We start from the raw sequence: 121748 nt of genomic DNA on the forward strand, positions 1-121748 counted from the left end.
TTGTAAGCCGCCTTGAGTATTGTTTTAACTATGGAAAGGCGGCATACAGATAAAACGGTGGTAGTGATGATGATGAAGATCAGCATCAAAAACAAGGCGGGTAATGCATGTCTACATCATCACAGAAGTGGGAATCAAAGGCTGTTGCACGGTAGAAAAGGGCCCCGCTCTGAATTGCACCGGATGGATGCAGGCCCCAGGAGGTAACCCCCACCATTTCCTTTCTAGGGGTGAGAGGAGACCAGCAGGATCTCCTATTCACCAAGAGGCAGAATTGGAGGTGGCTGCCAGCAGTTCTGGTCTCCAAGACCACTGCAGCCATGCTGTCACTGCAACAGCAGCATCGGGCAACACATTCCTTGGAGGCCACATTGGCCACTCTGTAGATCCTGCCACCCAAGGCGGTTGTCTCACCTTGCTTCATGGATGGGCCGGCCCTGTCTTGTTAGCAACATCCAGGGATTACATGTTAGTGGACAAGCAATGGATGTGGCCCTTGCCTTTGTGCAGTAAGCTACATGGCAGATACACATAAGTCAGAGGTTCCTATGCACAAACAAATACACACCTCTCCGTCCCCCATCCAGGCAAGTAAAAGGGATATTATTACAGTTTACGGGCAAATTATTTTTTTAATCTCTCTGTCAAAATTTATCTCATAGCATACAAAAAGGCAAAAGGAAGTAACTGCTCTGCAAAACATCAGTGCAGCTTGCAGACTTGTAGCACAAAGCAGATCAATATAAAAGTATAAAGGTAAAGGTAAAGGGACCCCTGACTATTAGGTCCAGTCGTGGACGACTCTGGGGTTGCGGCGCTCATCTCGCTTTACTGGCCGAGGGAGTTAGCATACAGCTTCCGGGTCATGTGGCCAGCATGACTAAGCCGCTTCTGGCGAACCAGAAAGAGAGCCATGTATGGGAACTGTAGCACTGTGAGGGGAATAGGAGTACCCTAACCACTCTCAGCGCCCTGAACAAATTACATTTCCCCCCAAAATTTGGGGGGGTAAGCCATGCCTGTTTAAAGTGGTATCACCATTGCTTTAAATGTATGGCTTGAATGTAAGAATGTACAATGCTCTTCCCAGGGAAGTTTGCCAGGTGCCTTCATTATGCACCTTTAGGTAAAGGTAAAGGGACCCCTGACCATTAGGTCCAGTCACAGATGACTCTGGGGTTGTGGTGCTCATCTTGCTTTACTGGCCGAGGGAGCCGGTGTCAAGCCCTAGGCTCTGTGGTTTAGACCACAGCGCCACCCACATCCCTTTAGGCACCAGGCAGAAACGTTCCTTTTTAATGAGGCCCTTGATTGATTTGATTGACATCCTATGCCCTTTTAAAATGTCATTTTTTTTTGGTGGTTTTATATGTTGATATTGTTCTGTGAACCGCCTTGAAACCTCCAGGTATAGAGCGGTATATAAATTCAATCAATCAATAAATGCCATGCCATGCCAGTTTAAAGTGGTATCAGCATTGCTTTAAATGTATGGTTAAGAATGCAGCCTGCACCAAGGAAATGGCATAGAATTCACTTGTAAATAAAGCACAAATCTGGAGAGGGCCCAATTCATTGCACGTGAGGATCCATTTCCCTTTGGCATTTATTGCAGGTCCTCTTCAGGACTCCCAGAAGTGCAAGCTGGATTTAGAAGAGGCAGAGGAACCAGAGACCAAATTGCAAACATGCGCTGGATTATGGAGAAAGCTAGAGAGTTCCAGAAAGGCATCTACTTCTGCTTCATTGACTATGCAAAAGCCTTTGACTGTGTTGACCACAGCAAACTATGGCAAGTTCTTAAAGAAATGGGAGTGCCTGATCACCTCATCTGTCTCCAGAGAAATCTCTATGTGGGACAAGAAGCTACAGTTAGAACTGGATAGGGAACAACTGATTGGTTCAAAATTGGGAAAGGAGTACGACAAGGCTGCATATTGTCTCCCTGCTTATTTAACTTATATGCAGAATTCATCATGCGAAAGGCTGGACTGGATGAATCCCAAGCCGGAATTAAGATTGCTGGAAGAAATATCAACAACCTCAGATATGCAGATGACACAACCTTGATGGCAGAAAGTGAGGAGGAATTAAAGAACCTTTTATTGAGGGTGAAAGAGGAGAGCGCAAAATATGGTCTGAAGCTCAACATCAAAAAAATGAAGATCATGGCCACTGGTCCCATCAGCTCCTGGCAAATAGAAGGGGAAGAAATGGAGTGAGAGATTTTACTTTCTTGGGTTCCATGATCACTGCAGATGGTGACAGCAGTCACGAAATTAAAAGACGCCTGCTTCTTGGGAGAAAGGCAATGGCAAACCTAGACAGCATCTTAAAAAGCAGAGACATCACCTTGCCAACAAAGGTCCATATAGTTCAAGCTATGGTTTTCCCAGTAGTGAGAGCATGGAAGTGAGAGCTGGACCATAAAGAAGGCTGATGGCCGAAGAATTGATGCTTTTGAATTATGGTGCTGGAGGAGACTCTTGAGAGTCCCATGGACTGCAAGAAGATCAAACGTATCCATTCTGAAGGAAATCAGCCCTGAGTGCTCACTGGAAGGACAGAACGTGAAGTTGAGGCTCCAAGACTTTGGCCACCTCATGAGAAGAGAAGACTCCCTGGAAAAGACCCTGATGTTGGGAAAGATGGAGGGCACAAGGAGAAGGGGACGACAGAGGACGAGATGGTGGGACAGTGTTCTCGAAGCTACCAGCATGAGTTAGACCAAACTGCGGGAGGCAGTGGAAGACAGGAGTGCCTGGCGTGCTCTGGTCCAGGGGGTCACGAAGAGTCGGACACGACTAAACGACTAAACAAATTCTTAGGCTTCCCACTATGTGTCTATTTGACATGCTCAGACCGTCCCCCTTTTTGTGGAGAGACTTAGTACAGCTCACGCGCCTGGCAGGATGATGACTCGCCAGTTGGACCCATTTCGGTCATTTTTGAAGGGGCGCTTGATTCCTCTTTGCTACTATCTCCTCCACAGTGACTGCTTACGATTAATATAGGCTAGAATTTAAAATAGGGGGGAGGGTACACATATATTTCGACAATAATAATATGAGTAGAAGTACGCGATGACCATACCGCTATTCACTACACTATTTTCACCTCCGCCCTCCCTCTGGGATGGTCCATCCGACCCCACCTAAGGGCGGGCTTAATGCGGGGCCTCGAGCCGCCATGTTGGACTTAACCACCAGGATTGTTCTAACGAGGGGGTGGGATGTGAAGCGAGCGTACCTCAAGACCGAAACGCCTAATTCCGAGGGGGAAAGCATAACTGGCCGTTAACCGATCGCAAACCCTGTCCTAGCCCATTAACATAGGAGATTAACATACACAACGCAGTAAGACACCGCTTTTGGAATCCGTTCCTCCCCCCCCTCCTCTGCCGAGTTGGTCCCTGCCCCCTCTCGCGAGACTGGCCGCCGGGTCCGCTCTCGCGCACATGGCCCGGCGAGAGGGCGCCTCCCCTGCGCGCGCGCCTGCGCGCTCTGTGCCCCCTCCCTCCCCCTTTTCGGCCCAGCGCGCCGCCTTGCCTGTTCGTGCGCCGCGCGTGTGAGGCGAGCGGGAAGGCCGCGCAGCCCCCCATGCAGGAGACCCAGGAGAGCCCGGCGGCCGCCGAGACCCCCGCCGCTCTGCCCGCCCAGGACGAGGGGCCCGGAGGAGGAGGAGGGGAGCCCGGCGGCGGCGGAGGAGGAGGAGAAAGAGGCGGCGGCGGCGGCAGCAGCAGCGGCGACTCGGAGGCCGAGCTGCCGGACGGGCCTTCCGCGGAGGAGCCTGAGGGGAAGAAGGAGCCGGAGCCCGAAAAAGGCGGCGGCGAGGAGAAGGAGGAGGCGGAGGAGGAGAAGCCGCGAAGCAGCAGCAGCAGCAGCAGCGCCGGCGAGGAAGAGAAGGCCGCTGGAGAGCGTCGGGAGCAGCCGCAACCGTCTCCCCCTCCGGCCGCTGCGCCGCCTTCGCCGCCTCAGGAGCCGCCCGAGGTTGCCGCTGTAGCCGCCGCCGCAGAGGAGCCGCCGGAGCGGGAGAAATCCCCCGAAGCCCCTGCCTCTGCCCCGGCCGAGAAGCCCGAGGGGGACCAGGAGGGATCCGAAGGCGGCGAGGCGAAGGAAGAGGAGCAGCAGGAGGCCGAGGAGGAAAAGGCCGAGAAGCCCAGCAAGGACGAGGAGGAGGAGGAGGAGGAGGGAAGCGGCAAGGAGGAAGAGGAGGATGAGGGCATCTCGTTCAGCGACCCCGAGGACTTCGTGGACGACATCGACGAGGAAGGTGGGTGGGCCGAGGGAGGAGGAGGGAGAGGCCTGGCGGCGGCCTCTTCCGCCTCTTCCTCGACACGTGTTTGTAAGCCGCCTGGAGGGTGGGGTAGAAATAAATATTGCATTTATTGTTATATGTAATTTTGTATGTAGCCTTTTCCCCCAGAGAAGAACTCGAAGAAGCTGACAGGTAATATGTGGACATTAGTGGGGGTGGGGGGAGAGAGCCTCGTGATCCTTAAAAAGGGGGGGGGTCGGTGTGGCCATTTGGGAAGGGGTGGCAGAGCCTCTGCTTTGATTGCAGATGGTCCCAAGTTCGGTCCCCTGCAAGGGCCGCTTGCATCCCACTGCCTGAAATGGTGGAGACAGTGTCATGGGTCAGTCTAGGCCAGTATTCTTCACCCTGGGGGAGGGGGAGGGGATCCCTAGATGTTGGGACTAAAGCTGCCATCATCCTTGACCACAGATGTGAGTTGGCTGAGGGTGACAGCCACCGAAGTTTCAAGGGCGCCTGAGGATCCTGCGTTGAAGAATACTGGTGCAGAGTAGTGCCTCTCAAGCTGTGGGATGTGGTGGTTTGGCACCACCCCCAGCGTGCCAGGGAGCAGCACCTTCACTGTAGTGAAGTTGACAAGGTCCGGGACCAGTCCATGGACTACCAGCGCTGGTGTAGACAATAGTGAGCAAGATGACTTAGTGGCCTGGCCATAAGACAAGCTTCCAGCATAGTCCTTCTGAGATAGAACAGTTAAAAGTGGGGAGGGGGTCTCGCTTGGTCATCTTGTTGGCCTACTCCAGCTCCCATCAAACAAAGGGTTTAGAGAGCCAGTGTGGCATAGTGGTTATAGAGTGTTGGACTAGAGCCTGGGAGGCCAAGTTTTAAATCCCGCCAGTCGGCCTTGAAGCTTTACGCAGGTCTCAGGGCTTTGGAGGAATTAAATGGGGAGAACTGTGTATTCCACCTCCCATCATCCCTGACTGCTGGCCCTTCTCATTGGGGATAATGAGAGTCATAGTCCAACATCATTTGGGGAACCATTGTGGAGAAAGGCTGTTCTAGAAGGTCCTGGTCTAGCAGACTGAAGAATATGCAAGGCACTTTAGTGGATTGGACAGTTTCTCAACTGTGTTGAGTCAGATGTATCTGTAAATCTCACAACAGGGCACTAGCCCTCTCCTGTGTCTTGTCTCCAGATTGTGGTGCAAAGATATATTGCCCCATTACATGCAGGGCTTTGTGTTTGGTATGTGTCAGGATAGCATGAGAAGGCCATTGTGCCCGGGTCTTGCTTGGCTTCCTGGAAGCATCTGTTTGGCATCTGTGGGAACAGAATGCTGTACTAGATGGGACTTTGGTCTGATCCAGCAGGGCACTTCTAGTATTCTTATGATTCCTAGCAACTGTAGTTTTTAGTGATGCACTATCTCTGATGCAAAACAGACAGTATCTAGCCCCTGTTTACATGGAGTACATTATCTGTTATCTCCAGGTAGGGCTGGGAGAGACATCTGTCTGTAACCCTGGAGATCTGTTGTCTGTTGATGGATAGACCTTATTTAGCTAGATTATAAGGCAGCTTCTTAGTTTATCTGCTTTAGACAGTTTGCCATATGTGTAATGTTGTCTTAACAGGTGAGTTTGCCTGTTCTAAGTCTCATTGGCATTGATAGAATCTATAAAGAGATTTCCAATCTTAAAACTCTCAAATGCTTGTGGTGCTTAACATATGCTGTTTCTTTATTTTGAATCTCACAGAAGTACCATTTGAAATGATTTACAATGTTTAAAATTTTATAAAAACATAAAATAACCAAGCAAGAAGGTGGGATCAGCAGTTGAAATGAAGTATAGAAACATCATCTGCCGCGTACAAGAGACTAAATAAAATTGACTTTAACTGACTAAAAACAGGAGACAAAGTGTTTGATTATCTAGCTGCAGCTGCCGAGGAGGACTGCCTGATTATCACAATGAAATATGCTTCTACTCTAGGGAGGACACCGAGAAGGGCATTTGTCCCTGACACTTTTTAAAAATAAAGTGAAAAGTAGGTTTCAAAAAGCCATTTTAAATTGGAAGTCTATAGCATGTAAGTGCAGAATAAAATATTTTAGTGATATCTAGTTTTAAGCCATGATTGTATAAATCATCAGTATGTTAGAATACTGTATTTACTTGAGTCTAATGTGTCATCGAATCTAATGCACACCTCAATTTTCAGAACCTTGAAACCAAAAAAAATAAAAAATAAAAAAAAATTGCAAGCAAATGTAAATGTGCCATCGAATCTAATGCACACCTTGATTTTTACAACATAATTTGGCCAAAAAAGTGAGCAGTAGATTTGAGTAAATAAGGTATTTTGTTGGTTGTTTTGTGCATTCAGCAGCCCTGATAGTAAATACTGTGTTAGAGGCTAATGCTTTATAAGTGAATTTCTTTTATTGTAAAGGGAAAGATTGTGGTAGGGGCATACAAATTTATAGACTAAAGGATGAAAACTTGCACTTGTCTTGATTTGCTGTGTGATTAGAGCAAATGCTTCTTTGAACCCATGGAAAACTTGTTAAACTGCTATAATTAAAGGGTTTGTAGCATCTTTATAATTATATATAAAGCCATGTTCGATGTTCAAAGCGTTCAGTTTGGAGAAAGACTGGATGTGCCAGGTTACTTTCTTAGATTTTTGTAATGGTGTGGAAGGATAGCAACCAACATCTGTAATAGCATCATTCTGCCCCAGTAGATTTTTCCCCCATCAGAATATAGAGAATTGAGTTTGCAAGCTCCATAGAAATGTGGATAGTGGAAGAAAAACAGCTTAGCGCTGTGGTGGCTGCTTGTCCTGGTTTAAGTGGCAGACTTCAAGGAGAGAGGCAGCCACTGGGAAGAACAGCTTGCCCCTAGATGGTCTACAGATGAGGGACTGTTCTTCTAAGCAAATCCTTGTTATACAAAAGGCAGTGAGAATGAGCTCTTGACGCAGCAAAGTAGAGAATGAAGTTTAGAAAAGCATGTAACAAATTACTTTGTTTACTCAGTATGTTTCTAGCAGCAGGATAGCTCGGTTGGTTAGAGCGTGATGGTGATAATGCCAAGGTTGAAGGTTCAGTCAGCTGCATATTGCTGCATTGCAGGGAGTTGGGCTAGAAGGGTCCTGCAGGTCCCTTCCAACTCTACAATTCTGTGATCCTTATGCTAAAGGTCTATTAGTTTCTATAGTTAAAATACAGAAGACTGATTCCAATGTGGAGTTTGCACTTCTGCTTTCAGCCTTTACCAAACACATGGCTAACCAAACCTAGAATATCCCAATTATTTTACTTTTATCCTGCAAATAAATTGTGGGCTTTGCTGTCTCTCTCATTCGCATACTTATCTTTTCTACAGAATTACTTGGAGATATTCTGCAAGAACGTCCACAGGAGGCTGATGGAATTGATTCAGTGATTGTGGTGGATAATGTTCCTCAGGTTGGACCAGACCGACTCGAGAAACTGAAGAATGTTATCCACAAGATTTTCTCAAAGTTTGGAAAAATTACCAATGAGTTTTACCCAGAAGCTGATGGGCAGACTAAAGGGTGAGTGGCTGTCTTTTTTAGCTGTCATTGCTAGCCAGCCTAAAAACTAATTGACCAATCCTTCCCTCTCCAATGAGGTGCCCCCCCCTTTCCAGCAGGAAAGGGAAGGTAGGGAGACTACTAGCTTGGCCACTACATGGTGGATGGTGCCCTGAATGCCAGCATGGCCAGATCTTGAAAAGCTGCCTCTGCCTAGCAGCAGGCAAGAAAACTTGCCACTAGCTTTTCCTGTGAAAAAAGGAAGGTATGCTTTCTTGGGTAGGTGAGTTACACCTGGTGCTGTGCTATCAAGCAGGCAAGCAGCCTTTAGCCAAGGAGCCTGTGGGGATTGCCACACAATTGTTAGGACACCCCAGCATACCTCAGCAGCTTCAAATTTGAAAGGAAGCCTGGTTGGTCACTTGTCATACTTACCAGAGGTTATTGATGCAGTCACCACAGTGAACATGGTGGCTGAAAATGAAAATGTCAGATCCTCTATGACAGGCATCTCCAACTCCCAAGAGACTGTGATCTACTCCCAGTATAAAAAAAAACTGGCAGTGATCTACCCATTGTCATTGGAGGGGGGAGGAGCTTGCGTGGTGGGTTGCCCAGAGCTGCGGAGCCTTTTTTTAGGAGGAAAGTACCCAGAGTTGTTGAGCTTTTTGGGGGGAGGATTGCACTTAGTTTTTTAGCTTTTCCCACTTTTTGTACATAATAAGGATCCTGCAACCTACCAGGATCAGCCGGGAATCTACCAGGGTAGATCACGATCTACTGGTTGGACATCCCTGCTCTATGATTATGGGTTTTTGGTGAGATATGGGACTGAAGTTTCAATGAACTTGCAACGTATAAGAACTCTAGCAGAATGAATCGCAGACCCTAGCAAGTTTTGCCAGCAAGTGGGCACATGCTATGAATTATTACTCAGGGGTGAAATTAGGTTTTATTACGCCCGGGTCACCCAGTTTGGCACCCCCCACGCACATTTGTGTACATGCACACAGACACAGGTGCCCCCTCTGGAGGCTTCACCTAGGGCAAACAACCCAGCTAGTGCCCCCCCCCCCTGGCAGCTACGGCACTGCATTACCCATGGACAGATAATACTTTTCAAAATTAAGCTATGGGGAGTTGCCTGATAAAAGTAAGTTCTCTGTGAAATTAAACGAACATTTCATGGAATAAGTTTTGTAAATTAAGTACTGACATTATCAAGTAGAGGAGGGAGGTTAAGATTAGCCAGGGCCTGCAGGGTGGTTTCACTCCTCCAAGTGAACCACCAGCAGGTACAAAATCTGCCTGTCGCTAGTCGCCAGATCAAGAGTAACAGAGAGCTTGCTTCCTTTTTGTTCTCATATCTAGTGCATTGAAATTCCTGGCATTCAGAATCATCTACCAGCCCTTTCCCCCTCGTTCATTTTCCCTTTTGTGTCTCCCCTCTTGCCAGATGGCACATTATATGCTAATGTGGCAAACATATGGAGCCATAGCTCTATTTTTCAGCTGTTGCCATTGTCTCTGAGACAATGCAAATTGGGGAAAAAATGCACCTTGATCCTGCCCTTAAAATGGTGTAGGCCACGCATGAGGGATTCTTGTGCAGAGATAATTCTGAGGGCAGCAGCTGCAGGCCCAACTTTCACTCATTGCACAGTGTCACATAGCATTTGGCACAATTATATAAACAAGCCTGAAATATGACTTTGGGGAAACAGTTGGTGTTGAATTCCGTTGAGTTGAAGTGTGGCTGATGTCACTGTTGAGGTTTGGCTGAATCCAGAGCATTGAACCATTCATTTCATGTATCACCTCTTTGGGCAGTTTCAAATTAAGTTGTCAGCAATAACTAACTAGATGTTTTACTGCAGGTATATTTTCCTGGAATACATGTCTCCAACTCATGCTTCAGATGCCATTAAAAATGCAGATGGCTACAAGCTAGACAAGCAGCACACTTTCAGGGTCAACCTTTTCACTGACTTTGACAAGTGAGTATCGCCATTTTTTAAAAGCAGAAAAGATTGACTGTTTGAAATACAAAGAAGTATAACTGACTGAATCGCATTTTCAGATACATGACAATCAGTGATGAGTGGGAAATTCCAGAAAAGCAGCCATTTAAAGACCTGGTGAGTTTTCAGATGCATGTATAGACTTTAAAGATCACAGTGTCCATCAAGAGGCAATACTGAGTTTGTACCTGCGCAGGCTTGGAATCCCTCCAGTGTGGGTCATGAATTTCTAATACTGTAGGTTGTTAAAGAATACTCCCACAGCTCAGCTTGAAATGTGAATGATACACTGTGGCAGGCAATCAGATACTTATTAAAATCTGAGCACCCGTGTTCTTTTAAAAAAATAAGTATTTGTATATATGACTGCAAGATGCAAAATAATCTTGCCTGTAAAAATGTTAAATGTTTGCAAACTGTTGTCAATGATCCTGATATAACATTTGCCCGTGTTACAGTGAACGTCTGCAGTTTTATGTCTTTCAACAAATGCAGATGAAATATGGAAATACGATGGCTTTGGCTTTCACTGTTGTGTCTTGGAACTGTGGGAAGTTCACAAAGCCCATCTAGGTGTGTCAATTCAGATCTGGATGTTCTCCAAATTTCACAAATTCAGTATAATACTCAGGAAATGTTGTGTCCAGCAAGTTGAACTTTTATATTAGCTTTTCCATAGTTATTAACCCTGTCTCAAATAAAGACCAAATAGTATTTTTTTATAGGTCCTATCTTCTTAAACTGTTTTCCTTTTGACTTTTCCAGGGGAATTTGCGCTACTGGTTGGAGGACCCAGATTGTAGAGATCAGTACAGTGTGATCTTTGAATCTGGAGACAGAACCTCTATTTACTGGAATGATGTTAAGGATCCTGTCACAATTGAGGAGAGAGCTGTGAGTGTCCCTAGGAAGTATCTCTTTACTGAGAGCAGTTTTTTGTGCAGTGTCTGTAAAAAGGAAATAAAATATATAATGTGACTAACCATTCAGTTAGCATATGATTTAATGAACGTAATAGCTATTCAATACATTAGTGAATCACATCAGTTACATGGCTACCAGTTGACCATATTCACATATGGGATTTCTGTTTTTAGAATGCTGAGGGCCACAAATAAATTTAGAGGTCGATTGAAGTTAGATGTCATGCACCAGAGTAAGGGATTAATCCTAGATAAGTTTTTATGCATCAATATGCAAATGAAATATGATTCAAATGGTTATGCTATGCACTTTTCCCCTTGTAGCGATGGACAGAAACCTATGTACGCTGGTCTCCAAAGGGTACCTATCTGGCTACATTCCATATGAGGGGCATTGCTTTGTGGGGTGGAGAGAAATTCAAGCAGATTCAGAAGTTCAGCCACCAGGGGGTGCAACTCATTGACTTCTCACCTTGCGAAAGGTAGTGTATGAAATTAGTTGGTGGTGTTACTGTGGGAATCGGGTGTATAAAATATATTGCCTGTTACAGTTACGCATTCTATTTATTGATTTACCTATTGGGGGCTGTTATACTACATTTCAACCATATTCCTGGTATGGTTTTCAAGATAGAATAAAACAACGTACAACTACACACAAAACACTAAACTAAAACTTAAAGGATCATGGAAGTAGTACAAAACATTGCCTGAAATGAAAAGAGCATAAAGTACGTATCAGGCTAACCACTCTGGGAAGAACATTTCACAGTTGAAGCAACACCTCCAAGAAGACCCTCAGGTGACAGGCACAGCCAAAGGAGACTCTGTACAGGATATGTTAATGTATGAGTCGATTACATTAGATCTGTTTGTTGTTGTTTGCACTTGTAGCTCAGTTTTCAAGAGGTCTTTTCATTCAGGACCAGTCAGGTCTGAGCAGTTTCCATAGCCCCTTGGTGGAAACATTGGCTAAATTTATTAATATGTTTCTAGACTTTAAGCAAGCAGAATTTGCAGGGTATGAAATATCAAACTGCAGCTATTTTTTCTTGTTGTGAATGTTCTCATACTCATGCTTTCTTGGCATAGCTTGTGTGAAATAGTTTGGAAAAAAAGTTCTTGAGTGAGGGCCCCCTGTCTCACAGGATGCTTCCTCACTCGGCCTCCTAGCACAGAAGGGAAGGTGTTATGGCTCACCCTTGCCTTCTACCTCTTTTCTACATACTGTATTTTTTGCTCTATAAGACTCGCTTTTTTCCCTCCTAAAAAGTAAGGGGAAATGTGTGTGCGTCTTATGGAGCGAATGCAGGCTGCGCAGCTATCCCAGAAGCCAGAACAGCAAGAGGGATTGCTGTTTTCACTGCGCAGCGATCCCTCTTGCTGTTCTGGCTTCTGAGATTCAGAATATTTTTTTTCTTGTTTTCCTCCTCCAAAAACTAGGTGCGTCTTGTGGTCTGGTGCGTCTTATAGAGCGAAAAATACAGTACATTCCTGGCTCCTGGAGAGGCAGCGACTCTTCAAGGCCTTTTGCTCCCAATTCTCTCTCTTTCTCTCTCTGTCTGTCTGTATTTGTCTGTTTTTCTTTCTAGCTAGTAACTAGGTCTTGTATATAGCATGATGCAAAACAGTTCTGCCATTTAGAGAGTGCAACTCTTGTTCTAATGAGAATTCCAAGTGGTCTAGAAGCAGCTTCCTAGACCTATCATAGTTGATAGTGTAGTGCAGAGCTTTCCAAACTGTGTGTTGTGTGAATGCTCCCCACTCTCCTCCTGGGGCTGGAAAGGGGTTAGTTTAACCTCCAGTTTGCTAGGAAAAGTGAATTACTGTGTTGCAAAATGATGCATTTCCAAAAAGTATGTCGCCAACATGAAAAATTTGGAAAGATCAGGTGTACCCCCACCCCAAACTCTCGGTTGCCTCTTCAGTTCCTTGAACTAGCTAAGACTTCCTGCCTTTTGTTGGCTTTGAGGTGAGAACATAATTGGTCACAGACATTTGTGTTGTGGTTTGTGTTGAATCTCTCAGATTTGTTTGCTAAAGGGTTGAAGCTGTTGGGAATGTTATATTTGAAGCCTTTGTGCTACAAACCACTATCATACCATATATGATTAATGCATAAACCCTAAGAGGGGGAAACAGGATGTTAGATGCTGATGTTTTTGAGGGCTCTGCCATTCACTCACTTATTTGTCTTTCTACTGCCTGCTTTTCTGCAGTCCAAGGAACTCTAAATAGTTGTTATGAAACTGACCAGTGTTTTGTTACTTTAATTCTGGAATTTGGCAAAGTTGAGGACTGCTTCAGTGACAAGGCCCTGGCAACCAGAATACAGTATCTTGGGTGCACCATGTAAAACACAAAATCTGCGTTTTAATGGAAAAAACCTGCTTCATTCTTCACCATACATCAAGATGTGCTTGCTGTCTTACAAGACTTTTGCTAAGCCTTGCAGTTTTGAAAGTTTGCTTTCCCCCTGTGAAGTTGTATTCCTGGGAACAGAAACTAAGAAAGATAAAACATGCCCCTCTAATGAATTTCAAAGCAACTCACATGTTTAAACTTGACATAAGATCACAGCTTTTATGTTTGTATAATTGATCTATTCCTCTTTGTGAAGGTACCTGGTCACCTTCAGCCCTCTAATGGACACCCAGGATGACCCTCAAGCGATCATTATCTGGGATACCCTAACTGGACAGAAGAAGCGCGGATTCCACTGTGAAAGCTCAGCCCACTGGCCCATTTTTAAGTAGGTTGGGCAGATGGTTAACAATTTTTTTTTAAAAAAAATGCTTTTTTAAAAAACAAACAAACATGCTTTTGTTATGGGAAAGAGAAACATATCTGATTTCTTGAAATTCTTTGCTTAGGTGGAGTCATGATGGTAAATTTTTTGCTCGGATGACATCTGACACTCTTAGCATCTATGAAACACCTGTAAGTCTCCCTTCCTTTCTGATGTAATATGATAGATTCTTTAATGTGCCTATTCGCAGTCAAAATGTGCCAAAAGGTATCCTGCTAATAAGAATATAAACTTAGTGGGCGATGTGCAAGCATTCATCCCATATCCATTCTGACTGCAGTGTTTGCACATCACCCACTAATGCAGCCTAAAAGATGTTGCTAGTTTGGCTTCAAATGTTGGACAGAGATTGCATTTTCTCTCTCACACAAAACCTCCAGAAACCACCACAATTACTTGTGGAATAGCCTTCTTGTAGCTGTCTGTTAAGCTTTTTGAAATACTGTTTGTTCATAGTATTCTTTCCCCAACAAAAGTGAGGAAAAGGTGTATTGGCCCTTTTATGTCCAATAAAGACCATTTAAGGCTTTTTTTTTTTTTAACATGTCTTAAGTATTAAAGTGATTCCCCATTTCTGTTTCTTGTGCTTGTGTTTATGTTAAGATGTTATTTTCTTCTTCGTTGATTGTTTATAGTTTCACAATGTTTTTATGCTTTGTTTTACATCACATTGGAGGGCTCTCTTAGGCAGAGAAGTCGACTGTAAACTTTAGCATAAATGTTATAAACTTAAATTGAGATAGATAGGTGTGTACTAGAATCATTTTGACTTTATGTTCTCTCTTTCTAGTCAATGGGTCTGTTGGACAAGAAAAGTTTAAAAATCAATGGGATCAAGTGAGTATTTTTCTTTAGATCTTACTCTTCTTCCTGCTACTGCTGCTATTGTTATTTTTACCTTCGATATATAATTGTCCTCCTCACAGTGGCTCCCTCTCCTTTTCCAAAGTGTGAGAAATAGATTTCATTTGGCTCATGTGATGTATGGGTTTTTTATTAAAAAAATGTGCCTTAAACTACTAAATGGTTGCATGTTCTGTTTACCATCCCTCAGAGACTTCTCCTGGTCTCCAGGTGGCAACATAATTGCTTTTTGGGTGCCTGAAGACAAAGATATACCAGCAAGGGTGACGTTGATGCAGCTGCCCTCCAGACAGGAAATCAGAGTGCGGAATCTCTTCAATGTGGTGGACTGCAAGCTACATTGGCAAAAGAATGGGGATTATCTCTGTGTGAAAGTAGACAGGACCCCCAAAGGCACACAGGTACGTGGCTCCGAAGCTTCTTTACAGAACTGTTAAACTCTCTGATTTTGAAATCCCAACTTTTATATTATCAAAGCTAAGAGAACACTTGAAAGCCTTTTCTGTTTTTGATTGAAGCATTCTTGCTCAAAGAGTGGCTGGGGAAACCCAGCCAGATGGTCTGGGTGTAAATAATAATAAATTATTATTATTATTATTATTATTATTATTATTATTATTATTATTATTATTACTCTTCTTCTTCTTCTTCTTCTTCTTCTTCTTCTTCTTCTTCTTCTTCTTCTTCTTCTTCTTCCTCCTCCTCCTCCTCCTCCTCCTCCTCCTCCTCCTCCTCCTCCACCTGCAGCAGCTTCATGGTGCCTGATCTCCTCACATATAAGTTGCATGGTTTGTGTTTCTGTCTATTCCCTCCTTTCTGTTTGCACTCTGTGTAAGCCCCATTGCTCTTTAACTACAGACTGCCAGTTCCTGCACTGGGCGAAAGCTTTTTAATGAACTCTTAGCAGACGTTTGCTGCAGAACTGCAAGGATTACCAGAGAACATATTAAAGAATCCAAGAATTTTATTCTAAATATAGGTAGTTCACATGCTGCTATAAAACCTCCTGAATAGAAAATGACTCATGTTTACAATTACAGGGGTTGAGATTAAAATGAAGCTATCCCATCAGGCATGGACCTGTTTTCCACACAGTCTCCTGTGTGTCCCCACCCCCCTCCTGAGTGCAAATAGTTCCATTCTTCAGAGTTGATGTCATGTATGCCTGGAGATGGCTGTATCTTACTCTGACTAGTTTACTCCATAATAGCCTTGTCTAATATGTACTTCAGTTGAATACTTTGCAGTTCAGCCTTGTAGAAGAGAATAAATAACAGTGTCTGGAAGGCTAGCCTTGTTTTGGTTCTTCTTTGCTGCAAGAGACTTGTGGCTCCTTAAAGACTAATTCTAAAGTGCTGCAAGACACTTCGTATTAAATAACAGTAGTGCATCTTGCTCTAAGTTATGAGATTTTAGGCACCCTAAACACTCAGATCCAAACAGCAGCAGGCCAGCTACTTCTGCTTTGTATTAAATGCACATCATCTCAAGTCCCTACGTGAGTAGATGACATGCCCACATCACCTTTTTTCTCCCCCCCTGCAGGGTGTAGTGACCAACTTCGAAATCTTCCGCATGAGAGAGAAGCAGGTTCCTGTTGATGTGGTAGAAATGAAAGGTAAAGGACACATTTCACATAGCTTCAGCTCTCTATGCACTACTTTTTGTCCTTCAGTGTATATCTAATTTAGAGTTTATAGCATATGAAATATAACAGAAGTGAAACACCACATAATGTAGCCACCAGGGTGCTGAAATGTATTCTTCCAATGCTACTCTCTGGACTCAGTCCTGAAGCTAGGATCAGAACCACTGTTCTAGGATCAGAACCACAGTGCCTGCAGTTCCCTTTTCCTGGAGGCAGTCCAGGAGACTACCATGGTTGATGGCATCAAATGCCTACGAGAAATCAAGAAGCAGGAGCAAGGTCACACTGCCCCATCCTGCTCTTTGCAAAGGTCATCCATCAGGGCGACCGCTTGCAGCTGCCCCACCACAGCCCTCTTCACCACCTTTTCCCAAAGGGGGTATTCGCAAGTGGTTGATAGTTGTTCCAATCCAAAGGGTCCAGAACCAGTTTCCTTACGAGCAGCCACACCACTGCCTCTTTCAATGCAGCAGGGACCATCCCCTCATGCAGTGAAGCTTTAACCACACTCTGGACCTAACCAGTCAGCCCTCCTGAACTAGATTTGATAAGCCAAGAGTGACTACAGTCAAGGGGAAATGGGGTGGTGCGCATTGCCACCAGCAGCTTGCCACATCAGCTGATTGCATAAGGTGAAACTGATCCCACAAAACATCCCCGATAATGACACTATCAAGCAGAGCTGCAACAGGTGCGGAGTCAAGATCACTCCAAAGTTGAGGCTGTTTTCAAGTGTGTAGCCAGTTGGTCATGATGGGTCTTAGAAAGTTCTAGAGGTCCCTCCACTCTAGGGGATGCAATGCGAGGCCACACTGCCACATGGTAGGCACGGTTATGTGTTCTTACCAGTGTTGGGTCAGCTTCAGAGCGAGATTTGCACCATCTGCGCTCCAGTCTTCCTCTGGCCTGTTTCACAGTCCGACATTCTTCAGAGTACCAAGGAGCTGTTCAGGCTCTACAACACCAGAGAGGATGCTCATGAGCAGGCATAGGCAAACTCGGCCCTCCAGATGTTTTGGGACTACAATTCCCATCATCCTTGACCACTGGTCCTGTTAGCTAGGGATGATGGGAGTTGTAGCCCCAAAACATCTGGAGTGCTGAGTTTGCCCATGCCTGCTCATGAGTGATCATGGCAACTTTGCATTTCATATCGCCATTTTATAGGTAGGCAGGATCACCAGCTTTCTCCGCTGGAAAATCCCCCAGAGCATTGAGAAACACATCTGGTTCCCTCAGTCTATGTGGATACATGGCCCTCCTGCAGTGGGGACCTGCCACCGCCAGTCAAAACTTAACCTGATAATGGCCTGACCATCACAAGGAAGTGCATTGTGTTCCCCCTATCTTCAGTCCATCCCTCATATCACTTGGGGTAAAGACACATCAAGAGAGTGCCGTGACTGGTGTGTTGGACCAAAGACCATCTGAAAGAGACCCGTGTTTGTCATGGAGTCTGAATTCTCTAGCTGGCCCAAGAGCAGCCTCCACATGGATATTGAACTCACCCATGATTATCATTTTAGAGTCCTCCGAAAATATCCCAGAGACTACCAGCCTGATCAGGAATGCTGCTGGACAGCAGCATTTTGAATGTCTAGGAGACCCGCATGAATTAGAAGCCTTTTCAGAGGGGATCTGGCTAATTTTACAGGTTTAATGTAGGTCTTCCTCTCTTGCAGAAAGCATCATAGCGTTTGCTTGGGAGCCAAATGGAAGCAAGTTTGCTGTGTTGCATGGAGAGCCGCCACGAATATCCTGCTCTTTCTACCATGTGAAAAACAATGGGAAAATAGAGCTCATTAGTAAGTAGAATTCAAGAGGCTGTGCATGGGCTTGGGGTTTGAGGAGCTCTGTGTGTGTTGTTACAATCTGTTTCAAAATTCATTTGAACTTCATTTTGGCCAAATATCTTTGTCTTGCAAGACCTCTTGGATTTCTCAACTATTGAAACTTGGACAATGCAGCACTTGGTCATTTTTGTGACTGCAGATCTGCTGTAAAAGCATTGATGCTAAGTAAGGCTTCTTATATGAATGAGATTGTGTATCCTAGTTATTCCTGGACTTGTCAACACTCAGGAGGCAGCATTAACGGGGGCATGAAGATTTTGATTACTTTGTTTTGTAAGGCTAAAATCTTTATTACAAAGGCATAATATCAACCTTATAAAGCAAGGATATTCGTCTCATGTATTTAAATCTTATTTCAGAAATGTTTGACAAGCAGCAGGCAAACACGATATTCTGGAGTCCTCAAGGGCAATTTGTGGTGTTGGCTGGTCTCAGGAGGTGAGTACTGTTTCTTGGCAAGCATATCTTGAGTAACAGAAGCTTTTTTAAAAAAAGTTGGTTCTTAAAACAGGTTCCTTAGAGGGTGCCATCTTGGTCCACTGGAGCAAAAACCACACAGAGCTCTGTTTAATTTGAAATGGTTCTGTAGAGTTTTATTTCATCCTACAGAGTAAGAGTGATCGGCAGGTTAGTTTACCTTAATATAAAGGAAACTTCTGCCCTCTCCCAGACAAAGGGCTTTATGAAGACTGTTTCAAATCCAACGTCTCAGCTTTTAGATTATGCCATCTGACTCATACCCAGATTTCAAAGAAACGTTTGTTCAATTGTTTCACAGGCTTAAAAGTTGCCTGCATGTAATATATAAAATATTCTAATTATTTTTCTATGCAGCATGAATGGTGCCTTAGCTTTCGTTGATACATCTGACTGCACCATGATGAACATTGCTGAGCACTACACAGCCTCAGATGTTGAATGGGACCCCACAGGCCGCTATTTGGTGACTTCTGTCTCTTGGTGGAGTCACAAGGTATTATCAATACTTCCCCACCCCTTACGCTTATCCATCTTGAGCCTGTTAAGAGGCCTTGTGTTGTATTTGTTTTAGCTTGGATACCTTTTACCTATTAATATCATCATTAATAGCAATGCTCATTATTTCTTCTTGTCATTCTCATGCCTCGGTAGGCCCGGTGCATTGGTTCTGCTCTTAATTGTAGAAGAGGCTTGGGTAAAGGGGAGGAGATAATTGTGGGGCTTCCAATGTGTACTCAGCTACTTAATGTGTGCTCCTCAAACAGTGAGATACCTTAGTTACTCTGGTTCCTGGCTTTCTGTGTTGGTACCTTGTTTATATGTAATTCAGATCTTTATAGTAAACATTTGCCATATACAAGTTAAGGCATCAGTTGATGGTCATTAGAAATCCTTTCACAGCACCACGGAAGGGAATTTGAATGCTTTCAGCTTTTTGGGATTACAGAGTGAGCGGCTGGGTGTGAAGAATGCCGCACCGTGTGTGACACAACTTAACTGAACTGTCTTTCTAGGTGGACAATGCCTATTGGCTGTGGACTTTCCAGGGTCGCCTCCTACAGAAGAATAATAAAGACCGATTCTGCCAGTTACTTTGGAGACCCAGGCCACCTACGTTGCTCACCCAGGATCAAATAAAGGTGTGTCCTTTACGGTGGGAGGTTTGGTGTCACTTTTTGGGTCGATGTTAAGAGAAGGAAGCTCGGTATTAGGAAAACAGCTCTAATGCTTCGGGAATTATAACACAGACAACAGTTGAAGCTCACCACAAGCTGGGGATAAGGAAGAGACATAGGTCAGCATTAGATCAGATACTTTATGTGTGTCTGATCTCAAGTTCAATCCCTGACATCTCCAGTTAAATGTTCAGGTGGTAGGTGATGAGGAAAATCTCTTGAGATCCTGGAGAGCTGCTGCCATTCAAAGTAGTCAGTATTGCACTACATGGGTCAGTGGCTTAACCTAACAGCTTGCCATGTCCACAAACCACTCCCCCAGTTCAATTTTCAATTGCCTCCAGCAAGCCCAGCTGAGTTTATCCCTTTCCCACTGAAGTGGACCTCATTCCCCTGATTACATTGGGAGCATGACATTTGTTGATCCAGCCCCATTCTGATTCCTGGTGTGCTGCCTACAGCTCTTGGGAAGTGTACTTTTCCCAGTTTACCAACATTAAGTAGTCTTGGAAAAAAGTATTTCTTATCTACTGTGGTCTGGGGGTTGCTGCACTTTAGCTGCTGAAGAAGGGATACTTGCTCCCAGAGCAGCTTACAAGTAAGTGGCTTGGGGAGGGGATTTGGAGGTGTTTGGGGAGTTTGGGGAATTATCCAAGCCAGAGAAAGACTTGGGGCCATAATGCTCTCTTGCTATTCGTGGAAGGCTTTGCAAATTACCAAGGAGGCCCATACTCTGCAGTAGTAAAATATTGGGTCGTAGTCAACTACCTTTTACTCAGACCCATTGAAATGAATAAACTTAAATTAGTTATGTTCATTAGTTTCATTGAGTCTACCATTGAGTAAAACTAAGTGGAATACCACTGTAGAACTAAGCATGTCTGATGGATTGCTGTAGTATCCTGTGCACGGTATTCGAAAAGCATGTATTTGACATCCTGCTTAGTCCACTTTTTCTTCTCAAAATATGCTGGGGCTATATGAAATGGCAGATTTTGCTCAGTATAACATAAAATCATTTAAAAATACAATATGTAACACTTGTTTCCTGAAACAGCAAATCAAGAAAGATCTGAAGAGATACTCCAAAATATTTGAACAGAAGGATCGTTTGAGCCAGTCTAAAGCCTCAAAGGTAAGCTACCTTTTGATCTCTTGGTGCTTTGGTTTTGAGTCCAGACACCTATTTCCAGATCTAGAACCCTTGGATTCATTTTCCAAAGCTGCTTCTGGCAGGAACGTTGTACAATAAAGGGAGTGCTGGGGCAGGGAGGTTGGAGCACACTGCAATATTGGAGCAGGGAAGTCAGTAATTGAGAACTCTTAATTCTTCTGCTGGAGAATATGGAACCTTTAGCAGTATTCAGTGTGGGGAAATGTCTGTAAATGCCTTTTCCTCCTTGTGGCATCATATGGCCCAGATCTTGCTGCAATGAATTTCACAAAGTGAAGCAATCTGTTTGCACTAGTGAAAGGTATTTTGTCACCCCAGTCCTTCCCATATTTACATGGAAATAAGTCTCTTTGGTAATTTTAAATAAGCCTGTTTGGGATCAAAGCCTTGGAAAGTCCAGCTTCTCTCCCCATCTTGATTACTCCTGGGGAGGTTTTTAGCTGCATTTTGATTGAAGGTTTTATAGCAACCTCTTGTTTTCTGTAGGAACTGGTAGATAGAAGGCGAACAATGATGGAAGAGTTCAAAAAATACCGCAAGATGGCACAAGAGCTGTACATGGAGCAAAGGAATGAGCGGTTGGAGCTCCGCGGAGGTGAGTTGGCTTTCCAAGCATTCCTTGTCTTAGGCTGCAATCCTGTGCATGCTTACTGGAGAGTAAGCTGCAGTGAACTCAGCAGCCACATGAAGGCATGTCTCTGTTAGGGAAAAATATTGGCAAAACTGTTACTGAAATATTGTTGGGCTTACCTTAACAAAATAAATGATAAGCAAAATAATTAACAAAGACGTTGATATGTGGCAGAACTAGTTGGTTTGAATGAGATGGCAGCTGTAGCTCTGTTCTAACACAGCTAAGATTCTGTTTAATTATGGAGCCAGCATAATGCTGCCTTGAAATCATCCGGGTCTAATATTTTTTCTCTCTCTACAGGAGTGGACACAGATGAGCTAGACAGCAATGTGGATGACTGGGAGGAGGAAACTGTTGAATTTTTTATCAATGAAGAAATTATTACAGTTGCAGAGCCAGAGTAGTCCGAAAGCCGTGGTAAAACCCATTCACATTGTGTACTTGGGGTGGTAGGGAGGGGAAGCTTTGTTGAAATCCTGGAGACTGAGAGTTACCACCTTCTCCTTCCTTTGCAGCACCACCATATCTCGTACTGAGGAGGGATTTGTTCATTTCCAGAAGGTCTACACAACTTTGGACTTTTTAAAAATCCATATTCTCTCTCTGGACGGTGAATGCGCAGGATTCGTTCATTCTGACACATTGTAGTGCCTTCTAGTCCCCACTGCCTACTGTGGGGTCACTCGAAAGGCACTGCTTTTAAATTTTTATCCTTTATTGGGGGAGGGTTTAGTTTAATTTTGAAAAAATCTACCACCGGTATTTGCTGCTTGACACTCCAGCAGTGCTGCTCTCAGCTGAGCAACTTGGAACTGTGGCCCTTACAACTGCAGCCTTGGCGCAACTTTCAGTGTCTTGCCACAAACTCATGATGCTTCTGTTTGCTGAAGACTGTTCCTGTGCCCAAAGCGCACAGGTGGAAGTTGGTTTCATGTTGGGGAAGATCACCGAAAAAACTGTACTTCATACTATGTGCTTTAATTTGCGGAAGCAGCACTACAGTGGGCTCTACCCTCCTCCGTTCAGATTGTGACTGGAGCTCTCCCAGGTTGAACATTGGAAATAAAGCAAGCCTGTATGCTTAATAAAGAGGGCTGTGTTATATGAAGCTTTCTCACTTTGAAACTCATTCTTGTGACATTTGCCTGTAGCAAGTAACATCTTGCTATCTGCAAATTGAATTTACATTCATTTGATTTCATATGCTTCCTCCATGCCCAACCACCAATAAGTGAGTTACAGATACATATTCTCAAGGTACATGGTCTCTGCAGCAAGAAAATCAGATGCACTGGGGGTTTTATTTGCAAACAGCTTGAGTCTATTAAAAAAACCCCAAAGACAAAAGTGCCGTTTGAGTATTAGACCAATGTGGGGGGCCATTTGTTGCCTACTTTGAAGAGGAAGGCAAAGCTGTACCTAAGAGCTGCTAAGATCAGCTCCATCTGAGCATCATTGTCGTCATTTTATTTGTATGCCGCCTTTCCACAGTTAAAACAGTGCCCAAGGCGGCTTACAATACGAAAAGATCTACATAGTTACAAACATAGCAAAGTAGTCATAGGAATAAATAAAACACATCAAAAATTTACATAACCAAACTGAACAATTTCCACATAAAAATAAAGATGCAAAAAATTATCGGTAACAGCAAAAACTCCCGACAAAACTCCCAAAATACTCCAGCAGCAGTTCTTGTGAAGCCTGTCAGGTCCCATCCTGGGCCAGGTAGAGAGAAGCAGGTCAGAGCACAGTGCCTTGTAGTAGTAAAGAGGAACTCTTGAACCATAAAGGAGCATCTTCCATTGGAAACTAAAAGGTGGTTGACCTCCAATATATCAAACACATTGTGGCATTATAATAGGTAATGATTATAGAATTCCTTCTGCTGCACAAACAGCTTTGAAGTTAGTGACAGTGCAGTAATCTTGGCACTGATCCACATATTTCGAGAAAGGTAAATGGATAGTACAGCATTCCTGTGTCTGCACTTGTCTACATCAAGATATATTTCAGGGAGCAGGGTGGTATTAAAACATGCCGTTCCTTTGTCTGCACTCCAAAGAAGATAGCACATTTTGCTTACAAATTGGGATTACTCAGAGACATTAAAAATCCGCTAGTGCAACAATGCCAAGCAGGTTTGTTAATAAGCCTTTGAATAGCTTTATGGAAGATTGATTTCCATGGAAGAAATAAGGCTGTAAATATAAGAGGTGACCCGAAGTCATCTCTTTCCCCCACCCCACCCAAAATCTGGTAGCTTTTAATGGTACACATTTCCACTTCCTAAATGAGCTGCCTAACTTGACAAAAACATGCAGGAACTCAAGGCCCCAATTTACTCCTATGATGTGATTTGGGAGAAGTAATAGCTTAGTTTCCCATTTTGCTTTCTGAGCACCAGTTTTATATACTCAAGACTTCTGAATAAGCATATTTGTCACCAGTGGATTTGGGGGGAAATGACACATTCTGATGTAAACATAGTGTTCCATGAAGTCGCATTCTTCTAATTGAACCTTTTTGCATAGGGTGGTTGTGAGAAGGGTAAAAATAGGGCCGCGTATATCACCCTGAATTCAAACGGAAGAGTGGAATGCAATTGTGAATCTCAATCTCTGCCGACTGCTGCTTCTCCCTCCGGCAGCTGTGTGCACCTTCTGTTTCTGCTCCCTCCACTCCATTGATGTCACCACCTGCTACCCGTGGGGAAATGGTAGCTTCTTCACCTGGCAGCCCTAAGCTGTGCCAAGCCAGCAGAGCGACTGCCTTTGTGAGTTGCTCTGAGTGAGTCTCTTTGGTTGACACGATGGGTATCTCATCACCCAGATCGCCCAGCCCTGCAGAGAGGAGGGTTGCCAGGGGTTCTGCTACTGCTACAAACACCCCCAGCTCAGCTACCATGAAGGATTTGAGGGCAGAGGAGCAGTTGGTGGTGAGTCTTGGCAGCTTTTGCAGCTCGTCAGCCCCTTTAGATCTCTCTTTTTAGAAAAAAAAAATTAGGAATTTAAGAAGTTTCCTTATACTGAGTCAGACGTAATTTGTTGTTTAGTCATTTAGTCATGTCTGACTCTTCGTGACCCCCTGGACCAGAGCACGCCAGGCACTCCTGTCTTCCACTGCCTCCCGCAGTTTGGTCAAACTCTTGCTGGTATCTTCGAGAACACTGTCCAACCATCTCATCCTCTGTCGTCCCCTTCTCCTTGTGCCCTCCATCTTTCCCAACATCAGGGTCTTTTCCAATGAGTCTTCTCTTCTCACAAGGTGGCCAAAGTATTGGAGCCTCAGCTTCACGATCTGTCCTTCCAGTGAGCACTCAGGGCTGATTTCCTTAAGAATGGAGAGGTTTGATCTTCTTGCAGTCCATGGGACTCTCAAGAGTCTCCTCCAGCACCAGAATTCAAAAGCATCAGTTCTTTGGCGATCAGCCTTCTTTATGGTCCAGCTCTCACTTCCATACATCACTACTGGGAAAACCATAGCTTTAACTATACGGCCCTTTGTTGGCAAGGTGATGTCTCTGCTTTTTAAATGTATGTAAATAAGTGATGTACAATTCTTTGGGTGAAAGAGAGGGAACTGATAAATCTTTGATTGGTTCGAGAGCAGACTTCTATTTGTTGCATTTATATTCCATCTTTTCTCCTCCATAGAAGTCAAAGTGGAGTACATGGTTCTCTTTCTCCCCATTTTATCCTCATAACAACCCTGTGAGGTAGGTTAGGCTGAAAGTCATGCCTGGTGAGTTTCGTGCCCAAGTGGGGATTTGAACCCTAGTCTCCTAGGTCCTAATCCAACTTCCTTGACTAGTACACCACACTGGCTCTCTCCAGCCTTCCAGGTGTTTTGGTCTTGTAAGAAGCTGCCTGGGTCCATCTTGCTCAGTATTCCTTACACTGTCTGGCAGCAGCTCTCTAGGAACTCAAGCAAATTACTTGGTGATTCCGGGGACTGGACCTGGGATCATCTGCAGGTATACCAAGATTCTCTACCACTGACCAACAGCTCTTCTAGAGCTCATAGGATTCGGAGATCTGCCCTGTCCCCAAACTCAAGAGATCCGTCTGCAGAGTGGACAGGCACTTCCCTCATGCTCATATACAGCCACACCGCTTTACATATCCCAGGGATAGTTAATACATGTGTGATCCTGGTGTTTATTATATGCAGGTGTATGCAAACACATTTAAATAATAAATCCATTGTAAGGTGCAATTTCTTACGTTGCTGGGAGAGGGGTTGTTTGAAAGAGTCCGTCAAACTGATATCATTCAAAAATATTTGTTACATACTGGAGGTATTAAAAAGAAAAATCTGAAAGGCAGTAGGATTTCCTGGTTATGTGCCATTTCATCTGAATGCCCTGGCAGTTTGGGGTATTGCACAAAGGAGCCGGGTAAACAGCCCTCCAAGAAATTCTAGCTCTCAAGGCCTCTTCTCATGAAGCAACAGCTAATCAAGGCTTGTTGTTGTGAAAATAGATCTGTTCCCTGTAGGAACAGCGCTTGCAGCTCCAGGGCCAATCTCTGGCATATTCCCAACTTGATGACAATCCAGCTAAGAGCTAAAGTCTATTCCCTGATCTGAACATGTCCACTGTTTTTCACATTTTGTTCCCTTCCACCCCTCTGGATTTTGCAAAGATTTATTAGATCCAATAAGGGAGAGACAAACATAGAAGTGAAGTTAAGGCCAGTCTCTGTAGTAGTGATGAATTTCTAGCGACTTCAGACAAACTTGGGTGGGTTTGCACAGTCGTTCTCTATATCCAGACTGTTTCTCTTTCAAAAATGTGGCACTACCAACCACACATATTTACACCAGCACAAAATTAGTACAGGGGGAAATTGCGCAAGAAGAGAAGAGCAAGATGCAGACCATAAAACTGGCACTGAATGTACTGCATATCACTGAAAGTGTGTAGGGTTACCATATTTTTCACCGGTTGAATCCCAGACATGTGGGAAATTCTGTATGGCAACCCTAAAAGTGTGCTCAAAACAGTCCAGATATGCACAAGAGTGGCTTGCCATCGTGTTATTGTTTGGATACTTGTATTGCTCAAAACGCCTTACTTTGAAAAACACTCATTTTCCTGCTCCATTTTCCTTAGTATTTTACCTTCACAGAGGTGGTAATAGTGCCTGGACTGTGAACATTTCACTTTAAAGGGGCTCACATGATGGAATCCTGCGCCATACAATTAAAATCCGCTTCATGCTGACGAGTCAAGGGAAAAGTTACTAGTCTGGTCTTTGCCCTGATACACTAGTTTGCTTCATGCAGGATCTCTTTTTCTTCCCAACAAGAAACTCCACTTCTAGGTAAACAAGACTGTGCAGATTTATTTACGGCTAATGCCTTTTAACCCTGCATATGTGTTAAACGTTCCTCTTCAACCAGGCCTTCGGCTGATTAAGCTTCCATGGCCTTTTAAATGTGATTGTGGGAGGGGAAGATGTTTTGGTTTTTTTGCTCTGACTATTCATTTGTGCTTTTATCCTGTATTTTTATCTTGTGAACTGCCCTGAGATCTTTGGATGAAGGGTGATGTATAAATTTAATTAGTTAGTTAATAATATGATGTTGATGCACTGTCCTCAAATTGCGGGTTTCCTTTTACTTAAGTCTGCTAGCCTGAGTAACTTGGCAGTTCGTGTGTTACAGGAAACCCAATTCTTGTTTCTGCCTGCAGGTAGCTCTCCGGATCCGTCCCATCAACGCAGCTGAGGTGGAGGAAGGAGCAAACATTATAGCTCACAGATTAGGTGACCAGGTGAGAGGATGGGCAGGTAGCTGCGGGTTGGATGCGAGGAACCATAGCCCAGTGGCAGAGCATCCGTTTGACATGACATCTCTGAACAGAGATGAAAATGCCCCCTGTTTGGAACACCAATGGAAACAGAATGCCGTATGTACTAGTTGGGTCTTTGGCCTGATCCACCAGCCTGCCTCTTATGTTATTAAATAGCCCCAGATCCAATCCCTGGCATCTCAGGTAGGGCTGGGAAGAATATTTTGCTTATTAAATTTGTATCCCACTCTTTATCCAAGAAGATCAGGGCAGCATACACAGCCACACTCCCCTCCATATTTTTTTTACCCTGTGAAGTAGGTAAAGCTAAACAGAAGTGACTGGCCCAAGGACACAAAGGCAGCTTCTTAACTGAGTTGAGATTTGAACCTGGCCCTCCCCAGTCCCAGTCCAACACTAACCACGACACTCTCTTTTAAGAACATCGCATTTAGAAAAACTGAGCAAAATGCATGCATATTTGCAAACCCAGATTGCAATTTTCTGGTTGCAGAATTTCATATGCAGGAATTCATATGCCTCCAGTAAAGTCATGTTGTGTGTGTATGTGTGTTCCTCCGTTTATTAGCTATTGCATCCTTTCTCCACCCTGCCCTTCTTCCAAGATAGCAACACAAGGTAACTCACAACCCAGAATACACAGTGCAAAATACAATATTACAAGATACAATAAAAGCAGCCTGAAATCAAAGATGAATCATCAGCAATAAATGATCAGCATCGTCTGCCCCAAAATCAACACCAGCTAAGTCCCAGATGGTACAAAATCCAGGGAGTGGTTGTTGCAGAGTGTTCCTGTTATGTCTGTTAAATTAATTTTGGAGGAACCACTGAAAATTCAGTGTTAGTCTTTCAACCACTATTGGTCTCTCAATGCATGCACAGAATACCCCTGGAACCTTGCACACACATGCAAACATTCATACATTTGCCTCTTTCACTGGCTACGTTCTAGGTGCAGAACACTGATTTCAGTCCGCACTAAGACTAGCAGGCATGCAATGCTGCTGGTTGCCACCAGCCATCAAAAACCATTGAAGAAACGTCTCCTACCCACTGGTGCCCACTGAGACATACATATAGCTGTTAACTGTGCAAAGGATTAACGACAAGACCAACATCCTAATGCAGTACTGATATTCAGAGCCAGTGTGGTGTACCAGTTAGAGTGTTGGACTAGGATGAAGGAGTTCAAATCCCTCACTCAGCCGTGACTTAGGGCTAGTCGCTGCCTCACAGCCTAATCTCCCTCTCAGGGTTGTTTTGGGGATTAAATGAGGAGTGGGGAAATCAAGTATGCCATCTTGGCTCTTTGGAGAAAAAATGGGATATAAATGAAATCAATAAATAATTTGGTGGCGGCTGTCTTGTTTCTTCCCATGTTTTCATCGCTGCTTGGCATCTGTGCTCTAATTTGTTTCTGTTTTAGAAGGGCATATAGTTTCTAATCTATTGCAAACAATTCCCTAATTGTGCATTTATCCAAGTTGCTGCCAAACTTTCTCTGGAGCATTGGGGCAAATGCTTCCTTGCAGCAGTCCCTTGAGGCTGAATATGGCTTCTCCTGATGTTTTTTCAGCGGAGAGAAAGGAATATATTTTTCCTTCAGCGTTGTTCCAGTATACAAGTGGGGAAAATTTACTCCCAGAAGAATCCAGAGAAACTAGGCCCGATCTTTAACTTTCCATTTAAGAAATCAATCTTCTATTTTCAACTATGCATGGGACCAAGGTCACGTTCACACCATGCATTTTAAAGACGTCAAGAGTCATGGCTCCCTCCAAAGAATCCTGATATTATTATTATTTTATTCCTTATACCCCACCCATCTGAGTTTCCCCAGCTACTCTGAGCAGCTCACAACAGAATATTAAAAACATGATAAGACATCATACATTAAAACTTCCCTAAACAGGGCTGCCTTTAGATGTCTTCTAAAAGTCAGATAGTTGTTTATTTCCTTGACATCTGGTGGGAGGGCGTTCCACAGGGTGGGTGCCACTACCAAGAAGGCCCTCTGCCTGGTTCCCTATAACCTCACTTCTTGCAGCGAGGGACCTGCCAGAAGGCCCTCGGCGCTGGACCTCAGTGTCCGAGCTGGACGATGGGGGTGGAGACGCTCCTTCAGGTATACTGGACCGAGGCCGTTTGTAAAGGGTGTGTGGAAAGTTGTTAGGAGGTCCCTAATTGAATTATTAAGAATCTGGGAAGCGGGGGTCAGTCTGGATGATATTATGTGTCCCTTCCACACCTGTGGTCCTCTGTATGTGTGACAGAATCCATAAGAGGAAATCTACCAAACCAGTTCCTTTGTAAATGGAATGGTTTTGGCCGGCCTGTGATTTACATGTCTAAAAAGCTTGTCACAGAGACAAATGTGTGGGCCTTTTCTTACCTGGCCGGATGCCACATCACCCTAAAGTGAAGACCCAAGTTGGGGTTGCTGTCTGAGTGAGCTGGCTAAAAGCTGGAGAGACAAAGACATGTTTGCTCTGTCCTGGAATTCCCTGGAAATTTAATGGGGAGGTGAGATCAGTTGCAGTGTTAATGCTGTGAGCCCCCGTCCATCCTATGCTCAGGTTGTATATATGTGTGAATAAAACCATATATCCTAAAGGCACTGCAGTCTCCTGTGACCTTCATTCAAAGGAAACCGAATCCCTGAGAATGGGGTTGCTTGTAGTATTATAATTCCAAGCACCCTTGCTTAAAGCATTTAATCCTTCACACATTGCATTATAAAGACACTGAGATAGGGTTCTTTGAAAGATTTTTTACATCAGGCCTTCATCTCTTGACCTCTCCCCCAAAACCCCTTTTTTTACTTTGTTTTCAATAGTACCCAATAGCTAAGAGTAAGCCCTGACAAGGAGCCTGTGTGTTCCACCCCCTGCAAGCTGACTAAATGTGCAGCTATATAAATTAGCATGTGCAACTTTTGTGTCATGGCTCTGCACCCCAATTCTTCTAAGCAGTGCTCCAGCTTTTGAGATTTTGCAACCATTTCTTACCTCTTTAGGACAAGGTGTCCATTCTAAAGGGGAGTAATATGCAAAAATTACCTCTTTGGGGCTCACAATGCATACTTCTTTCATGGAAACATTTTGAACCCAGTAAAGGTAAAGGGACCCCTGACCATTAGGTCCAGTCGTGCCCAACTCTAGGGTTGCGGCGCTCATCTCGCTTTATTGGCCGAGGGAGCCAGCGTAAAGCTTCCGGGTCATGTGGCCAGCATGACTAAGCCACTTCTGGCAAACCAGAGCAGTGCATGGAAACACCGTTTACCTTCCCGCCGGAGCGGTACCTATTTATCTACTTGCACTTTGATGTGCTTTTGAATTGTTAGGTTGGCAGGAGCAGGGACCGAGCAATGGGAGCTCACCCCGTCACGGGGATTCGAACTGCCGACCTTCTGATTGGCAAGTCCTAGGCCCACAGTGCCACCCGCTTCCCGGTACCAAGCTACTAATTCCACCCAAGGGTATTAGGCACTTAAACCAGAAACGTGGTAAATGGCTGCAACTGTTTGTGCAAGCTATTGCTTTTTGCCAGTCTTCACCAACTTGATGTCCTTGATAAGTTTTGGATAGCACCTCCTATCAGCCCGGAGGGCACCAGTTTGGTGAAGACGGCTTTTCATAAACATTAATAGGCATATGGCAACAAAAGGGGATTTATCTGTTTTTTAAATGTGAGTTGGATGTAGAATCTGCAAAAGCACAGATGGTTCTACACTGGAGACTTAGCCTGTATCCAGCCCTATCCTGCGAGCGCCAGATTCAGTGCTTGAAGGTGACAGCGGGTTTGGCTCTAAACTGGCACCATCACTATACTTGCCCAAACTCAAGGTGTGAATCCATTTCTCCATAACAGATGGTGGTTTTGATGGATCCAATGGAAGACCCAGATGACGTTTTGCGAGCTAACAGGTCCCGGGAGAAGGCATTCATCTTTGACATGGTGTTTTGCCACAGGGCAACCCAGGTAAAATTAGATTTCCCACCCGTCTCTTAAGCAACCTGGATGCCATAGGCAGGGCCGAGACAAAGGTGTTTTGCCACCGAAGGCAGAGGGCAAGGTATAAAATCTGATTAAGATCTTTAGAGGCCCAGAGCACTGAAATGATTATGGGGGGCAGGGACCATATGTACCGTATTTTTCGCCCTATAGGACGCCCTATAGGACGCACTTTTAGGTATTTCGCCCTATAGGATGCACTTTCCCCCCTCCAAAAATGAAGGGGAAATGTGTGTGCGTCCTATGGGGCGAATGCAGGCTTTCGCTGAAGCCTGGAGAGCGAGAGGCGTCGGTGCGCACCGACACCTCTCCCTCTCCAGGCTCCAGGAAGCTATCCGCAAGCCTTGCACGCCTGGGGGAGTTCCCCCGGGCGCGCAAGGCTTGCGGGCAGCAGCCTGCAGCGCGGAGCACGGGGCGCCCTCCGTTGGACGCCCCGTGCTTCACGCAGGTGTCTGCAAGCCTTGTGCGCCCGGGGGAACTCCCCCCGGGCGCGCAAGGCTTGCGGGCGGCGGCCTGCAGCGCGGAGCACGGGGCGCCCTTCGGAGGACTCCCCCCGGGCGCGCAAGGCTTGTGGGTGGCAGCCTGCAGCACGGAGCACGGGGCGCCCTCCGGAGGACGCCCCGTGCTTCGCGCAGGTGTCCGCAGCCTGCCGCCCGGCGCGTAGGGCACCCTGAAGCAGAGCGCCCCTCGCGCCGGGCAGACATCGGCCAGCCCCACAAGCTCGGGGGACAGCGGGGAGGCGCAGCACCGCCATCCCACTGTTCCCCGACCTGGTTTTGGGGGGGAAATAAAGGAATTTTTCCCCCTTTATTTCCCCCCAAAACAAGTAGGTGCGTCCTATGGGACGGAGCGTCCTATGGGACGAAAAATACGGTAATTCAAAGCAAAATGCCAAACCATCAAATGAAATTTTGTTTTTGGAAATGGCACAAAACTTACATCTGTGCTGAAACATACGTGCACGTATGTGATGTGCAACACATGACGGGAATCCAATCTACATTAGTGGGAACCGCCCCCCGCCCCCCCCCCCCCGTTTAAGTGGGTATAAGTAATAGAAAGGGAACAGAGAAGTTGGGGAGGAGTGTGGAGAGCAGTGTAAGGAAATCTAGCAAACTTCTGACCCTTCCTAAGATGACTCCATTGATGCTTTTGTTTGAAATATCAATTGCCCAATTATTTTTAATAATAATAATAAAAAACCTTTGTGCATGTGTGTCCCTGTTTCGCTGGTGCCCTGAGCACGTGCCTAGTCTGCCTGCTGGGTAATCCTGCACTGTGTCTATTGATCTAAAACAAATCTGTGCTGCTTCAGCAGCTACACTTTGGAACTCCCTGAAGGTTCCTTCACTGCATTTGTTTTTGGTGCCTGATAAAAAACATTCTTGTTTAGACAAGCCAAGCCAAAGCATTAAAAATGCTGATGTGAATTTTAACCTGCTTTAAACTTTTTGTATGTTTTATATTTTGGTCTTTTTTGCTTGATGTTATTGTTTTAACTTTTTGTGAATGAACCTGCGGGTTGTTGTTTCCCCCCACACACACAACCAAGCAGTGTATAAATTTTATGAAACAATACACAAACAAGCAAGCAAACAAGCAAACAAATGTGTTAGAAGCATTGCAGGAAGTTGGACTAAAATACCCTCAGGGTCTCTCTCAGCTCTGCAATTCTATGTTTCTGTGAAATAGCCTTCTGAATTCTAATTTTAAAACAGAGAGATATTTGTGGGGAAGGAACTCTCCACCTCCACCTCCCTTGTACATATCCTCTGAGCAGTTTCTCTTAGCAAGACATGATCTGTTTGTATTCATCCTGAATCTTCTGTCTAACTCACTGGGGACGGCATTACCAAATTCTAAGCCCGAAACAGAGTTGAGAGCTGGAGATCTCCTTGGGGAATGAATGAGGTCATATTTTCCTTGCCTGTTCGTTCTACAGGTTTGTTCCACAGATGTATGTGCTGATCTGAAGCTTGCCCTGTTAGGCCAGGTTGAGTAATTTCGTATCCACGCCCCCTTCCTAGGGCTATGGGGAGCAGGTGTGAGGGCTCTGACAAGGTCCTAGAATCTTCCTCCCATCTTGCTACCCACTTGGTATTCTGGTTTTACTGGACTCCAGTTCCCAGCACACACAATGATGGGAGTTGGAGTCCATCACCATCTGAAGATCCACAGATTCCCCTCCTCTGCATTAAGCTCGATCTGAAAGCTTGATCTGCTGCTCCTTATTGTTCCTAGGAGGAGGTGTACCTGTCCACAACAAAAAATCTCGTCGAAGGAGTCATTTCTGGCTACAACACTACCATTTTTGCATATGGCCCCACAGGTAAAGTGGAGGGTGAGATACGCGATGTTGGTGTCAGAGGTGGGCATGGTTGGGCAATGGCTAAAAGATTGCAAGGTATTCTTCCATCCCCCATTCAATCATAACCCTGGATGACCTCCAGCTGTTATATGGGAAGATTCTAAAGGAAGTTTGAGAGGAGAATTAATACAGAAAGCCTCTCATCTGAAAAAAAAACTAAGAACTAACCAAACAGCTGATTTAGAACAAGAGCACGGAAGAGTTTTTTCCCTCAGACCACGCAGAAAATTGGAAACGATAAGAAAACAATGACTATCGTAAATTGTGCTCAGGTGGAAAGAATATTTGAAATATTAAAAACAATTATATTTCATAAAAGGCAACAAACCTGATATACTGTTAGCAGTACAAATGAGAACAACAAGAAGGTACGTGGTTAAAAACACTCAAGACGGAGTGTGGCACTCAAATCAGAAGTGTAACACTCAAAACTGAGCATGTTTGGCTTCCGAAAAAAGTTCGCAAACGAGAGCATTTACAGTACTTCCGGGTTTGCAGTGTTTGGGTTCCAAGTTGAGTACCAAGGCGTTTGAGAACCAAGGTACCTCAGTACTGTAATATTCGTATGACAGGGTGCAGCAAAAGGGCAGCAAACAAAATCACCATGGAAGACGAGGTGGGAAGTCGACAAAACAAAAAACGAAATTAGGTATTGCAGTGTATATGTGGAGATTTTTCCTTTTTCTTGAAATTTAATATTTATTTATTTTTTAATGCTAGAGACTCATTTTGAGGAGTGGATTGGGAGTGGATTGAGCTTCTCAGTTTGTGGGCTGCATCAAAGAGTTGCAAGTTGGGAATTAGAGTCATTTCCAAAATGTTTGACTTTCTTACCCCACCCCCTGTGTTTTCAATCAGGTGCTGGGAAAACCTACACTATGCTGGGGACCGATTCTGATCCCGGCATTTATATCCGCACCCTCAACGACCTCTTCAGAGCTATAGAAGCCACCAGTGGGGACATGGATTATTCCGTCTGCATGTCGTACTTGGAGGTGAGATGGCTGGGCTGTGAGGCATCAGAGGAGGTTCTGAGGCAGAAGGGGCTCAAAGTGACTTCTCAGGGTGGAGACACCTGCTGGCAAATGAGGGGCTGTGGCTCACCTGCCCCACTTGCAGAAGATCCCAGGTTCCACCCCCAGCATCTCAAGAGACTCCTGCAGGAAATCTAGGAGAAAGGCTACCAGTCAGTGTAGATCAGGCATAGACAACCTCGGCCCTCCAGATGTTTTGAGACTACAATTCCCATCATCCCTGACCACTGGTCCTGCTAGCTAGGGATCATGGGAGTTGTAGGCCAATCTGGAGGGCCAAGGTTGAGGAAGCCTGGCGTAGACAATACAGTCATACCTCGTGTTGTGAACGCTGTGGGTTGCGCGTTTTCAGGTTGCGGACTGTGCTGAGCCTGGAAGTACTGGAATTGGTTAATTCTGGGCTTCGGTGCTTGCACATACGCAGAAGCACAAAATGACATCATGCGCGTGCGCAATGTGGCACTGCAGATTGTGAACGCTGCGGGTTGCAAACGTGCCTCCCGCATGGATCACGTTCGCAACCCGAAGTATGACTGTACAGTGGTACCTCGGGTTACATATGCTTCAGGTTACATACGCTTCAGGTTACACATTCTGCTAACCCAGAAATAGTGCTTCAGGTTGAGAACTTTGCTTCAGGATAAAAACAGAAATCGGGCTCTGGTGGTGCGGTGGCAGCAGGAGGCCCCATTAGCTAAAGTGGTGCTTCAGGTTAAGAACAGTTTCAGGTTAAGAACGGACCTCCGGAACAAATTAAGTACTTAACCTGAGGTACCACTGTACTGAGCTAGATGAGCCAGTGGTCTGAGTCAGTATAAGCTTCCTATGTTCTAAGTGGCATCACTTATGGATGGAAAATCCAAATGGTCTCCAGCCCTTCTCAGGGACACCACCAGGGATACATTGCAGGTCACCCCTGTACCCACCTAGGCTGCAAGTGGGGACCCCCAGCTGCCTCGTGCAGTGAGCCCCCAAGGCTACAGGACTGGAGAGACTCCATTGGAACTGGTCTCTCTGCCCTAAACCCTTCTCTCTCCTTTGTTGCCCTTCGTTTCCCTTTTTGAAGATTTATAATGAAGTCATCCGAGACCTTCTGAACCCGTCTTCGGGATTTCTCGAGCTGAGAGAGGACTCCAAGGGGAGTATTCAGATTGCAGGGATAACGGAAGTCTCTACCACTAATGCACAGGAGGTAAATTTGACTGGCCTTCAGTAGGGGAGGGAAGAATGCTAGAGCTACAATTCCCAGAGTGGTTGAAGAAGAAGAAGAAGAAGAAGAGTTTGGACTTGATATCCCGCTTTATCACTACCCGAAGGAGTCTCAAAGCGGCTAACATTCTCCTTTCCCTTCCTCCCCCACAACAAACACTCTGTGAGGTGAGTGAAGCTGAGAGACTTCACAGAAGTGTGACTCACCCAAGGTCACCCAGCAGCTGCATGTGGAGGAGCGGGGAAGCGAACCCGGTTCACCAGATTACGAGTCCACCGCTCTTAACCATTATGCCACACTGAACAATCAATCCCTCTCCACAGGGAATTCTGGGAATTGTAGCCCAGGGTGGGTGGTGGAATAGGAATCTCCTAAGAACTACAAGCCCCTCCCCCACTTTCTTTCCAAATTTGGCTCACTCCAAAAAACATGGTCGCACAACTTCCTGACCTGATCCATGGCTGATCCTAGCCCTCCGTCTTCCCACTCATATGGCTTTTGCTAGATCATGCAGCTGTTGACGAAAGGGAACAAGGAACGGACTCAGGAGCCTACGGCAGCGAACAAGACCTCTTCGCGTTCCCACGCAGTCCTGCAAGTGCTGGTGAAGCAGACGAGTCGGGTGAAGGACATCAACGAGGAAGTGAGGGTGGGAAGGCTTTTCATGGTGGACCTGGCCGGGTCAGAAAGAGCAGCCCAGGTAACCTTGACTATTCCCTCCTCTAACTTGTAATAAACAAAAACCTGCCCTTATTCCTGTGGGATGTAAACACAGGAGCAGTCAATGACAACATTCCTAGAGTGTACATGTTAGAACATGGGGAGGGATGTCTGTCTAGCAAGTAGGTAAACTTCCTGGGGACGGACTTCCTCCGCATGTGACCAGAGGTGGGTGTGGCCTCACCTGTGCAGGTAATGACAAAAGCACAGGGCAGGCAGTCACTCTCTCTCTCTGCCATCTTCCTTCGATGAGGAAACATCTAAGGATGCTCTCTTGGCTCCCAGCCAAGAGAGGAGATAAGGACTATCTTGCTACAAGATAGATTCTAAATGTATTTTACCTTTTTAAGCCTGTCTGCCTTCTGGGATCATATTGTGAACAGAACGTGAGTAAACTCTTTTATACTTTTATAAAGACTGTGTTGTGTCTTGTATTTTAAGAGGGAACAAAGGGGGAATTACCAGAGTAATTATTATAGAGGTTCTAGCGAACCTGTGCACACGTTACCGTTGCGAACTTAAAGGGGAATGTCTATAAACTCTGCTGATATTTTGGGAACTTGTTAGCACAAGTTGGATAAGGATATAATTAGTCAATATATCCTCTCCTGCGCCCCAGAACATTCCCACAATTCCCTTATAGAGCCCTTTGCAGGTTCTCCATCAATCGGAGGCCAACCAGAGAATATTGAGAAGCAAAGCAGCTAGTAAGCCTGATCTTTATTGAACTGTTGCAACAGGGTGCCCCCTTCACACGCAGGAGAAGGAGGAGGACCCAGAACCCAGGTGTCTCCGCCCTTATATAGACATTTTAAATTGCCAGCCCTGGAGTCCAAGCCCACCCCCAGAAACATCATACATACATCACAGAAAGGGGTGGTCTACAACAGAAATCTGAGTGCATTGTTTACCTCCTGTCTGGCAGTTTACCTGTTAATGCTTACTTGATTGGATACCTTGGGGAGCCTGGCCAGTCTTTTGTAATGATAAATACTTAGTTTCTGAGCCAAGTCACAGGCTCACCCTATTCATACACAGACATACCCTTAAGACAGGATTTGTGAATGAGAAGACAATGGGGAGGCTTTTCCATTTCCCTTGACCTTGCAGAGAAATCATTTGGTCAGTTTGGGAGTCAAAATGGCTTCATGGCTGTTTTCCTGTGCTGCTTCAGACATGTGGTTTATATATTTATGTACGTGTTTGCTTGGTACATTTATGAACATTTATTAAATATATAAGACCTTATTTTTTTTATTTCAACCTCCCCCCCCCCAAATCTGTTCACCTCCCAACAGCAATGACTCCGCTTCTGGCCTAGAAGTCATTGAAATATAGGGTTGGAAGGGACCCCGAGGCTCATCTAGTCTAACCCCCCTGAAAGGCAGAACTCTTTTGCCCAGCGTGGGGCTCAAACTCACTGCCCTGAGATTAAGAGTCTCGTGCTCTGCTGGCTGAGCTATCTGAAAATCCCTTCTTTTTCCCATTGAAAACAATTGATTCACTACATCCTTCACAGACACAGAACCGGGGCAAGCGAATGAAGGAGGGGGCCCATATCAATCGGTCGCTGCTCGCCTTGGGAAACTGCATCAATGCGCTGAGTGAAAAGGGGGCCAGTCGGAACCAGTACGTCAACTTCCGAGACAGCAAACTCACGCGTTTGCTGAAGGTACTGCCGCTTCCCTGCTTGGGGGAATTAGAAAGTCTGTTCTCAAACTTTCTCCTCTGGGCTAGGCTTTCGGAATAAAAATCGGCTTGCCCCACGCCGAATTTTCTATTGGTAAAAAATACACTGGAGAACGAAAAGCAGTGCTTGATTTAGAACAAAGATCACAACTACTTTATAACATGGTAATGGGACATTTAGGAAGTATAAAACAATGCAGCTGCATAAGAACATGAATCATTCCCCAAATATAATTATAAACAAGTCTGTTACATAGGTACCTGAAATATGTGTACAGGCTCAACGAGAGCTTGCTTTTGCTGTGTGATCTCATTTATGTTAGGTCTGATTTGAGACAAACAAACTCTGGTCTCCTCATCAACACAAAGAAGCTTTTCTCTTTCCCGATGTTTCATATTTGTCAGAAAAGATATTTTGAATATCTTTGAGTATTCTGCAAATAACAAAAAAAAATTGGCTACTGTACTGCACTTAAATGTTTCTTTGATTGTCCTTGAATCTCCCCACCACAGTCGCCATCCTCTCCTGCCACACCCTTTGAGAGCCACTGGCATAATGAATCCAGGCGACGGAGGCATCTCAAAAGTCCCGCAGATCCCTAGTCTCTTGTGACAGAGCGTTCCACCAAGTCGGGGCCAGTACTGAAAAGGCCCTGGCCCTAGTTGAGACCAATCTAACCACCTTGCGACTTGGGACCTCCAAGGTGTTGTCATTTGTGGACCCTAAGGTCCTCCGCGGGGCATACCAGGAATACTTCAGGAATGTAGCAGGTTATTGCATATATATGAGAGTCTTTAATAGCACTGCTTTCAGAGGGCTGAGCTTGGCCAGCCATTACTAGCCAGCTATAAATGTCACCCATGTAGGACTCGCTGGGAGGTAACAGCAGGACGGTGATGATTGCTCACATCAGCCCAGCCAGCACCTCCTTTGAAGAATCTCGGACCACCTTGATCTACGCTTATCGAGCAAAAAACATCAAAACTAGGGTAAGATGCTCTGTTCTGCTTCCTGCTTTTAAAAACGATTTATTTATTATTAGATTCTTACAACACATTGCAACGCCATGCGCACAAAAAATAAATTGCCCCACCTTGGCCCAGAAGATAAGAGTGTTGGCAACACATCCAAAATTACATCCAAATGACATGATTAGCGTCTATTCCAGACAACCATTTGTATAGAAGGCAGTACACAATTTATGGTGCCCAAAAGGTTTTACAAATGTGAGGTGAGTCCTCTGTTTTCCTTTTCAGCTGTGTACATAATAAAGCTGTACCAATCAGCTGGAAAAGAGTCTGTTCTTCAAACCTTGCGTTGATTTTATTGGTTTTCCATGAGTGCTATTTGCCGTACTTCTATCGTACCAGTTTGTCAAAGAAGCAACTCCTGAATTCTTCCAGTATCTAGCTATTACAAGCTTGGCTGCTACAAAAGGCAACTTGTATGGGGTTTGAGCTGTGTTATCTCCTGTAAAAGGGATGCGGGTGGCGCTGCGGGTTCCAGGAGTCGAACGGACTCCTGGAATGCATTGTCAACCAAGGTACAACTGTACTTGATTTTCAGTAGAAGTGATAACTCTTCATTCACAGGTGCTGTTTGCATCAGGTAGTATTTTAAAGACCTACATTGGCTCCCAGTACGTTTCCGAGCACAATTCAAAGTGTTGGTGCTGACCTTTAAAGCCCTAAACGGCCTCGGCCCAGTAGACCTGAAGGAGCGTCTCCACCCCCATCGTTCAGCCCGGACGCTGAGGTCCAGCGCCGAGGGCCTTCTGGCGGTTCCCTCATTATGAGAAGTGAGGTTACAGGGAAGCAGGCAGAGGGCCTTCTCGGTGGTGGCACCCGCCCTGTGGAACACCCTCCCATCAGATGTCAAAGAGATAAATAACTATCTGACATTTAGAAGACATCTGAAGGCAGCCCTGTTCAGGGAAGTTTTTAATGTGTGACATTTTAATGTATTTTTAATCCTTGTTGGAAGCCTCCCAGAGTGGCTGGGGAAGCCCAGCCAGATGGGCGGGGTACAAATAATAAATTGCTGTTGTTGTTGTTAAAACTGATTGCATCACCAGGTGTTCTCTGCCCCGGCAGGTGAAGCGCAACCTCCTCAACGTCTCATACCACATTGCACAATACACCAGCATCATTTCGGACCTGCGCCGGCAGATCGAATGCTTGAAGGCGAAGCTGGAAAATCAAGAGAGGGAGAAGCGCCTTCTCAGTCCTGCGGTCAAAGATGTCCAAGGCAGAGGAGATGGAGGTGGTTGGGTTGTGTCCTCTTCCCTGTCTTGCTCCGTCCAGTAGGGCTTGCTTCTAGGATGCTCAGAGTTGCACCCTAAGCCTGGGGTGGAGAAAACTGTGGCACTCCAGATGTTATCAGACGCCACCTCCCATCAGTACCAGGCAGCAATGGTCAGGAATGATGAGAGTTGTACGTCCAACATGGATGGATTGCAGCAAGTTCCCTCACGCCCGTGGCTCTTTCACTGGTCCTGCAGATTGTTGTCGGATTCCAGCTCCCGACAGCCCTAGACCATGTGGCCAGTGATCAAACCAAACCAAACATTTATCGTCATGTTCAATGACCAGCATTTTGTGACAATAATTTTATTAATTTTCAATTATAATCCAATAATAGCCTCATTATAACAATACCAATTTATAATGCAATCAGTAACATCAATCATTCAAATACCAAATTATATAATTTAGGTAAGGTGCTAGAATTGATGGTTTGATTATTTTCTTTATTTCTGTGTTCAGTTACATTCCAGTCGTAATAATAATCCCTTATACAACAGCTGCAATATTTATAACTTCTATTTGTGTGGACACATTAAATGATTTATAAAACTACGGGTGAGGCAATGACCAGGATTAAGAAAAGAATAAGAAGCAGATGTGTCTATAATAGGGAAAAATAATAATAAAATAAAACAACTAAATGTAGCAGTGAATCATAGAATTGTAGAACTGGAAGGAACCCAAAGGATCATCTTGTCCAAGCCCCTACAAGGCAGGAATCCCAGCTAATGAGTGAAATAAAACAGGCACCATTTTAAAAAAAAAGTTTTAGTCCTGTCACCAACTCCAAAGAGAGAAATTCCATGATTTTGGGTCCTGGCAGATTTTGCCTGCTTCAGCACAGAACATGGCCACCCTGAGAGTGATAGATGCTCTTTGATCTGCAAGGATTAAAAGGAACATACGACGTTTCTGATCCTCCTGGCAGGTTTAGTAAGAGGGGCTTGATAAAGGTTTAGCATAGGTGTTAGTAGAAGGAGCAGTGCAGGAGGACATGGGGTCCCCACTGACCTCTCCAGAGTCTCAGGGACACTTGTGTTTGGCCAATGGCCAAGGTCCAGGAATGACAGGAGTCATAGGGCAGCAACATCTGGAAGGCTTGTGGCTTGCTCCTCTCTGCCCTGGGTGCTACAAACACCCTTAAAAAAGAAAAGGGGATGGAAGCAGAGGTGGAAAAGTGCCTGTGCTCTTGTTTTCCCACAGCGGAGGCTCCCCACGACCCTGAAGAGTACAGCCGTCAGCAGATGAACAAGTTGCGGGAACAGCTGGTTGGGGCTTTCAAGGAGCAGATGGACATGAGACGCAGCCTGATGGAGCTGGAGAAGACAGACATGGAGCTGCATGTAGACACCTCCAGGCATCTGCTAACGATTGCCGAGTGAGCTGAGGGACTGATGGGCAACTGTGCTTTTGGGGGGGGGGGTCCTCTAAGGTGAAGGGATGTGGGTGGCGCTGTGGGTTAAACCACAGAGCCTAGGACTTGCTGATCAGAAGGTCGGCAGTTCGAATCCCTGCAATGGAGTGAGCTCCCGTTGCTCGGTCCCTGCTCCTGCCAACCTAGCAGTTCGAAAGCACCTCAAAGTGCAAGTAGATAAATAGGTACCGCTCTGGCGGGAAGGTAAGCGGCGTTTCCGTGCGCTGCTCTGGTTTGCCAGAAGCGGCTTAGTCATGCTGTCCACATGACCCGGAAGCTGTACACTAGCTCCCTCAGCCACTAAAGCGAGATGAGTGCCGTAACCCCAGAGTCGGCCACGACTGGACCTAATGGCCAGGGGTCCCTTTACCTTTACCTTTTACCTCTAAGGTGAAAAGAACTGGGTGGTATTAACGATGCACCTGAGAAGGGTGGCTACTTATGCCCTGCCAAAGAGACAGAGAGAGAGATCTGCATAAAATTGGCCAGTGCTAATTTATATGAACAGATGTAAATATAGATTCAGGTAGGTAGCTGTGTTGGTCTGACGCAGTCGAAATAAAAAATTAAAAAAATTGTCCAGTAGCACCTTAGAGAACCAGGCAGAGGGCCTTCTCGTTAGTGGCACCTGCCCTGTGGAACGCCCTCCCAGCAGATGTCAAGGCAATAAGCAACTATTTTACTTTTAAAAGACAACTGAAGGCGGCCCTGTTTAGGGAAGTTTTTAATGTTTGATGCTGTATTGTTTTTAATATTTGGTGGAAGCCGCCAGGAGTGGCTGGGGAAACCCAGCCAGATGGGTGGGGTATAAATTATTATTATTATTATTATTATTATTATTATTATTATTATTATTATTGCCTATTATTAGAGACCAACTAAGTTTGTTCTGGGTATAAGCTTTTGTGTGCATGCACACTTCTTCAGATGCATGCACACGAAAGCTTACACCCAGAACAAACTTAGTTGGTCTCTAAGGTGCTACTGGACAATTTTTTATTTATTCAGGTGCAAATATAGAAACTGTTACTACTAGCAGGCTCATGCCTGGCGTTGTTCAGGAATCCCGAGGAACCAAAATTAATAACAGTAATCAGCGCAGGTGGTTAAGAAAGGTGCGGTCCAACGTCTTGATTCAAAATGGCACTCTGTGGTATCCAAACATGGACAAAAAACTTGCTCCCTCATCTCAGGAACCGTCATGCAAAATGTGGTTAAGATATCAGAAGCAATGTCCAAATGCCCAGCAAACTGGGAAACAGAAAGCTTTCCTTAATATATAAAAAGGTAAAGGCAGTGGCGTAGCGTGGGTTGTCAGCACCCGGGGCAAGGCAAGTAATTTGCGCCCCCTAACCCGTGGATTTGCGCCCCCTAACCCATGGATTTGCCCTAACCCCAGATGTTGCGCCCGGTGCGGCCGGCCCCCCCTGCACCCCCACGCTACGCCACTGGGTAAAGGTACCCCCTGACCATTAGGTCCTGTTGCGGACGACTCTGGGGTTGCGGTGCTCATCTCGCTCTATAGGTCGAGGGAGCCGGCGTACAGCTTCCGGGTCATGTGGCCAGCATGACTAAGCCGCTTCTGGCGAACCAGAGCAGCACACAGAAATGCCGTTTACCTTCCCGCTGGAGCGGTACCTATTGATCTACTTGCACTTTGTGCTTTCGAACTGCTAGGTTGGCAGGAGCTGGGACAGAGTAACGGGAGCTCACCCTGTGGCAGGGATTCGAACCTCTGACCTTCTGATCGGCAAACCCTAGGCTCTGTGGTTTAGACCACAGCGCTACCCACACCCCTCTTTCCTTAATATATAGTAGGTAATAATTTGATGGAAATACAGTCTCAAGGTTAGTGGGCACGGCTGGGAAGAGGTGAGCGGTGTGCTTGCTCACCTTTGCTTCCCAGGTGCTCACTATGGAAGGGCAGCTTCAGGGCTCCTGCTTGAACCAGGCACTGCAGGCTGTTTTTGGCCCATCAAGGGATTCAATTAATCCACAAGGCCATTTTCCCCAGACCACACACATCAGATGAAGTCACTGGCGACATCAGCTAGTGGGTAGGAGGACAGGGTTCAGTCCTGCACTGGTTACATGATCCTGTTCCCAAGCAAGGAACAAGGTTACACAGTGAAGGCAGCAAGATTTAATCCCAGGCTCCCAAAGTGCAAACATCCCTGCAGTTACCACCTTGCCTTTATAACAGGGGTTGCGAAAGTTCTTGGGTGAACACTAGAGGGCACTGTAGCCTCCGATAAAGGAGGCTGCCCAATTACTGGGAGTCTTGATAATAATCATGCCAGGAGAAAACTTTATCTATTTAAACTTCTAATACACTGATTTTTTAAAAACAAACAAACCTGAAAGCAGTTTATAAAGACAATAAAACAATAAGATTATTAATAAAAGTGATTGAAAACAACTATTTTAAAACTATTTAAAAAAATTAAAATTACCAATAAGCTCAAAAATGGATTAAAACACACACCAACATGTCTGAGCTGGTTTGTCTAAAGAAAAATGTTATTTTTTCCTGGCAAGCACCAAAAAGAGTGCCTCCTGATGTCAATAGGCAGGGAGTTCCAAAGTTACGTGCTGCTGCCACACTTAAAGATTGATTTCTTACAAATGTAGAACTGGTGTTCTATAGCTCCCGGTTCCACAGATGGAAGCGTTCAAGGGGGCAGATATGGGGCAATGCGATCCCGCAGGTAAACTGGTTCTAAGTTGTTTATAGAGTTTTATACACTAATAGGCCTTGCCAAGGTGTAAACGACCTTAATCTAGCTGTCCTTTGTTTGTAGCTGGGAACAAGAAAAGGCCCACCAGACTGACAGGTATCCCAGCAAGCAGCAGGTGGGCGTGAAAGATGAGGAAGCCATGGAGGAGGCAGAGAGAGAAGAAGATTCGCCAGAGCCTCACGAAGTCGTGGTAGCCAAGGAGGAGATCAGCATGTTCTTATCTGAGCAACGGAAAACAGCTGTCTTGAAGGTAACGCACTGCATCCCTCTATGAAAGCCGTATTGTTGTTGTCTTGTGATGGGCCGAACCTGAGGCTGAAAAACAATATTTTATTTTATTTTTTTAAAAGATATGCATGTCTGGAAATGAGCTTTTTAATTAGGGATACCCCTGGAACCTCACTGTGCTAGAGTCCACAATTAGACCTTGGAAGTTCTGCTTTGCCAGATACGGTGTCCCGCTCCTCGTTTAATTCGCACAACAACCCTGTGAGGCAGACTGAGCTGAGAGAGAACCAAGTGGGGATTTGAATCCTGGTTTCTCCCAGGTCCCAGTCCTGCTCTCTAGACACTACGCAGCTGAATGATGGGAGATTTGGGACAGGTGCTTCATAACCCTTTTACCTGTGTTTTGGAAGGGGGGGGCATTATTGGGTTGCTTTTGTTTTTCTTATGTATTTTCTGATTGTGTGTGTGTGTGTGTGTGTGTGTGTGTGTGTGTGTGTATATATATATATATATATATATATATATATATATATATATAGTGATTTTGTGTTGTGAACTGTCCTGAGATCTGCAGGTATGAGACAGGATGCAAATTTTAATAATAACAATAATAATTGTGGTAGTACTGATGATGCTGGAGCTGGCTGAGGTTTCGTTTAGTTGCTAATTAGAGGGTCAGAGTATTGCTTTGCTTCTTGAGTATTCTTAATGTTGTTGGTATTATTTATACGGCTAGTATGTTCTTTTTGTTCTTCCATAAATGCCATATTATATGAAATGTCAACGTATTATATGATCCCCTCCCTTTCCCCCTTAGTATTATATACAGTATTGTATATTTTTCTTTGCTGTAAGTCACTTGGAGGTCTTTTGGTCACAGGTGACTAATATGTTGAATCAATACTACTACTACTACTACTAATAATAATAATAAAATAAATGGGTCGCTGACCTGATCCCCCATTATGTGGGCTTATTTAGGAGCCTGACTCATGGCGGGGGTCACCTCTCCCCTTCCTTTTTTAAAATTTTTATTAGATTTTTAACATAACATTTTCAACAATTATTAAGCATGCTTTTATATCTTATACAATTTTTTTATTTCCATCAATCACATCTGAAAATTTTCCAGTCTTTTCAGTTAATATACATTTCTTACTTTCACTAATTACATTTAAATCTCATAACTAATGTCTCTCTTCTTTCTCTTCTTTGCAATATTTCATATATTTCTCCTTACAAAACATCTTGTAGTCCTACTAGCGTAATTTGTTGATTACAGTTGCTCTACAAACAGTTCTTATATTTCTTCCAATCTTCTGTAAATCTCTGGTCCCGCAGGTTTCGAATCCTTCCTGTCATTTTATCCAATTCTGCGTAGTCCATTAATTTTGTCTGCCATTCTTCTTTCCACGGCACCTCTCCCCTTCCTAATTTAGGCAGACCTGGAGCAGCGCCTGGCAAATGCCAAAAAGAAGGTTTTGCAGATGGAGAAGCTGCTGCCTGAGCAAATCACCAGTGAGGACCAGAGGGAAGTCCTGAGGCTCCTTTGCAAAGCCCATGAGCTGGAAGTCGGGAAGACTGAGCTGCAGGCCAATGCCTTGCGCAAGGAGACCCTGCTGTGCCAGAAGGACTTGGTCATCCACAGCCACCAGCAGCACAGGCGCCTCTGCCGAGAGATAATCCAGCAGCAGCAGCAGCTGATAAGGGGTGAGTGGGCGGGGCCAGAGGCCAAAGAGGCGGGGCCCTTACCTGTTGGACCAGATTTCAGGCACACCCAAGACAGAGGTTTGTAGGAAGGACCACACGAGGAGAAGGCACTTGCCCAGCCCTGGTCTCTGTTGTGTTTTACAGAGGTTGTGGGCAGTCCTGGGGTGCCATAGAACCACGGAACTGGAGAGTTGAAAGGGAACCCTAGTGGCATCTAGTCCAGCCCTCTGCAATGCAGGAATCTCAAAGCATTCCTGACAGGTGGCCCTCCAACCTCTGTGTGTTTTAATGAACTTCTTTGATAAAAATAATGGATTACTGAATATAATTACTGAAAATAATTACTGAATATTTACAGATAAATTGTAAACAGATAAGAACACTGGCAGGATCATTGTAATAAACTGAAGTTTTATAGGAGTTTTATATACTTAAAGTAGATAAATAAATGAGCAAATTAAGTGAATTTGGATATGCAGAAGATATTGAAAATAAATTTGAGGAACTGCAGAAAGAGGGGGAAGGAAGTCGAGTTTTGAAACGTTAAAATGATTTTAAAATTAATGAAATGTATAAACCTGAAAAGCATAAACAAAATTTTTGAAAGAAAGAAAGAAAGAAAGAAAGAAAGAAAGAAAGAAGGAAAGAAAATGTTGTCAATAGTCCATTTGTGATCCCTCATTTGTCTGCAGTATTAAGCCTCCCCTCTGGAAGGACCCAATGGGATATTTGTTGCTATCTTACATTGATTGCCCATCTTTCTTCCACTCTGGTGCCCATGCGGTCCCCATCCGAGGGCTCTTCACCCTCAGCAGAAGAGGACAGCTGTTTGCCACCTGAGGAACGGGTCCCTTCTGTGAGAATGTTTCCCTCTTAACCAAACAAGCGTCTTCCATGAGGCTGCCCTTCAGATATTTGGAGATGGCTGTCGCATCACCTCTCCATCTTCCCTTCTCCAGGCTGTACAAACTCAGCTCCACGCAACCCATCTGTTTTTGTGCCCTCACCTGTGTAAGCTTCCTTCCTTTTCTCCAGACCACAACATCCCTGTTCCAGAGCCGCTGGGAAAACTGTACCAGCTGCATATCCGTGAGTTGGAGGAAGGGACCCTGGGCCGGCTTCTGGCACTTCACTCCCTGATGTCTGGAGCGCTCCAGGTGAGGCAGAGCTATCCTCCCTTTTCTCGAAATAGGAACAGGGACATAGGAAGTTGCCCTCAACAGGGACAGGACCATCGGTCTATCTGGCTTAGTACTGTCTGCACTGACTGGCAGCAGCTCTCCAGGCGTTCAGGCAGGGGGCTCCCCCAGCCCCAAACTGAAAATGCCAAGGGACTGAACATGAGTCTTCCTGTGTGCAAAGCAGATACTCAGCCATTGAGCAATGGTCCTTCCCCATACCTCACTGTTCTCTAGGGAGGAAGGGAAAACAAAACACGGGGCTGCCCTTGAAACTGTCCCAGAAACTCCAGCAGGAGCAGAATGCTGCAGCGAGGCTCCTCACAGGGTCTCTGCCATGGGAGCATATTCACCCAGTGCTTTACCAATTGCACTGGCTCCCAGTGGAGTATAGGGTCAGGTTCAAGGTGCTGGTTTTGACCTTTAAAGCCCTTTGTGGCTTAGGGCCCTCGTATTTACAGAACTGCCTCTCCTGGTCTGCCCCGCAGAGGACCTTGAGGTCCATGTATAACCATAGTTTAGAGGTCCCGGGCCCTAAGGAAGTCAGACTATCCTCCACCAGGGCCAGGGCCTTCTCAGTGATGGCTCCGACCTGGTGGAACGCTCTGTCCCATGAGACCAGGGCCCTACAGGATTTAACCTCCTTTCGCTGGGCCTGTAAGACAGAGCTATTCCACCTGGCCTTTAATTTGAATTCAGCCTGATCTTTTATTTCCTTTCTCTTCCTTCCCCCTTCCCTTTTATGAAGATCACCCACTCTGAGACACCACAGCTAATTCTCCCCTGGCCTCCTCGCTGGCCCAAGTAGGTCTAATTTAGCCAGCTAGCCCTGGGGATTATCTAATGTTTATTGGATGGTTTTCCCTCAAAATGATTTTTGAATTCTGAATTTATTGTTATTCACATTTTATACTGTATTTTAAGCTGTTTTTTGTTGCATCAATTAAATGTTTTAAATTTGTTGTTAGCCGCCCTGAGCCCAGTTTTCTGAACTGGGAAGGGCAGGGTATAAATAAAAATGTATTATTATTTATTATTAACCTGGGGCCAGGCAGTGCAAAGGTAGGGCATGCTGGATTTCCCAGCTTTCAAATTCCAAAAATGAGAGGTGCTAAAAACTTGTAGCATGAATCGGGAACTCAGAAGATACTCTGATTAAATTACTTTTGCTTGGTAAGTAAAATGTGTGTAACATTGCATTAAAATGATTGCCACGTACGGTCATACCTTTGAAGTTGAACGGAATCTGTTCCAAAAGTCCATTTGGCTTCCAAAATGTTTGATAACCAAAGTGTCTGCAGGAAGCTCCTGCAGGCAATCAGAAGCCGTGGAAGCCCCGTCGGACATTCGGCTTCGAAAAATAGTTAGCAAACCGGAACAGTCACTTCCGGGTTTGCAATGTTTGGGAGCCAAAAAGTTCGAGAACTGAGCTGTTCAAAAACCAAGGTACAACTGTACTTGCAGTTATATTGTTAATTCATTTATTATTGTTTAGCATTGCCTGACATTATCAGAAGGTGAAATTAAAATCCTTTGGTTTTCCGAAAGCAGTTTCTCCATCAAACATAGACTTACCAAGCTAAATGTTGTCCATTCACAACAACAAGAGCAGATTTGAATTCTTCACACCCGAGAGCGTATTTTTAAGACCCCCCTACTGAAGAAATTTTCAAAAATTAAGTTCCACCCCTGAAATGACATGCCCTAGTACATGGGTATCCAACAGGTCGAGCGGTTGAGCACTGGTTGTTAGAAATTGATCGTGGGGTAATTTTCGCCTGTGTCACTGCCCCCCCCCCTAAAAAATGGTTGCCAATTCAATTTCGACCTTCCTGCCTAAAAAAAGCTCAACAACTTTGATCTGAACCCCCCCCCCAAAGGTAGACAATAATGTCTTCCCTCCTTAAAAAAAGCTCAGAAACTTCTTTGACCTGCCCTCCCATGGGTAGATCACTGCCAGTTTTTCATTCTGTGAGTAGATCACAATCTCCCTGCCCTAGTGTGAAGGATCAGCCTTGACCAGCCTTCTGGCAGCTGCAGGCCATTGGTGGGTGTGGCTGCCCCTTTTCCTGTCTGTCTATCTGATGATCAGGGATTTGCCACTTTATCAGGCTGCCAGCCTGGGTCGAGTCGTTTCGCCCCTGGGCCTATGCCAGCACATTGTCTATTTTATTTCCCCCTCTTTTTGCTGCTAAAATAGGATGGGCTCTTAGAGGGCCAGGGGGAAAAAATGCTCAGAGTGGTTTGGGTTTAGCCCTTCCTGTTCTAGAACAACTATAGTTGCCAGGGAAGTTGTCTGAAGAAGCAAACAAGAAGATTTTTTATATTTCATTTTACAACGTATATAAAACAGAGAGAGGGGGTATAACAACAGGTGAAAATTAAAAGATGAAAGACAGAACTATGGAATAGGCGGGTGTGGAATGATTACAATTGCACAAAATAACAAAAGACGGAAGCAACTATCCACCCAGCTAAAATCTGTGATGGGAAGGTAGTCGATTCTAGAGTGCACATCCACCAGGTTACAGAGATTTCCCCCTCTTGTCTTCCTTCCCTGACAGGATGGCTCTGCTCACGATAAGGTTCAGCCGCTGGAACTAAACAAAGAAGAGAACCAAAAAGGATTGCTGGAGCGCAAGAAAGATTTCGTTTGGGGGTCAAAAATTGAGCTACCCCCAATTGTTGTGGAATCGGACAGGTACTTGCATTCTTTACAAAGCCCTCCCCCCCACTGCACTCTTGCAGTCAAACACCTCCCTCTGGGAAAGGCTTTGGGGCTCTTCTGACACAACGGCCACTCGCAGAAATGGCCAATTCCCTGTTTTCCGTCTGATTTTGCCTGGGCTCATCCAGTGTTGTCTGCTTAATGAGTCAGAGGTGGTGGGTTTCCTGGCCGTCCATCTCTCGCTCTCTCTTCTCTCGGTGTTCTTAGCGACAGCTACAGATCGTCTAAAAACACCCCGGCCAAAAGGAGCCATGACTGGAGCCACACCCGTGCTTTGGCCGACTTGCTAAGAACTCCTGTTCGGCAACAGGTCAGTTGGTCAACATCATCCTCTCCCTTTCGTAGCACTGACAACAACCCTCTGGGAGGTTAGACTGCAAGAGAACATTGGGCAACCTGTCAGGCTCTGGGCAGCCAGCATTGCCAAGGTTCTAGTCCCTGGGGCGCAACAAAGAGAGAGGGCTGTTGTCCTCAGGCCCTGCTTTTAGGTTTCCACAATGGCTGCTTACTGTCAAATAGCCATATTTCATTTAACCCTCCTTTTTTTAACAGGGAATCTTCACAACATGTAACTGGATAGCTCGGTCAGTAGAGCATGAGACTTAATTTCAGGATCATAGGTTTGAGTCCCACATGGGGGCAATATTCTTTCATTGCATGGAGTTGGAATACATAACCCATGTAGTCTTTTCCAACTCTACAATTCTCCGTTTAGCAAAATATTTCCCTCTTCTTTTCCCCCTGTTCAGTTTCTCTTTTTTCTGCTTCCCCTCGAAAGTTCAATATTGACTATATTTTTTAACTCAATGGAACACCTGTGCAGTTTCTCCAAGGATAGAGGATCTATCCCACCGATATTCTGGTCGAATTATGGCCCTCATGGATTAATTAGCCACTTCTGCATCAGGGATGGGGAGCCTGTGGCCTTCCAGATGTTGCAAACTCAAACTCCCATCTGCCCCAGCCATCATGGCCCATGGTCCAAGATGGTAGGACTTGGAGTTCAGGAGCATGTGGGTGGAGAGTGACATAGAACATTGTTCTAAATTGTGGTCCAGCTATTTTATTTCCTTCCCTGTTGTCCGTCTCTCTTCTTTAGGGATCAGATGTGGTGCTCTTGTATCCTTCTCTCTCTGCCCCAGTTGCTGCAGGATAGTCACATAAACATTTGGGTCTGAGGGACAGAGGCAGTTCCCACTTGGTGAGCTGCATGTTACCTGGATTCTAGAAATGGATGCTATTCTACTTCCTGCCAAAAGCTCAGCAGCATCGTCTGGCTCCTGCCAAATCATGCTGGACTTGGTGGGCCTATGGTCTGATCCAGTGGCCCAACTCTCCCATGTTCTTATGCCTCAGGGCTCAGGGGGAACAGGTGTATGGTCCAAAACAGACAAGGCCGAAGCCTCAGAGAAGCACGGTCAAAGCCCAACAGGGGTCAAGACCCAAGGGAACAGGACCTTAGGCAAAGTCCTCACACCAGAGACAAGTTGCTTGGGATGAGGAGCAAGCCCTGAAGCTAAGCCTTCTTTATAGGGCCTAGTGGACAGGGATTGGCCCTGGAAGGTCAGCTGACCAGGTGCTTAGGCAGGGCGGTACTGCAGCCTAGATGGCACTGTTGAGCCACTGAGCTCAGTGTTGCAACGGAACTGCCTTTTGCATTGAAATATTTGCTGAGTAATAAACACAGAGAGAGAAAATGCTGAGTGTTGCTTGCTTTGGTTTCTAGAAGGTGACCTCAGGCATCCCTTTGCGAAAGGTGGCCTCCAAGCTACAGACCCCTCCTTCCCGCGACTCCGGTTGCAAAAAGTCCGATGAGGACATCTCCAGCAGCTCTCTGAGCCAGGAAGCTTTGAGGGAGATTGCCGAGGGCACCAGACGGATTGCTCTGATTGCTGCCCGTCGCCGTTCTCGAGCTCAGGACAGAGACCCCAGTGGGGAGGTCTCTTCCGTCCATGGTTTTGAGGAAGGGACTCTGGAGCTGCATCCCAGCTCCCCTCCGGGGCACCTCTTGAAGGATACGGAGAGCGTCCACGGCCTCAGCATGGAGCCCCAGAGAGAAAAACGGCCACAGCACAAGGCTCAGAAGGAGCAGCTCTTGGAATGGAAAGCCGGGAAGAAGAGATCGCGCTCCCTTGACCCTACCTCCCCCAGGGTACGTCTGCTTTGGGGGGAAATGGTCGTATTCGCAGGTCCATTCAGTAGAAAAATGAGGCAAAGGGGGAGAGCAGTATCTGAATAGTGTCTGCTAGGGATCGTTCCAGTTGCTGTGTACTCTGCACCGCTACAACAGCCACCAGCATTTTGCTTCACACAGGCCAAATTCTGCGCCATGAAAAGCGAGATTCCACAACATGCATAAATTAGGCATCCAAATTAGGCTGTGCTTCCAATTCGTTGCACAGTTCTTTTCTTGCTCTTTTGCACCAATTCTTCTACAATCGTTTATGGAAGTCGAATGGAATCCGTTCCGGAAGTCCATTCAACTTCCAAAACGTTTGGAAACCAAAGCATGGCTTCTGATTGGCTGCAGGAAGCTCCTGCAGCCAATCGGAAGCCCCGCCGTATATTTGGCTCCCAAAAGTGGTTCGCAAACCAGAACAGACACTTCCGGGTTTGTGGAGCCAAAATGCTCCAGAACTAAGCTGTTTGAAAACCAAGGTATTAACAAGGGGAAAAGACAAGGAACTCTACTGTTTAAGCCGCAGAGTAGGGAACTCACGGTCTGCTGAGGCTTCAGATTCTGCAGGTGTTTTGCATTCCAACTTTTAAACACCTGCTGAAAACATTTCTGTTCTGCCAGGCCTCTGCAGGCGATTAAGAATACATCCTTCCACAATGGGTACTTGATTTTTGTTTTTCTAACTTTTTAACATGTTCTTACTTTAAGGCTTTATGTATTTTCGTTGTCGTCCACCGTGATTTTTTTTATGCAATAGTAAAGGTAAAGGACCCCTGACAGTTAAGTCCAGTCGTGGACGACTCTGGGGTTGCGGCGCTCATCTCGCTTTACAGGCCGAGGGAGCCGGCGTTTGTCTGCAGACAGTTTTTCCGGGTCATGTGGCCAGCAGGACTAAGCCGCTTCTGGCGAAATCAGAGCAGCACATGGAAATGCTAGTGGTCTATAAAGATTGTAAATAAATGTATGTATGTATGTATGTATGTGTGGAGGCCCACAGGTTCCACAGCCCTGAATTAACGGCTCAACGGCAGAGCAAATGTCTGACAGGCTGAAAGAGCCATGTTCAGTCCTAGTGCCACCGTTTTTTGTTTTTTGCTGGTGTCGGAAAAGCCCCCTGCCTGAGATACAACTTTCTCCCCACCCCACCACCTCCTTGTCCTGTCCTGCAGGCTCCCCAGGTAAAGCACCGGGTCCCCTCCAGCCATGCAGGTGATGGACCAGACGTTCAGCTGCCCAAAATCAAGTCCCCAGATGTCGTCATGAGCAGCCTTCCCCACATCCTTCCAGCTGCCACAAAAATCAAATTCTCTGTTGGCCAAGAAACAGGTAAACTGTCACCCGATGGGTCTCTCAGCGTTGGTCTAGGCAGCAGGTCTACTCAGGAGTAAACCCCAGTGGATTTGATGAAGTTACTCTTCATCCCTGCAACACACACACACACACACACACACACACACACACACAAAATAGGCAAGTCATCATTTCTCAGCCTAACCTACCTCACAGGGTCGTAAGGAAAAAATGGGGAGGGGGGAGAACCATGCTTGCCACTTTGACCCTCCTTGGAGGAAAGATGCGATATATCATATTAATGAATGAGTGATGGGTGCTTTTGTTTCCGCATTTACTCTGCCTCCTCTTCCCGTTCCTCTCCAGAAGAAAATCCTTTGCAGATTCTGGCTATCAGCAGCGCTGCCCCCAGCACCATCCAGCAGAGCAACGCAGGTCAAATGCGAGGTCAGATTCTCCAGAAGCGGGTCAAAGGTCAGTATGGGGGGCTATGAATGGGCAGGGCATAAAACTCCAAACTGCACAAACCATCAGCATCAGGATCCAAAGGTCTGGAACCTCTTCCCCTTCCACCTAATTAGTGTGTAGGATTGCCCTGCCTCCTTCAGGAGGGAGTTCCCTTAATAGGGTGCCACCACAGAGAATGCCCTGCCTTGGGTCACTGCCTTGCCTTCTAGGCAGACCATCAGCAGGAACTCTCAGGCAGAACCTAGGGCTTGGGGTGGTTGGTACTGGGGAAATAAGCAATAGCTGAGCAGCCTCTGGTTCAAGATCAGGAGATTTCTCCCAATAGCCATCTGCTTTTGCACCCAGGGCCTGCAGAGAACACCAGTGGGCAGAAAAAGCAGCAGCAGCAGCAAGTCCCCAACTCGAGGAACCCAGCAAAGACAAAATAAAGGCTAAGGGAAGATGGGAGAAGGCTCCTCTCTTGCCACCCAGATGCAGACGGGTTCTACTTGGCATAACATGTATTTAAGATATTGGCATTTGTGGATGACGAGAATGAATTTTTAGATTATTGCCCACAGATCATCTTGTAGCATTGGGCTTTCACTTAAAGGTGTATTCATCGTGGTTTACATTTCGCATCAGATTTGGTTTTTTGTAAACCGCTCTGCTATATTATGTGTGCCGTCTATAAATTTCACAAAATGATAAATAAACACGACCAGGACATGGAGCACATTCGAGCACACGTGCAAAATTGCATTTTTTTAAAAAAACGTATTTTATTAGGATTTTCATAGCATAACATTAACAAAAGCAAAAATTCCCTCCATATTCACACCATAGCTGTCAACTTTCAGATCTGAAAATAAGGGATCAGCAGCCTCACCTGTCCCGGGGACAGTCAACGGGATATCTAACAATCCGGGATATCAGCAGGAGGCAGCGGGAAACGGTGCTGGAATAAGGGAATTTTCCGCAAAAAAAGGGAAGGTTGACAGCTATGATTCACACTGCCCGGCATATTCACACTCCTCCTCCTTCCTTCCCTAGTCTTGGCCACTTATTTTTATTTTTGCAGTCAAATATGTCTATTTACACACAGTTTGGGTGATACATCCTGCAAACATTCCCCAAACCAGCAGGCTTTTAATGCACTGCTCTGGTTCGCTGGTTGCAGCTGTCAGGCCTGAAACATGCGCACCTTCTCCTGCAACACAAGAAGGGAATCTCCTCTGCTCTCTCGCTTGCTTGTTTTCGGGAGGCACGTCAGAGAACGGGGAGAGAGGAAGCCAGCCGTGAGGGAAAACAACCTCGATTCAGTTAGTAAATCTCTGAAGCATGAAAGAGATGTGGAGGAATTACAGAAGACGATTTGAGCTCTCCCAGGAGGCAGGAGGGAGGTGAGGGGGGGGGAGAGAACTTTTTGGAGCTCTGCAGGGTGAAGAGAGGACTCAGCCAACAAGGCCTAACAGAAGAGCCCTTCATCCCTAATGGCCGGAGTCCAAGCGGCTTGGACCGATGATGGGTTTACATCATGCAGCCTGCGCCCCTGTCAAAACATTTTCACAAAGGCTTTAGATCATTTGGACTTCACATGGTGGTGAAGGGAGAGGAGGAACTCTGATGTGCAGGAGATAAGGTGTGGGTGCCTGGAGAAGAGGAGGGTGTTTTTGCATTGTTGCGTGATGCCCCAATCTCTCTCTCTCTCTCTTTTTTTTTTACTGTTCACTCTAGCACACCAAAAAGAAAAAATACCCATAAACACAAAACAAAAAGAACATCAATACATCAACTAATCATCTCAAAACCTTCAAGTAAAAATGGTTTTTTTCTATAGACCCAACTTCCCATCTACTCCTTACTTCAATTTCACATCAGTTGTATGCTGCCACGACATAACAAGTTAAATTAAAGTTTAATCATCTTTAGTCTATCTTAAATTTTACACAGTGGCGTAGCGTGGGGGGTGCAGGGGGGGCCGGCCGCACCGGGCGCAACATCTGGGGTTAGGGCAAATCCACGGGTTAGGGGGCGCAAATCCACGGGTTAGGGGGCGCAAATTACTTGCCTTGCCCCGGGTGCTGACAACCCACGCTACGCCACTGATTTTACATCATACTTAGAACTGCTACTGAAATTATTCGAATGCTGCGACGGACATTAAACTACTATTATTATTTCTCAGATAAATTTTGAAGACTTCCCATTTTGATATAAATACCTATATAGGTTTATTTTCTATTTTTTCTGACAAGCTATCTAATTCCGCATATTCAGCCAATTTTTGTATCTATTCTAATCTTGATGGGACTTTGTCACTCTTCCAGTTTGCCGCGATGAGCACCCTTGCCTTTTTGGGAATGTCCAAATCTGTAATTCCCCAAAGGAAAGCTTCTGGTTTTCTTATTAAAGGATGTTTTTAACATTTTTTCCAATTCTATATGGATATCCTCCCAGAACACCTTGATTTCTTTACACTGTGCCACCCCAGTCTCTGAGCGGTGAGAAACGTCAGAGGTGCCTACGCTTAAGCAGGGTTCGGGTTCATTGGACTGAGGGTCACCGGAGACCGTGATGTATTTAGGATACGGTGCTTTTGTTTACACAACCTGGGCCTAGGATGGAGGAGCTCAGACCATTAACACCTCAACAGATCTTGCTTCCTCATTAGGTTTCTAGTCTTGTGCCCATTATGAAGCAGCTGTGTCTGTGTCTGCAGCTTCAAGAATCAGCCCAAGACTCACACGCACAACTCTCATAGACACAGCTGCTCTTCACCTCTTGTTCTCCATCCTAGGATGATGTGGCATCCAGCCATTTGAGGTGGAGAAAGCCCCGCCCATTTTCTCTGCAAACCTCTTTGGATATGTAAATAGACGTACTTAAGGGCCAAAGCCATTCCCTTAACAGAGGAACTGGTTTGGCTGGTTCAGAAGCCTCTTCCACTAGATTACAAGCAGGATTGAAAGGGACCCCAGGTATCCTCCAGACCGACACCACCCCAAAAAACTCCCATTACGGTAGATTTTACCGCTGGGATGAAACTGTAGAAGCAAAGGCAAATGAGCTGCTCCTCCCTCTGGCTGGACCTGTGGTTCTGCCCACATGCTTGGAAAGGCATTTCCACATAGGAAACCCGCCTAAAGACAATCCATAGTGCCAGAATTGGGGGGGGGGGGAGCTTGTGCAAAGCAAGCACTTTCCAGAGAAAGTGAGAACAATGGAATTTAGGGGAGCACGGTGCCCTTCGCTGGTTTTGGAGACTCTGGTAAATGGTTTGCCATGGTACCCTCTGGAGAAACCCCACCCCGAACATTTGTAAATCATTTCTATATAAATCAGAGCAAGAGACAGTCAAACACAGTGGCCACAGGGTCACCCAAAAACCCAACGTTGTCTGATCCCCCCACTGCAAAACTTCTGGCATCAGTTTGGATTAGATAAGAAAACGATTACTAAACTTTGGCACCAGTTTCCGAGGGATCCCAGGTTTTGGGGTTCATAGTTAATGAAGCTGCAACATTTTTTAAAACACACACACACACATTGAATTTCTCCTATAAAGAGTAAATGTGACTTGCACGAGAGAAGGCGGTGTTACGGGCCAGTAGTTTGTAAAGGTTTTCTACAATCAAGAGGTATAAAAAATTTAAAATGTCGCGTAAGATCCTGCCCCCCTCAATACACTCAGGCAGGGCGGCGCCCTTACTGCATTTTCTGCAAAAAGCGTTAATCTGGTTTAATATGGAACACGCGTTGGCATCTTGATGCTGCCAGTTGCTTCATGCCAAACGACCGAGGCGGCATGCACGAGCAGCACCGATCCCGCAATAAACCCTCATCCTCCGGACTCGTCCGCCTCCGCCTCTTCCAAGCCCCTTCCTTCCTCTCCGACCCTCGATTTCCAGGCGGGGATCCTCCGGTGACGCGCGGCTTCGCCCCGTCCCCCGGCGCGCGCGATCCAAGGCCGGCGAGGCGCCCCCTGCTCGGCTGGGAGGGGCTGCGAGGCGCCTGCGCTCGCTTCTCGCTCGGAGGCCCCCCCGGGCCGGCTTTCTCGCGAGACGGGGCGGCGGCGGCCGAGCCGGAGGTGGAGCGGCTGCCGGGCGGGCGCGCGGTCTGGCTGGCTGGCCCAGGGAGGGAGGCAGGCAGGGAGGCGCCTCGGCGGCGGGAGGTTCCGCTGGCCCAGCGGCCCCGGGCAGGAGGTGAGATGGGCACCGGCGCTCGGGGGAGCCGGAGGCGGCGGCGGGGCGCGCTGGTGGGGCATCTGATCCGGGCGGGCGCTGCGCGTAATGCCGACTGGATGGAGGAGCCACCGGGCTTTTATTTTCCGGGGTGGGGCGCGGGTGGGCTGAGCGGAGAGATGCTGCTGCCCCCCAACTTCCCCGGCCCCGAGCTCTCGCCCACGTGGATGCGCGGGGCTGCCCGGCGACCAGGAGGAGGGCGCGCGTCTCCGTCCAGCCCGTGCGCAACGGGGCAGGAGGCGCACGGCAGCCGGCCGGGCTCCGCGGGACGGGCCCGGCTCCCCGTCCCCAATGGGGTGGCGAGGGGGTGCTGCTTCTCCCACCCACCCCTCGTCTCGCCCCCCGGGACTCGGAGAGGCTGCCCGAGTCGCGCGCCGCGATGGGGCGGGAGAGGATTTCCTCCCGCGCCGAAGCCCTTTTGCGAAAGACCCGCCTGAGTCTCCGGGATTAGGAGGAAAGACCTCCTTGTTTTAATTCGGATTTTTTTTTTTATCATCGCGGTCACTTCGTTCTCGGTTGATATCTGCGCTCAAAAGGAAGACGGGGTATCATTTCTTCCCCCGCTCAGGTCGCCTTTGCAAGTTGCCAGGTAGCCGAGCAGACACCTGTGGACACACTTAGATAGCAGCCGGCGATGGGGAGGTGCAGCACCTGGCGCTGGCTCTGTGCTTTGGTTTCTGTGGACTTCGCTTCTAGTTTGCTGGTTCTAGTTTTCCTTCTGTTTTTTTACTGGGAAATGCGACTGCATTGTACTGCATGAAGTTAGGAGTGGTCTTTTATTATTACTTTAAGGCGCATAAACAGCGTCCCTCCACCCCCCCCCATGTTTGATTGGGATCAAAGATACTGTATCTGACTGTGAGCACATCATACATTTAAAGCACACAACACATCCAGTTAGTGCCGGGAAACTGTAGTTTGACAAGAGTGCTGGGAATTGTAGATTTGTGAGGAGGTAAACTACAGTTCCCATGATGGTGTGTGGTGTGTACAGGGCCTCTGACTGATTCAAACTAGATCGGCAACATTTTATTACTTCCAGTTCTCTAACAGTGGAATTTACTCTCCATTCTCTGATTCTAAGGCTTTTGCACCTGACTCTGTGTAGTGAATATTGGGGTGCTTGTATAAAAGCAAAGTAGATCCCCACAAACCCAAAGTCTGCTCATCCCTGATATAGACAACTGTTAATATTTGATTATTATCATTATCATTCTTATTAATTACCTGCCCTTAATCCTGAGGTCACAGGGTGGGTTACAACACCAGAACACAATAAATGATAACCCAGGTTCACTGTGACGGAGCAGCATTTCTGAGAGACGACACAGTGGGCATCAGGGTGGGGCGCCTCCATTCACCCCAGGACAGCATTCCCTAATGGACAGCCTCCTGGTGGTCACATGTCAGTGGTGGGCGGGGCCAGAGGGAAACAAAATTGGGCAGGGCACAAAAGCCACGGATTCTTGTGCATACATACCTCCATTGAGACAGGCAAGTTCAAGGACTCCAGCCAACCAGGTGTGGAGCAGAGGTAGTGCAAGGTATGTACTGGGAAGAGTCCCGGGGGCCACATAGGAAGCCCTGGAGGGCCACATCTGACCCCAGACCTCAGATTTCCCCAACCCTGGTGTACAGCACAGTGCTCACTGTGAAACTCTGCTTGGCTCTCGACTCATTTAATAGAACATTTATAAGCCCAACTAGCTTAGCATGTTGTTATGCTCTGTGAAGTTGGGGGCTTTTGGAAGCTAGGGGCTGTTTCTATTGAATGAGGGAGGCTTGGGAGTTTGTTCGGGGTCTTTCTAGAGTAAGAGCAGCCGGCTGTAGGGTTCGATTGTGGTGGGTCCCACTTTGAATTGTGCTGGGGGTGGATACTTCCAACCTGTTTATGAAGTTCAGGCTTGGTGCTGGCTCCTTGGTGCTGGTGAGGCTTGTTCCACTTGTCGGCAGTTGGTGTGTTATGGAGAAATATCCCCCTTCCCCTTTCTCTTTTTTCTTCTGGTAGGCCTAGAAATCCTTCTGTGGTTAGCAATAGCCAAAGCTGACTCAGGCATCTGCCTAGCTATCTCCTCTGAGTCAGACTGGAAATCAATGAGAACGTGAAATTAGGAGTGTTAAAATGAGAACTCGTGCGTAAGCAGTAATCCCTCTTACATGCTCAGGGGGAAACACCACTGGAGGGGGAAGGGGCTTCCCTCACTGTCGATTTGCTTCTAAGTGAGGTGTGGGAAACAGAGTCTAGCATCCTGCAGGGCTCCTCTATGTGTGAACTGTGTCACTTTGCAAAATCTTTGCAGTTTCCCCCTCGATCTGCCTTGTGGACCCTCAATAAACCAGTGCAACTCCCATGTGGCTATCAGGGACTGCATATTCTAACTCGGTGTATCTGAGCCAGTGTTAGAAACTGAGCTATAAAATCTAGGAGCCAAATGGCACCTTAAATCTAGGTTATGGCTGCCACAAGGATACGCCCATTTTGTGTGTGTGCAGGATTACGAAGCAAATGGTCTGTGGGGAAGTGCGGCACCCAAAGTCTTTGGGTATCGCGCTGCCACGTGAATCAGCTGATTTGCGGGGCAGCGCAGCACCAAAAGAGGCATATCTTTTGGTGCTGTGCTGCCCAACAGACCAGCTGAGTGGTGCAGCACCGCAGCCACACCAGCCGGCCAGATGGAGATGTTAGGGGCCAAACCTGGTGACCAGACACCTCCGCTTCCTCACAAAAGGCCGGTCACCTGTTGCAAAATGCGACTGGCGCCCAGCTAATTTCGAACGCTGATGAGCAGAAACTCTGGGTGGGCAACGAGTCTGATGAGCGGACATAACCCTGCACTTTCTTGGAATTGCTTGTCATGCAGAGGCTGAAAAGAGTTTTGCTGTAGCAAAGGGGCTCAACATGGAAGGTTGCGCCATTAGCTCCAGGCTGCTGCTTCTAATGTCTAAGAAACTGATAGATGGTGGAATGATGAACATCACTCATTCCAGATGCTGCCAGGGGTGTTGCATGAGAGCTCGTAGCAGGGCAGTGGTTTCAAGGTGGCCTGTAAATTAACATGGTTGTAATAATCCCATTGATTATTATTATTTTTTTAAGAAGCATGTACAGTCATACCTCTTGTTACGTTCGGTTCGGTTCAGGTTACGTTCTTTCAGGATACATCCCGCAGTGACCCGGAAGTAACGGAATGGGTTACTTCTGGGTTTCACTGCTCGCACATGCACAGACGCTCAAAATGATGTCATGCGCAGAAGCAGCGAATCGCGACATGCACAGACGCGGGTTGCGTTCTGCTCATGTTGCGAACGGGGCTCTGGAACGGATCCCATTCGCAACTAGAGGTACCACTGTACAGTATTAGACACTGGTCACATTCACACTGTGCATTTGAAGCACTATGATACCACTTCAATTAATCAGGACTTCCCCCAAAGAATTCTGGGACTTGTAGTTTGAAAATGAGATCCTTAAATGGTCTAGCTAAGATTCCTGCATTGCAAGGGCTTGGGCTAGATGACCGTTGGGCTTCCTTCAAACTCCACACTTCTATGATTCATAAGTTCACGTATGCATTTGCAAAATGACTAGAGTCTGATCCAGGAGGCTCTGACCAGGATCAAACAACAGACTCTGTATTTTGACTGTATTTTGACACTACGCATTTAATTTAGAATTGCAGAATTCTAAGAGCTGGAAGGGACCACAAGGGCCATTTATTGCCCAACGTGGGGCTCAAACCCACACAATCCTGAGATTAAAAGTCCATTGCTCTACCAAATGAGCTATCGCTTGGATATTTAACTTGTAGCTTGACTCTTTTAGTAGGGCAGGTTGTGAAACTTGGGATGGAGTGAGGTTGCTGCAGTTACTTAGGGGAAGTGAAAAGGGGGAACTTGCAGAAGTGTTTCCTCCACGCTTGGATGAAAGAGTTGTGATATGGGGTGCAGAAACCAGAAAGTTAACGCTGCTTCTGCTGGGCAGGGTACATAACAGCCCCCATATCTGGGTTGCACAGACAACTTGCTTGAAGAAAAGGAAGAATGTGTTCCTATTATGACATATTCTGGAGGCAGCAATGCTTGTGAATGCCAGTTAGTAGAAACCACAGGAAGGAAGAGTTGGCCTTGGGACATCTGATTGGCCACTATGAGAACAGAATGCTGGCCCTAATAAACAACAACAACACACAAGATGCACAATAATTTAATATATTGTACAGTCATACCTCATGTTACGTTCTTTCAAGTTACGTCCCACAGCGACCCAGAAGTACCGGAAAGGGTTAATTCCGGGTTTTGCTGCATGCGCAGAAGCGCAAAATGACATCACACGCATGCGCAGAAGTGGCGAATTGCAACCTGCGTGTGCGCAGACGCGCTGCTGCTGGTTGCACTCTTTTCATGTTGCGAAAGGGCCTCTGGAACAGATCCCGTTCGGAACCAGAGGTACCAGTGTGCTCTTATTACAGTATATTGGATTTCAGCCGTGAGCTGCATTAGAGGTCACTGTCCGACTGAAACGTGAGATAAAGAAAGATAAATCTGTACCTATAACTGTCTTCTTTGACGATCCCTTGTAGCCAAGTAAGATTGTCTTCTATAAACATAGTTTTAACAGTGAGTCCGTAAGTGACTGTGGAGGCCAGTTCTGGATCCACATGTCCTTCCACAGTGAGGACATAGGTTTCCGGGCAGGAGTTGATCACAGTGAGGGTTTGCCAAGTGTACCTTCCTCTTAGCACGTTTCTCCCTTGCGTCCTGAGTTCAAGTTTCTTCAAAGCCCATGACACCTTTGGTAAAGGCTGTTCTCCAGTTGGAGCGCTCGCAGGCCAGTGTTTCTCAATTCTCGGTGTTTATACTACAGTGTCCGGCTGAAAGTTGAGATAAAGAAAGAAGTAGTAAATCTGTACCTATAACTGTAAAGCAGTCGGTGCCCTTGAGATATTATTCGGACTGCAAGTTCCATCATCCTTGGCTATTGGCTGCTGGGGCTTCTGGGAGCTGAAGTCCTACAAACTTTGGAAGGCAAGCACATTGGCAGGCCTTGTCCGTAAACATAAATGCAGCCAGTGACTACGGAGTGGAAAATTTGTATGACTGTGGAATTTTTCTGTGGAAAAATTTCCATGCATTGTTGCCTAAAATTCATTAGTGACATAATAAATAGCAAAAATTGAAAAAGTGTTTTGCGGTCCCTTAAGGACATTCATTTTACTACTACAAAGTGCTCAGGGGTAGCATATTATGGGATGAGCTTTCATGGAGTCAACAGTTCAGTGCATGACTTGTTATCCTGTGTTACACTTGGCTGGAGAGGAATTGTAAGCTGCGAGATAAGAGGAGAATGAAATGCGGATTGTACCATCTGTGACAGCCACTAACAGTGGCAATTTTGCAGAGTGTTGGTGGTAGATAATTTGCAGAGCAGTGGTGTCGATAGCACAAGCGTCCTTGCATCGATAAGCCAATAAGCACAGAGAGCATAATAAAAATCCAAGCTGTTGATTCACCCCACGAGTGATAGCACCAAACCTCTTGACCAGGGGTAAGCAAACTTTTTCAGCAGGGGGCCGGTCCACTGTCCCTCAGACCTTGTGGGGGGGGGACACGGACTATATTATGGGGGGGGGTGAATGAATTCCTATGCCCCCCAAATAACCCAGGGATGCATTTTAAATAAAAGGGCACATTCTACTCATGTAAAAACACGCTGATTCCCGGACCGTCTGCTGGCCAGATTTCGAAGGCGATTGGGCCGGATCCGGCCCATGGGCCATAGTTTGCCTACGCATGCTCTTGACAAATCTTAGGTCAGGTTTTAATCTCCCTTTGAAGTTCATTGGTTCAGGGCTGACCACTTTAGTTATACAGTGGCCTAGGATGTTGATGTATTCGGATTTATGGATATTGCTGGTGTCAGATTTGTGTACTCTCTTGCATATAGAGTCTGGCCTGTTTGTGATATGTCGTATGCAGAAAGGAAATTAATTTCAGACCGATAGTGGAATATACACATTAGAAGGTGGGTCTGTGAATGAAACCCTGATGCAATGTTGTTAAATCCACAGTAGACAGAAGAATAGATTTAGCATCTGGATCTGAACTGTTTTAAAGTTGTCTGCGACTTCTTTCATGTGACTTGAAAGCACGCAAAAGTATTTAGGCATACTAAGATGCCTTCCATGTATATATTTGGGTTTCTGTGTCATAATATGTGTACAAATATCCCAGTAACTTCCAAGTGATTGCGTGAATAAGTTTCATTATAATGTTTTAAATCACATTTAAGCACATTTATCGACAGCCCCATCAATCATTTTTTCTGGCTAGGGAGAGAACTTTTTCAAGATTTTATCCAGCATGTAAAATTGGCATGGAGCACTTCTTAAAAGTTTTAATCCAAAAGTCTGAGTGGTCCAATGCCTTTATTGGAAGCAATTCAAATGTCACAAAGTAGAGGCAGATTTTTAAGTTCAAGAGGCCCCCCTTCATCAGGCTAGAAACATGTAGAACATCTTTCTTATGTAACCAGGGTGGTGCAATGGTTGGTCTAGACAGCTGGGAGACTTGGGTTCAAATCTCCATTCAGCCTTGAAGCTAACTTGGTGACCTTGAGCGAGTCATCATTTCTCAACCATGACAACCTTTCAGGGTTGTTGTGAAGATAAAATGGGGAGGGGAAAACCGAGTATGCCTCCTTGGAAGAGTGATGGGGGTATAAATGGAAGAATTAAAACAGAAAAGGCAAGACAAAATTAAAAAATTCCTTCCAGTAGCACCTTAGAGACCAACTTAGTTTGTTAGTGGTATGAGCTTTCTTGTGCATGCACACGTCTTCAGATACACTGAAACAGAAGTCACAAGACCCTTATATATAGTGAGAGGGTGGGGAGGGGTATTACTCAGAAAGGTGGTGGGAATGGGTGATTGACAGCAGGTGGTGCTGTGGTCTAAACCACAGAGCCTAGGGCTTGCCGATCAGAAGGTAGCCGGTTCGAATCCCCGCGATGGGGTAAGCTCCCGTTGCTCGGTCCCTGCTCCTGCCCACCTAGCAGTTCAAAAGCATGTCAAAGTGCCGCTCTGGCGGGAAGGTAAACGGTATTTCCGTGCACTGCTCTGGTTCGCCAGAAGTGGCTTAGTCATGCTGGCCACATGACCCAGAAGCTGTACGCCGGCTCCCTCAGCCAGTAAAGCGAGATGAGCGCCGCAACCCCAGAGTCATTCGCGACTGGACCTAAGGTCAGGGGTACCTTTACCTTTACCTTTAAGGTGCTACTGGAAGGAATTATTTTATTTTGTTTCGACTATGGCAGACCAAAACAGCTACCTACCTGTAACTAGAAAATGCAAGGAGAAGAAGCTGAGTGTGATGTAAAAGACTGCAATCTGTAATAGTTTTGAAATGACAAGCAGAAAGGATAGGTGCAAAACAGATTCAGGTTCCAGTTGATTTATACGATCGGGGGGGGGGGGAATCCTGGTTCAAAACTTTCCAGAAAGCCTGCACCACCAAATGCAACAAGGCTCATTTGCTCACCGGTGTTTGCACAGAGTGGGGAACAGTTTGTGGTCTGTTTGTCTGTTGACAGTGGCCTGCAAACCTCCTCTTTCAGCCCCTCCTCAGGTTCAATGTTTTTTGCTTGGCCTCTCCTGAGTCAGTCATCACGTTCCCCCAGTGTCTTCCGAGGCAAGTGAACCAAAGTTCTTAACCAAGAAAAACCAGATTGACTGTGCCCACTGAGCAGATTTACTTTTAGTTAGAAATTATAGGCCGATCTCACTATTAAATAATGATTATAAATTATTTGCCAATATATTGGCAAATCGATTAAAAACAGTACTAAAAGACATAATTCACCAAGATCAAGCTGGCTTTCTTTTTTCTAATTTTTTTTTAAATTAATTTTCTTTTCCATCATTACAAACATCTCATTTCAATAACATACATATCAAGCTGTCTTTCTACCTGGTCAACAGATGAAAGATAATATAAGGAATATAACAGACATAATAGAGTATCTGGAGGCCAGGAACGAAAAGCAAGCTGCTGTGATGTTTATTGACGCAGAGAAGGCCTTTGATAATGTTTCTTGGACTTTCATGAAAAAGACAATAGAAATGATGGAGTTAGGAGAGTCATTTCTTAGAGGAATTGGCTCTATATATTCTGAGCAGAATACTGTGCGCCAGTCACGACACTTCTGGGCCCTGGGGGCTTGGGGAAAATTCTAGTTAGGCCATGAGGTTTTATTGCTGTGATGGCGGGGATAGCTCAGTCAGTAGAGCATGAGATGCAGGATTGTGGATTGCAGGGGGTTGGACTTGATAACCCTGGTGGCCCCTTCCAACTCTACAATTCTGTGATACTAAGGTGCAAGTGCTCACTCAAGATACAAGAAAGATTTTCTCTCCCTTACCTAACCTGACAGTGGCCTGCAAACCTCCTCTTTCAGCCCCTCCTCAGGTTCATGTTTTTTGCTTGGCCTCTCCTGAGTCAGTCATCACATTCCCCCAGTGTCTGGAGGAGACTCTTGAGAGTCCCATGGACTGCAAGAAGATCAAACCTCTCCATCCTTAAGGAAATCAGCCCTGAGTGCTCACTGGAAGGGCAGATCGTGAAGATGAGGCTCCAATCCTTTGGCCACCTCATGAGAAGAGAAGACTCCCTGGAAAAGACCCTGATGTTGGGAAAGATGGAGGGCACAAGGAGAAGGGGACGACAGAGGACGAGATGGTTGGACAGTGTTCTCAAAGCTACCAGCATGAGTTTGACCAAACTGCGGGAGGCAGTGGAAGACAGGAGTGCCTGGCGTGCTCTGGTCCAGGGGGTCACGAAGAGGCGGACATGACTAAACGACTCAACAACAACACCTAACGCTTGGCGTCCAATGAAGTTGAATGTTGGAAGATTCAGGATGGATCAAAGAAAACACTTCATTGCTCAGTGCATAGTTAAACTGTGGAACTCACTTCCACAGGAGGGAGTGATGACCACCAACTTGGATGGCTTTCAAAGCAGATTAGACACATTCATGGAGGTGGAGTCTTATCAGTGGCTACTACTAGCCTTGAGAGCTACGCTCTGCCTCCAGAGTTGGAAACTGTAAATGCTACTAACTGCAGGTTGCCACCGGAGGAGAGTTGCTCCTGCTCTCTGGTTTCCCACAGGCATTTGGTTGGCCACTGTGAGAACAGGATGCTGGACTAGACGGGTCATTGGCCTGATCCAGAAGGTCTCTTCTGACGTTCTTGCTCTCTCATCTGCCCCTTCCAGAGGACTGGCTAAGTGCCATCAGAGCACATTTTGTACTCTTGGCTATTAAGAGCAACGTAGGAAGCTGCCTTCTTCCAAGTCAGATCCTTGGTCCATCTAGCACAGTATTGTCTACACAGACCGGCAGCAGTTCTTCAGGGTTTCAGATGGAGAGTCTATCCCAGATGCCAGGGGGAAAGTGGATGGTTCAGATTTGCAATGGACAATTTATGGAGAAGAACAGACCTTTTAAGGTTTTAAGCTGTGTTTCATCCTTGGTCTGGGTGGAGTAGTTGAGTGTGGGTAAGTCTGGGGCTCTGCAAAGGAATGTAGCCAGCTCCAGGGCTCCAGTTAAAGTATATTTATTGAAGAAGTAAGGCACACACAGAGAGAAATAGAAACTGGCAATTAAAGAAAAAACTGCACTGAACAGGAAACATAAAGTCCTTGTAAGTGCCGCTGTCGCAGAAGATCTTACAGGAGGAACTTGGGTACTGGGAGCACAGTTCCTGGTTTGTTTTTATTTCACGATGTGTTTTGTGTTCTCTTTTTGTATTTTTATGTTATGAACCGCCCTGTGATCTTCAGATATACTATTAATAATAATATTAATAACGATAAAAATAATAGTTGCGTGAGAGGAGAAGGGAGATGCTTCTCTCTTGCAGCAACATGGAGAGCAAAAAACGTTAGAAAGCTGACTTTTTATTTAACCTATGGCAATTCAAGAAGGGAGGCGTGGCGGGGAGAGAGGTAGCTGGTTAGGAAGAGAATACCCTAACATGTGTCCCAGTAGTGATGTATGGAAGTGAGAGCTGGACCATAAAGAAGGCTGATTGCTGAAGAATTGATGCTTTTGAATTATGGTGCTGGAGGAGACTCTTGAGAGTCCCATGGACTGCAAGAAGATCAAACCTCTCCATTCTGAAGGAAATCATCCCTGAGTGCTCACTGGAAGGACAGATCGTGAAGCTGAGGCTCCAAGACTTTGGCCACCTCATGAGAAGAGAAGACTCCCTGGAAAAGACCCTGATGTTGGGAAAGATGGAGGGCACAAGGAGAAGGGGACGACAGAGGACGAGGTGGTTGGACAGTGTTCTTGAAGTTATGAATATATGTCTGACCAAACTGCAGGAGGCAGTGGAAGACAGGAGTGCCTGGCGTGCTCTGGTCCATGGGGTCACGAAGAGTCGGACACGACTAAACGACTAAACAACAAACAATGAAGCGTAGTGGTTAGATTGTCAGAGTAAGACCTGAGTTCAAATCCCCCGCTCAGCCACAAAGCTCACTGGGGTGACCTCGGAAGCCAGCCCCTGCCTCTCAGGTTACCCTACCTCGCTGGGCTGTTGTGCGGATAAAATGAGCAGGGACAGAACCACATATCGCACCTTGAGCCCTTTTTTGGGGGGGGAGGTAATAATAATAATAATAATAATTAATAATAATTTTATCATTTGTATCCAAGCCTAGGGCTTGCCGATCAGAAGGTCGGCGGTTCGAATCCCCGTGACGGGCTGAGCTCCCGTTGCTTGGTCCCTGCTCCTGCCAACCTAGCGGTTTGAAAGCATGTCAGAGTGCAAGTAGATAAATAGGTACCACTCCGGCGGGAAGGTAAATGGCGTTTCCGTACGCTGCTCTGGTTCGCCAGAAGTGGCTTAGACATGCTGGCCACATGACCCGGAAGCTGTCTGCGGACAAACGCCACAGTCATTCATTTATGAGGAATATTACGATTTTAAAATTACATCTTTTTTCTTTTTTGTGTACAGTAATACTTGTCGATCTATGATAATAACAATTACGAACGTACTCTGAAAACAAGAATATGTATAATTGTAAGATGTCAAGTCACGATGTGAAGATGTACTTGTGAGTAATAAAGGAAAAACTAATAAAAAACAAAGAATCCACCCCCAATCGGGGGGGGGGAAGGATGTGCAGAGAGGTCCTACTTGCCTCTACCCCATCCTCCCGTTCCAGAACAGCTGCGCAACTTTAAAACGACATTTGTTTTTCGGCATTGCTCCTGGGAGTCAGCTGATGGCGCCCCTCCCTTCCCAGCAGCTGGCAGAGGCACATGTGCAGACAGGCTTGTAAAGGAGGTCTGTCAGGCGGAGGCGACGGCTGGAAAAAGTTGCTGCTCTCCCCTTTTCGTAAGGGCTTCGCAAGGGAGAGGCTCGGTTGCGAAGGACAACGGTCAGTGTCTATAGAGGACGGCTGCTTGTTCCAGAGGTCTCCTCGCCCCCCCCACAACCTGCCACGTTTTCCAGAGACCGAAAAAGGTTACGTCAGCTGCCTCCCCCCCCTTTTGCCTTGGGGAGCTGCACCATCGCTGTTTAAACGGGGCTCTTGCCTCGAAAACATTGCGTGCCGAAAGGACCGGCAGCGAGGGCAGGAAAGGGCAAGCAAAATGGCCAAGTGGGTGGAGGGAAATCCCCCCTTGGGGGATGGTTGCAGCATTTTGGGGCTTTTCTAGCGGAAAGGGGAGTCGGAGGAGTTGGAGTTTATAAAACTGTGCATGGCACGGTATCAAAAGCTCTGCTCTTCCTCTCTCGTAATGCTTGTGGGCATCCATTGAAGCCGAATGCTCGAAGATCCAGGGCAGGTTTTAATAAAAGTCCATCTTCACGCTGCGCATAGTTAAACTGTGGAACTCCCTCCCACAGTTTTGACCGTGTTGACCACCAACTTGGATGGTTTTAAAAGAAGCTTTGACTTTTAGATGATGTCTGAAGGCAGCCCTGTGTAGAGAAGTTTTCAATGTTTGGCCTTTTGCTGTGCTTAATGTTTTAACTTGTTGGAAGCCAACCCAGAGTGGTCGGAGCAGCCCAGTTAGATGGGTGGCATATTAATAACAACAATAATATTGACATATTTGTGGGCTGTCAGTGGCTAGAGGCCGTGTGTCTATATATACTCTGCCTTCGTCACTGGGAGTAGCAATGCATATGGATTATGGTTGCTGGGAAACGCAGGAGAAGAGAGCGATTCTGTGCTCCGATCCTGTTTGAAGGTTTCCCAGGGGAAATCTGAATGGCCACTGTGAGAACAGGATGCTGGACAAGGCGAGCCATTGGCCTGATCCAGCCAGCTCTTCTTATGCAGATTTATATACTTAATCAAACTCTTAATTGCTCTCCCATCCTTTCTCTGGCAGCATTGCATAAAGAGCCAGCAACAGTGGTCAGTGAGCTGGATTTAGGCTGGGTTCAAACTGGGTTGTTGGTCTTGTGGCAACTGCTAACTCTCAGCCCAGCCAAACCCACAGGGGGTTGTTGGTTATGATGAGAAAAGTGGGATGAACTGTGAGCTCATTTTCAACTCCTTGGAAAAAATTGAGGGTTTTTTTGTTTAGGAAAAACATGAAAATACTTTGGTTATCAAGCCAAAAAATATCTTCAGAATGCCATACGCAGAAATGGCGAAACTTACCGGAAGAATAAGAAATCAAGATGACAAACTTTTTTAAATAAAAGAATGGAAATGGTTTACTGAATACTTACAGATAGATTGTCAACAGAGAAGATCATTGGCAGGATTATTGTAATAACCTGCAGTTTTATAAGAGTATGTCTTTAGAGTAGATGAGTAAATGAGCAAATTAAGTTAATTTGCATATGCAGAGGATATTAAAAATATATTTAAGAAACCACAGAGAGATGGGGAAGGAAGTCAAGTTTTGAAATGTTAAAATGATTGTAGTATTAGTGAAAGGTATAAACTTGGAAAGTATAAATAAAATTTGAAAAACAAACGAACAAAGACTTCAGGGATACAGTTTCACACCAGCCCTTGTACTTTAGGAACCCGGGACACTGCTTTATTCTCAGGGTGACCCTTGATCCATTTATCCCAATATTATCTGTTCCGCAGCTAATATCCCGGGCAGAGAAGTCTTTCCTGGTTCCTCATCCTTTCCGGAGATGCCAGCGATTGAACCTGGGACCACCTGCATGCAGAACGTTAAGCATTACAACGGATGCTCCTGATGAATAGAAGAAGCTGCCACATACCAGGTCAGATGATGTGTCCATTTACTTCAGTATTGCCTACTCATACTGGCAGTGGCTCTCTAGCCCATCAGGCTGCGGCTTGAGGTTCTCTTAACTGGAAGTGGAAGTCCTTACCTTCTGTAAGCTGGTCACGTGCTAAACCACTGGCCTGTGGTCCCTCCCCATTGCAGGGGTATCTGGGACATGTTCTAGGCTGGGCACGCAATACGGCCTCTGGTCTCATTTCACGTGACTCCTGAAGCTGCCCTATTCTTCTGAGTTCCTTCCTTCCTGTTCATTTTCTGCAGTTTTTGAAGTGTGTCTTCCCCTCTTTCTGTTGTAGTTTCAGGACAATTATTGGACAGATGGACCATAATTTATCTGATAAAAATAAACGGGTGGTTTCTTTTAAAACCTTTCCCTGGTTGTGTAGCTTATAATTGCATGGTTGATAATAAAAAATAAAAAAATTCCCCACCAAGCTATCTGAGAACAAATTGGTAGACTTCTGCCAGCTATGTATACAGTGGTACCTCGGGTTACATACGCTTCAGGTTACATACGCTTCAGGTTACAGACTCCGCTAACCCAGAAATAGTACCTCAGGTTAAGAATTTTGCTTCAAGATGAGAACAGAAATTGTGCTCCAGCGGCGCGGCAGCAGCAGGAGGCCCCATTAGCTAAAGTGGTGCTTCAGGTTAAGAACAGTTTCAGGTTAAGAAGGGACCTCCGGAACGAATTAAGTACTTAGCCCGAGGTACCACTGTATATGTTTGTGTACGTAGCACACCAAAGCCAGAAAGGCATTACTTTTACTTGCTTCTAAGACCTTTAGCTGTATTGGTCTGCTTTACTAAAATAAAACCCAGTGCACTTATTTGAAAGTAACCCTGTTAAACTCAGTGGGGCTTACTTCTGAGTAGACCGGTATAGCATTGGGCATTCTATTTTGGACTAGCCATGGTGGAAATTGTGACGGGGAGAGGTCTTTAGTTAACCCAGGACTCTTGTGTATCTTGCTCCATCCATTGCTGGCCTTTGGCCTCTTGAGTACTTACCCTGAGGGAATGTGGCTTTTGACAGAATTAAAAGTTTCCATCCCCTGATGGAAAGTGCTACCAAACCCCTGGGGCCTCTGTCTTGCCTTGCGCAAGGCGAGAATTCACCTTAAAACAGACATTAAAAAACCCAGACATATGCAGCTGTGACTGCGTGTTCCAAGGGAAATCGATAGTAATGGCAAGTTGCTTGTCCATCACACCTGATTGTCTGCTGGAACAGGGATGACTAACCTGTTGCCAAACCCCAGCTCCCATCGTCCCTGACCATTGGTCATGCTGGCTGGGGTTGATGGGAGTTGGAATACAGCATCATCTTAGGAAGAACCATAGTATTGCAGGAAGGGACCACCAGGGTCATCTAGTCCAACCCCCTGAAATGCAGGAAGCTTTTTCCCATCATAGGGTTTGAACCTATAACCCTGAGATTAAGAGTCACCGTAGGGGACACACACTCCCTGCCCTTTGCCTTTGGGCCAGTCAGCCTCTAAAGCAGCGGTTCTCAACCTGTGGGTCCCCAGATGTTGTTGGACTACAACTCCCATCATCCCTGAGCTCTGGCCTTGCTAGCTAGGGGTGATGGGCGTTGTAGTCCAACAACATCTGGAGACCCACAGGTTGAGAACCGCTGCTTTAGATGCTGATTGGCCCAAAGGCAAAGGGCAGGGTGCTGAAAAGCACAGTGAAGGCTCCTGGCTGATGTCAATCGGCAGAGAGTTCCAAAGTGTGAGGGCTGCCACACTAAAAGGTGATTTTCTTACAAATGCGAAAGAGGTCTTTTTTGGAGCTGTCAAGTGGGCAAATATGGGTAAGGGAATCTTCCGTATACAGTGGTACCTCGGGTTAAGAACTTTGCTTCAGGATGAGAACAGAAATCAGCAGCAGCAGGAGGCCCCAATTAGCTAAAGTGGTACCTCAGGTTAAGAACAGTTTCAGGTTAAGTACAGACTTCCGGAACGAATTAAGTACGTAACCAGAGCTACCACTGTATTGTATGAATTATACTCTTTAGCTTCCTTTTTAGTGTGTGTGTGTGTGTGTGTGTGTGTGTGTGTGTACACACACACACACAAGATTTCCTTGGTTTACAAAAGTACATGCCTTGTCTCTTTTTTCAGGTTGTACAGTCTTTCTTACAATTTAGTTGCAGTTGTTGTGAGACATTAGTGTTGAGTACAGTATAAGGCGAGGGAAGAAGAGGGGGGATCTCTCTTCAGCTTCCTTGAATCACCCTCCCATATTTCCAATTTGGGTACTTCATTTTGAATGGCCCCTCCCCACTGCAGCCGCTCGCCTTTTCCGTTCTGTCTTTCTGACCATCTTGTGTGGAGAAGGAGACTAACCTTGTATTTGACCTCCTTACAGGTTCCCCACTGTCCTCAAACCGCCATGCTGGCTCTCAGATATTTCCAGCAGAGCTGGAGGTGAGTGCAGCATGAGTTAGCCGCTGCCGACGCCACCGGCCAGGATGACCAAAGCACGCCTCTTCCGCCTCTCGGTGGTGCTGGGCTCCATCTTCATGATCCTGCTGATCATCGTCTACTGGGACAATGTGGGGACAGCCCACTTCTACTTGCACACAACCTTCTCCAGGCCTCACGGGGTCCTCCCCACCGTGGCCAAGGATGGAGGCCAAGACTCAATGTCGGACGTCGATGAGTTCTTGGAGAAGCTCCTGAGCTCTGACCTGAAACGCGATGGGGGTCTCGGTCAGAAGACGGAGCCACCTGCCCCGCACGCCTCCGCGAGGCCCGTCGCCGGCAACTTGGAGGAGAATGTGAGGGGCTACGACTGGTCCACTCGTGACGCCGGCGCGATCTTGGACCAGGAGCAGCTGCAGGCGGAGCGGCGCCGGACGCTGAGGGAGCTGTGCGCCAACTCCAGCTTCGCCTTCCCCACCAAGGAGCGCTCCTTTGACGACATCCCCAACTACGAGCTGAACCACCTCATCGTGGACGACCGCCACGGCGTCATCTACTGCTACGTCCCCAAAGTGGCCTGCACCAACTGGAAGCGGGTGATGATCGTGCTGAGCGAGAGCCTGATGGACCAGGGCGTGCCCTACGCAGACCCCTTGGACATCCCCCGCGAGCACGTCCACAACACCAGCACCCACTTCACCTTCAACAAGTTCTGGCGCCGCTACGGCAAGTTCTCTCGCCACCTCATGAAGATCAAGCTGAAGAAGTACACCAAGTTCCTCTTCGTCCGAGACCCTTTCGTGAGGCTCATCTCGGCCTTCCGCAGCAAGTTCGAGCTGGAGAACGAGGAGTTCTACCGCCGCTTCGCCATCCCGATGCTGAAACTTTACTCCAACCACACCAGCCTGCCGACCTCGGTGAGCGACGCCTTTGAGGCGGGCCTCAGGGTCTCCTTCTCGGACTTCATCCAGTACCTCCTGGACCCCCGGACCGAGAAGCTGGCCCCGTTCAACGAGCATTGGAGGCAGGTGTACCGCCTCTGCCACCCGTGCCAAATCGAGTACGACTTTGTGGGCAAGCTGGAGACTTTGGACGAGGATGCAGCTCACCTGCTGCAGCTCCTGAAGGTGGAACACCTTCTTCGCTTCCCTCCCAGCTACCGGAACAGGACAGCCAGCAGCTGGGAGGACGACTGGTTTGCCAAAATCCCCGTGGCCTGGAGGCGGCAGCTGTACAAGCTGTACGAAGCGGACTTCGTCCTTTTCGGTTACCCCAAGCCAGAAAGCTTGCTTCAGAACTGAGCGAGGCAGAACGGAGGGAAAGAGAGCATTTGAAATACCAAAATATCTCCTCTTCTTTTTCCAGAGCCCTTCTGTTGACATAACACAAGTGCAACTCTTTTCTATAGTCTCTTTTTAAAAACAAAACAAAACCACCCCATTGCTCGGACGCATGGAATCTCCCATTGCAGGAAGACTTTCCCCTTCCTCTCGTTCCGATTCATTTTATGAAATGTACCTTTTTTTTGTTTTTCTGTTAGGATATAAGTTTGTCCACTCCACCAGCTGTATTCTTTCGGGTGCTTTTTATTAATGCATTTTTTTAATTAAAAGAGAGCACGAGAAAGAGAGAATATTAATATATTAAAATATTTAATACAAATCATTGTTGTGGAGTAGGGGAATAAAGGGGCGCACCATCTTTCATTGCAACTGTTTAGCTGTGAGTGTCCGCTGGAATTTTTCTAGCTGGGGAAGGCAGCAAAGTCAAACACTGTAAGTGTGTTCAGGAGAGTAGGCTAGCATCTCACAATATTTTTTGAAAAGAATAATACAGGTACATTTTGCCTTGTAACTCATGTTCTACAAACACCAGAAACTTCTCTCTCCTTAAATGAATCTTTATTGCTAAAAGCTATAAGACGTCCCAATTGGTCCCAATGCGTAGGACACAAATAATTGATTTAAAACTGAACAACAGCAGCAGCAAAGCAAACATACAAAAATGCAAAAATCACTCTTGCATAAGTTAAGCACTCCACATCGCACACTCCCCTTTGTGATACTTGTCTTGGTGCCTAGCTCTCAATTTACTTGCAGCCAAGGCAAATTTTGCAACCCGTGCAGTCATAAATACATTATTGCCAGCCAGCAAAATAGAGATTTGCTCAAGGGGAGGTCGGCTGGAAAGAGAGCAAAGGATGTAACCGAGGAATTTTTGTCTAGAAGATGTATATAAAGGGCATTGTAACAAATAGTGTTGACTGTCCTCCGTTTCTCCTGACTAACGCATCCAGAGTCTTTGGTACACAGGGGTGCTATTGAATCTTCCAGTTAGATATGCAGAGGGCATGCACTGAAAACTCAAAGCTGTAAATGCTTTTCTAAGTGGTGTATTCTCTCTCCTTCTTAATGAAAGCTGGAAAATGGGGGGGGGGTATGGTTTGTCTGGAGTGGGTGGGACACCTCTCCCTTCACCCCATAAGAATGTAAGAAGAGCCTGCTATATCTGGTCAGTGGTCCCAGCAGTCCAGCATCCTGTTCTCACAGTGGAAGACCAAATAATGCCTGTGGGAAACCAGCAAGCAGCACCTGAGCACTCTCTCCTCCCATGGCATCCAGCGACTGGTACCCGTTCCCGCAGACATCCATGATGCCCAGCTTGTTGGTGGTGGGGCACTGTAGACATGCCTGAGTTTTGTAAAGATGGGTAGAGCAAAATAATAATTTAATAATAATAATTTATTATTTATACCCCGCCCATCTGGCTGGGCTTCCCCAGCCACTCTGGGCAGCTTCCCCAAAAACATTAAAATACTGTAATCCATCAAACATTAAAAGCTTCCCTAAACAGGGCTGCCTTCAGATGTCTTCTGAAAGTCTGGTAGTTGTTCTCTTTGACATCTGGTGGGAGGGCGTTCCACAGGGAGGGCGCCACTACCGAGAAGGCCCTCTGCCTGATTCCCTACCCACTACCGAGAAGGCCCTCTGCCTGGTTCAAAAGGGCCAGTTTTCAGATTGATGCTTGGCCAGCTGCAGCAATCTACTAAAGGGTGTAGAACAGCCTTTCTCAACCTGTTCTCAACCTGTGGGTCCCCAGATGTTGTTGAACTACAACTCCCATCACCCCTAGCTAGCAAGGCCAGAGCTCAGGGATGATGGGGGTTGTAGTCCAACATCTAGGGACCCACAGGTTGAGAACCGCTGGTGTAGAACAACAACAATAGAATTTATTACTTATACCCTGCCCATCTGGCCGGGTCTCCCCAGCCACCCTGGGCGGCTCCCAACAAAATACTAAAAACACGATAAAACATCAAACATTACAAACTTCCCTAAACAGGGCTGCCTTCAGATGTCTTCTAAAAGTCAGATAGTTGGTGGGTAGGCATTCCACAGGGTGGGCGCCACCACCGAGAAAGCCCTCTGCCTGGTTCCCTGTAACCTCACTTTTCGCAGGGAGGGAACCGCCAGAAGGCCCTCGGAGCTGGGCCTCACGGCCCGGGCAGATTGATGGGAGTGGAGACGCTCCTTCAGGTATCCTGGGCCAAGGCCGTTTACCAGGGACAAGGGAACCTGTTATTGAGCTGCAAAGGGCTTTATATGTTAGCACCAACAACTCCCTGAACTTGGCCTGGTAGCAAATCAGGCGTAGAGAGGCTGGTATAATTTAGGCACGCCACACATGTTTAAAGCAGCTCTGTTTGTTTTCCATTTTCCATAGATGATCCCTGTGTCAATGTCACGCTGCCCTCTTAACCTGTGGCTCCCTCCCCTTCTCTCTCGCTGACCCCAAGCAGTTCATGCAGCAGTAGGACACATTTACCAGTAATTCATTCGATTTATATCCTGCTCATCCTTCTGCAGGAGCCCAGAGTGGCAATACACTTCAGGGCAGCAAAGAACTTGGAACAGGGCAGTTGCGATGAGAGTGGTCCTTCCATTTTCCCTGCAAAAGCAGCACATGGTGCAAAGCGACGCTCTGGACAGCAGCCGAGTTGCTGAAATGCTACAGACAAGAAGTGTCCCCGCTTCTAAATGCAATATCTCAGTCTGTGCCTAAATGCCCTTGTCGTGTACTCGTTACCCATGATGCAACGCTGCCAGCTGAAAACCTTCTCTTCTTGTTATATAGCTTTGCTGCCAAAATCTCAGAATCACAGCCAGGGGAAACATGAGCAAAACAAGGGCCTTGGAAGATTTCAGCGCAGAAAGAAAAACAAACAAGGCTCGCTTTGTCAGAAGGGGAGTCTGAACGCATCAGAACAAATAAATGTGATGAAAATAAGTTAAATTGGCATTTATTTATTTTTAAAGAGCAATTTCCATCAAAAAATGTATTGGGAACATCACTTAAGAGGGCCAAGTGATGTAATATGGCCGCTGGACAGAACTGGCTTCAGACTAATCTTTTGCAATATGGAGAGGTCATGTTTCCTTGAATTATGAATTCATTGTTACTTCGTGTGCAGAAGAAAGTGTTGGAAGTGGAAGGAAGGGGTGTGGATGTTTCAGTACTTGGTTTGGCATTGCATGTTAACTTAAAACAACATTAGGGTGCTCATCAACTTTGCAGATGGCATCTCCCCTTTGTAGCCTCATGGCAGTCCTGTGAGTTTGGTTAGGCTGAGGGTGAGTGTCTGGTGCAAGGTCACCCAGGGAGTTTCATGGCTAAGTGGAGGTTTGACCTTTGGTCCCCGAGGCCGTAGTCTCACACTGCATGAGTGGCGCTGTGGTCTAAACCACTGAGCCTCTTGGGCTTGCTGATCAGAAGGTTGGCGGTTCGATTCCCCGTGACAGAGTGAGCTCCCGTTGCTCTGTTCCAGTTCCTGCCAACCTAGCAGTTCGAAAGCACACCAGTGCAAGTAGATAAATAAGTACCACTCTGGCGGGAAGGTAAACGGTGTTTCCGTGCACTCTGGTGTTCCGTTGCTCCAGAAGAAGTTTAGTCATGTTGGCCACATGACATGGAAATCTGTCTGTGGACAAACGCCTGCTCCCTTGGCCTGAAAGCAAAATGAGTGCCACAACCCCATAGTTGCCTTTGACAGGACATAACCGTCCAGGAGTCCTTTACCTTTTACCTTTCTAACACTAAACAAACAAATTGATAAGAGGACCATACACTGATCAAAATCTCAGCAGAGCCCATTTGGGACTCCTTTCAAAGCCACAACAACCATTCTAGGGCAGATGGGGCTCATCTACCTGGGAAGGTAGCCCATGAAGGACAACTCTGACCCTAAGACGGTTGGATGGTGCCTTGTACTCCTCCTTCTGGCAACTCCTGCAGCCAAGCTGGTGCCAAACATCTTGCTCTGCTTTCCTTTGGACCACATCAGTGAGGCAGAGAGGAGGTCATCTGGGCAGCCCAGGATCTCCAGACACACAGCCCAGGCTTGCACCCCGGAGAGGTCACTTTGGTGCTGTTAGCACAGCAGTTTTACTTCACCCCCGGATGCACACTCCGTTGTCTCTCGAGACAAATGCCAACAGCAACAATGGGGAGAAGGAAGCTGGCCAGGTCCCATCCAACTATTAAGCTAAAGCACTGTCATTCCGTGGGACGCGGGCGGCGCTGTGGGTTAAACCACAGAGCCTAGGACTTGCCGATTAGAAAGTTGGTTCGAATCCCCGCGACGGGGTGAGCTCCCGTTGCTCGGCCCCTGCTCCTGCCAACCTAGCAGTTCAAAAGCACGACAAAGTGCAAGTAGATAAATAGGTACCACTCCGGCGGGAAGGTAAACAGCGTTTCCGTGCGTTGCTCTGGTTCGCCAGAAGCGGCTTAGTCATGCTGGCCACATGACCTGGAAGCTGTACACCGGCTCCCTCGGCCAATAAAGCGAGATGAGCGCTGCAACCCCAGAGTCGTCCGTGACTGGACCTAATGGTCAGGGGTACCTTTACCTTTACCTTTTTAACGTTTCTCAGCACCTTTTAAACTACGCTTCCCATAATTGTTTCTGGGGAAACCATGACTGTTGAAGTCAGGGGTCAGCAAACTAAGGCCCATGGGCTGGAAGTGTCCCATGGAGGTCGTTTGACCGGCCCACGAGCCGCCCAATTTGACATGCCCGCTTGCTTGCTGCGCTAAACTGGTGCAGCGCCGCATGGGGACTCGCTTCCTCAGTGCCAGAAATCACGTCTGCACAGGCAGTGGAAATTGCAGGCGCACAGACGCAGACGCCAAAAATCACGGATGCGCACACTCACATGCGCACACGATCTGGCCCACGGAGGGATCTCCATGGCACCGATCCGGCCCAGGCAAGATAAACCTTGCTGACCCCTGGTTAAAGTGATAGGATTCTGCTTTAAATGAGATACGGTCATGCACAACGCCACCAGGTGAGATTTAGTTGTGGTGCCCGTTCTGAATGGCAGGTGGCGCCATAGGCCAACATAAGGAAAGTCCTGGGCTGCTGAAGAATTCTCATAAGAGTTTCAACAAGGAAGTCACTGTGGTGTCCTTTGTGGGGTTTCCCAAAGTGCTTTGACATCTTATTGCCTCTGCTCCACCAGGCCTGAATAGGCATTATCCCTGGGGAAGTGAGGGGGATGCTTGCAACAGTTCCAGAAGAACAGTCCTTGTAGAAACCACATTCTGGGAAAGGCTGAAACACATCTTTAAACCCACACCATAACAAGAGCCTACGGAATCAGGCCTATGGCCCACCTAGTCCAGCATCCTGTTTTCTCGGCCAACCAGATGCCTGTGGGAAACTTGCAAGCAGGATTCATCATCATCATCATCATCATCATCATCATCATCATTATTAAAATAATTCAGCATTAATACACACATGTTACGAATATGCAAACATACATTTCATACAATCCTTAAAAATATTCATACATACCCACACTCAATCCCACAGATACTACTTTTTCCCACCATCATCCTTTACCCCTCACCCCACCCTTGTGTTAGACTTCCAATCTACTCAACTGCAATTTCTTCCCACTTCTGTTACTTTCTTTCACAAACATTTAAACCAGTTTTCTGCTTCTTTTTCTGTTACACGTTGTTATCCATCTTATTTAGTATTTCAGTATTTATAACGGAACTTGTCTATTCTAATAGGAGTTCTGATTTTTCAACATAGTTTTGCAAGTATCCTTTAAACACCTTCCAGTCCTTGTCTATCTTCTCTTTTGAGATCCTTCCAATTTCTCCAATGCAAGCAGGATTCAAGCACAAGAGTAAGTATTGCTAGCCCTGTGGTTTCCAGCGACATGTTCTCAGAAGCATCGCCTCCAACCAGTCATCAATAGCAGTCTCCTCCACCTCTTCAAAATTGTTATCAGTGTTGCCAGAAGGCAATTGAGAGCGAAACTGCATGCAGGCCTAGAACACCTGCGGCCCTCCAGATGTTGCTGCTGACCCCCACCAAGTATGGATGGGGTGATGAGAGTGGTACAGTAGTGCCTCGGGTTAAGAACTTAATTCGTTCTGGAGGTCTGCTCTTAACCTGAAACTGTTCTTAACCTGAAGCACCACTTTAGCTAATGGGGCCTCCCGCTGCCGCTGCACGATTTCTGTTCTCATCCTGAAGCAAAGTTCTTAACCCGAGGTACTATTTCTGGGTTAGCGGAGTCTGTAACCTGAAGCGTATGTAACTTGAGGTACCACTGTACTCCCTTGGCATCTGAAGGGCATCAGGTTCCCCATCCCTGATTTAAATGTAGCCCAGCAAGATCAGATTGAAGGCCCATGTAGCCATGCACCCAGCATTCTCCTGCTGAATAGTTCTACCCATGCACTATTATTCTGTGGTACACTGTTCCTGGACAAGGGGGCTCCACTTTGCAAAGCTGCATAAGAGCCATTAATGACCAATTTGCCTAATCCTGCTTTAAAACCACCGAAGTCTGCAGGTTCTTGTATTTATTCCCCCGCCCCATGCAACTCTACGTTACAAAGATGTCTGCAAGTGTGACCTGAAGGCTGGCAACATCAACCCCACCTGTGGGAACCCCTTGCAGAGGACCGCAGAGCCTGGAGACAGGCAGTCAGGCTGTGCATCCATAGCAGTGGCCAGAGGAGGACAGACCGCTGGGAGGAGCGCAGAGAGAAGAATTGCCGTGCAGCAAAATTGCAGCTCTGACCCAGCTGCAACAAAACATGTCTCTCCCATATCGGTCTCTACAGCCACAGCAGGCGCTGTAACTCTCCAACAGTTTGACTTCACTCCTAATACGGCACTCCTCCATTGTCTCCCGAGACAGACGGATGCCAACAGCCCACATACACCTTCAGGTGTGAACAGCGGCGTAGCGTGGGTTGTCAGCACCCGGGGCAAGGCAAGTAATTTGCACCCCCTAACCCGGGGCAAGGCAAGTAATTTGCGCCCCCTAACCCCTAACCTGCCGCCGCTGCCAGCTTCTTGCTGCTGCCCGGGCTGGGGTATTTACGGTAAGGTAGCCACGGCAGCGGTGGCGGGTCTGTGTCAGGTGATCTGAGGCGAGTTGCCGCTGGCGCTGCCGCCCAAACGACGCCGCTTGCCTGGAGGAGGGCAGAGAGGCGAGGAAAATGCAACATGGCCCAGCAGCTGCAGCAGCAGCGGTGGCGGCGGCGGGGGGGCTGTGAGGAGGGGCTGCCTGGCGCGCCCTCCGCGGCCCTGACGCGCGGGGACCGCGGCGAGCGCTGAGAGCCGCTGCCTGCCGGACGCCTTCAGCCCGGACGTGTGCACAGCTCGTCGGTTCCGCGAGACATGGGGCTCTGCTACAGCCTGCGCCCGAGGCTCTTCGGCGACTCCGGAGGCGGCGAGCGCGCCCCCCCCAGATGTTGCGCCCGGTGCGGCCGGCCCCCCCTGCACCCCCCACGCTACGCCACTGGGTGTGAAAGCAAATTGGGATGGGGGTGGGGCTGACCCTGGCTTTCCCATGCACATAGCATTTGGTGATCCCCACTAAACTTAACCAGCTAAGCAGTTGGAGACTCTGTTGCTAATCCCAGGTCCCCATAGCACGTGTGTTTGCCTAATCTTTTTATCATATTTACATTCCCCCCTCCCTTTCCTCATGGAATAAAACACTGTAAAGATAAACAGCACGAGGAAGAATCTACAGGTGGGCAAACAGAGGTGCACCTGTTAGCACAGGTCTCTGTTTGGAAATGTTTTACCACGGTGTTTGCATTGTTCTGCAGATGCGGCCAGGTCATTTGTCTCCAAAAGCGTCTCAGTCCCTGGTGTCTTTTCTGTAACAACAGCACCAACTAAACGAAAGAGAGGAGGGGTAGAGATGAATGAGATACAACAACAACAACAACAACAACAATAATAATAATAATAATAATAATAAGAATAAGAATATTTATACCCCGCCGCCCATCTGGCTGAGTTTCCCCAGCCACTCTAGGTGGCTCCCAATCGAGTGTTAAAAACAATACAGCATTAAATATTAAACATTAAAAACTTCCCTAAGCAGGGCTGCCTTCAGATGTCTTTTAAAGATAAGATAGCTGCTTATTTCCTTGACATCTGATGGGAGAGCGTTCCACAGGGCAGGTGCCACTACCGAGAAGGCCCTCTGTCTGGTTCCCTGTAACCTCATTTCTCGCAATGAGGGAACTGCCAGAAGGCCCTCAGCGCTGGATCTCAGTGTCCAGGTTGAACAATGGGGGTGGAGACGCTCCTTCAGGTACACAGGATGTTGTGTGTCAGGGCTGCTGATTGGGGTACAGGGGTACACATGTATCAGGCCCCATGTCAGTCTCTTGTTGTTGTTTAGTCGTTTAGTCGTGTCCGACTCTTTGTGACCCCATGGACCAGAGCACACCAGGAACTTCTGTCTTCCACTGCCTCCTGCAGTTTGGTCAGACTCATGTTTGTGGCTTCGAGAACACTGTCCAACCATCTTGTCCTCTGTCGTCCCCTTCTCCTTGTGCCCTCCATCTTTCCCAACATCAGGGTCTTTTCCAGGGAGTCTTCTCTTCCCATGAGGTGGCCAAAGGATTGGAGTCTCAGCTTCAGGATCTGTCCTTCCAGTGAGCACTTAAGAATGGATCGGTTTGATCTTCTTGCAGTCCATGGGACTCTCCAGAGTCTCCTCCTGCACCAGAATTCAAAAGCATCCATTCTTCGGTGATCAGCCTTCTTTATGGTCCAGCTTTGACTTCCATACATCACTACTGGGAAAACCATAGCTTTTACTATACGGACCTTTGTTGGCAAGGTGATGTCTCTACTTTTTAAGATGCTGTCTAGGTTTGTCATTGCTTTTCTCCCAAGAAGCAGGCGTCTTTAGCTTTCTTTAAAATAAGATAAAAAAGTAATTCCATTGGACATTTCTAAAGAAAGTTATGAAACAAAATGTGCTGATAACTCTAAAGCTTTGTCACTCGGGCAGCAGCATTTTCTAGGGATGCTTAATCACGAAGCTTTCAGGAGGAGAATACTGGGATGGTTTGTTTCTCAAACTCGGGTCTCCAGCTGTTGTTGGACTACAACTCTCATCATCCCTGGCTGCTTGTTCTGCTAGCTAGGGATGATGGGAGTTGTAGTCCAACAACAGCTGGAGCCCCGAGTTTGAGAAACACCGGAGCCCTTTCACAACTGCCCTGTGAGGTTCGCTAGGCTGACAGTTGGCAATTCGGACACCAAATTTGTGAAACTTTGCTTGTTGTGGATCAAGGTCAGCATACGCTTTGTGTGTTTGTTTTGCTGTAAAGGCCAGGGCTACGAAACCTTGCAGTTAAAGCAAGGAGGCTGCTTTTCCGGCTGCTCTTACATGATCTGTTAATGGTATAAGAAGAGCCTGCTTCTTATATATATCTAACCCACCATCCTGTTCTCACAGGGGCCAGCCCTTGAAAAGCCAGTAAGCAGGACGGGAGCATAATAGCAATCTCCCTTTCTACAGTTTCCAAGAACTAGTATTCAGAAGCATACTACCAGGCAAAGGGCCTTCTTGGCTCTGGCACTCTCCCATCAGACGTCAAGGAGATAAAGAACTAGACAACTTTTAGAAGACGTATGAAGGCAGCCCTGTATTGGGAAGTTTACAATGTCTGGTGCTTTACTATGTTTTTATACGTGCTGTAAGCTGCCCAGAGTGGCTGGGGAAACCCAGCCAGATGGGTGGGGTATAAATAATAAAATTGTTGTAATTATCATTGCCTCCAACTGCGGATGAGAGCATAGCCACAGTTTCGAGTAGCCATTGATAATAGACTTTCTCCTCCATGGATTTGTTTAATCCTCTTTAGCTCAGTCGGTAGAGCATGAGACTCTTAATTTCACGGGTTCGAGCCCCATGACAGGCAAAAAGGTTCCTGCCCCAACAGGGGGTTGGACTAGATGACCCTTGTAGCTCGTTCCAACTCTATACAGTGGTACCTCGGGTTAAGTACTTAATTCGTTCCGGAGGTCCGTTCTTAACCTGAAACTGTTCTTAACCTGAAGCACTACTTTAGCTAATAGGGCCTCCTGCTGCCGCTGCCGCGCCACCACCGCGCAATTTCTGTTCTCATCCTGAAGCAAAGTTCTTAACCCAAGGTAATATTGCTGGGTTAGCAGAGTCTGTAACCTGAAATGTATGTAACCTGAAGCGTATGTAACCTGAGGTACCACTGTAATTGTACGATTCTTTTAAAGCCATTCAAATTGGTGGTCATCCCTGCCTCCCATCAGATTGTGTTCCATAGTTTAAGTTAACTGTGTGCCGTGTGACATATATTGCTTTTGTATCCAGCAGCTCAAGCATGTGTTTGATTTCCTCTCCTCCTGCCTTCTATTATTTGCAACAGCCCCGTGAGGTGGGCTAGGCTAAGTTATTATATGTACATCAGCACCAGTTATTTCCAATAGATTGCAGCGGGGTACCCAGCTCAGGAAATCCTGTTTGCATCCCTGCTGAGTGTTTGCAAAGAGGATCTGTGACTTTTCAGGCCTATAGTTAACTGTAATTATTATATTCTGAAGATGATTCATCCTTTGCGGGTTTCAGATCTGTTAGTCTTTCCAGTCACTGCACTGTCATTAGAGACTGTCCCGTAATCTTGTAGATTAAGGATTCGCGTGAGAAGAAGGGAAAGAAAGCAAATCCTTAACCGCCGGGCATGCCAGTTAAATATTGTGCCCCCGGAGGTAGCATTCAGGCATCCTCATGGTGGTATAAATGGGAGGGGGGGGGGCAATTCGACTTGCCCAGAAAAGCAGCTAGAAAATATCATCAAATAAACAAATACAGAGCTTTTGGGAGAATGAACCTCGCTGCAGCAACCCATCTAATTTTACTATTTTTCTCTCTGTCTGATTTTTGTCTCTTAAGACAGCGACAGCAATGCACGAGCAAATTCAGTTTTAGGGGTCCTTGCATTTAAGGACCCCATACAAATTTGCTTGTGGGTTGCAATCTGTGGCCATTGAAAAGCAGTGTTGCCTAGTGGTTAGAATGTTGGGCTAGGGCTGAAGAAACTCGGGTTTCACATCCCTGCTGGGCTCTTGAAGCTTGCAAAGAAGGATGCAGGTGTCCACAGAATTTGCATGTCCTGATTTGTTTTATTTAGACACCAAGTTAGAAAGAGCAACTATGATTTGAATAGAAATGCAGTGTGTTCCATCATAGTCAGGAGGACTGTGACCAGGGGCTTCCTATGGCTGCTCACTGTTGAGGGTTCTTTAGGTTGGCCTGGACCAGGCATCACTACAAACAGAGGACTATCTTCCATAAATCAGGGTTACATGCACACCACACATTTTAAAAAAAATTTTTAATTAAGTTTTACAATTTAAATTTCTCTGGCTCTTTGTAAATATAATATAGTACTGCTTACATTACTATATCTTAACTTCGTAGTCTTTTATCTACATATATTCTCATTACTATCATTTTATATCATTACCATATAATTTACCTTTTTCTTAATTGTCTTCAGAGCATTGTTCTGTATCTTATACCTTCTTTTTTGGTGATTGTAAGTGTTTAATCAAACCCTGCCTGTTAAATTCATTTCTTTACAATATTTCTGCACATACAACATGTATAGTTCCCAATCTTTTTAAAAGTCTCTATTGTCTCTGTTTCTTAGTCTTTCTGTCAGTTTTGCCATTTCTGCGTATTCCATCATTTTGGCTTGCCAGTCCTCCTTCGTTTGTATTTTATCATCTTTCCATCTTTGGGCTAATAGAATCAAGTCAAGGCATACATAAATAAGTTCTTCAACTCCTTTGGCAAAGCTTGTCCTATAATACCTAATAAAAAGGCTTCTGGGTTTTGTTTTTTACAAAAGTTATTTTAAACATTTTTTTCATCTCATTATAAATCATACCCAAATAATTTTTAATAAATTTACAATTCCACCACATGTGATAAAATCCTGCACACCACACATTTAAAGCACTCTTGTGCCATTTGAACAGTCTTCCCCATAGAACTGTGGGAAATATAGCTTGATAAGGGTGCTGAAAATTCAGAGAGCACCAAACCTCAGCCCCCTGAATAAACTGCAGTTCCCAGGGTTATATGGGACAGGACTCTTAAAGTAGTATAAGAGTGCTTTAAATACTGTATATGTGACGACAGCAGTGAGGATACTACTGGCGCAGAGATGGAAAGAAAGTTCTGATGAAGATGATGGACTACGCCGAAATGGCAAAACTGACTGGGAAAATTAGAAACTAGGAAGAGAATAATTTTAAGAAGGAATGGGGAAAATTATAATGTATTTAAGAGAACACGGTAAACAACTAAAAACCCTTTGGCAGGATCTGAGTAATGCTTGTAAAGTACGAAAAACTATGGAGAAATGGTTTATTATTCTTTTAACAAATTAGAAAAAATAAGATAAACAGTTGTGGGGGGGGGGGGGAGATTGACAATGGTGTCCATGGAAGGGCAGAGGGAAGTGAAAGGATTCAGAGAATCCTAAATGAAGAGGTGAATGATGTGTTTGAATTTAAGTGTGTTATGTAAAACTTAATAAAAATATATTTCAAAAAAATAAAATAAATAAAAATAAATGTGTGGTGTTGGTGTAACGCAAAGCAAAAGGCCACTCTAGTAAGCATAACTGTTTTAACACCAATACAAGTTTGAAACAAATTCCTTGAGCTCCTCTGCCAGTCTCTAATTCATGCATACTCTGTTACAAAGACTTCACCCCCCTCCCTGCTTGCCAGGAAAAGGGGTATATACTCTAATGCTGTTTACCTACAAAGGAGCCTTCCATCCCTGGTTGTTGACACAGTGACCTCAGGGCCAACAAAACCACCTGGGAAAGTGGCTGCAGGTGAAAGCCCCTCTGTCAACACCCATCGCTCCTTTTCTCCCTCCTGCCTCCCCCTCCCGGGAACAGGGATGTGCAAGTCAAAGACCAGGATATCATCGGAGGGTTTCAGGTTTTGTCTCGAAAGGCCGGTCCTCGCCTGGAGCGCAACAGCCCTGGCACCGGCTAAGATACACATCACGCTGTTGATTGTGTTGGTGGAACATGAGAACGCCAGGAGAGCCCCAAAGGTCCATCTGGTGTGAAGTCTTGCTTCTCACGGGGGTGAGTGGATGCCTCTGGGAATCCTACAAACAGGGCTTGGAGGCCTAGACCCGTATCCATGGAGGTGGCTGGATAGTAATGAGGTTTTTTTGCGGGGAGACACACATCTGGAACAGTTCACAGAACTGGATTGAGATTTATTTCTTACAGTGGAAATGGGTTGAAGAGGGCTTCCTGCCGGGTTTAATGCACTGGAGCGTCACCTTTGGAGCTCTGGGTTCAAATCCCGACATCACTCAGGAAATGAGCTTTGAAGGATTTATGTTCGGTTCCAGGAAGTGATGGGACACACATTTAAGAAGCATCCCACATGGTGTGATTGGCAGGCAGTCTGCTTGGCCTGGTTGGAGTTCAGGGAGGGATGGAAGATGGGGTGGGGGTGAGGGAGCGAAACAGAAGGTGGGGATGCAGAAGGAGAGAAAGTTTTCTGGTTGGACGAAACAGCTGGATGGCCTACAGAACCGTGAAGGCGATTCTTCCACACATATGTCTGGGAAATTTAAAGCAGAAGAGCTCTCCAAAGACCACCCGACGCGCAAGCCGGTTTGTGCGTTTGTCGCCAACCTAAATTTTTGCCGCCGCGTTTCCAGGGATGACATGCTTCAGATGAGCGCCATCGCAGATCATTGTTGGCAACGGCTTTGAGGGAGAAAGCTTCTCACATGCTAGGCACATGGCTAACAGCACAATCCGAACCCTGTCTGAGCAGAAGGGAGTTCCACTGCATTCAAAGAAAGTCCTATTGCATTCGTAAGCAGCCTTAATTGTGTTCTACTCCCTGGTATGTGGGTTGAGGACTGCAGCTGCACATCTCCTTGTGGAACTGCCTGCCTGTTGAGCAACTGCTTGGTTAGACAGCAGGCTAAAGCACTTAAAGAAGAAGAAAAAAGGGGGAAGACCCTTGAAGTTCTTCAACAGCCTTCCTTAGTCTGGTACCTCCCAGTTGGTTTGGAGTTGTAGTCCAAAACGTCTGGAGGACACTAAGTTAGAGAAGGCAGCTCTCAGCTAAAAGATGGATCCCACACAATACTCAACCAAGTTCCAATTCTCTGCTCCCTCTAAAGAGCAGGCAGAGGCCTTTATCTCCCAACAGGACCAGGAGACAAACTGGCAGGCCACTTACAATGCCTTGTCTGGTCAGACGCAGCCTACAGAGGGTTGTCTACCCTTGCTCTTCTGCATCCATTCAGGAGAGCCAACTTGGTCCTGGGGTCGTGGGTGCCATGCAGCGTGCATGGCCCTGGCACCGAAATTTGTGGGTGCCCAGCCCCTTCATGGGAATTTTGTGGGTGCTCGAGCACTGAGGTCCCCAGGGAGTTGGCACCTATGCGCCCATTAGATTGGCTTTTAACTCTCTCTAATTACTGATGCGATTTCATTTTCGTTTATGTAATTTTCCGCTTCCTGGAGGGCTCCCCAGTGCCAAATCGGGGGTGAAAGACAAGCACGCTGGTGTCTCCCACCTGTGTCCCTGCATCAAGCATCACCCCCATGAATGCGTTTTCTGTATGCCAAAAGTTCAGGAACATCCTTGGATGCTAGTAAGGACACTCTGTTCTTCACAGTCATGCCAGGAAACTTTTAATTCGTTGCTGGGTCGCTCCCAAAGATGTCTGAAAGGAACGGTCAACAAGTGGCTTCCTTGGGAGCTGGCTGGCATCTTCACCACCACACTGGGATTCTCAAATAGAGGCTGTCCATATTCCAGTGAAGATCTGGAAATTCCTTTTCAAAAAAAAGAAGTCAGTTTAGGGTGAGGAAAAAGAGAAATCAATAATAATAATAAATGCATTGCTCATTATGCGTTTGAGTTTCAGATGCACTAGTTTTCCCCTAGCCTCACAACAAGGCCGCAAAGAACTGGCTTTGCAAATATTGAACTCTGCAAATATTAATGCATTTAGCACGCCTGGTGTCCTGACTTTCTCTCTTTTTTTTCCAGGGAGGGCTGTTGCTTAGATTTCTATTTTACAGGAAGCTTTCCATGTCCTCGTTCAACCTTCCCAGCATCGGCCACAAGAATGTGGGTTCAGAAGCAGGCACAAGGAATGAGGGGGTGGGGTGGGATATCTCCCCAGTGTGAGAGATGGCCTCTTCCTCTCAAAGCTATCATTATATGTGATAGTGAAATTCCTCTGTTGGTATTGAATACCATTCATTGGTTGTCATGCTCCTTTGCTCAAAAAGGGCGAATGCTCAGCTCCCTTTTTTGTAAGTAAATTTTTATTGGGATTTTTAACATAACAGGATTAAAATCAGCAAACTGTTAAAAAAAAGAAAAGGAAATACAGCAAACCATAGCATTGTAGTTGCACTGAGTAATGCAGAACACGATAAGTGCCTGGGAATGTCCTGAAAGCGTTCTATAAAGGAACCATCAATTAAGCTGCATTAAAAGAATGAACTGAAGTCAAGCTGGCGGTAAAATGGATGCATCATTCAGATTTATATCAGAAACAAACTGGAATGGGACTGCTTAATTTTTTTCTCTCCCTTGGCTGGGCTGCATCCCTGAGTCAATTCATCCTTCATAGCTGGTTGCCCGATCTGAGCAAACCAAAATTTAACTAAAAGACCCTTCAGAAGTTTCCAATGACACCCAGTTTCTAGATGGGCTCCAAGCAGTCATGCAATGATCAGATCTCGGTGGGTCAAAGAATGTCTGTCAAAACAAAGAAGAGATAACAAGGGGTCTGATTGCTGTGTGATTTGACTAACATGGGTAAATACAGTGGTACCTCGGCCCTGTTTATGAACAATCCGGTTTATGAACTTCGCAAAACTAGAAGCAGTGTCCCGGTTTGCGAACTTTACTTTGGTCTAAGAATGGAATCCAAACTGTAGAAGGGCATCAATGGCGGGAGGCCTCATTAGGGAAAGCACACCTTGGTTTAAGAATGGTTTCGGTTTAAGAACAGACTTCTGGAACGGATTAAGTTCATAAACCGAGGTACCACTGTACTGTCTCCCCAAAAATCTGGTACAGGCCCACCACAAGTGGAAATGGGTTCCCTTAATCTGCCAACGATATGATAAGAGACTCCAATTAATATAATCAGGAGGAGGCTAATGCCAATCTCCTTTTGGGACTGGAGGCCAAGATTTTGGCCCAGAAACCCAAGGATGTAGATTAACTTGCCTGGGATTTTTCTTCTTCCCTTCCTTCATGCTTGGCTGCCAGCCAGATTTGTCTGGGAGCCCAATATATCTAACTAACTATCTATAGACACATCCTGGATCCTGTTGACAGGTAACCCGTTGCCAGCAGTTCAAGGCATGTTTGGTTTCCAAAGGTTTAGGCCAAGCTAAATATCTGACCATGTTTCCCCTTCCAAGGATTTTTGGCCTCACTGTTGCCACACCCTCCCAGCTCCATTAGCTGTGCTGGGCATCTGGGCACCTTGCGAATGCATGATGTCATGGGAGCCAGGGTGGTGGTGCGGTTAGTCAGGCTAGGGCCTGGGAGACCAGGGTTCAAATCCCCACTCAGCCATGAAGATCACTGGGTGACTTTGGAGTCAGTCACAGCCTAACAGGGTTGTTGTGTAGATTAAATGAGAGGAGAACCATATACATCACCTCAAGCTCTTGGGAGGAAAAAGTGGTTATAATAGGACTTGAAGGACCAGGTGCACAGCCTGGGAGTCATTTTGGACTCACAGCTGTCCATGGAGGCGCAGGTTAATTCTGTGTCCAGGGCAGCTGTCTACCAGCTCCATCTGGTATACAGGCTGAGACCCTATCTGCCCGCGGACTGTCTCGCCAGAGTGGTGCATGCTCTGGTTATCTCCCACTTGGACTACTCCAACGCACTCTACAAGGGGCTACCTTTGAAGGTGACCTGGAAACTGCAATTAATCCAGAATGCGGCAGCTAGACTGGTGACTGGGAGTGGCTGCCAGGACCACATAACACCGGTTCTGAGAGATCTGCATTGGCTCCCAGTACGTTTCCGAGCACAATTCAATGTGTTGGTGCTGACCTTTAAAGCCCTAAATGGCTTCGGTCCAGCATACCTGAAGGAGCGTCTCCACCCCCATCATTCAGCGTGAGGGCCTTCTGGCGGTTCCCTCACTGCAAGAAGTGAGGTTACAGGGAACCAGACAGAGGGCCTTCTCGGTAGGGGCTCCTGCCCTGTGGAACGCCCTCCCATCAGATGTCAAGGAAATAAGCAGCTATCTTATATTTAAAAGACATCTGAAGGCAGCCCTGTTTAGGGAAGTTTTTAATATTTAATGCTGTATTGTTTTTAACACTCAATTGGGAGCCGCCCAGAGTGGCTGGGGAAACTCAGCCAGATGGGCAGGGTATAAATATATTATTATTATTACTATTATTATTATTATTATTATTATTATTAGGATAGGTCAGTCACTAGAGTGTGAGACTCTTAAATTTGAGTCCCACGTTTGATGAAAGATTCCATCATTGCAGAGGGTTGGACTAGATGATCCTTGTGGCCCCTTCCAACTCTATGATTCTATGACATGTGATCAGTAAATCAATAAATGAATGTCTTTCTGGGAGCATATTAACTAGATCTCTCAGGCTTTCATAACGGTGACTTCATCCTGGAAGCAATTTGACATGTAAAATGATTGACATTATCTAAGGGGAGGGATCCATTCCGAGATGGCTGGACAGTGTTCTCGAAGCTACCAGCATGAGTTTGACCAAACTGCAGGAGGCAGTGGAAGACAGGAGTGCCTGGTGTGCTCTGGTCCAGGGGGTCATGAAGAGTCGGACACGACTAAACGACTAAACAACAAGGGGAGGGAAAATATAATAATAATAATAATAATAATAATCTTTCCTGCCATGCTGGGCCAGTACATCAACATTACATTGAATCATTTTGAACCAATGCGGCCCTGGGTCTCACATTCCCCCGCCCCCACTCTTTTCTCATGTGAATGTTATTGATTCCCAGAGGTTTTTTGAGCTAGTCTCCCAGGTTACCATTTAATCTGCCTCACTGTGGGGGCCGAGCCGCCTGTCAGCGAGAGATGTCATGTGTCATCCAGCTGCGGCTGTCTAGGTCTGGCTTGTACACCCCTTTCCTGAGTCCCCTCTCCGGGGGAGCTTTGGCCAGCTAACAAGGCGTGACCATCTTCAGGGCGGACGTGAGACAAGCGAATCTTGACATACCACCATCCTTGACATTCTGCAAGGTGGGCGCTTAGGGTTAATTGAGATCAGCATTTTTGGAGGGGCAAGAGGGGAGCCAAAAAATCCAGGGTTAGCTGCTCTCTTGTACCATAAAGAAGGCTGATCGCAGAAGAATTGATGCTTTTGAATTCTGGTGCTGGAGGAGACTCTTGAGAATCCCATGGACTGCAAGAAGATCAGACTTCTCCATTCTGAAGGAAATCAGCCCTGAGTGCTCATTGGAAGGACAGATCCGGAAGCGGAGGCTCCAATACTTTGGCCACCTCATGAGAAGAGAAGACTCCCTGGAAAAGACCCTGATGTTGGGAAATATGGAGGGCACAAGAAGAAGGGGACGACAGAGGACGAGATGGTTGGACAGTGTTCTCGAAGCTACCAGCATGAGTTTGACCAAACCGCGGGAGGCAGTGGAAGACAGGAGTGCCTGGTGTGCTCTGGTCCAGGGGGTCACGAAGAGTCGGACATGACTAAACGACTAAACAACAACAACAAAGCTGCTCTCTTCTCCATCTTCAACAGACCCATTTCAGATCGACAACCTCTTTTGAAGCTGGATATTCACAAAGTGTTCTCCAAATAGTTGTATAGACATCCAGTTATATTGTTAAGTGCAACCAGTTATATTGTTAAGTGCAACCCCAGACTCTGAACAAAAAGAGACTCTGCAGTTGCACACAGTTTGGTTTCCTTGGAAGGCAGGCCAATGGAGATGATGGTGTCTTTGGGATATATGGTTTTATTTATACACAGATAAAACCGTAACCTGGTGAAGTGGATTATTTTAGAAATGGTGTGTTGTTGTTTTTTTAGGAGAAACATAAACATAGAAAGCTCACAGTGGTACTCTTCTTACACCACAAGACGGGGCTCCCTGACTGACCTTCCTGCTGATTTATCTGCAGGCATCCCTGGATTTATGAAGAGCAGCCAGCGTGACTTCGAAAGTAATGAGTTTTGCAGATGGCGGAGCTTCTCTCAGGTTGCAGTCCTGTGGGAGCGGGCGGCACAGAGAGTCCCTGCTCTGTTTATAAACAGAGGCAGGGTGATTAAGATAAGAAAAGGGCTGGTAATTAAATTAAAGCCAAGGAAGTTGTCAGAGATGGGCTTAAAGGCTTCTCCAGGCATCCCAGCCTCTAAAGCCATCAAACAGGAGAATTCCAGTATTGCTACTGGGCCTGGGGAGAGAGGTGGCAGGGTTTGAATTTCATGGCGATGACTTAATTTGCTCTTCTGGTTTCATCTGGGCAAACAGAGATCAATTACAATAGACTGGGTCAAGAAGAAAGGGGCTGAAGAGGCCAGATCCTATAACGGGGTATCTAGGTAAAAAAAGGTAAAGGACCCCTGGACGGTTAAGTCCAGTCAAAGGCGACTCTGGGGTTGTGGCGCTCATCTCGGTTTCAGGCCAAGGGAGCCAGTGTTTGTCCACAGGCAGCTTTCCGAGTCATGTGGCCAGCATGACTAAACCGCTTCTGGCGCAGCGAGACACCGTGATGGAAACCAGAGCGCACGGAAATGCTGTTTACCTTCCTGCCGCAGTGGTACCTATTTATCTACAGTGGTACCTCGGGTTAAGAACTTAATTCATTCTGGAGGTCTGTTCTTAACCTGAAACTGTTCTTAACCTGAAGCACCACTTTAGCTAATGGGGCCTCCTGCTGCCGCTGCACGATTTCTGTTCTCATACTGAAGCAAAGTTCTTAACCCGAGGTACTATTTCTGGGTTAGCGGAGTCTGTAACCTGAAGCGTCTGTAACCTGAGGCGTCTGTAACCCGAGGTATCACTGTACTTGCACTTTTTTGGCCTGCTTTCGAACTGCTAGGTTGGCAGGAGCTGGGACAGAGCAACAGGAGCTCACCCTGTCGTGCAGATTCGAACCGCCAATCTTCTGATCGGCAAGCCCAAGGGGCTCACTGGTTTAGATGGCAGCGCCACCCACATCCCGCAATGGGGAATCTAGAGTCTACCTACGAAACACCTAGGCTGGTCCCTGTGTTGGTCTGGGAGAGTTTGTGAGAATGGAACACACCAAGGATGGGAGTGGAATGTTTGCAGTTCATAAGCACACCCCCTAAAACAGGAAATGTGCAAAGTTACAGGCTCCTTACAGGTCAAGTTAGAGCACTAGCAGAGACTGGAACATCCCTCGCCTCTCTAGAGCATTGGGCAGCATGAATGGGCAAATCTTCCCATGGAGACTCAGCATGGCATAGTGGCTAGAGTGTCAGACTAGGACATGGGAAACAGGGTTCAAATCCCCACTTAGCCATGAGGCTCATTGGGTGACCTTGAACCAGTCACAGTCTTTCAGCCTCACTTACCTTCTCGCTGGAGCAGTACCTATTTATCTACTTGCACTTTGACATGCTTTTGAACTGCTAGGTTGGCAGGAGCTGGGACTGAGCAATGGGAGCTCACCCTGTCGCGGGGATTCGAACCGCTGACCTTCTGATCGGCAAGTCCTAGGCTCAGTGGTTTAACCCACAGTGCCACCCGCGTCCCAGAGTCCTGGAGACTAGGGTCTAAATCTGGAGACTAAATCCCCATTTTGCAGTGAACCTTGCTGGGTGACCTTGGGGGCCAGTCTTCTCTCAGCCTGACCTCCCTCACAGGATTGCTGTGAGAATTAAATGAGGAGGGGGAGAACCATGTCTACCACCATTAGCATTTGGGAGAAGAATGAGTAATAAAAGTCTTGCTTCTCTCCGTTTCTGCTTCCCCCTTCTTAAACCCAGTTCTCCACCTTGCCACATCAGTCTGTGAAGTCCCAAAACGTGCAAATTTATTCCACTGTGCACATTCTGTCTGTGACTGTCCCTAATGCACACATTTTCACGAGCAACCTTTCCTAATATAAGGCATTTCGCACATTGTTTTTGCCCATTACTTGCATTTCACACCCATCTCCCCAAATCTATGCTGCTTTGCATACATTTTTGCTGCATTAGAAAAATGCTTCGTGATGTCCAGAAACACAGAGAATTCTGCATTTTGGTCTGTGCGTTGTTTTGGAAAGCCCTAATCAGGTTAGCTCATTTTAACAGGAAAATGGAACCAAATTTCTTCCCTGTCCTTTTATTAGCCAGGCAAGTGACTGAAGACAAGAGCTTCTGTTTCTTGGCCGGAGGATGAGGGAGGATTATATGCACTCTGCTCCCCCCTTCCCTTCATGCATAACTCTCCAATTAGCGTCCCCTCTCCTTTTTCTCTTCTTCAAAGCTTCCAGAGCCATTAATCTGCTTTGGGGCATTAGTGCTGGGCCTGAGCATCATAAGATCATTTCTCCTTTCACCTTCCCACCGGGTCCCACACGCTCTAATAGTTTTTCAGTCTTTTGTCATGCATGCAAAATGCTCAACAGGCCTTTGGGTGCTGCTGACCCCCATCCACTTGGACTCTGGTCCTTTGAGGTTTAGTGGAGGGCGACCCCAAAGGGATGGGGTGGGGAGTGAGAAGATTGCAAAGGCAGGATTCCTTGCTAGGTAAGAGGGCATCATCCACTTGTAGGGCTCAGAGCTTGCCTCCCCCAGAGACACGCTCTGGAGATGCTTCTGGAGAGAGAGAAATGATACCAGGCCATACTAGCAGCCTTCCCTAGATCTCCAGAACAGCAAACGGTCATGCATGATGGGAATTGTAGTCCAAAACATCCATAGGGCACTAGGCTGGAGGAGACTGGTCTATCCTGACTGGGAGGGTCTCAAGCAATGAAGGGTTTCTCCCATAATTGTTGATTGGCATCCGTCTTTCTCGGGAGGTGTGCGCCTATGGATGGATGCAGGACCTGCTGTTGTTGGGTCTGCTAATCAGACCTTTTTATTGTCCCAGGCAATGCTAATAAGAGCTAATAAGAGCCTGTAGACAGGAGATCCAATATACTTTTGTTTATTCAATTGAACAATTGAACAAAGCACACAAACATCTCCAAAGAAAGGGAAGGAAAACATTCATTTTCCCCTCTCTCCTCCTTTCTTCCGTCTGCTTTCCGATTGGTTAAGACTTACAGCTTAAAGATTTCCCAGAACACCCATTTCATGTCTTACTGCTTGGCATGTGAAGGAGGGGAGCACACACATCGCATGTGCATTTAGATTAGCCTTAGCCCTGCCCTGGGTAAATCTTCTAATATTCATGATGTCCTAATAGGCTCCAGAACATGTGCAGAGTCCCCAAAGTAGCACCTGCTATTTCTTTTTGTTATCTCGGATTGTAAATCTTTCACTCTACAGCCCTTGAGCAATAAAATGCCTCCTTAACACATTCCAAGCAAGAGCTGATAAAAGGTAGTTAACGAGTCCCTAACAAATAGACAAAGGAAGAGATTCAACTTCAAAAGACCAGGTTGATGGACTGCAAACTAGCTTTCTTTAGCATAACACTTGATAGGTACTCCAGCAGGGAAACAGAGACATTTTATTTTATATAAAATTTTTATATTTTATTTTATATAAAAACAGGTTATTTTATATAAAAACAGGATCACTAATCATTTCTGACCCCACACTATGGCTGTAGAAACCGATATGGGAGAGATATGTTTTGTTGCAGCTGGGGCAGGTGAAGGCATCTGGGTTGCTATGGATACACGACCTGACTGTCTCTCTCCAGGCGCTGCAGCCCACACAACATCTTCATGTCATGTTTGCACAAACATCTCTGTAAGATTCCACCTAAACATTAGGAAGAATAGAATATCATTTATTACGGCCATAGGCCCATACAGGTAAAAACAACACATAAATAACAGCTTGTGCCGTAAGGAGAAAAAAAGCAATCGCTAAAACACCACTATAACAATAAAATACTATAAAATGGAAAGGCATACTACGCCTTAATTAGCTTGTAGAGCTCCTTGGCGTCGCTTTTGGGAAAGGACAGCAGCTAGGAACCTAGCCACCTTCAGGGTCGTGTGGGTATCCTTGTCCTGCAAGATTTGGGCAAGGTGGAATTTTGGTGGGGTACCCTCTAGTTTCTGTATGATTGATCCCAACAAATTTGCCCGTAGCACATTAAACAAGGGGCAAGTGAACATAATGTGCTGGAGCGACTCCGGCGTCACCTTATCACATTCGCACACGGCGGGGGCTTGGCCCTTTGAGAACCTATGTCTCAGGACATTGGAGGGAAAAACGTTAAACCTCGCTTTGGTGAAGGCCAGTCTATGTGCAACAGTCGAAAAGGAGGAGAGGTATGATGGAACGCAGTAAGTTAAAGTGATACCAATGTTCTGGGGCGAACAAACACCTCCCCCCAGCGTATAATTTCGCTGTAAATCGATGTCATCCAGTCTTTGGCGGATCAGTCTCTGAGCAGTGATTTGGTCTAGTTTTAGGGAATCTGAGGGAGAGATTCCATAGCTCAGGAGTTTGGCATGAATTCTACTAGTCCAAAGGCTAGAGAATTCATCTCGCCATAAGCATTGGGCAAGGTAATGGTTTGGTAATCTATGCCACAATGATAAAACATTAGGAAGAACTTCCTGACAGTAAGAGCTGTTCGACAGTGGAATTTGCTGCCAAGGAGTGTGGTGGAGTCTCCTTCTTTGGAGGTCTTTAAGCAGAGGCTTGACAACCATATGTCAGGATTGCTCTGATGGTGTTTCCTGCTTGGCAGAGGGTTGGACTCGATGGCCCTTGTGGTCTCTTCCAACTCTATGATTCTATGATTCTATGATTCTAATGCATAGTTAGTGTGCCAGCAGGCCTGGTGCTTTAAGCCAGAACACTTCCTTGGGGACCCTGCCATCTTCCATTCTCTGGACATGACTGAGCCAGTGTAGACATCGCATAGGAACATAAAAAACATAAGAATAGCCCTGCTGATGTTGGCACACACGTTCTTCCCAAGCACTGGAATAAAATTTGGGAACCACGACCCTTAAATTCTGTTTCCAGTTTTCTAAGGGAAAACTCCGTAAGATTATTATACAGGTGGTACTGCACTCCTTTGCAAAAGTCAAAAATGTTGTCTTCTATATCACCTAATAAAATCGGTTGCAATAAACTTGGTACACATTATCATTTATGGTGGGAATGTCAGCTGGTGTGATATTTTTTGAATTTACGTGCGACAGAAATGATAAATATTACTAAAGAAACTATTGTACGGTGTCCAGAATTAATGTTGTTGAATATTTTTGATGATACCATTGTAAATGTACTGTAGAAAGAATTGGTCATATATATGACCTTGGCAGCAGGACCAGTAATTGCAACTCAGTGGAAAACAGTGCAAAAATCTAACACTGAATAATTGGTGTCTCTCACTCTGGAATATAGCTATAACGGAGAAAATCATACACAATTTGAGATTTCGACAAGGACTAGAACAGAGGTAGGCAACCTAAGGTCTGTGGGCCGGATCCGGCCCAATCGCCTTCTCAATCTGGCCCGCATACGGTCCAAGAATTAGCTTGTTTTTACATGAGTAGAATGTGTGCTTTTATTTAAAATGCATCTCTGGGTTATTTGTGGGGCATAGGAATTCATTCATTTTTTTTATTCAAAATATAGTCTGGCCCACCACATGGTCTGAGGGGCGGTGGACCAGCCCACGGCTGAAAAAGGTTGCTGACCCCTGGACTAGAACCTCCAGATACTTCTTATATGATTTTTGACATATACAACAGAACCATCATTTTCAAGACTCTTGTCACAAGCCTGGGAAATCTGGAACTATGGCTTGATGATGTGAGAAAGTTGATCACCTTTACTTGGACTGCTATGTTAACTCATGTGCAAATACTAATTCTATGTGCCTGTCTTACAGTATTGTTGTTCACCTTTTAGCTTGTTTCTGTTGTCATAACTGTTCTTTCATTATAAAATGGAATATTATTAAAATATTATTTAAAAGATGAGCCCTGTGGCTGGATCAGGCCAGTGGTCCATCTAGTCCAGCATCCTGTTCTCACAGTGACCAACCCAATGGTCACTTCTCCAATGGGAAGCCCAGAAGCAGGTTGGTGGCAAAGCACGGCCATTACAGCTAGTAAGCACTGATATTCTCCAGGCACCGGGAACCATCACTGTGAACACAGATCACCTGAGACATGTGAAATCCTTCCTGCCAGTTGATGCCAATTTCCTTATAGAACCTGACCATCCGCCGCCAGGATATTGGATGGTCTTGGCTGCCTGGCCAGGATCCAGAGAACCGGCCAGTTCCCAAGAACTCAAAAAAGAATGGCAACCATCCCTGCTTTGAATGAAAGAACTGTGAACGCTGAGCTCAGCAAGGAGGCCAAACCATTAATTCTGTGAATGAGCTTCAGGAGCTCCTTAAGGTCCAAACTAGGAAAATCGCAATTCCCTCCTGTTGCCCCAGAAACCAGGCGGAAGAGAGATGCATTTTTCTCCTCTGCTTTGAGTTCAGCCTCCTCGGTGGGCACTTTTGCCTGCTGGGAAAGAGTCCAGTTTTTCTTTCTTTCTTTCTTAAAAGGAGGAGGAGGAGGAGGAGGAGGAGGAGGAGGAGGGGGTGGAAGGACCCTTCCTGGAAAGATTTCTAGATTTCAAAGCTGCCTGGCACGATCGGAGGTGGCTCCGTGGGACTCTGGCAGCTTTGTAATTTGAAACAGTGGGATTAGCGTGGCCCAGCCAGCGGCTCTGGTTATTCAAAAGAGCGGCAGACTGGGCTGGAGAGACAAGCCAGCATTCCAAGAACCTCCTCCGTCCAGACCAGGAGGAGGAACTGGGACAAAGGGCCAAGGCGACAAAGCTCTTGGGAGAAACTCCAAGCACACTTTCTACTTGCGGAATAAGTTCCCTTGGATACAGTTTCTATTCCAGCTCCAGAGTTCTGATTTAGGGCGGCCAGATCTCCCGCTTTCTCTAAAAGACACTCCTCTATTTGAAGGAGGCGTCAGGGGACAGCCATCTGTTCAAAGGAGTTATAGAACCATAGAATTGTAGAATTGTAGAGTTGGAAGGGAGCCGAGGGTCATCTAGTCCAACCACCTACAATGCAGGAATCAAAGCTAAATCCACCAATCTGAAGTATTTTAATAAGCTAATGAAGGTTAAAAAAAAAAAGGTAAAGGATCCCTGGATGGTTAAGTCCAGTCAAAGGTGACTATGGGGTTGCAGCGCTCATCTCGCTTTCAGTCCGAGGGAGCCGACGTTTGTCCACAGACCGCTTTCCGGGACATGTGGCCAGCAGGACTAAACCACTACTGGCCATTTATCTTCCCACTGCCGCAGTACCTATTTATCTACTTGCACTCGTTTGCCTTTGAACTGCTAGGTTGGCAGGAGCTGGGACAGAGCAACAGGAGCTCACTCTATCGCAGGGATTCGAACCGCCAACCTTCTGATCCGCAAGCCCAAGAGGCTCAGTGGTTTAGACCACAGTGCCACCTGCATCCCATGTATAAGCGTATAAAGGGGAGGGGGGTGGGAGTCCCAAAGTTGCCTATCATTACTGAGCACCTGGTCACCTGTAGAGTGAGATGTTTTGCGTTTCTACTTAAAGTACAGCCATTCTAAATTTGCATATAGATGCAAATTTTATGCAAACCAGTCTCCTCTTTTGACCTAAGAACATAACAAACGTAAGAGGAGCCTGCTGGATCAGGCCAATAGCCCACCTAGTCCAGATCCCTGTTCTCACAGTGGCCAAACTGATGCCTGTGGGGAGCCAGCAAGCAGGATTTGAGCACATGACCGGTTTCCCCTCCTGTGGCTTCCAGCGCCTGGGATTCAGAAGTATTTCTGCCTCTGACCATGGAGGCAGAGCAGAGCCGTCATGGCTAATAGCCATTGAAAGCCTTCTCCTCCATGAATTTGTCCATCCTGTGGAAGTGAGTTCCACAGTTTAACCACGTGCTGCATGGAGAAGTATGCATGGAGAGTCCTGTACAGTGTGCAGGCGTCGTATGAGGATGAGGAGAGGCGCTGCGCAGAGAGGGACAGCTGTGCAGCGCCCCTTCAGCGAAGCGCCTCTCCTGGGAAGCGGGAGGAGGAACGGAAGGGCCTCTTCTGGTGAACCAGAGCAGCACACAGAAACACCATTTACCTTCCCACCGCAGCGGTACCTATTTATCTACTTGAACTTTGACGTGCTTTCGAACTGCTAGGTGGGCAGGAGCTGGGACCGAGCAACGGGAGCTCACCCCGTCACAGGGATTTGAACCGCCGACCTTCTGATCGGCAAGTCCTAGGCTCTGTGGTTTAGACCACAGCGCCACCCGTGTCCCTGTGTTGTACACAAGTGTAAATAAAACCACATGTCCTAACGGCACCACCATCTCCTCTGACCTTTGCATCAAGGAAACCGAACCTGGCTAAGTGTTTGGAACCCCTGGAATCTCTCGCCGCTTGGAGATTCAGGCACAGGAGCAGTCTGCGCGGTGACATTTTGTAGGCCCAACCTGTGATTCCTCTAAAACCAGTCGGGCAACACGCCAGAGAGTGAGGTGGTACCTCACTGATGTTCTCCAGGAAAAGGGCACCCTTGTCTCATCCTGCAACAGCTTGCCAGAAGTTCTCTCACCGCTGCTTGTTTTGATGAAGACACCTCTCCCACGTCCAACTGCAATGACTGAATCCCGGTGGCCAGTCTAGACACGTTTGGTGCCTTGAAAGAGATTTGGGGCTTGGGCCTCGTAGGGCAATAGCCACCCCGCTGTCCAGATCCACACCCAGTTTATGCTAGGCCTCTCTATCCCCTGGGTTGGATGGAGGACTTTGGACATCCAGGATGAATGCCGATGTCCCCAGCCCACACTTCCAAGGTCACTGTGACTGTTTCCCCTCTCTTTAGGACACAACAGAAGAGCTTTTCAATAACACTTCCTTTGAAAAATAATCCATCTTGCTCTGTTTTTGGAAACTGTGCTGCGTACAGAACAGGAAGAAGTTAATTACTGTCCAGGGGTGTGTGGGCGTGTGTTCCAAAATGTTTGAAATGTTTAATTTTCTTGAAAGAGAAAAGGGCTCTGATCTCTGTTAGATTCCCTCCATGTTTACACAGAGGGTTTCTATTAGCAAAGTCAACAGCCCAGGCTGCTGATGAGCTGGGCCCGTCTCTTCTCTTCCTCCAAACAGGAACCTTTCCCAAGGGAGGTGTGTGATGCTGTTTTGCAAAGGTCCCCTCCGCCCTGAAGCCAGGCAAGGAACTGCAGTTGCTTCAGCAACCAGGCTTAAGGTGGAAGAAGCACAGAGTTAAACAGCGGAACTCATTTCCACAGGACCCAGTGATGGCCACCACCACGATGGCTTTAGAAGAGGACTGGGCAAATTCATGGAGGAGAAGGCCATCAATTGCATGGGAAGACCCTCAAGCCAACCCCCCATTAGGATAAATAAATTCACACGGACACAGATATTTTGTTTAAGATTTTGGGGCAAAAATTTGGCCACAACTTTATTGATTACAGGAATGAGAGCGGTATTGGCTTAGGCATTGGCAAGATTATATCTGACTCCTGCCCCCTTTGCAGGAAGTCTGTAAGGGTAAACCACCCAAAGGGAAATTGCTTCGGGGGAACCCGCCTGCATCTCCCCTGGTGTTCCCAGAGGCCTGGCATGGCCCTCACCCTCAAGTGTACTTCAGACAGGAACCAGACCCCGGATTCCTCTAATGGAATACCTTGAAACTGGAGGGGCAGGCGATGGCCGACCTCCCCGCCCCCCATTCACAATAAGCCAATGCCTAACTGCCAAACCTTACAAAGTTGTGACGATTGCTAAGAGGTAGGCAAAAACCAAGTGGTCCGTGCCAATTTGCCAAATGGAAAAAAATCCTACCCGGCCCCCGACTCAAGCCGGGCAACCAACCAAAGTCCAAAGCAAGGCCAAACGATCTAAATGAAAGGGAGGGTGGGTGGGTGTTCAGCAGCACGAAGCAGGAGCCTGGCACATGTCATGCTGCTGCTTTTATACTTTCCCCCACTATCACCCCATGACATGATTGGGCAATAGCCCTGGGTGATTGTCGTGCCACCCCGGCGTGCGTGATAGCTTCACCCACGCCAGGGTGGGGGGGAACCAGGTTGAGAGCCTGCCCGCAACCAGGACCATCTATTTTTTTATTTTTTATAAATAATTTTTTTTATTTTCCAATATAAATATACAGTTCTGTCAAATTTTCACAAATTTTCACAAATTTGATTTTTTTTAGACTTCCTTCGACTTCTCTGACAATCATCCATAATTACTTCTCAGTTTACGCATTCCTCTGTTTATATTGCCATTAAACTTCCCTCCCACTCCTATTTGTTTTTAACAATATATCTCTGCTTTCACAGTGCTTCTTGAAATCCCACCAGTGTTGTTTGCACATCACATGTTCTTTTCAGATATTCAACAAATTTCCCCCAGTCCTCGATGAACTTTTGGTCTTGAAAATACCTAATTTTCCCTGTTAATCTGTCCAATTCTGCATAGCAACCAGGACCATCTATTAAGATGATCCCATTAACTACTATCTACAATGTCTGTGCTCTGCCATTGTGGTTAGAAGCTGTGTTGCTTCTGAACACCAATCCCTGGGGAATCACAGACGGGAAGAGTGTTCCTTAGTGGCATTAATATGTGTTTTTGTTCATTGTTATAAAATGTTGTAATCGATTGTTGGCTGCAAATAAAGAAAAGTTGGACGTTCTATTGTTGATAAAAAAGTGCACCTCTGAGCACGCACAGAGTGCTTCTTGACGACTGCTGAATGGCCACAACCAGGCAAACACAAGATGGAACTAGAAAGGGCCTAGGATAGCCATGTATTCATCACTGGAAAAGGACACAGATTTGCATAAAATTTGAATGTCCCGTTTTGCATGTTTGAATGCAGATTTAGAAGTGATGGCTATCATTCTCCACCTCACCCGTCTGCGGGAGACTGCATGAGCAGGTGATTGACAGACTTGCTCAGTCTGCAGTTCAGGGGCTCACTGCAGACGGGCATCTTCAAGGTCTTCCTTCTTTGTCTTCAACAGAGCCGTCTTTCCCATAGGGCTTAGTGGTGCATCAAGCCAGGGCGCCAGCCTCTCAGGGACGCCCCAGCAAGTGGGGGAGCTGTGCGGCTTTCCAGGCGGCCTCCCCTTTCCCTGCACACCCGCCAGCTGTGCCCCGCCAACCATAAGGCTGGCGGGCGGGCAGCTTCCCTCCCAAGCTTCTGCGGTGATCGCTCTCCTCCCAAGGAGGCTTGGGAGGGGCACAAATTCATTCCCAAGCCTCTGCGCATGTCCTGCAGCGGCATGGGGGAGAATTGCGCCCCCAATGGCTGGCAGTGCGCAGCTACGGCCACCCCAACACTATCTGTGGTGATTTGGGGGCACTGGGGGATATTTGCACCCCGACACCACATCTGCTAAAGACGGCCCTGGTCTTCAAACTAGACTGGGCTTGGACATCCCTTCCAAAAATAACTCTCCTGTGTAAAGTGGGACACGTGGCCTCTGTTGGATCTCTGGACCAGGACCTACCTGCAGCTGTGCAAGGAGGGCAGGGACCAGGACCCTGGACAGGCGGGCAGCATTGGCAGCTAGGCATGCACTACTTTCCAAGGCAGCTGTATAAAGCCTGCTTGCCCTGGGGGCAGAGTCAGTCCCAAAGAAGTTATTCCAAAGGGATTCACACCAAAGGAGCTGCCTCAGGTGGCAGAAGCTTGGATGTTAAAGGACTGTTTCGTTTCAAACTGCAGGTCAGAAAACCACAGTTTGAAATGCTTTCTTGCAGGAAAAAATCTCCCTATTGGTATAAAACCAGGAGAACAGAACCTTTTCCCCTTACAAGCTAGGTGGTGTTGCTGTTGTTTCAATTTGCATGGAGTATTGATATGGGGAACGAACCAAACTGGCACATGCACACCCTGCACTCTGAAGTGGCGCAATCCGATTTACCACCTCGTTCTGTTGCATGTGGACACTAGACCTGATACAAAATATGCAAACTGCTGGGGCGTTTTTGTTGCAGGGTTGAAGGTATGGAAAGGGCTGCAGCCCAAGGGCACAACACCTGCTTTGCATTGCAAAACATCCCAGGAATCTCGAGTTAGGGCTGGGAGAGACCGAAGCACAAAACCTCAGAGAGCCACTGCCAGTCCGTGCAGGCAATACTAGGGTTACCAGACCTCCATGTCTGAGCTGAAGCCTCCAGGTTTGCCTGGCCCTCTGTGGGTGGCAAATGGACACCTTGAATCTCCAGGTGGGCGAGAGAACCTTTAATAACAATAAAAATTATTAAGAATTTTTATGTGTGTGCGGCTTGCAAGCTTCATAGAATCGTAGATTTGGAAGGGACAATTAGTGTCATCTAGTCCAAATCCTTGCAACGCAGAAATCTTTTTGCCCAACATGGGGCAAGTTATGGCAGAGACACTCCAAGCGAGTCTCCCCTCCTTCACTTCCCTCTCCCAATTAACCTCCGTCTCCAGGGCTCACATCCATGACCTCACCAGGGAACACCCCCAGGTCTCAGGTTTGGCCCCTGAAATCTCAGGCTCTGAGATGCTTCCAGACCTGGAAACTCTAATGCTGAGCTAAGTGGCTAGCCAACAGACGTACTTCTGTTGGCATCTGAAGGCAGCCCTGTTTCGGGAAGCTTTTAATGTTTAACAGACCGCTGTATTTTAATACTTTGTTGGAAGCTGCCCAGGGTGGCTGGGGAGACCCAGCCAGATGGGTGGGGTATAAATAATAAAGTATTATTATTATTATTATTATTATTATTATTATTATTATTATTTCTGAAGGGGTTCAGAATAGCTTAGGTCTGCCCCATGGGGTCATGAAAGCACACAGTGTGTCTCTCTCTGGGGTGTTGCCAGCCACTGTGCGGGTGGTTTGTGGCATGAATCCTGGGCGGCGTTTGGTTGGCAAGGTTTGCAGAAGCCTTATCTCCCCCTCGGTGCCCTATTGTGGGGAGAGATTGATTCTTTCCGCTGCTCCTTTTCCTCCTGGAGCGGCTCCGAGAGGATGATGGACTCTGTTCAATTTCCTTGATGAAAAAGAGGGCAGCGAGGATGCCCTCCGCCGTAAGCATATCCCCCGCTTGGCCTTTTGAAAAATTATGGTTATGATTATTACTGTTATTAGAAGGAAGTTGTGGATAACAGGACATGCCCTGCAGCCGTGCGGCTGCCTCTGCGCCAGAGCTAAGCGACGCCTTGTGCTTCCTCAGGCCCTGCATGGTATTTGTGTGTCTGTGATGGGGAGGGAATGGGATGGAGGAGAAACGGGGCAGTGGAACAGGGCCTGGTTTCTATTCTCCATTCACAATCCTGCCTTGAGCTGCTCAAGCATCCTCACCCATCTGCCCCATGTGTTGGGTACCTAACAGATGCCAGGTCACTAGCGCAAGGCCAGTCTAAGGCATTTTGCTGCCCGAGGCAAAGGATGAGGTGGTCCCACCTCTCCATTCAGGAGTTGACTGCACTGGTTGTTGACTCTTATTTGAACACTCACAACAAGGCAGCATGCTATGTTGTACCTGAGGCAGCAGCCTCACTAATGCAAGGCATGTGACCTCTGCACACCTTGCTGCCACCCTCAGCCTCTGCTGCCCAAGGCAGCTGCCTAATGGAAGGGCCGGCGCTGCACCAGCAAGACAGCTGCCTCAGGCAGCAGATTCTAGGGAACAGGCAGAAGTAAGTACGGTGGAACCTCATTTTTCGAATGCTTCAGAAGTTGAACACTTCGGCTTTCGGACACCAACAACCCAGAAGTGAATGCTTCCATTTTCAAATGCGCCTCAGAAGTCAAATTCTCCATTTTTTCAATGGATTTTGCCGACCGGCAATTGTGGCTTGGTTGTCGAATGTTTCGGAAGTCAAACGGTCTTCCGGGATGGATTACGTTCGAGAACTGAGGTTCCACTGTAGTGTACCGTATTTTTCGCTCCATAAGACGCACCTGACCATAAGACGCACCTAGTTTTTAGAGGGGGGGTGCAAGAAAAAAAAATTCTTTAAAGGGAGCGCTGAGCAGAGCCTGTATGCATCCCAGGCTCTGCTCAGCGCTCCCTTTCATGCGCCGCGAGGAGCGTGTGTGCGGCGCTTGCAGGCTTTTCCCTGATGGGCTGCTCTTCTCCCTCCTCGGGGAAAAGCCCCCAAGAGCCACACACACGCTCGGCTCGGCTCTTGGGGGCTTTTTTTGGGAGGTGGGGGAAGGGACAGAGGGGCTAAGCCAGAAGCTAGAACAGCAAGAGGAAGCGCTGCACAGCGATCCCTCTCACTGTTCTGGCTTCTGGGATAGCCTGCATTCGCTCCATAAGACGCACACACATTTCCCCTTACTTTTTAGGAGGGAAAAAGTGCGTCTTATAGAGCAAAAAATACGGTAGATAAGTGACTGCGTCAAGTAGCCATCTTTGCAACCCCTAACACAGCAGTTTATCCCATTTCCCCGACATTTCCCTGACGACACATCCGCACTTTTGCTGGATCTGTATTTTGATCGTATTGTGTACTGATTAATTCCCCCACGTCCAAGAACTTTTCTCCTTGTTCTGCAGCTGTGCCTTGTGAAAACCCGATCTTAGCCGCCGGATCGAAGCTCGGTTAAGCAAAATCTCTCTTTGGGTTTTCTGCACGTCAAATAAGATCCGGTTCAGCGGTTAAGATCAAATTTTTGCAAGACCCAGCTGCAGAACAACGGGAAAAGCTCTTGGACCTGGGAGAATTAATCAAAATATGAGTCAAGCAGAAGTGTGGATGAACTCTTACTGTTAATTTCCATGTTGTATTTGAGCTGTCACATGGCATAAAAGCCACTTCTATAAATGCACTGGAATATAGTGCAAATGTTGTGCTCGTTTCTGTGTTCTTTTCTTCCAGAAAAAAAATAAACAGCTTGCAAGTAACACAGAAACAAGCACCATAGGTAAAGGTAAAGGGACCCCTGACCATTAGGTCCAGTCATGGCCGACTCTGGGGTTGCGGCACTCATCTTGCTTTATTGGCCGAGGGAGCCAGCGTACAGCTTCCGGGTCATGTGGCCAGCATGACTAAGCCACTTCTGGCGAACCAGAGCAGCGCATGGAAACGCCATTTACTTTCCCACCTATTTATCTACTTGCACTGTGACGTGCTTTCGAACTGCTAAGCTGGCAGGAGCAGGGACCGAGCAACGGGAGCTCACCCCGTTGTGGGGATTTGAACCGCCGACCTTCTGATCGGCAAGCCCTAGGCTCTGTGGTTTAACCCACAGCGCCACCCGCATCCCATCTAAACAAGCACCATAGTTGTGCTAAATTCTGCTGTATTTATGGAAGTGTCTTTGATGGCAATGTCCAGACAAGCAAGAGTGGGGGGCAAAGAAAGACCTGTGGGGTGTGTGGATGGAGGAGAGTCCTAGGGGCCGCTTCAAGAGGATTGAAGGGCCACATTTGGCCTGCAGGCCTGGGGTTTCCCACTCCTGGTTTCTGAGAGTTAGGTGGGGGGATTAATTTTGTGTTTGGCCAGAGAAGAGGTGTGCTTGAAAAACTGAACAGCTCATGAGATGAAGAATTCCTTCATGTCTCTAAACCATTCTTCTATCAGGGTGAAACTGGGACTCTTCATTCAAATCCTTTACGCTCACCCAGGGCAAGTAGGAGTTTGTTTGTGTGGGGACACAAGCAAAATAAAATCTAGGCAGATCAGGACTTCTTATTTAGGCAGCTGGGGCAGCAGTTATTGTTTTTAATTTGCTGCTTGATGGATTGCCTATTGGAGCAGCTCCAGAGTGACTCTATTTTTAAAGTATGTCTCCCACCCCCAGAGATGACTCCCGATCAACTTGGGAAGATCTATATTTGTAATATTTCTCTCCCTCTCTCCCTCTCTGTCACTTCTTATCTCTCCACTGGGAAAATTGTTGGCTGCTACGTCAGCCAAATATGTGCGCTTTTTCTCTCTCGGCATCTTAGAAAACATGAGCTAAAGTTTCCTCTCCTCTCGTCTCCCCTCTCTCTCTCTCTCTCTCTCTCTCTCTTTCTGTCTCTCTCTCATATTTTGTGTTTTCTGATCATAAGCATTTTCTTTTCCTTTCCTTTTTGCAAATTCTTTTCCCGGCTATTGTTCAAAAAAAGTTGAGGCTCCGACATCTTGAAATGTAAACGTCTTCGACATGAATATTGGATGAGGCACGTGAATGAATAATATTTGCAAGGCAAATATATTGCAGAAGCCCATCTCCCCACACACTGCCCCTCTGCAGTCCCCCACTTGGGTGGGTTTGTGGTGGAGGACAGAGCACATTCCCTGCTTGCACTTTCAATCCTTAGTACCTCTGGCTAACAGGATTCCAGGCTCCAGGTGATGGGAAAGACCCCCTTTGGCCCTGCCTGAGATCTCTGCATGCCAGGAGTCATCCAGGATACCAGCAAAGGCACTAGACCCATTGGGGACAAACGCTGTGGCCCTGGCAGCACTGATGCATCAGACGGCAGCAGAGGGAGGAAGGAAAGGGATGCACGGCCACTCCATCAGTTTACCTGAGAAACCAGCAACATTTGGCTCTCAGAAGAAGAAAAGTGTCAGGGACTGGCTGGGCGCTGAGACATTTGCTACTTCTCCTCTGCAGTCTGCTAGTTGGGCGAGAGAAGTGTGCTCCTTCTCTTCCTCTTCACAGCACTGAGCAGGGTCCAGTAGGTACCTGGGGACCTGTTATGTACTGAGTTGAATAGGATCCAAAATGAAGAAGTCTGATTGGTCCTAGAACAATAGGATTCAGAATGCAGCAGTCTGATTTGTCCTTGTACACTAGGACCCAGAATGTAGCAGTCTGATTGGTCCACAGGAGCCACCCAATCCAGCTCCAGGTGGAAGTGAATCCGCAACCTGATTGGCCTACAGGAGAATCCCGGAATTAGCCAATCACGTGGGGCCCATTGTGTAAATAATGTATATAAAGCAGACATTCTGAGGGAACTTCCATTCCTCCTCACCACTATGAGCTGAATAAAGGTAAAGGTAAAGGGACCCCTGACCATTAGGTCCAGTCGTGACCGACTCTGGGGTTGTGGCGCTCATCTCGCTTTATTGGCCGAGGGAGCCGGCGTACAGCTTCCGGGTCATGTGGCCAGCATGACTAAGCCGCTTCTAGTGAACCAGAGCAGCGCACGGAAACGCCGTTTACCTTCCCGCCGGAGCGGTACCTATTGATCTACTTGCACTTTGACGTGCTTTCGAACTGCTAGGTTGGCAGGAGCAGGGGCCAAGCAATGGGAGCTCACCACGTCACGGGGATTCGAACCGCCGACCTTCTGATCAGCAAATCCTAGGCTCTGTGGTTTAACCCACAGCACCACCCGCGTTTCACCTGTTTATTCACCACGATGAGCTGAATAAAGAGCATGAAATCCACTCTCGACTCCGAGTATATTTCAGGACCACATCAGCACTTCTCATGAGGAAGCACTGTCTTCCCCCTGGCAACCCAGTTTTGCAGCAGGGTGCATTTCGCACAGTCTGGAAAGTTCATCACTGCTGTTCAAGTGCAACACACTTCATGATGCAAACATGCCTTCGCAGCCCCGGTCGCCTACTCTTTGCTTGGGATAAAAGCCCCCATTTGTCTGGCAGGACTCACCAAGGGCTCATCCAGACTTCCGCTTTCCCCGACACTGTCCCCTGGGGAGACCTGATCTTTAGTGCTCAATCGGAACAAACAGCCATTTGGGTTTGACGTTTGCCCTGATTTAAAGCTAAAGAGGGGATTTTCACTAGGAAAGGAGTGGGACAGGAAGAAAACCACTCAAACCTATGCCTAGAAAGCCTGGGTCAAGCAGAAAACTGCTCAGATCCATGCTTTCTAGTCAAGTGGTACAAGTGGAAGTATAAAGGTAAAGGTAAAGGTACCCCTGCCCGTACGGGCCAGTCGTGTCCGACTCTAGGGTTGTGCGCTCATCTCACTTAAGAGGCCGGGAGCCAGCGCTGTCCGAAGACACTTCTGGGTCACGTGACCAGCGTGACGAAGCTGCTCTGGCGAGCCAGCACCAGCGCAGCACACAGAAACGCCGTTTACCTTCCTGTTATAAAGCGGTACCTATTTATCTACTTGCACTTAGGGGTGCTTTCGAACTGCTAGGTGGGCAGGAGCTGGGACTGAAAGACGGGAGCTCACCCCGCCGCGGGGATTCGAACTGCCGACCATACGATCGGCAAGTCCTAGGCACTGAGGTTTTACCCACAGCGCCACCCACATCCCTCGAAGTGGAAGTATAGAAGAGCCCTAAATGAAACAGCTGCAATCGTTTCCATGCTCATTTAGGGCTCTTCTATACTTCCACTTATTTAGGGCTCTTCTATATAAGTGGAAGTATAGAAGAGCCCTAAAGGAGCATGGAAACGATTGCAGCTGTTGTTTGCTGCAACATTCATCATTAATATTATTAATGTGCAGAATCCCTATGTGGTTTCCATAAAACACAGGGAGAGCATTAGAAATAAAAATGCATATAGGATGTTTAAAACAAAACAAAAAAACCCCAAATAAATATATCGGTCAGAACAGAGAAGCCATCGGTAAAACATTCAGTTAAATATCGATAAATAATAAAAACAGAAGCTCATATAAAGCTCATCACACAGGCGCTTTCGAGCTTTAAAATGTGGTTGTGTATGTGTTGTACACACACACACACACACACACACACACCCCACCCCTGGGCCAAGGTGACCTTTCTGTGGTCAAGTAGCAGGAAAACGGCAGCGACACAACACCAGGCTCCCGGCAGGCGGTGTCACGTGTGGGGTGCCAAGCAGGAAAAGGGTGTTTCCTGTTCCTGAAAGCTTGTCCAGAACTGAAGCAAAGGAAGGAAGAGGATGGGGAGAGGAAGAGCACGGCACAGCACCCACCTTGGGGTAGGACAGGGTTGCTGGCGCCCTCCTAGCGCTGACCCCGCCGGTGCCGAGGGCAGACTGGCGAAAGGAGGTTCCTGGCACGACATTCTGCTTGGCAAAGGATACATCTCTCCTTCTGCCTTCCGACCTGCCTGCGTAGTGAGGGAGAGAAGGATCCTGGCAAAGAACAGGATGGTGAATACAGAGGCAGGGACCAGAAGAAAAGCGTTTGGGGCTTTTTAGCTCAGAGAAAAGGTGAGCAAGTGATGTCATGCTAGAAATTCATAGAATTATGCACAGCACAGAGACAATGGGTGGAGGAACGGGGGGTTTTTCCACCCCTTTTGCAACATTCAGTGCAGCTGAACATTGAAGATTCAGAAGAGATAAAAGATAGGACTTCTTCATACAGCACATAGTTAAACTATGGAACTCACACCCACAAGACACAATGATGGGCACCAATTGCATAGCTTTAAAAGAGAATTAGGCAAATTCATGGAGAGAGATATTGATGGCTACTAGCAACCACGGCTATGCTTTGCCTCCAGAAGCAGCCAATGCTTCTGAATACCAGTTTCTGGAAACCACAGGAGGGAAGAGGGATCTTGGGTTCGAGTCCTGCTTGTGGGTTTCCCCTTGGGCTGGCCACTGTGAGAACAGGATGCTGGACTAGGTGGGCTACTGGCCTGATCCAGCCCCAGGCTTGTCTTATGTTTTGCCTTCTGACTGGTCTGCAGCCGCAACAGTGATGAAGAGATGAATGACACAGGGGGAAGTAGTGACAGCGACACAGGTGGAATCTATACACAAATTTAAAAAAAAACCTTCTGGAAATGCTCTTATAAAAAAGCGTTTTGAAAAATATATCGGATTTGGCATAGCTCTCTGTTGCCATCTAGTGTCAACTTTGTATATTGCACTTAACAACACATTTAAAACGTTTTGCTTGCAGCTGTATAGCTGAGTCAACAGAGGCGGGGACCAGGCAGAATGGGACTAGCCCTCATCAACAGGGACAGTTTCCACATACACGCATGGTTTATATAGGTTCCAGGTTGAGCTTCTTCTTGGTTGCCCATGAATTTGTCTTGGATATATTGGCTATAGATCCAATATCTGGTGCATACCCAGACTTCCTGGTCATGGATCAACCACATGTTTTCTTCTGGTTAAAATGGATTTCTCCCAGCAGCATATTAGGGAGAGGCTGGAATGTCTTCTGCAGGATTATGTGCCAAAGTTTGGCAGAGCAAAGGGCCTTGGGTTTCTCCTTTGCTCTGATGGCAACAGAAATATTGCATGCATTCGTGGGGCCATCCCTTGTCAGTGCTGGAAAGCAACAGTGCTCCAGATGTGTTGCGCCACCCCGCCCCACGATGCCTGTGATTTCATAAATTCTGTCTCTGCTCCAGGAAAATCATTAGCTGCAGGAGCTCAGAAAGAGAAATACCTTCCTCCGAGGTTTTCTCAAGCATGGCTGTCTTAACAAGAGCAATATGCTGGCCAAACATTTATCACAACTCGGATATTGCTTTGTCATGCACTAAGAATGATATCCAGCTGTCTCCAAATGCATCAGTGAGGATCAAAGCTCATTTGGAGTAAAAACACACCAGTATTTTGTAAAGAAAATGATAGATACGGGTTAGATATGGATTAAGGCGAATGTCGATTCTGTACCTCTTCCCAAACCAGCTGCAGAAGAACACTAGATGAGGTACAAGCGAGTGTGTTTGCACAGCCATGGACAAAACCCTTCTCCTTGATCTCAGGAACCTTCCTGCAAAATTTTGTTTTGATTGCTTTAATTTAGTCTATTTCATCCTACCTTAGGCTCTCATACTGAAGAAGTTCCAGTAAAACATGAGCCAAATACTCCGCTTCCTTGGAGGTTTTTAAGTAGAGCTTAAATGGCCATTTATACCCCGACCTCCCAGGCCAGAGCCGGGCTCAGGGTGGCTAACACCAATAAAAACATAATGGGGGTGGGGTGGGAAACCAACAGGTTAAAATGCAATTTAAAATGCAGCCTCATTTTAATCATAGCCCATAGACCAAAACCATAAGGGGAGGGAAACAGAAGGGTCAGACTGAGTCCAAACCAAAGGACAGGCGAAACAGCTCTGTCTTGCAGGCCCTGCGGAAAGATGTCAAGTCCCACAGGGCCCTGGTCTCTTGTGACAGAGCGTTCCACCAAGTCGGGGCCAGTACTGAAAAGGCCCTGGCCCTGGTTGAGACCAATCTAACCACCTTGTGACCTGGGACCTCCAAAATGTTGCCATTTGTGGACCTTAAGGTCCTCCGCAGGGCATACCCTTGGGGGTCCCTTACACTTCTATGATTCCATGAATGTGCTGTTTTCCACAAAACACTGTTAGTGCATTAATGTTTCATTTTTTATGCATTTTTAGATTTTTGTTTTCCGTGTGCTTTTACGATTGTGTGTGGCTTTGAAACATTTTTATGGTAAGTGACCCCCAAAAAATGTAAGATTGTCGCGTCATCAGAGCAATAGACCTTCTGCAGCAAAGTGGCAGAGAGGCTGCAACTGCAAGTGGTCGGGAGACGGCAACTGCGATTGCATGCACACTCCTGCTCTAAGAATAGCTCCAGCAAATATTTATACTTTCGCCTGTCCTAGCGCTCAATGGACGGCCAGGCATGGTGCTGGGTTTTTAAATAGAAAGGTTTGACCGGACGGCGGCTTGTGAGAACTAGGGGAAAGGCTAATGGGAAACAGAAATTCGAGTCCTGATCACATTTGAGGCTAGGCATAGGCAAAATAAAAACACAAGCTGTCAGATGAACTTTGCCGTCAACCTGTCACGCAAGGCGGCAAGAAAAGAAGGAGAAAGGTTCGTGCAGCTCAGTGAGAGAGAATCTGCTCTGCATGCACAAGGTTCTGGGTTCAATTCCTGCCATCTCCAAGTAGAGCTGGGTCTGCCTGAAGCCCTGGAGAGGGGCTGCCAGAACCAGGTGCTTTAAATGTGTTGGGTGTGGGTGACGCCCAGCAGCCCTTATGAGATTTGGGCTGGAATAAATATGGTCTTTTACTTAACCAGGGTGTAAGCCAGAGCCTAGGACTTGCCAATCAGAAGGTCAGCAGTTCGGATCCCCGCAACGGGGTGAGCTCCCGTTGCTCGGTCCCAGCTCCTGCCCACCTAGCAGTTCAAAAGCACGGCAAAGTGCAAGTAGATAAATAGGTACCATTCTGGCGGGAAGGTAAACGGCATTTCTGTGCACTACTCTGGTTTGCCAGAAGCGGCTTAGTCATGCTGGCTACATGACGCGGAAGCTGTACGCCGGCTCCCTCTGCCAGTAAAGCGAGATGAGCGCCGCAACCCCAGAGTCGGCCACGACTGGGCCTAATGGTCAGGGGTCCCTTTACCTTTACTAAGCCAGGTATGGGGAACCTCTGGCCCTCCTGATATCATCGAACAACATTAGGCCTAGCCAGAATGACCAGAGGTCAGAGATGGGCAGGATGGGCAGTCCAGCAACATCTGGCGGGCAACGGATTGGGGAAGGTTGAAACAGACAACATTAGGCTGGCCCGGGGTTTCCCAAACTTGGCTCTCCAGTTGTTTCTGGACTACAACTCCCATCATGCCTAGCTAGCAGGACCAGTGGTCAGGGATGATGGGAACTGTAGTCCAAAAACAGCTGCAGACCCAAGTTTGGGGAAACCTGGGCTGCAGCAATGGAGCTGGGCTTTGGGGCACATGGGGCACTGACCCACCAGCCTCAGGGCTGATCCTTTGGCCCTGATCTTTCCAGGCAGAGCTTTAACGTTCCGTGTGTGAGTGGTGGCGGGATTTCCCACCCAGTGAAAGCCCGCTCTTTAAAGCTGAATCAGAGCAAATGTCAATTTGGGTTTTCTGCAGACCGACATTTGCTTTAAAGCTCGGAATGTTTTGCGGGGAAAGCTCTGGAGCAAAACCATTGATGTTTGGGCACAGAGCTTTGCACTGCAGACTGTGCCTGGAAAGAGCAGAAGACACACAGAGTGTGGATAAGCCCTCTGTCTGCTCTTGGCCATTCCATATGCCTGCCTTTTTTCTTACAATCAGCCCAGGGCGTATCCTTGGCTGTCCGCTCCCTCCTCCTCCTCCTTATTCTCAGTGTTGACCCTGTAGAAGTGAGCAGGGAGGGCAATGGGGACAAAACTAGAATTAGTCAGCTCTGCTATTGGCTAGGGCGCCACCTACTGTCCGACTCCCTGCCTTCTGCCCTACCAGTTCCAGTGGCCACCAACCATTGGCTCTGGAGCCACCTATTGCTGGGCCCCACCGGTATTCCGCCCCACCAATTCCAAGGGGCACTGCTAGGCTAGACTCAACATGGGGGATTGGTGTCCCCCCAGGCGTCGTCCCATCTCCAATTCACCTCTGGCCATGTGGCCAATGGTCAGGCATGATGATGGGGCCCAGAGTCCAGCGACAACCCTGTCGTCAGCCAACCCAACAGAGGTCTGGCTCGGGCCTACGTCTTTTGGGAAGCGAAGACTTCACAGATGCAGCTGAATCCAGAGCTTGTGAAGCGTCTGACGGGGGGAGAAGCTTTTTGCCTCTCTCTGACTTAACATCTCCGCTGAGGAAACCTGGGTCCCAGCCTTGCGGCTCAAACCGAGCAATGCTCACACATGTGGCGATGAATAAATGAGAGGCTGAGTGGTGGGCGTCTGAAGAGAAAAGAGCTTCCTTTGTTGGGTTTTGGAAGGAACAGCTCCCCAAGCTCTTCATTTATGGGGCTCTGGCCTTCCTCCGTCCCCCCCCTTTCTTCAACGGGTTGCTCAAAGCAAGGCCTCCTGTGAATGAAATAATTTCGCCCATCCCACCCTCCCATCCTCAGCACCATCTGCTCTCCGAAAAACCCCAGTCCAAACAGAAAAAAGCAACACACACACACACACACACACACACACACACACACACACAGTCTTTTTGTGGCATGTTGCGCCCCCCCCCAGCCTCATTCCTTTGCTTCTTATAAAACTCCCCCTTGAATGAGGGCAAGGTGAGGGGGGGCTGTTCCTCCCCCCTCCAACCCTCTGCCTTTTACCCAGTTCTGTAAAGAAATGTTAAAGTGTGTCTGTGGACAATGCCATGTCCCTTTCGCCACCTACCAGCTGCCGCTGGCACAAAAGACGAGCGAAGGGCGGGGTGGGGGTCCGTCCCCCACGCAAAGGGGCGCTTGGTGACCTGAAAGGGAAACCCTTAGAAAGGGGCAGAATAAATATCCCCTCCTTTCACCCTCCCCCTTAACAAGAGGGGAGAGAATCAAATGGTTTTGTTAAGCTGGAAGGGGGGTGTTCCCGGCACCGGTTAACACGGCTCCTTCTTCATCCGTGTCCTGACGTCAGGAATTTAACTCACTTCTCATCTTGTCTTTCTTTCCCTGGGCAGAAAATTGAATTAGTCTCAAGCAAGTGGCTTCCTAAGGGGGCGAAGAGAAAGTGGGGAAGGAGACAGAAATAAAGGGAAGAAATCAGCTTCCGTTCACTAGCGGAGAGTGGGGTTTTGCTTATGGTGGGTTGAAGAAGCAAAAGATGAATTGCAGGGATAAAGGAATAGATCCTTCCTTCCTCCCTCCCTTCCTCCCTTCCTCCCTTCCTTCTTTTTCCTCTTTTACATGTCCACTCACTGATCTCAATTAACTCAGCCTGACGCATGAAGCTGCGTACCTTCACTGTACCTTCAAAGCACATTCAAAGCCATTATGTCCCTCAAAGAATTCTGGGCACTGTAGTTCCAATTCGCAGCAGCCTTTAACAAACCAAAGCACCCAGAATTCTTTGAGGGGAGAAATGTGCTTCGAACGTACTCAGCAGTGCCCACGCAGTCTAATAAAGGAAAGCCACCCTCGCTCTACGTGGGGCTGCCCTTGAGACTGACCCAGAAACTCCAGCGGGTGCAGAATGCCGCGGCGAGACTCCTTACGGGGTCTTCGCTGTGAGATCACATTCATCCGGTACTATACCAGCTGCACTGGCTCCCGGTGGAGTACAGGATCAGGTTTAAGGTGCTGGTTTTAACCTTTAAAGCCCTATACGGCCTAGGACCCTCGTACCTACGGGACCGCCTCTCCTGGTATGCCCCACAGAGGAACTTACGGTCTGCAAATAAAAACATCCTGAAGATCCCAGGCCACAGAGAGGTTAGGCTGGCCTCAACTAGAGCCAGGGCTTTCTCGGCCGCGGCTCCAATCTGGTGGAACGCTCTGTCACAAGAGACTAGGGCCCTGCGGGACCTGACATCTTTCCGCAGGGCCTGTAAGACAGAGCTGTTCCACCAGGCCTTTGGTCAGGGCGCAGCCTGACCCCCTCCTCTGGCAATCTGCACAGAATTTTGCTTAATGGTTGCCATCAATTTGATTTTAATTTGATTTTAATTAATTTTATAATGAATGTTTTTAGAATGTTGGATTATTTTGATTGTTGTTAGCCGCCCTGAGCCCAGCTTCGACTGGGGAGGGCGGGATATAAATAAAATTTATTATTATTATTATTATTGGTTTGCCTCTGCAAATTATGGAAGAACAGGAGCCCACTGAGGGAAGAAGGAATGGAAAGATTCCTGCACCTGGAAAACCTGGCCACAGTAGTTAGTTGCATTGGTTACTTCAAGGCCGGATTACTGCAGTATGTTCTATGTGGGGCTTCCCTTGTGCTTGATCCAGAAGCTGCAGTTAATGCAGAATGCTGCAGCACAATTGCTGAAAGGGGTGAGGTCTTGTCACCATATGACACTTGTGCTCAGAGACCTATCATGCAATCATAGAATTAGAATTGTAGAGTTGGAAGGTACCCAAAGGTCATCTAGTCCAACCCCCTGCAGTGCAGGAATCTCAACTAAAGCATCCATGACAGGTGGCCATCCAACCTCTGCTTTCTGAGGTTGTCTGTTGAACAGCTCTTACCACCAGCAAGCCCTTCCTGATGTTCAGTCGGAATCTCCTTTCTTGTAACTGGAGTCCAATAAATGTTTGTGCTTAAAGTGCCAACAGACTCCTCCTTGGTTGCCCAGAAGTTGCCACTCGCCTTCCATCACCACCCAACGATGCCTGGGAGATACCTGAGCAGAGCAGGAAGCCGTCAAAGCTGGGAAATTCATCCTAAACAAGGTTCCTTCCCCTGTAAAACCAGATAAACATTTGTTGTTCCCTTCAACAGTTTCCAGCCTTCTTCAAGCAACCGCACTGCCTGGGAAGGCTCCCAAGGGCCAGATAAAGAGCCCTGGAGGGCCACATCCAGCCCCTGGGCCTGAGCTTCCCCTTCCTGGTGTGGACAGCTCTGAACTGGATGGACCACTTCCCTGAATGAGCATAAAGCACACTGCTATGTTCCTGTGAGCCAGTGTGGTGTAGTGGTTCAGAGCGGTGGACTCGTAATCTGGTGAACCGGGTTCGCTTCCCTGCTCCTCCACATGCAGCTGCTGAGTGACCTTGGGCCAGTCACACTTCTCTGAAGTCTCTCAGCCCCACTCACCTCACAGAGTGTTTGTTGTGGGGGAGGAAGGGAAAGGAGATTGTGAGCCGCTTTGAGACTCCTTAAAGGTAAAGGGACCCCTGACCATTAGGTCCAGTCGTGGCCGACTCTGGGGTTGTGGCCCTCATCTCGCTTTATTGGCCAAGGGAGCCGGTGTGCAGCGTCCGGGTCACATGGCCAGCATGACTAAGCCACTTCTGGCGAACCAGAGCAGTGCACGGAAATGCCGTTTACCTTCCCACCGGAGCGGCACCTATTTATCTACTTTGACGTGCTTTCGAACTGCTAGGTGGGCAGGAGCAGGGACCGAGCAACGGGAGCTCACCCTGTTGTGGGGATTTGAACCGCCAACCTTCTGATCGGCAAGTCCTAGGCTCTGTGGT

At 46.9% G+C, this 121748-nt stretch overlaps 3 protein-coding genes across 8 annotated transcripts; all 3 read left to right on the forward strand.

Annotated features, from left to right (window-relative positions):
- Window positions 1-1354: 1354 nt before the first annotated feature.
- On the forward strand, window positions 1355-22511 carry EIF3B (eukaryotic translation initiation factor 3 subunit B). 2 transcript variants are annotated; one of them, XM_083585640.1, is made up of 19 exons: window positions 1355-4272; window positions 7651-7843; window positions 9700-9819; window positions 9903-9960; window positions 10609-10737; window positions 11091-11248; window positions 13387-13518; window positions 13640-13706; window positions 14366-14412; window positions 14630-14840; window positions 15985-16057; window positions 17770-17892; window positions 18300-18378; window positions 18775-18913; window positions 19434-19559; window positions 20653-20730; window positions 21256-21364; window positions 21704-21820; window positions 21919-22511. In XM_083585640.1, the coding sequence occupies exons 1-18, from the start codon at window positions 3600-3602 to the stop codon at window positions 21805-21807; spliced, it is 2619 nt and encodes an 872-aa protein (XP_083441766.1). In that variant the 5' UTR covers window positions 1355-3599; the 3' UTR covers window positions 21808-21820; window positions 21919-22511. The 2 variants fall into 2 exon arrangements, with proteins under 2 accessions (XP_083441766.1, XP_083441767.1); XM_083585641.1 differs by lacking the exons at window positions 21704-21820; window positions 21919-22511 and adding an exon at window positions 21447-21539 and having other exon boundaries at window positions 21256-21390.
- A 1365-nt stretch (window positions 22512-23876) lies between these two features.
- Window positions 23877-55218, forward strand: LOC310749122 (kinesin-like protein KIF19). The gene is made up of 20 exons (XM_083585609.1): window positions 23877-24341; window positions 27102-27182; window positions 31095-31205; window positions 33480-33567; window positions 34465-34601; window positions 35707-35832; window positions 36356-36550; window positions 38090-38242; window positions 39127-39249; window positions 40354-40522; window positions 41770-41944; window positions 44782-44968; window positions 46386-46656; window positions 47692-47813; window positions 50399-50535; window positions 50770-50872; window positions 52289-52714; window positions 53911-54067; window positions 54398-54505; window positions 54845-55218. Exons 1-20 carry the CDS (start codon window positions 24216-24218, stop codon window positions 54925-54927), a joined length of 3078 nt encoding a protein of 1025 aa, XP_083441735.1. The 5' UTR covers window positions 23877-24215; the 3' UTR covers window positions 54928-55218.
- Window positions 55219-58557: 3339 nt separating this feature from the next.
- CHST12 (carbohydrate sulfotransferase 12) lies at window positions 58558-76161 on the forward strand. 5 transcript variants are annotated; one of them, XM_083585809.1, is made up of 3 exons: window positions 58558-58683; window positions 71852-71994; window positions 74394-76161. In XM_083585809.1, exon 3 carries the CDS (start codon window positions 74497-74499, stop codon window positions 75748-75750), a length of 1254 nt encoding a protein of 417 aa, XP_083441935.1. In that variant the 5' UTR covers window positions 58558-58683; window positions 71852-71994; window positions 74394-74496; the 3' UTR covers window positions 75751-76161. The 5 variants fall into 5 exon arrangements, with proteins under 5 accessions (XP_083441935.1, XP_083441938.1, XP_083441939.1 ...); XM_083585812.1 differs by lacking the exon at window positions 58558-58683 and adding an exon at window positions 58686-59311; XM_083585813.1 differs by lacking the exon at window positions 58558-58683 and adding an exon at window positions 60053-60266.
- The last annotated feature ends 45587 nt before the right edge of the window (window positions 76162-121748 follow it).

This window comes from Podarcis filfolensis, assembly GCF_964270895.1.
Source record: "Podarcis filfolensis genome assembly, chromosome: 14".
Classification (NCBI taxonomy): Eukaryota; Metazoa; Chordata; class Lepidosauria; order Squamata; family Lacertidae; genus Podarcis; species Podarcis filfolensis.

Bases quoted from the DNA above. Each gene is read 5' to 3' on its own strand.
- LOC310749122 (XM_083585609.1), top strand. From the start codon at position 24,216: ATGGGTATCTCATCACCCAGATCGCCCAGCCCTGCAGAGAGGAGGGTT. The intron at 47,814-50,398 runs GTGAGGCAGAGC...CTTCCCTGACAG, and splicing joins TGATGTCTGGAGCGCTCCAG to GATGGCTCTGCTCACGATAA. The intron at 50,873-52,288 runs GTCAGTTGGTCA...TTTGGTTTCTAG, and splicing joins GAACTCCTGTTCGGCAACAG to AAGGTGACCTCAGGCATCCC.
- EIF3B (XM_083585640.1), top strand. From the start codon at position 3,600: ATGCAGGAGACCCAGGAGAGCCCGGCGGCCGCCGAGACCCCCGCCGCT. The intron at 7,844-9,699 runs GTGAGTGGCTGT...GTTTTACTGCAG, and splicing joins GCTGATGGGCAGACTAAAGG to GTATATTTTCCTGGAATACA. The intron at 10,738-11,090 runs GTGAGTGTCCCT...TTCCCCTTGTAG, and splicing joins TCACAATTGAGGAGAGAGCT to CGATGGACAGAAACCTATGT.
- CHST12 (XM_083585809.1), top strand. From the start codon at position 74,497: ATGACCAAAGCACGCCTCTTCCGCCTCTCGGTGGTGCTGGGCTCCATC.